This window comes from Panthera onca, chromosome A1 (assembly GCF_046562875.1).
Source record: "Panthera onca isolate mPanOnc1 chromosome A1, mPanOnc1 haplotype 2, whole genome shotgun sequence".
Classification (NCBI taxonomy): Eukaryota; Metazoa; Chordata; class Mammalia; order Carnivora; family Felidae; genus Panthera; species Panthera onca.
The window spans coordinates 39,940,514-40,084,692 of NC_138339.1; the positions used below are offsets into that span (position 1 = coordinate 39,940,514).

Genomic DNA, 144,179 nt, shown 5'->3' on the forward strand with positions numbered 1-144,179 from the left:
AGGTGCTACAGTGTTGAATCTCTTTCTTTTCCTTCTTTCCTTATATATTTTCTTTTAATTCGTCATAATGCGGAACCAAGTTATCCCCCATCTTCCTGTTAATCCTCTTCTTTTAATAATTGTTATGTTTCCAAGGGCTTAATGTTAAAAGCAGGAATCTTAAAAAAAAAATCTCTTTAAAAACAAAACCCCACAAACTAACCTTTTATTTTCAATAATTCAGTTAATCGTTTTTAAGGTCAGTAGCTTACAATACAAGGATGTTTCCAACACTTGTCTCAGAAGATAATTTTTGTTTTATATACATGAAGCATTAATAATATTCTTGGTGTGTACGTATTATGATCGCACAATCAGAATTTACTGGGAAGGCAGGGGATTTCAAATATTGTGTTCTATTAGTTTTTCATATGAACCTACACGTCAAAAAAATAATCCTTTTCCGGGCCATGTGTCCAAACTGGAAAATACGATCGTTACAACTAGACAACATCAAACTAAATACAGCCCTTTCCTGAGGGCTTGCATACTGAATCTGGCAACACTTTGGAAAAGTACTACTTTAGGTTCTCAAGAACCCAAAGAGCCCTCTGGCTCTTCCAGTGGGCTCAGCCCTAAATATGCTCAGCCCTTTGAAAAAATTATGAGTTGCAGGTGTTTAAAATTTCCATGTTTTTTGCGTTTCTGTGTGTGTATGTGTGTGTGGGGGGGGGGGGGGGGGGAGGGTTCTTTTCATTGAATAACCAGTAAACAACCAGTCCTAGCAACAAACAAGGATTACAATTTGTGGATGTAGTATTTACACAATGCACTGCTGCATTTTCTTCCATTCATTTTCCTTCTAATCTCTTTCAATCAAACCTATTACCTCTATTCTGAACTCCAGCATTTAACAAAACGCCAAACAAAAATGAAATTAACAAAAGCCCACTTCATTACGATGTAGCCACAGAAGCTTGAGAACGAAGGAAGTTTGTCCCTTCCGGTGATCCGTTCTGGCGTTTGCCTGCAGCAAGATGGCGGCGGTCTCAATGTCAGTGGCGCTGAGGCAAATGTTGTGGGGGAAAAGGGCAGTGGCTGTAGCGGCCATTTCCGCTTCCAGGGTTCCTACCAGGTAACAGGATTGTCAGGCTTCTTCTTCAAGCTTCTGGGGTCTCTCCACTTTTGGGGAGGTCTCTGCTGGCTGGGTTCCGGAGAAGGCCTCTGGGAAAGCGTTCTCTGCTGACCCTTTCCTCCGGAGAGGGCGGTTGGATTTGGGACTAGCTGCTTTTCAGGGGCACTGGCCAGGCGAGTGGGGGTGTGAATGCGGGGATGAGGGGAGGAGGACCTCTGGTTTCTTGGAAACTTTGGGACTGTTGCTGTGAGAGAGGGTCTGTGGGGTGGGGTTGTCTCCAGGGCTGCGAGCCGAGCCCTAGCCCCCAGAGAAGGGGAGGAGTCTCACTGGTTTTTCTCCCCACTTTACGCACCCCCTCCGTTTTTCACCTGTTTGTCCATCACTCCAGGCCTTGTTGGGGTTAAATCCTTCTTTCCCTTACATGGCTTTAAGTGGTATTAGTGGGTTTCTGAACAGAAAGATTGTTTAATTCATCAGCCTGCTTGGTTGGAATTCAATGTTAGTGAACATACCATTGCTAGTAATATTGGAAGGTAATTTTTAAAAGGCTGGTGGTAATGCCGGGAGGTTTCCTATCAAGAATTTTATTAAAGCTTCACAATAATTCAGAGATTGTTGCTGTTGTTTTGCTTTGAGCGTTTTTGTGATGGTGCTTTTTCTCCTGACTGCATTAATCCTCGATTTCCCTCTTTTTTTTTTTTTTTCAACGTTTTTTTATTTATTTTTGGGACAGAGAGAGACAGAGCATGAACGGGGGAGGGGCAGAGAGAGAGGGAGACACAGAATCGGAAACAGGCTCCAGGCTCCGAGCCGTCAGCCCAGAGCCTGATGCGGGGCTCGAACTCACGGACCGCGAGATCGTGACCTGGCTGAAGTCGGACGCTTAACCGACTGCGCCACCCAGGCGCCCCTCGATTTCCCTCTTAACGCGAATTTTCCTGACTGTGGTACTAACACAATAGCATGTAAACACGGTAGTGTGTTTATCTGCAAAGCATTATGTTTTATCGCTATTTCGCTACCTAGTATAAATCAGGGCATGTATTGAATGCCTTTTGCATGCTCTGGAGACTACACTGAGTGTTTAGAATAACACGGGAAGACTGCAGGGACAGATGGGGGTGGTTAAAAATTGAGGGTCTGGTCAAATACTAATTAATTTAGTGTTAAATATAAAGGGAATCCCGGGCGTTAGAACTAGAGTTAATTAGAAAGGATTTGTGAGGTAAATTTTATTAAGGTTTTAGTGTGTTGGGGGGGGGGGGGGGGGGCGGAGAAGAATGTCCTGAATAGGGTCAGTGGCTTATGAAAAGCTTTGAAGGCAATAGTGGATACATACATAATATAGAATTGTTGAAAAATAACGATGCTAAGATTGGGGAAAGGTAAAAAAAAAAAAAAAAAATTGTAGTGAAGTATTGTACATATGACGACTTGAAGAATGGGAAGTGTTTCTCTAAATAAAATACCCGACTGGTTGACTTAGGGCTGTAAGAGAGGTGATCCAAGTTAGTTTTTGTTCTCCTAGACATTATGGAGAATAATTTTGCATTCCCAAGTAATAATGTATTCACAGTAGCCCTAGAACTCAAAACAGAGTTGAAGGGGCCACTGGTGCATGGCTAATTAAGACATGACTGTGTATCTAACTAAATTCTATATCTAAGTCAGCCATTTTGTCAGCAGTTATTGTAGTTGAAGTTAAGATACTGGATTTTAGAAACTGATGATACCTAGTACTACTTACGCAAATTTGAAGAGTTTCTGTTTGCAAATGTGTTAGAGATTTGAAAATAAAATATTAAATTATGTAAAGTGATCTTTGTTTCACACTTTAAAAAACGTAAGAGACCAAGAAAACAAATTTTAACCACAAGTCAAATGACACATTTATTTGCCTTTTAAAAATTTTATTTTTTAAGTAATCTCTACACCCAGTGTGGGGCTGGAACTCACAATCCTGAGACCAGGAGTCACATGCTCTGCTGACTGAGCTAGCCAGGTGCCCCCATTTATTTGCTTTCTGTAACACATTTTTTTGTCCAGAGAACTAGTGATGTTCATCTCCCCTTGAGGGAAATTTATGGCCCTTCTCTCTTACCTATTATTGGCTTTTCATCCTTAAGCATTGTCTTTCCATTATGTTTTGAAGGTAATGAGGATCTGAAAAGGTTGTGTGTGGAAAGAGTACCAATTAATAGGATAATCTAAATCGATAATTCATTTTATTGTAATGCTTAGAAAACATTTGCAAATAATGTAACCTATCAGATCACTTGAATAAAATGAAGGGTAGAATCAGTAAGGCAGTTGGTAAGGAGGGAGTAGTGAACAAATACTGAAGAAAGTGTGAGTAGAAGGAAAGAAGCTGTTACATTAACTTGTATGAAATTACAGTGTATTAGTACAAAACCAGAGTAAACCAAAAAAACCCAACAACATACACACAAGGAGAAAAATTGTTTAAACAGTGTAGATGATTCCGTTGATCCAGTTACAGAGCTCGTGTTCCAGAGTGAGTCTCAGTTTCCATGTGCTTCTCATTTCTCTGGACTGAATGAAAAGGGGGAAAAACCGGATAAATGGCCCACATTTATTCTTACTTTCCCTGACTTTCTGACAGAATTGTCCACGGTGAGTTTAACTATTTAGGATTTTAATCTAAAAGCTAGATAAAATGGTGCTCTTTCAAAATAGCAATACTTCGGACTCCATGTTTGATACAGTGTTTTTTGTTCTGTTTTGTTTTTTTAACCTATTTGTGTATTGCCTAGCCCTGTTTCATCACTTTTCAATTTGAACTGAATCTTGTGTTTACCTCGAACACAGTTTCTTAGGGTCTGCATAGGGTGTTAATTAATGACTGTGGTGAGGACTAAGTGTATAGACTTTTTTTTTTTTAAGTTTATTTATTTATTTTGAGAGTGAGAGCACGAGCTGGGGAGGGGCAGAGAGAGAGAGAACGAGAGAGAAAATCCTAAGCAGGCTCCACACTGTCAGCACAGAGCCCATCGCAGGGCTCAAACTCATGAACCATTAGATCATGCCCTGAGCCTGAGCCAAAATCAAGAGTCGGATGCTTAACCACCTGAGACACCCACCCAGGTGCCCCGTGTCTGGATCTTTTTTGTGAGCCTTATTTTGTGTTTCAATCTCTGGCTCTATTGTGTCACACTATTTCCTTTTTCAGCATTAGATAAGCCAGGAACCTTCAGTGAGTAAGATGTGCTAAAGTTGACAGTCCTAAGGTTGACAAGGGTTCTGTGTATATTACACCTTACTGGGAAACTGAGCCCAAATTTGAGAAACATTTAGGACATTTAAAGCCAGTTACTGGCTTCTACTTCAGATAAGATGGATAAATTCCTCTCTGAAAAGCAGCTACTTTTGCTGTCTTTGAAATATATCAAAGCCAAGTTTAGTGAGCTTGAAATATTTCTAAAATACCCTTTAATAGGTTTAATTCTTTTGCTTATTTTTCTCATTAAGAAATACCCATAATGGTTCATGAGGTTTCAGCAGTAGTAGAGATCTTTGTTGAGTTCTTAGGAGAATTAAATATTTTAATACTAATGAATATTAGAATTGTGTCTGGCACATAGTAAACTTTACCTAAATAAACACTACTTTATTATTGGTTTGAATAGCCTGAGTATTTTTCTTTTCATTAATCTTGGTGATAGATATTGTGGTAGATGGTAGTATTGTTGAAAATATTTGCTTCCATTTTCTGTGACAAGATTATACATTGCTGCTCCATTAGTCAAGTGATTTGTTTTGGCCAATGAAACGTTACTGGCAACAATATGCCATGTCAGGCAGAAGCTTTAAGAGCTGTCCCATGTTTTGCCATGTCCCTTTTCCCTTCGCCTATAGGATAGACATTTTAGGTGGGATTTTTTTCTTTTAGTCTAGATCCTGGAATGAAGATCACATGGAGCAAAGCTAGAAGCTGATTCTTACAGGTTATATAAAATATAAAGTGACTAAGAAATAAATCTTTGGGATGCCTGGGTGGCTCAGTCGGTTAAGCATCCAACTTCAGCTCAGGTCATGATCTCACAGTTCATGGGTTCAAGCCCTGCGTTGGGCTCTGTGCTGACAGCTCAGAGCCTGGAGGCTGCTTCCGATTCTGTGTCTCCCTCTCTCTCTGTCCCTCCCCCACTCATGCTCGCTCTCTCTCTCTCTCTCTCTCTCTCTCTGTGTCAATCTCTCTCTCTCTCTCTGTCAAAAATAAATAAATGTTAAAAAAATAAAAAGAAATCTTTGTTGTGAGTTACAAAAATGTTTGAATTTTTGGTTGCCTCAACATAACCTATATTGACCTTTTTTACACACACACGCATGCATGCAAATGAGCAGGTTTTAGCACATGGACTAATGTATCAGTGAGGTCACAGGCTTTTGGAGGGCTGGAAAAAATTTTTATTTATTTTTGTATACTTGATGGCACCTAGTGTAATGGTTCACAAATAATAGTAAATGTTGATCACGTACGTGAGTAAATACGTATTTAGAGATGTGTGATTGTGAGGAAAAACAGGAAGCCATAGGTGGTAATTCTGTTAATAGGCTCATCAGTGAAAGCCAAATACTAACCTACATAAGCGTGAATATAAAATATCTACTACATATATTCTTTTCTAATTACTTGCAGTGGTCTGAGATTAAAATATTGACCTGAAACTCTATTAACATCTGGATTGAAGTTGACTTATGAATAGATTTTTTTTGTACTCAGAAATTTCTTTGACAAGTGTCCTGACTCTTTTGTATTCAAATTTTATAAAGAGGTAGAAATGAATTTATTTGGGAAAGGGTGTTCATGGAACATGATAACTTTCTTGGCATAATAGTAACTAAATGTGATTATCAGACTTGCCTTCTGGAAGTTATTTTACAGGAAGTTTTTAAAAATTAATGATACATTGAGCTTAATGGAGAAAGAAGATGCAACTTGGTTCCTTTGTTAGACATGTTTGAAGAAGTTTCTGGGCATGGGTGAATATAGAACAAGACTATTTCACATGGAAAAGCTTCTAAAATATATCCCTTGGTTGTCTAAAGTTGAGAATCATTTTTATAGTATTTGTTCTGAGCACAAATTAATAATAGGTGACCTTTATTTCTCATTGTGTATTAGCCACTGTGTATTAGCCAGTGACTTTACCTGCATTATCTTACATATTTCTCACAGTGATCCTATGAGCTTAGGTGTTATTTTTCTCATTTTTCAGATGAGGAAACATTTTAAAATTTACATTGCTAGGAAATAGTCTGGTTTAGCAGCCAAGGAACATGTTGACTTTAGTAATGAGAAGTATATGTCTGCTAAGAGTAAAACCTCAGTGTCTTCTCTGTTTTTCTTTTAGCAGGATGTCTTTATTTGAGAAACTATCTGATGCTCTTTACTTTCACTGTTCCTTTTTGTACAGTGACAGTCTCCAAATGAGGAATTTGTTTTCTTTTTTTTGTAATAAGGATTTTTCCCCCTAAGTTTGGTAATTATTTTTGCTGAGAAACTTTGTATATGTGACTTGATTATGATACTTTCTTACCCCCTTAAACAAAATGCAATAAATACATGTTTTAAACAAGGTAAATGGAATATATTTTTCTTTTTTTCTTACTCCAGTGATCATTAGGAAAAAGTTATTGTATTCTGATGCCTTTAAAAACTATCAAGTGTCTGCTATACTTTCTGAGTTCTTTGTCTGCTTTTTAATAGTGTTTTTGTGTCCTTCCTTGACTGGTCTGCCTCTCTTTAGCAGTTTCACTACCCTTTTTCATTTATCATGAGTTTGAATACCAACCAAGTAAACCTGTTAGGATTTGAGTAAAATAAAGTAGGCTTAATGAAGCTCTGATGATGGCTGAAATTTACTTTGTTGCGATTAAAACCTTAAGCTTTTTTAAGGTTAATAGATAATTACATATAATACATGAGCTCCTATTATAACTTTTCTTTTTTAGTTTGCAGTGTCCAAAGACCCTGATGGAACTTTATTGTACCTGAATTTTGGAGTGGCCAGATTCTTGACAGTGACTTTCATCTAAATATTTTTATATTTTAGCAAACTATTCTAATTCTTTTGCCTTTTATGTAGTGGCATGAGAGCAGTTCAGAATTCCTGTTTCAAATTTTCTTTCTTTTGTCTTATTTTGATAGGTGAATACAACCTTAGGTTCTTTAGAACTAGTTAGTTGCTCAAATGTGACCTTTTTGCATTGACTTAATTTTTTTCCTTTATGGGATCATGCTCCAGTTTAGTGGTTTTTTAAACCCTTGCTGTACATCAGAATCACCTGTTGTGTGCATAAAAAATTCAGATGCCTTGGCCCCAATATGTATTAGTTCAGTAAGTTTAACTTGAGGCTTAACTCTGGTGATTCTGATGGGAAGCTAGGTCTGAAAATTACCGTTTGTGTGTTTTAAAATACTTTCCATGCTATATCATGAAAGATTTCAAAATGCATTTTTCCTTGGGGGTCGGGTGGAGATTTCCAGAAACAAACAAAAATTCTTCCATCTTTGCACATTTCCCTAATCTAAATTAAGCTTTATGCTTTTCACCCATGCACTGGATGGAAGCTTTTTCTTGGAGAAATTTTCCTTTGAGGGAGAGCAGGCATTTTGGTAATTTTGGAGAAAGCAGGCCATGTTACTCGCTCTCTAGAGACTCTTGTTCTTCCTTTTGGAAGAGCTCAGGTTTAATATAGCGCAGCTGTTGAACTCTGCCCTTCAAAGTTTTAAGAAGAAAGTGTTTTATCCTTTAAAATGGAAATGCCTTTTTTAGGGAGGTGGTCTTTGGCTGGATATAGTTCTCTAAGAAAGTTGCATGCTTTTCTAGAGTTCTTTTGTTTCAGTGATTTCTTAGAATTGTTTCAGATGTTGAGGGCACAGTCTCAGAGTAAAAATCTGGCTGCTTTGTAATATGTTTTGCTGTATCCTTAACAAAGCTAGATGAAGAGTTTATTTCTTTGTGTTTTCTAGGACTCGAAAATATGTTCTTTCCTTTATTCAGCCACTCTATACATAAGTAAATGGTCCTTGAATAGGGTTTACTAGACAAAAGATCCTGTTCTAGATGACTGTTCAGCAAGCCATATGCTTCTCCTAAAAATGTCAGTCTGTCTTGATGAGCTTTAAAGTGAATACAGATGTTTTGGCTCTTTTGAGGACTACCACTTTTTGTGTGGAAAGAGCACTTCTTTTTCAGGAGATTTCTTCAATATACTTACAGAAATTTGCATGAAATTTATATTTATAACTTTTGTCTTTTAAGTCTAATGAAATTAGATTTAATTAGACATTAATAATTTGAGTTTAATTTTAATATCCTTAGTATAAATGAGATTTGGGAAAATAAAATAGATCTCAATATGGCTTTTGTTAAGATTTTGTATTTATTTAGTCTTTTTAAAAATTTGGAACTCAAATTTTTACCTTGTAATATTTACCTTTATGCAATGAAAGGTGATATTTTGGCAGGAAGGGTTACCTTTTTAGATGTTCAATACCTTTTACTTTGCTAGGTTAAGGCTAGAAGTAATAGTCATTAGATTCATACAGTGTTTGAGTTGGGAGAAAACTCTAGGATCTTCCTGCCTGACCTTTTGTGTATGCAGGAATCTCTAGAATTTCCTGTTTCTTGATTATCTAACACTTGAGGAATAAATGGTAAATTTCTGGTAACCCTAGAAAACATTCTACTTTTAGATTCGTTGGTAAGTGATATTCCCTTTAATATTGTGTAGAAAAATTCTAACCCCCATGCACATGTCAGCCTTTCAGATAATTTAAGATATTTGTCATTACTCATTGTCCCCTTTAAGTGTATGCTCTAGACTTAGCATATATTGTGTGTTGTTTTGTTTTTTTACCCTTTATTAATTTATTACCAGATTTCTTAATGATTTACTACCTCTTGGTACTCCTTAGGATATATTCCATTTTGCCAATATCTTTCTTTGAGCTGTATACTGTTAACTAAATGAAATTACCAGAGGTGATAACTTAGTGAGTTGAAATTGAATTAAAGAGAAAAGTTGACTTTAAGTCGGAATTTAAAAATTTTTGTTTTTAAAATTATAAAGAAAAATTCACTTTTTCCTTTTGGTGAACAGTTTTTAGAATTTAATACATGTATAGATTTGTGTAATCACCACAGTAGTCAGGGTACAGAATATTGAAAGAATTCATCACCCTGAAAGACTCCATCACCCTGAAAGACTCCCTCATGTTATCCCTCCTGACTCTAGACCCTGGCAGTAAGTTATCTTTTCTTCATCTCCATAGTTTTGTAGTTTTGAGAGTATAATATAAGTGGAACCAGGCAGTATACAATTTTGTGAAGATTGGTGTCTTTCACTCAACATAATGCCTTTGAGATTACCTAAGTTGTTGTGTATATCTATAGTTTATTCTTTTTTATGGCTAAGTAGTAAATATTTTGTGGATGTACCACACAATTTATCCATTCACCCCTTGAACCAAATGGTTTTTTGGTTTTTGGTTTTTGGTTTTTAATACTTATAAGTAGAGCCACTATAGTAAATACTTGTGTACAGGAGTTGTATGAACGTGATTTCATTTTTCTAGAGTAGCTACCCGGGAGGGAGATTCCTGGGTCATTGGTAGTATTTGTTTAATTTTATAAGATACTAATAAACCATTTTCCACAGTGGTTGTATCATTTTCCTTTTTCACTAGCAATGTACGAAAGTTTTGTCACTCTGTGTCTCATTAACAGTGATATTGTCAGTATTTTTTAATTTAGCCATTTTAATAGATGTATAATGATATTTTATTGTGGCTCTTTTTTTTTTTTATGTTTATTTTTGAGAAAGAAAGTGAGCAGGGGAGGGGCAGAGAGAGGGGGTGACAGAGGATCCTAAGCAGGCTCTGTGCTGTCTGCTCTGGAGCTTGAACTCACGAACTGTGAGATCATGACCTGAGCTGAAGTTGGACACTTAACCAACTAAGCTACCCAAGTTTGTGGTTTTTTAAATAACAGTTTCATTGAGATATAATTTATATTCCATAAAATTCACTCACATAAAGTAAAATTTGATGGTTGTTAGTATATTCACAGTGTTGTACAACCATTCATAGCCAATTGTAGAACATTTTTATGACCCCCAAAAGAAACTCTGTGCCCACTAGATTTTACTTCTGTTTCTCCCTTTCCCCCAGTCTTAGGCAACCAAGAATCTACTTTCTGTGTCTGTAGATTTGCCAGCTCTGGACATTTCATACAAATGGAATCACATATGATCTTTTGTGACTAGCTTCTTTTACTTAGCATAATGTTTTCAAGGTTTATCCAAGTTGTGGCATCTATCAATACTTTATTCCTGTTTATTGATAAATAATATTCCATTGTATGGACATACCACATTTTATTTATCCATTAGTTGATGGGCATTGGGGTGGTTTCCACTTTTGATTATTAATGAGTAATGACCTATGAAACATTTGTGTATAAGTTTTTGTTATACATATATTTTTATTCTTTTGGGGATATACAGAAGAGTTGAATTGCTGGATAATGTTGTAACTCTCTGTTTAGTCTTTTGATTAACTGCCAGACTGTTTTTCCAAAGTGGCTGCACCATTTTACATTCCCATCAAGAGTAAAGGAGGGTTCAGTGTCTTCACAACCTTGCTGACACTTGTAATTGTCTTCTTTATTATAACCATCCTAGTGAGTGTGAAGTGGTATCCGGTGGTTTTTATTTGTATTTCCATGATGGCTAACTCATTGTGGTTTATATCTGTTTCCCTAATGGCTAATGATGTTGAACTTTGGGGAAGTGTTTGTTTATATATTTTGCCTATTTTTTAATTGGGCTGTTTGTTTTTTTATTGTTGAGCTCTGAGAGTTCTTAAACTATTCTGGATATAAGTCTTTTGTCATATATGTGGTTTGTAAATATTTTCTCCCAATCTGTAGCTTTTCTTCTTTTAACTGTATCTTTTACAGAGTAAAAGTTTTAATTTATTTGAAGTCCAACTTACCAGTCTTTTTTTTTAATGGATAGTACTTTTGTTGTCCAAAGAACTCTGCTGAACCCTGTCAGCGAGCCCTCTTGCTCAACTATAGACCCCAACAGTTACTTATGGTACTTTCTTGAGGCCTTGACAAAGAATTTTGCAATGACCTAAACATTCCAACCACCAGACCAGAAGAGCCCAGATAGTGGTGGAATGCCTAGAAGACCACACCTCACCCATCCCCTTCTAGCCCATGATCATAGGCTAAACACATACTGACCCCTACTCATAGTCACACACTCTTTGCCTCTCTTGAACTTACTCCTCTGAACTCTCTCTTCAAAACTCTAGGTGTCCATCTTGCTGGTAGAGGTAGATTGTTAAGGCTCAAGCCTGCCATCTCCCATGGCTGCTGAAATAAATGTTTCCCTTTCTCTTTTCCAAACCCTTGTCTGTAGAGTTATTGGCTTCTCTTGTCGAGTTTATCCCAATTTGTTTGCCAATAGTGTCAACATAACCAATTAGCAATACCTCTGATTTGTCCAGGCCCCTCAGGATTCCCTGGAAGGAACAGAAGGCTGTTGAAGCTCCAGGGCTTACCCGTTTCCTGAGTTTCCTGAGTTTGCAGCTGTATGTTTGGGAGCAACCGCAGGTTGAAGATTTTTTTGTATTCTCAAAGTTTTGAAGTTTAATATTTTACATTCAGATCTATGATCCATTTTGAGTGAATTTTGTATGAAGTGTGAGATTAAATTTGAGGTTAATTTTTTTTGCATGTGAGTATACACTTGTTCAACACCATTTTGTGTTTACTGTGAAGACTATCTTTTTGTTTCTGTTTTTTTAAGGCGTTATTTTTAAGTAATCTCTACAACTGATGAATTTACAACCCCAAGATGAAGAGTTGTGTGCTCTACCGATTGAGTGAGCCAGGCGCCCCTAAAGACCATTTGTTTTCAGGAGTGCCTGGGTGGCTCAGTTGAGCATCCGACTCTGGCTCAGATCATGATCTCACAGTTTGTGGCTTTGAGCCCCATGTCGGGCTCTGTGCTGACAGCTCAGAGTCTGGATCCTGCTTCGGATTCTGTGTCTCCCTGCCCCTTCCCTGCTCGTGCTCTGTCTCTCTCAAAAATAAATAAACATTAAAAAAAAAAAAAGACCATTCTTTTTCCATTGAATTGATTTTGTACCTTTGTCAGCAGTCATTTGGTTATATCTGTCTGGGTCTGTTTTTGTATTCTTTATTGTGTTGCATTGATCTAAATCCCTTTGCCACTACCACACAGCTTTGATTACTATAGCTTCAGAGTAAATGTGTATTAAAATTGAGTGATTGTGATTCTTCAGTTTCATTCTTTTTTTTCAAAAAATTTTTAACTATTCTAGTTTCTTTGCCTTTTCATCTAGATTTTATTTTTTATTTTTATTAAAAAAATATTTTAATGTTTATTTTTGAGAGAGAGAGCACGTGAGCAGAGAAGGGGCAGAGAGAGATGGAGACCGAATCTGAAGCAGGCTCTAGGCTCTGAGTTGTCAGCACAGAGCCTGATGCAGGGCTCGAACCCACGAACTGTGAGATCATGACCTGAGCCAAAATCAAGAGTCAGATGCTCAACCTACTGAGTCACCCAGGCACGCCTAAAATTTTCAGTTTCTAATTGTATATAGAAATAGGATTGATTTGGGGGCTCCTGGCTGGCTCAGTGGGTGGAACCTGTGACTCTTGCCCTTGAGGTCTTGAGTTCAAGCCCCATGTTGAACGTAGAGCTTACTTTAAAAAAAAAAAAAAAGATCGATTTTGTGTTACGACTTTTTATCCTATAACCTTGCTAAATTTAAATTTACTTGTCCTATATGTATTTTGTAAATTCTTTGGGATTTTTAAAAGTAGATGATCATGCAGTCTGTGACTAGCGTCGGTTTATTTCTTGTTTCAGTCTCTGTGCCTTTTGTGTCTTTTCATTTTCCCAAAGGATGTTAAAAAAGAATGGTGACATTAGACATTCTTCCCATTTACCAGGCTTTGAAGCATTTAGGTTTTCACCATTAAGTAGAGTGTTAGCTAAGGTTGAGGAAGTTTCCTTCTACTACTAGTTGGCTAAAGTTTTTATCATGAGTGGATGTTCAACGAGACTTCCTCTCATTGAGAGAGAGACAGAGCATGAGCAGGGGAGCAGCAGAGAGAGAGGGGAGACACAGAATCTGAAGCAGGTTTCAGGCTCTGAGCTGTCAGCAGAGAGCCTGATGCGGGGCTTGAACCCATGAACCGCGAGATCATGACTCGAGCCGAAGTCAGAGGCTTAACTGACTGAGCCACCCAGCTGTCCCCCCCTTTTTAATGTTTATTTAGAGAGAGAGCTGGGGAGGGACAGAGAGAGACAGGGAGTGAGAATCCCAAGCAGGCTTCACGCTCTCAGCACAGAGCCCAACATAGGGCTCCATCTCACCAACTGTGAGATCATGACCAGAGCTGAAATCAAGAGTCAGATGCCGAATTTAATGAGCCACCCAGGTGTCCCGAGACTTCGTCTTTGATGCATAAATTATTTAGAGGAGTTTTGTTTAATTTCCAAGTATTTGGAGATTTTCCTCTCATTTTCCTATTAACTAATTTTGAGTTTAATTGCATTATGTTCTGAAAATCCAGTTCCCTGGGTTTCCCTTTTCAGTTTCCATCCAGAAATTTGTGACTCTTCTTACCCTACTCTGTAGTCAGGGGCTAAGAGATGGAGAGATGGAGAAACTAGAAAAAAACAAAAACTGCAATAGGTGTTGGTCCTGTTTTTTGTTTTGATTTGTTTTGTTTTTGTTTTTTAGAATCACAGCTTTAGTAACTGAAGTGATGGCTCTTTCAGGTTTCCATGTGACCACGGGATTGCCTATAGCTTGTGCATGGTGCATGGGAGAACAGAAACGGGGAAAAACATGGGTAGTTTCCATACTTACACATTTCTGTTAGTTCCCTTTGTAGATCTTTGGGCCAGAGTGATTGTTCTGGAGGAATGCTCACTCCTAGGTTTCTGGCTACATGAAATTCAGGCAGGGGATACTGGAGAAAAAAAAAATAAATTCACTTCTGGTTGAGTGGTATTTCACTTCCTTGATCTGCCTGCTGTTTGCTTTTTAGCAAAAAGCTGTTCTGTGTATCCTGTCCTGAGTTTATGGTTACATTTAGTGAAGAGACAGGGTGGAGTGTGCTTACTACATCTTACCAGGACCAACCGTCTTAGGATGAATTATTTTTTAAAGTCAATTGTAGTATTTCTTGCATTTTAGCATATCTGAATAGATTTAAAAGATGTAAAAATGACTCCAAAAAGTTCTTCATACAGATTGTAAACCATTGATTCTCAGCTGTTGGAGGGGGAAGGGAGGAATTAACAACATATCAGAATCTTAGAAGTAGAGAGAGGATTTCTTTTTTTTTTTTTTTTTTTTTTTTTAATTTTATTTTTGGGACAGAGAGAGACAGAGCATGAACGGGGGAGGGGCAGAGAGAGAGGGAGACACAGAATTGGAAACAGGCTCCAGGCTCCGAGCCATCAGCCCAGAGCCTGATGCGGGTCTCGAACTCACGGACCGCGAGATCGTGACCTGGCTGAAGTCGGACGCTTAACCGACTGCGCCACCCAGGCGCCCCAGAGGATTTCAAAATATATGTGCCTGTGGTTGAAAATCATGGCATTTAATAAAAGGTGGACGTTTGTTGCTCATATAAATGGTCAGAAATATACATTAAGTTACTGGCTTAGACCATCAACTAATAAATCTAAACTTTAGAGGATATGGTAGTCAGAGATTTATTCTGACGGAAATTTTAGTATCTTCTCTCTAGAATATGTACTCTTATATACAAAATCAGAGTTTTATTTTTAGGGGATTCATGGATCTCATACTTTCTAGCCCTTCCATAGAGAGTATTAGATCTTATACTATGTTTATACTAGCTCTTGTGTTAGACCTTTCTCAGTTACCAGTGACAGAAACCTAGAAACTCAAATGACTTGGCTTAGTCAAGAAGAGGGAATTGGTTTATATTATCAAGCAAAGGAAAAGGTAAGGATACAGCTAAATGGTCCCAGGGACCAGAGCTAGACAGGGACCAGGCTCTCTTTCTAATTTGTCTCTGTCATTCTCTGAGTGACAGCTACTACTTGAGATTGTTTTTTCCTATGTGGCAGATACAGCTAATGAAAGTTTTTTTTAGACTTATATCCCATATCTTTATCACCAGGGAGGGACTGAAAATCCTTTTCTTTGGTACCAGGTTTTATTTATTTATTTATTTATTTATTTATTTATTTATTTATTTATATTTCTTATTTTTTAAAGTAATTTTTATTTATTTATTTATTTATTTATTTATTTATTTATTTATTTTAACATTTATTCATTTTCAAGAGAGAGAAAGCCTGAGCAGGGGAGGGGCAGAGAGAGAGAAACACAGAATCTGAAGCAGGCTCCAGGCTCTGAGCTGTCAGCATAGTGCCCGATGTGGGGCTTGAACCCATGAACCGTGAGATCATGACCTGAGCTAAAGTCAGACGCTAAACTGACTGAGCCACCCAGGCGTCCCTGGTACCAGGTTTTAAAAATCTTAGGGAAATAATCAGTGAGTCATTAGACTAAGGGTTTACTATAATATGTAGTCATTGTATAGTCATAGTAATTCTGCTTATATTGCTGTGTCATATGCATACATGGGAACTCTGGAAGTCAGGTGTAATGAAAGGTAGGCCTTCTCAAACAAAAATTAAGAATAGTATTTTATATCAAGATCTCTTTAGGGATTTTTAAGGAACAAATAATGTTTGTGTATACTGTGTAGGCTGACTTATCTTTTTTCTTAATGAACTCTGGGATTTTGCTTGCTAAAGTTTATTCACTCATTCAGCAAATATTTGCATTTTTTTCTACTTTCAAAAGGCTGCATTTCTACAGGCTTTACTAGAAACATCTGTCTTGGTGTTCCTTGGAACATCTGCTTTAAGGATGAATGTGTAGGATAGAAATATTCAAGCAAAGGCTAGATGATCATCTTTTGGGTCTTGTGATTGGGCTTTATCTTAGATTGGCATTTCTTAAAGTAGAGTGTAGATGATTTATTTGAGTTGACCCAGGAACTAGAAATGAGGAATTTCTAGACAAGGAAGGAAAAAGTATGATGCTGAGATTGCTGCTGTAAGCACTAGAAACTCAGTTCCACTGGAACCTCCTAAGAAATATACAGAATGCCTCTCAGTATTGTCCATTTGAAAGATGGAAGGTTTGAACATTTATCCACTATTTTTCATTCTCCTGTGGTTGAAAGTATAGACTTTTCTGTTCTTTGAGCTATACCTGTGCTCCTGAAGACCTGAGGCATACATAATGGGCTGGTTCACTTGAGATGGAATGTTGGTGCATAACCTGAGTCTGAAGGTCTGTAATGGTGGCAAATGACAAATTGGCCAGAGGGGTGACATGAGCACCAAAGGTGTTGGTTACAGGCTTCATTATAACTCAAGGGTCTCTATAACTGATTTTTTTGGAGAGGGTGCTAATAATTCTATTAGCTATTATGTACTGAGCACTTAGGCACTGAGGTAATTGCTTTCTGTATGTTATTTCATCTCATGACAATGATCTCATTTTCTTTTTTTTTCTTTTTAAATTTTTATTTTTGAGAGAGAGCACGAGGCAGGAGGGGCAGAGTGGGGGAGAGGCAGAGAAAGAGGGGGAGAGAGGGTCCAAAGTGGGCTCTGCGCTGACAGCAGAGAGCCTGATGTGGGGCTGGAACTCACGAATTGCGAGATTGTGACCTGAGCTGGAGTTGGACGGACGCTTAACTGGATTAAGCCACCCAAGCACCCCTGAATGATTTCATCTTAGATGGTCTATTGACAATTATAGTTTAATCTATTGCTAGGGTTGTAAATAACTCACATTTATTGGAATTTGCTTTATTCACCAGTACTCTGAAGGACATGACAAAGGATTGGGAAACTGAGGTCTTAAAACTCACTTAACTAAATAGTAATAGAAGTCTCTAGGAAAGGGATGGTTTCTTCTGTAAAATTTCATGTTTAAAGAATTCATGATGGTGGTGCCTGGGTGGCTCAGTGGGTTGAGCGACTGACTCTTGATTTTGGTTCAGGTCGTGATCTCATGGTTCATGGGATTGAGCCCCACATTGGGCTCTGTGCTGACAGCACGGAGCCTGCTTAGGATTCTCTCTCTTCTCTCTCTCTGTCCTTTCCTTCTCCCCAACTTGTACATGTTCTCTCACTCAAAATAAATAAATAAACTTTACAAAATAAATAATTCATAATGGCAGAATACTTCCGTACTATGTACCAGGTAGTTGACCAGAGATTGTGTATAATACCCCAGTAAACAAAGGTCAATTTACAGATTTTTCTTTGAATTTGAGAATGTTAACAGATAAGTTTAGTGGCTGGTAACCTTCCTAATCTCATTCTCTGGATTATTTTCTCTTCACTGATACTGCTGAATAATTCTAAGATAGTTAAATTATTTTTTCTACAGCTGCATTTTAGGCTCTTGCTCCTGTCCCACTGTCATCTTTGACTGTTAATATGGTGGTAGCCTGGTCTTCCATCTTCTTCTTATTTTTTAAGATTTTATTTTTGGGTGCCTGGGTGGCTCAGTCAGTTAAGCATCTGACTGGCTCAGGTCATGATCTCACAGTCTGTGAGTTTGAGCCCCATGTCAGGATCTGTGCTGACAGCTCAGAGCCTGGAGCCTGCTGCAGCTCCTCCCCTGCTCATGCTCTGTCTCTCTCTGTCTCTCAAAAATAAATAAATGTTAAAAATAAATTAAAAAAAAAAGATTTTATTTGTAAGTATTCTCTATATTGAGCTTGAACCTGCAATCCCGAGATCGAGTCGCACGCTCCGCTGACTGAACTAGCTAGGCGCTCCTTGTCTTCCATTTTATTAATGTGGTTCGGCATACCACTTTAGTGCATAGCTGGTACTGGAATGGATACAACATGCATTTGAGGTCATTTTAGAAATTTCAGTTTCTTCTTCCCTTGAGACTTAAAACATGGTTGTTCTGTTGCTGATGAGTTCATGGTTTAAGTATATCTTAGTTAATGCTGATAAGTGATCCCTTATTAGGGCTCAGATTTTTATTTTGGTCTCAAATTTAAACTTACAACTTCAAGTTCAAACTGTTAATTTGGCCAGTCCCCTTAACAATGTCTTAATAGTGTCCTTGACCCAAGCTTCAGGAAAAACTGCTTTCCAGAGATAGACATATTAACTCCTGATATTAACCATGCTGTCAGGCTGTATTCTTAGCTTCATACTTGAACTACTTTACTTCATGTATCAGTCCAGTCTACCATCTCTGTCCAACAGCAGTTAGGAGCACACATTTTGGTCAGATCCACCTATATTTGAGTCCTACCTGTGTCACTTCCTAGCTCTGTGCCTTCTTTGTGCCTGTTTTCTGTTTCGTAAAGTGGATATCATAATCTCTCTTTTCAAGTTACATATATATGTATTTATATATAAATATAAATATATATATATATATATATATATATATATATATATATATATATATATATATATATAAAATCCCAAGCAGGCTCTGCACTGTCAGCACAGAGCCCCAGGGTGGTGCTCAAACTCAGGAACCATGAGATCATGACCTGAGCCAAAAACAAGAGTTGGACCCCTAACCGACTGAGCCATCCAGGTGCCCTATTCTTTCTTTTGTGGCTTCTTTCTTTTCCTTTTTGTTCTTTCCTTTCTCACCTTTGTTTTTTTCCTTTCATAAATCTTACCTAGATTCTAGTTCTTCTTCCTGGATTATGAGAACAACTTGGATTTTGTTTGTTTATTTACAGTATTTTATTCATGTGTATATGAAAGAATTATCTGCACCTGGCTTTTTCCAGATTGTGACCTCCCATGCACTCCTCAGCTCAATGCAATCTATTTTTGGCATCCACCATTCCACTGAAATAGCTTTCATCAAGGTCGACAGTGACCCTGTTGCTAAATTAATAAACTCTTCTCAATCCTTATCTTATGTGACCTTTGCAGTCCCAAAAGATGACTTTCTTGTAATTGAAAGATTGTTCCTTTGACTTATACTTTGGCTTTTCTCCTTCTCAGTTCCCTTTGAGTGCCCCATCATCTTTTGCCCATTCCTTGAGCTGTCAATATTTCTCATTTGATTTAATAGCTCTTTATTCTTTTAAAAATGTTTTACATTATATAATATTTTGTATACACTTGAATATATGTAACATACATATTTTAGGAAGCATACTGACAAAGTGAATTCATGTGGACCCACCATCCAGTATAAGAACTAGAGAATTACCAATACTGTTATTTGCATTCTCTCTGTGGTAGGCTGAATAGTTGTCTCCTTCTTCCCAAATATATCCAATGTTCTAATCCTCAGAGCCTGTGAATGTTACCTTAGGTGGCAAAAGGGACTCTGCAGATAGGATTAAGTTGAGGATATTGAGATGGGAGGTAATCCTGGCAGGCCCGATGTAATCACAGTGGTCTTATTAGGAAGGATGTATTATGAGTCAGAGGAAAAGCAAATGTCACCATGGAAGCAGAGACTGGAGCGATGTGACCGTATGCTAAGGAATGCCACCAGCCTCTAAAAGTTAAAAAAGATTAGGAACAGATTCTCTCTTGGAGCTTCCAGAAGGAACCAGTCTTGCTTGACACATTATTAGACTGTGAGACTCATTTTGGACTTCTGACCTCTAGAACTGTAAGAAAATAAATTTATGTTGTTTTAATCCACTAAGTTTGTGGTAATTTGTTACAGCGGCAGTAGAAAACTAATAAGCTTTCCTTGTATCTTATCTACCATGACTTCAGTTACCATCTATTTGTACTCAAGCCTAAATGTATATGGTTCATTTGCTATAATATATACTTTTCACTCAAGCCAGTCAGCACACAACTTAAAAAGGGTAAAAGATGTTTAAAAACATTTAAAAATTCAACTGAATTCTCTTATTATTCTACTTAGTTATTATTTAGTACTCAACCAAGAAACAGCAGTTGTTCCGGTGCGAGATGACTGGCTTATTAAGAGATGGTATGGGGCACCAGGATGGCTCAGTCAGTTAAGCAAGCAGCCGACTTCAGCTCAGGTCATGATCTAGCAGTTTGTGGGTTTGAGCCCCACATCGGGCTCTGTGCTGACAGCTCAGAGCCTGGAGCCTGCTTTAGATTCTGTGTCTCTTTCACTCTCTGCCCCTCCCCTGCTTGCTCTCTGTCTCTCTCAGTCTCTCAAAAAGTGAATAAAAATGTTTAAAAAAAAAAAAAAAACAAAAAAAAAGAGATGGTATATCTTTACTGGTAAGGGGCTTCCTAAAGGATTTCCAAAGATAATTTTCATTCTTCGTAGTTTTTGCCTAACACACTGACTTTTGGACCTGCTTTCCTTTGAGATGTAACTCTGCATCCTTTTCTTGAATTCTGGACTTCTAGACCCTTAGATCTCTACTTGGATGTCTCCACTTGGATTTTTTATAGGCCTCTCAATCACAGTATATCTGAAACAATTTGATTATGATCATATCCTCTACGACTCCATTCTTTTTCTCCCTTAGTTCCTGTTACCAGTAACTTGCCAGTTACCTAGCTAGAAACCCATGTATTGTTGTCTCCTCCCTCTCCCTCTGGCCTTCCCACACTTGTTCGTTCTCTCTCTCTCTCAAAATAAATAAATAAACCTAAAAAAAAGAAAAAAGAAAAAACTCAAAACGTTGCCTGTACTGTCCAGATACTTTTGTTTTCACCAAGCATTCAATGCTGCAGGATTGAAAAGGGAATTAAAAAATGTTTAGCATATTACTTTGATTCATTCCCATTAAGTGCCTATTATGTGTGGTACAATCTTGGCAAACATGCTCATAATTTATTTTAAAATTATATATAGTACCACAAAACAGTTCAAATTTTAGTTGAAAAATCATGAATTCTTTCCCCCCAAATATTTATTTTTCCACCATTGCTTCATATTTTGCCTTCTCCCAACTCCCTCCCAGTAAATTAAATAAAATTCAACAATACCTACAATATTCCAAAATGCCTTAAACCCTAATAGATTCCATTTTTTAATTGATTTTATTTCTAAAACAAATAGAACTGAACAAATTTAAGTAAAATTATGTGGTTTGTTTAATGTGGGCTGTAACAGCAGAATGTGTAATTCTCATTCTTAAAAGTCAGGGTGTATTCTGCATTTTGAGCATTTTGAGCATTCAGCAATTCCAAAATCTATAGTATAATAGCTGTGTAGCTATTTATTACAGAAAAAAAATACTTTTGGCAGTATTTATATGTGCAATATATGTTCATCTTTTCTAGCTTTGATGAAAAATTTTGGAGTCCTAGTGAAAACTCAAGTTGCAATGAAAGCTGTCTTTCTGACAAAATTCTCCTTACACATTTTAGTAAACGTTGCCATAAGATAAAGTCTGCGATACTATTATTCGAGAAATGGAAGAGGAGGATGTGTCATTAACCTGTAAGTCATCACTTTTCAGTAATCTGTGATGTCACTGACCATGATGGCTACATTTAAAACTCTAGAGAGTTGGTTCATGAGGAAAACAAAAATCTGAAATGCTATCCTGCTTAAGGAAATGGCTGCTATGCAATATTTTTAAATGTTTATACTATTCCATAATCAAATGAGCCCATAGGTATTTACTGAGTATCTTTTCTTTGCTGAAGATTGTGTAATGCTGTGAAACACAAAAGTGAAGAAGAAACAGTTCCTGCTCTCAAAGAACTGACGTCTAGTGGGAGGCAGAGACAAGGAAATAAGCAATCACAATGAAGCATAACAAGCACTAGAAAAAGTAAAAGTTAAAAACAGAGTACTCTAAAACCACATAAAATTAGTATTATAGTCTAAGCTTGTAAATTCAAAAGATGCTCCATAGAGAAAGTGATGGTTAAACTTTTTTTTTGAATTTATTGATTTTGAGGTAGAGAGCAAGCTGGAGAGGGGCAGAGAGAGAGGGAGAGAGAATTCCAAGCAGGCTCTACACTGTCAGTGCAGAGCCCAATGTGGGGTGTGAACCCATGAACCATGAGATCATGAGCTGAGCCAAAGTTGATGCTTAACCAACTGAGCCACCCAGGCGCCCTGTGGCAACATTGTTAAGGAAGTTTTACTTGATAGTCCTGCCATCTGCCACAGTACTTCCCAGTGCCCAATACAGTTGTTCTTCCATAAATGGAAAAGCACCTAATATGTACCATTATCATAGAAATTACTACTAGCATTCAGAGCAGTGACATTGATATTATTGTTTATATGTCTGCCTTTATCCAATAAAAATTTTAAAGCTAGCTACGGAGTCTAGCACTGTGCATAAGACATAGATGCTTGTTTCTTTTTCTCTTTCCCTTTCTTCCCTTCCTGTCTGTCTGTGTCTCTCTCTTTCAAGATTTTATTTTTTCTGTGCCCAATGTGGAGCTCAAACTCGTAACCTCAAGATCAGGAGTTGCATGCTCTACTAACTGAGCCAGGCAGGTGCCCCAACATAGATGTTTTAATTAATCATCATCATTTTTGATTAATTGAGAATAAGAATTAGAATTTTGGCTTTCTTTCTTTCTTTTTCTCTTTCTTTCTTTCAAGATTTTATTTTTAAGTAATCTCTACACCTAATGTGGGGCTTGAACTCAAAACCCTGAGATCAAGAGTTGCACACTCTACCAACTAAGCCAGCCAGGCATCCCTACATTCTTAAATATATGGTCAGCAGAGTTCATCTGGGCTTTTTGAACATAGATATACTACTTTGTAATTGAAGTATTAGCTCTTGCCAGATCATTAGATTTTTCTTCAAAGAATATTTTATTGCCTGGATATTCGTCAAGAAAATGTAAAGTCAAAGCATCTTTTTAAGGTATAGCATAGTGACTATAGCATATTTGAAAGTTGCTAAAAGAGTAGGTCTTGAAAGTTCTCATCACAAAAACATTTGTAACTGTGTGTGGTGATGGATGTTAACTAGACTCACTGTGATTATCATTTCATAATATATACAAATAGTGAATCATTATGTTGTATACCTGAAACTAATATGCTATTTATGTCAATTATATTTCAAAACAAAATCTTCTTTAGGTGAATATTTTTAAAAGATGGAATGTAATTATGAAAGGTCAAAGGAAAAAGTACTGGTTTCATGTCTCGTTTTCTTATTGATTATATTAGTTTTGTGATTGAAATCAAATTGTATATACATCTGACAATAGACTTAGGTGTTTAGCTAAGTAATTTTCTGAAGTCAGTGCAACTTTTAATTACTTTGTTCAGGATTATCAGTCTGCAGTTTTACTGACTGGATTTGGATACATTTTACAGTGATTGTTGTTTTTTTTTTAATGGTATCAGTGCCTATAAAACTATTAGTTGAATAATAACAGCCTATTTTCTTTATTAAGCTAACCACTATGAAGTTTTCTCTGTGGGTGTGTGCCTTTGTTTTTATGTAGCTTTTTGTGCTCTTGTGCATATATATTGTGTTATGTTTATGAAGTGGTAAGTCTAGATTGTATTTTACACTTTTGGTTTTTTTAGATTCTATTTGAATTTGTTTAAACAAATTAACTTTACAGACATACATTATTTTAAAAATAATACTGTATTTCAAAGTGGCACTGCTTTGCTAAACTAGTACAGAATATTTTCAGTTTTTCTTTTATTAACTCATCTTTAGACATAGTAATTTATTACTAAATCTTTCCTTTTTTTAACGTTTATTTTGAGAAAGCATGAGGTGGGGAGAGGCAGGGAGAGAGGAAGAGAGAATCCCAAGCAGGCTCCCCAGTGTCAGCACAGAGCCTGATGTGGGGCTCGAACTCCAACTGTGAGATCCTAAGCTGAACGGAAGTCAAGAGTTGGCCGCTTAACCAACTGAGCCACTCAGGCACCCCACTAAATCTTTCTTTGATTTGTTCCTGATGTCAAAAAATGCTCTAAAACAGGTCACAGGTAGCAAACATCTACTATAGCTATTTTGCGAAATTAGTTGTTGTTTAGTTATTTTTAAAGCTTTTTTAAAAAAATGTTTATTTTTGAGGTGGGGGGAGGGGCAAGGAGAAAGGGGGACAGAGTATCCCAAATGGGCTCTGTGCTGACAGCAGAGAGCCCGGTGTGTGGTTCACATTCACAAACTGTGGGATCATGACCTGAGCTGAAGTCAGACACTTAATTGACTGAGCCACCCAGGTGCCCCCAATTGTTTTTAATCTGAAATTTTTTTGTTTTTAATGTGAAATTTTTTTTGTAGTTGAATCCATGTCTTAGAATTGGTATGAATTCTAGGGTTAATCTAATAAAAACTTAAAACTTCTAAATGGAATTGTTGATTTAACAACTTTAGTTTCTCAAAGTAATGATGATTGCTGGTAATTTTACTTGGAATAGATTAAAAACTGTGTTAAGTGCTTATTATCATTTATACCTCATTTAATCTTCTTATTAGCTCTATGAGGTGATGCCTTGGTTCACTAAAGGTAGATGGTACCGACTTCTGATGATAGGAATTGTTAACAAAAATTCAACCAAGTAAATTTTAAAGATCTAATTGGGTTTATTCATGGATTGGTCAGCATGCTGTCTAGAAAGGTGCTCCAGAGAGTACAGAAAGGCAAAGGTTTTTAAAAGCACGACAAGGAAGTTACAAACAGAAGAAAGGATGGGGTGCCTGGGTGGCTCAGTTGGTTGAGCATGCGACTTTGGCTCAGGTCATGATCTCGCAGTTCGTGGGTTCGAGCCCCGTGTCGGGCTCTGTGCTGACAGCTCAGAGCCTGGAGCCTGGTTCAGATTCTGTGTCTCTTTCTTTCTCTGCCCCTCCCCTGCTCATACTCTGTCTCTCTTGCAAAAGTAAATAAGCATTAAAAAATTAAAAAAAAAATAAACAGAAGAAAGGATTTTTTGGGGTAAGGTCACCTACCTTGGAGTGGGGAGAGGGTCTTATTAGGTTGATTATCTCATCTTCCTTTGGGGAATGGAGACAGGCCCATATTACCTCATTGGTGCTGACCAGTAAATTCCCGACTGTTTAAAACCACATTTCTGGGGGAGGCTGAAACTGCAATTAGTTGGATATTAAGCCCCAGTTTGGTGACTTGGCCCCAGCATAAATGACTCCATTTTGGGCCTGTGGTGTGGGTGACAGAATGGTGTGCTGTCAAGTCAGATAGCAGGGTCCTCCATGAAGACTCTGTGATGAGAGACTTGGTTCACTGAAAGATAAACAGTAGCAGTAGTCTGATAGCAAGAGTGGTCATGTTAGACAACAGTGGCTTCTTTGAAGTGGGAGATCCTGGGCCCAAATGGTACTGAGTGTTGTTCGAAAAGTCTAGGCTGCTGAGCTTGCTAAATTGTTAAACTTTCTTAGTGGTGCCCACGTGGTTTTCCTAGCAGTCATATATTTCAAATTCCAGTCATTTCATCAAGGAAAAATAATTTCAGTCTTGCCTTTGACCAATCAAAAAAATCCTTCGATATAAATGTTGATAGTGGTGATTTGGAATTCATGTTCATAAGTAGTCATTTCTGGAGAGCACAACTAACCATCTGAGGGTGTAGATTAAAATTAACTGGTACATATTAGATGGTACTATTAATACTGAAGATTTAATTTTTTTTTCAACAGCTGGACTAGCTAACATTTACTGAGCCTTGACCAAGTGCCAAGCACTTACTAAAGCTTTATATACATTGTCTCACTTAATCCTCACAGTATGCAGTGTGTAAAACTATGGTCAACATTACTTTTCAGTGTAATATTTTAAAGAGATAATGCAGTCATAGAATTCTGTGTATGTAAATTGTATGAGTCTTTCTCATCTCTGTTTCCTGTTTGCTCATTTCCCACTGCTTTCCCCACCCACCAAGAAATCACTGTTAATAATTTCCTATGCTTGGAGTTTGTGCATATTCAAGTAAATACATTTTTACTCTTTCCATTTTTCCATAAATAAAGCATACTAATAATATTTTTCATTTTGCTTTTTCAACTTTTTATAAGGTTTATTTTTTTAAGTAATCTTTACCCACAGCATGGGGTTTGAACCTACAACCCTGAGATCAAGAGTTGCATGCTCCACTGACTGAGCCAGCCAGGCACCCCTCAGGTTTTCAAGTTTTTATTAAAATCTTATACTAAAAAGTTAGACTACAATGAATCCATAAACCCACCACTTAGGTTTATCATTGTTAATATTTTGCTGTTTTTTGCTCATTTTGCATTTATGTATTATATGTATAAAATTTACATATATGACTATATATGCATATGTATGTATATGAGCAAAATGGACATACACGTATATTCTTTTTTTACCTAAGCTATTTGAAAGTAAATTATATATATCACAGTACTCCATCCATATTGTAAGATAAATTACCACCAGCCAATGAAGGATTTTAAGTAGTGGAGTGGAATGATTGGTTGTAATTACTTGGTGATGTGGAAGATGCCTTTAAAGATGATAAGACTAGAATCAGGGTCACCAATTAAGTGATTGTTTTATTGGTCAAGGTGGGAGGGAATAAGGACAGGAGTGGATTTGGTAGTACTTTATAGTGAATTGGACAGAAAAAGGAAAGTTAGCTGTTTACATTCTTTAGAGAAAATCTGGAAAAGATGTGTTTGTCAATCTTTTATAGGGTTCCCTTTTCTCTCCTGCCCCTAAATGAGCTGATAATGTTGTTAATGGGGGGAAGAAGTGAACATTTCTGTACACCCCACACTCCATGCCTGTTACTTAACAGGCTATGTAATTCTGCCACTCATTCTGTGAGTTATTATTATCCTTATTTTTGCAGATGAGGAAATTGAAATGCAGAATTGTGAAGTAATTTGTTCAAGATCATATTGCTCTTAAGTGGCAGATCTGAAGTTTTAACATGGGTCTGACTGATTTACTGAGTTACTACATGGCTGTTTTCCCAATTGTGTCATGAAGTTAAAAAAAAAAAAATTGTGATTTTTTTCTTCTAAATGTATTTGTAATTACTCTCAATCATGTAATCATTGACTTTAAGAAATTGCGTGCCCAAGAGTGCTAGGTTTGCTAAAGGACGGATACTTTATGAATTGAAGAATAAGCAGCACCTACCAACTAGCTTTCTCTTTGATGGTTATTGCTAGATGATGAGTGCTAGTCTGTTCAGTTTTCATGTCTTATAATTTCAGCACATTTTCTGTGATGGAATTTCATTTTAAAATATATTTATGATTCAAACATAATCCCAATGGTTTTATGGCAGTTAGAAGTTTTAAACCAAAAGATTCCTAAACTGGAGCAAATAAGCGACAAGTTGGAATACTTCAAAGTGAAGATAAATGAGGATAAAATACATTGCTTTTTTTTTTTCTTTTAAATTAGATAAGCTGTCCAAGATGAAACAGTAGCATTAAAGCTGGTGTGAAGCAAATTGTCTCTTGGCTTTTTGATCCGTTTTTTTTCTTTGAAGCTATAAGAAAATAAATCACGTGGCCCTTAAAGACCAAAAATGTGCTTTTTAAAAGGGACATCTTGATTCACTTGAAAATAGTAAACTCTCAATGTGTAATACTTCCAATCTCAAACAGTCAGAGTGAAACAGGCATTATACAACTTAAGTTCTCATATGGCATTCCCTAGAGAAGTACTTGAAAAGAGAATTGCTTATCAAGCTATATCAGTTAAGATACCAAACCCCACAATATCTGTGGCTAAAACTAACAGATTTATTTATTGTTCATGTTTCATATCCCTAGTGGGACAGCCAGAAGCTCTACTTCTCCACTGTTTGTCCTCACTGACCACTGTTGTTTTCTCTGACAGAGGAAAAAAGGCAATTGGTTTCTCTGACAGGGGAAAAGAGATAGGCAATTATGCACTGACTTTTAAAGCTACTAAATAGTGCCACTTCCTTTTCTTTCATTGGCTGAAATAAGTCACATGCCCACACCTAACTTTAGAGATGGTGGTGAAGTGTAATCTTGCCATATGCATGGAATGAGAACTAGAATACTGGGCACAACTGTAATGGTTCACACATAAGCCTTGTGAGGAACATAGAGAATTTTGTGTGGTTGATTAGTAGAATCTTTTTTTGTTTTGTTTGTTTGTTAAAGATAGTACCTCTGAAGTAAGAACTACTGTGATGAATTAAGGCTCTTGATGCTAAAAGGTAAATGAGGTAGGTAACCTCATTGAAAATGTCCAATAGTTACTTGACTAGAGTAGTCAGTTTGTTCATCCTGGGCTTGCTTTTCCTTGTGTTTTGTTCTTTATAATCATTGATATATTAAAGAAAATTTGCTCTATTGATAACATGAAAAGTATCAATTATTATTATGAAAAACATGTGTTGAATAATGGTGCCAAAGCAATGGTCTGAAAAATCACTAGGGTGGTAATTGGTATTAGTATGTTAATAAAGTATCACTTATTTCGTGTTACATAGACGTGCACTTGACATGCATATTTTTTTTTGAAAAAATTTTTAATGTTTGTTATTGAGAGACAGAGCATGAGCAGGGGAGGGGCAGAGAGAGAGGAGGAGACACAGAACCTGAAGCAGGCTCCAGACTCCCAGCTGTCAGCACAGTGCCCAAGGTGGGACTTGAACTCACCGCGAGACCATGACCTGAGCTGAAGTTGAACGCTTAACCAACTGAGCCACCCAGGCACCTCCAGACATGCATATTTTTTTTGGAAAATATGCTACCTGAGGCAGTACAGATGAGTAATCATATTGAAGTTCAACATCTTCAATTTGATCTTCTAAAAATTTGTGAAGAGATTGGTGTGCCTGGGTGGCTCAGTCAGTTGAACATCCAGCTCTAGGTTTCGGCTCAGATCATGATCATAGTTCATGAGTTCGAGCCCTACGTCAGGCTCTGTGCTGGGGAGCCTGCTTGGAACTCTCTGCCTCTCCCTCTCTCTCTGTCCTTTCCCTCCTCTCTCTCTCTCTCTCTCTCTCTCTCTCTCTCTCTCAAAATAATAAATAAAAACTTAAATGAAAATGTGTGAAGACATTGATTATATATAGACCTACGTACATACGTGAAGAAGCTTTCTCTAGGCAAAGCTATAAATCGGTAGCTTTGACAAACTTGTATGGGTGTATTCCTCTTTGTTAGTGGTGTAAACAAGGTAAACCGTTTCTTTACAAGGTGTATATTTTTAAAAATTGTAAAATTTACATAATACAAAGTTTACCATTTTAACCATTTTTAAGTGTAGTTCAGTGACCTAGGTACATTCATATTGTTGTGCAACCATCACTACTGTCACCTCCAGAACCTTTTTTCAACTTCTAAAACTAAAACTCTATACCCATTAAACAATTACTATCAATTCTCCTCTCCTCCCAGTCCCTGGCAACCACCATTCTACTTTTTGTTTTTATGAATATCACTACTCTACGTACTTCATATTGAGTGGAATCATACACTGTCCTTTTGTGACTGGCTTATATCACCTAGCATGTGATATAACCCTTTCTTTAGGGTTCCTCGGTGTTGTAGCATGTGTCAGAATATCCTTTCTTTTTAAGGGTATTTTGTTGTATGTATGTACTAAATTATTTTTTTAATATTTACTTTATGAGAGTGAGAGTGAGCATGTGCACAGGGGAAGGGCAGAGAAAGAGGGAGAGAATCCCAAGCAGGCTCTGTCCTGTCAGCACAGAGCCCAGTGGGGGGCTAACCATGAGATCATGACCTGAGCTGAAATCAAGAGTTGGACACTTAAGGGGTGCCTGGGCAGCTCAGTTGGTTAAACGTCTGACTTTGGCTCAGATCATGATCTCAACGGTTTGTGGGTTTGAGCCCCATGTCAGGCTCTGTGCTGACAGCTCAGAGCCTGGAGCCTATTTCACATTCTGTGTCTTCCTTTCTCTTCGCCCCTCCCCTGCTCATTCTCTCTCTCAGTGTGTCTCTCTCTCTCTCTCTCTCTCTCAAAAATAAACATTTAAAAAAGAAAAGAGTTGGACACTTAACCAACTAAGCCACCTAGGCACCCCTACACTAAATTATTTTTAATCCATTCATCCCATCTGTGGGTTTCTTCTGCCTTTTGGCTAATGTGAATAATGCTGCTCTAAACATTGGTGAACAAATATCTAGTCAGATCCTGCTTTCAGTTCTTCTAAATATATATCCAGAAGTAGAATTGCTAGATCATTTGGTAATTGTATTTCTAATTTTTTTTTTTTTTGTTTATGAATTGTCACACAGTTTTCCATAGCATCTACACTATTGTACATTCCCACCAGTGGTTCCATTTTCTCCACATCCTTGCTAGCACTTGCTCCTTCCTCCCTCCCTCCCTTCCCTCCCTTCCCTCCCTTCCCTCCCTTCCCTCCCTCCCTCCCTCCCTTCCTTCCTTCCTTCCTTCCTTCCTTCCTTCCTTCCCCTTTCTAATGAGTATGATGTATCTTTTGGTTTTGACTTGCATTTCCCTGATAATTAGTGGTGTGTTGAACAGTGGTTCATATGTTTATTGGCCTTTTGTGTATCTCCCTTTGAGAAATCTCTGTTAAGTCATTTTCTCATTTAAAAAAATATTTTAAATGTTTATTTTTGAGAGAGAGAGGCAGAGAGAGACAGAGGAGCTGAAACAGGCTCTGTGCTTAAACCCACGAACTTTGAGATCACGACCTGAGCCAAAGTTGATCGCTTAACCGACTAAGCCACCCAGGTGCCCCTATATTCTGGATATCCCTTGTCAGATATGTAATTTGCAAATACTTTCTCCAGCGAATTTCTTTTTCTCACTGAATTCTATTCCATTGTATGGCTCCACCACAGTTTACCAGTTGACCTATAGAAGGACATCTTGGTTACTTTCAGTTTTTGGCAATAATGAATAAAGCTGTGATAAATAATCCTTGTGCAGATTTTTGTGTAGACATATGCTTTCATTTCAATTGGGTAAATAACTCATAGCACAGTTGCTGGATTGTATGTTAAGTTTTGTAAGAAACTGCCAAACTGTGCTATAAAGTGGCTGTGCCGTTTGCATTCCCACTAGCATGAATGAGACTTCTTGTTGCTCCACATGCTTGTCAGTATTTGGGTGTTGTCAGTTTTTTGGATTTTAGCCATTCTAATAGGTGCATAGTGGCATCTCATTGTTTGAATTCAATTCCCTAATGAAATATGTTGAACAACTTTTCATATGATTATTTGCCATCTATATATCTTCTTTGGTGAGGTATCTATTCAGATCTTTTGCATACTTTAAAACTGGACCATTTTTTTTGTTGAATTTGGAGAGTTCTTTGTATGTTTAATGTTTATTTTTGACAGAGACAGAGCATGAGTGGGGGAGGGGCTGAGAGAGAGGGAGACACAGAATCTGAAGCAGGCTCCAGGGTTTATGCTGTCAGCACAAAGCCTGATGCGGGGCTCAAACCCACAAACTGTGAGATAATGACCTGAGCCAAAGTTGGATGCTCAATCCAATGGAGCCACCCAGGCACCCCTTTGTATGTTTTAGATTCAAATTCTTCATCAGATATGTGTTTTACAAATACTTTCTTCCAGTCTGTGCTTGTCTTTTTATTGTCTTAAAGCATCTTTTGCAGAGCAGAAGCTGTTAATTTTTAAAAAGTCCAACTCATCTATTTTTTCTTTCATGGATTTTGCTTTTAGTGCTGTATCTAAAAACTCAAAAGCAAACCAAGGTGCCTAGAGTTCTATGTTACCTTCTAGAAGCTTGATAGTTTTGCTTCTTCCATTTAGGTCTATGATCCAGTTTCAGTTAATTTTTGTGAACAGTGTAAGGTTAGTGGGTGGATAACTTTTTCTGTATGTGGATGTGTTGCAGTTCCACTTAATAGAAAGATTACCTTTTTTCCATTGGATTGTCTTTGCTCCTATCTCAAAGATTGGTTGATTATATTAGAGTAGTCTATTTCTGGGCTACTTATTGGTATGTTCTATTGATCTATTTGCTTATTCTTCTGCCAGTGCCATGCTATCTTGATTAGTGATGTGTGTAATGAATCTGAAATCAGTGTTTAGTCCTCTTACTTTGTTATTCTTTTTCAGTATTATGTGGACTATTTGGGGTCTTTTGTCTTTCTTTTTAAAAAAGGATTTTTTAAAAATGTTTATTTTTGAGAGAGAGCGTGTTTGTGCAGGTGAGCACGAGTGGGGGAGGGCAGAGAGAAAGAGAGGGATACATAGAATCCAAAGCAGGCTTCAGGCTCAGAGCTGTCAGCACAGAGCCTGACATGGGCTCGAACCCACAAGTCATGAGATCATGACCTGAGCCGAAGTCAGATGCTTAACCGACTAAGTCATCCAGGTGTCCTGTGTCTTTTGTCTTGCTTTCCACATGAATTTAGAATTCACTTGCCAATATCCATGAAATAACTTGATGGAATTTTGATTTGTTGTGTTGGATGTGTACATCAAGTTGGGGAGAATTGATGCCTTAACAGTATTGAGTCTTTCTATCCATGAACATGGAATGTACCTTCATTTATTTAGATATGTTGTGATCTTTCATCAGTTTTCTGGTTTTATTCATATAGATCTCATATGTATTTTGTTAGATTTACCCCTAAATATTTATTTTTTGATGCTAATGCAAATGTATTGCATTTTAAATATCAAATTCCAGTTATTCATTGCTAGTTGTATAAGAAGGCAGTTGGTTTTATGTATTAACATATCCCACAAATTGCTATTTAATTACTTTTTAGCTCTAGGTTGTTTTTTGATAATTCTTTGGGATTTTTCTTTACAGACAACGTTGTCCTCTATAAACTAGGACAGTGTTATATTTTGTATCCCAATATGTATACTTACTATTTCATTTTATTGTCTTATTGCCATTAGCTAAGACTTCCAATCCAGTGTTAAATAGGAGTAGCGAGAGGGGATATCCTGCCTTTTTCCCAGTCTTGGGAATAGTTACCTTTAAGTATGTTAGTTGTAGATTTCATGTATGTGTTCTTTATGAGTTTTGGAAGTTCCCCTCTGTTCCTAGTTTGATGAGAGTTTGTAGTATGCATGGGTGTTGGATTTGGTCAGATTTTTTTTATGTGACAGTATGATCACATGATTTTTCTTTTTTAGCATGTTGATGTACTGGATTACATCAGTTGATTTTCAAATACTGATCCAGTCTTGCATACCTGGAATAAATCCCATTTGGTCATGATATATAAATCTTTTTATACATTGTTGGATTCAGTGTGTGAATATTTTGTTGAGGATTTTTGCATGTGTTCATAAGAGATCATGGTCTATAGTTTTCCTTTTTTTAATGTGTGTGTGTGTGTGTGTCTTTCCCCCTTTGTGTTGGTATTAAGATAATGGTGATCTCATAGAATAAGTTAAAACATGTTCCCTTGCTTTTGTTTTCTGGAAAAGGTTGTAGAGAATAGCACTGTCTAGGCCTGGTGTTTGCTTTTTTTTTTTTTTTGGAATGTCATTAATTACTGATTCAATTTCTTTAACAGCTATAGGCCTAGTCAGGTTATGTCTCCTTGTGTGAGTTTTAGTAGTTTGTGTTTTTCAAATAATTAGTTTATTTCATCTAAGTTATTACATTTTTGGGCACAGAGGTATTTATAATATTTTTTATTATCCCTTTATTTTTAATTTTTTAATGTTTATTTTTTAAATTTTTTATTTTTTTAATTTTTTTTTTTTAACGTTTATTTATTTTTGAAACAGAGACAGAGCATGAATGGGGGAGGGGCAGAGAGAGAGGGAGACACAGAATCTGAAACAGGCTCCAGGCTCTGAGCCATCAGCACAGAGCCTGACTTGGGGCTTGAACTCACGAACCGCGAGATCCTGGCCTGAGCCGAAGTCAGACACTTAACCGACTGAGCCACCCAGGCGCCCCTAATGTTTATTTTTGAGACAGAGAGAGAGAGAGAGACAGACAGACAGACACACGGAGCATGAGTGGAGGAGGGGCAGAGAGAGAGGGAGACACAGAATCAGAAGCAGGCCCTAGGCTCTGAGCTATCAGCACAGAGCCTGACATGGGGCTCAACCCATGAACTGTGAGATCATGACCTGAGCCGAAGTTGGACACTTAACCAACTGAGCCATCCAGGCGCCCCAGCTGAGCCACCCAGGCGCCCCTATTTTTTATGGTCTCTTTAATATCTGTGGTGTCAATAGTGATGACACCTCTTTTGTTTTTGATACTGGTAACTTTTGTCTTCTCTCTTTTTTCTTGGTTAGCCTGGCCAGAGACTTATCAGTTCCTCTGATCTTTTTAAAGAACAGGTTTTGGTTTTGTTGATTTTTTTTTTTAACCAACTTCCTGTTTATAATTTCATTGATTTCTGCTGTAATTTTTATTATTTTTTTTTCTGTTTGCCTTAGTTTTATATTGCACTTTTCTAGTTCTTTTTCTTAAAAACTTGGATTATGGAATTTTGACTTTCTTTGTAATGTATGGGTTCAATGTTGTAAGTTTCTAAACACCCTATTTGCTGCATCCCACAGATTTTGAAAAGCTGTATTTTCATTTTCATTTAGTTCAAAATATTTTAAAATTTCTCTGAGACTTCTTTGACCCATAATTTATTTAGAGGTGTATTACTTAATCTCCAAATAATGAGGATTTTCCAGTTTTCTGTTATTGGTTTCTAGTTTAACTCCTTTTTTGACTACTGGCATACATTGTGTGATTTCTCTTTTAAATTTGTTAAGGTGTGTTTTATGGCTCAGAATGTGGCCTATCTTGGTGAATGTTCCATGTGAGCTTAGAAGGATGTGTATGCTGCTGTTGTTGGATGAAGTATTCTGTAAATGTCAATTAAATCCATTTGATTGATGGTGCTCTTCAGTTCAACTGTATCCTTACTGATATTCTGCTGGCTGGCTCTGTCAGTTACTGTTAGAAGAGTGTTGAAGTTTCCAACTACAATAAGGAATTTGTCTGTTTCTCCTTGTAGCTCTTTGGATTTTTGCAGCATATGTTTTGATATGCTCTTAGGCATATATACTTTAAGGAATGTTAATGTCGTCTTAGAAAATTGACTCTTTCTTATGATATAATACCCCTTATTAATTCCTGATAATTTTTTTAAAGTAATCTCTACACTCCATGTGAGGCTCAACTCATGACCCTGAGATCAAGAGTCTTTACCAATTAAGTCAGCCACATGCCCCTGTTCCTGATAATTTTCCTTGTTCTGAAGTCTAGTTTGTCTGAGATTAATATTGCTATTGCAGTAAGATTTGATTACTGTTAGCATGGTATGTCTTTCTCCATGTCTTCAACTTAAGAAATATATTTATTTATTTTGAGACAGCAGGGGAGGGGCAGAAGGTGGGAGGGGGGAGAGAGAGAATCCCAAGAAGACTCCGTCCTGTCAGCACAGAGCCTGACTCAGGGCTTGATCCCATGAACCCTTAGATCATGACCTGAGCCAAAATCAAGAGTTGGATGCTTATCCGATTGAGCCACCCAGGTGCCCTATCCATCTCTTTACTTTTAATCTGTCTGTGTTTCTGTATTTAAAATGGGTTTCCCTTAGGCAACATATAGTTGGTTCTTGGTTTTTTTAATCCACTCTGTCACATTTCCTCTTTCAGTTGGTATATTTATACCATTCCTAAAGTGATTATTGATATAGTTAGTGTTAATATCTACCATGTATATTTTTTCTGCTTTCTTTTTTTTTGAGGGGTGGTTTTTGCCTTGTTTTCTAAGAGTCCTTTATATATTCTAGATATTAGTGTTTTATCTGCTTTGTATGTTGTATTTATTATTTCTGATATTTCCTTTATTTTAGTTCATAGTACCTTCTGTTGTTCTGAAGTTATTTTTCTTTTCATGGTTTGTAGGTACTGTGCCATGTGTATTAGTTAAGAAAACTTTTCCATCCAATATATTTGATTTCAGTAATTTATATCCAAAACTGTGTGTGTGTGTGTGTGTGTGTGTGTGTGTGTGTGTGTGTGAGAGAGAGAGAGAGAGAGAGAGAGAGAGAGAGGGAGGGAGGGAGGGAGGGACACGGAGGCAGAATCCATTTGGAATTCTTTGGTAGATGATTTAACTATACAGGATTCAAACATTTTTCTTCCGTGAAAGGCTAGCCAGTTGTTTCAGTAATATTTATTAAATAGTCCATCCTTTAACCACTAATATGAAATTGCACTTTAATTGTATAATAGATTTACAAATCTATATTATCTGTTTTTGTACTCTGATCTGTACTGTTTATATGATACATGTCTGTGCCTGTGCTACTACCATATTTTAATTACTGTAGCATATTAGTTGGCAAGGCATATCCTACCTTCTAGTTGTTTTTCAAAACATTCTTAGTTATTTTTGTGAATTGTTTCTTCCCAATGAGAATCATCCAATAACATAAAAATTCGGTTAGAATTATTATATTTAACTTGTAGATTAATAATTGACATCTTTATGGTGAATTTGCTTCCAATTATTTACAAGACATTCTAAAGTACAGCAACTAAATTTCTTCCTTTAATGCATTTTAAACCAGTAGAATTACTCTTTATTGGCCAGTATAGCTCAAGGATTTGACCTTCTTAAATGTGAACTTTTCATATATTAATTGTGTTTTGTAATATAATTACTTTTATCACTATGACATCTATGTTTCTTATTCTCTTTATTTTCACCTCATTTATATTTATTTTGATAACCTGTTGTTATAAACTTGGGTATATTTATTTCTTTTTACATTTTCTATCATGCCCTCCAGTTTCTTCATTATCATCCTCCAAAACCTTGCCCACATTCTCCTTTTACTCCTCAGTTTCATTCCAAAGTCTGTTTATGTAAGCATAATTACCCTTATCCTTCTTGCACAAATCTTTCCTTCATCTGTTAGATGACTCTCAAAGGATTAGTTTGAGTTTTTGGCTTGAGTTGTGTCCAGAGGCACAACTGCTATTAGTCTGTGCTCCAAGTTCCACCTGACTTAGAAGAATGGGAAAAAAGATAACTGTAAGCAGGAGAAGGAGATTATTAATTTTTGCTCACCTGACCAGTGGAACACTTTAAGATAATATTAAGTCCTGTAGGTAAAGATTGGAAATTTTGTGATAAATCTGAATTAGAATCGAGGAACTTATTTATGAGTAGATTATAAACTATTTTCACTGTTACTTCCACTGAACTTAACCAGAGCATTTGTAGTATCCTTGATTTTCCTTTCACTCCACATGTTTTCCGAGAATATTAAAATGGTCGCTTGACCCTTCATCTTTATTTTTTCCATTAACAGTTAGTTCTTGCTTGCTTCTGTCTAGTGAGTACAATATGATGACAGTTTAAGTTTTCGCTATTGATTCAAGACCTTGAAAGGCTTCAAGATCATTAACTTGAAGGTGATTGACCCAAATGCCAACATATTTGAAATCTGAGATAATTATTGTGACATAGAAAATGTGTACACATTTTTATTTTAATGTTTCAGTTAGAATTCTTAGTAACATTTTCTTACGATTTAATACTTCTTTATGGAACTAAACACTTTCTGATTTAATGTGAATTTGGATTAATTCAATTTCCAGTAAATTGACAATTAAAAATTGGTTTATTCAGAAGGTTAAGGATTTGATTCCTTAATAATTTCTATAAGATTAAGAATTTAACTTTGTCTAGAAGTTGAACAGATCATTTCTGATCTTTTGAAGTTACTGGTTCAATTTTAATGTTTATAACATCATCTTCAATTATTTGTAGGGATGTTTTCATTCTCTATAGTTGGACACAAACTATCCCAATACTCAGTTGCTTAAAACAAAAACAGTCATTTGTTTTGCTCACAAATCTGCATTTTAGGCAGGGTTTGGCAGGCATGTTTGTCTGTGTTCCATGTGGTGTCTGCTAGGATTCTCAAATTGGGCTAGAGGATCATTCACATAGCTGGCAAAGTGACATTGATTATTGATTTTTCCTGACGTGGATCTCTCTGTGGGCACCTTGGACTTCCTTACAACATGGTGGGTGGGTTCCAAGAGTGAATATCCCAAGAAGCCATGTTCTAAGAGACAGGAAATGAAAACTACTAGTTTTTTAAGGCCTGGGTCTAGAAACACACATATTTTCACTTCTGTATTATATTGATCAAGCAGTCATAGGGTTCAGATTCTAGGAATAGGGAACCTGCAGCTCTTGGTGGGAGGGAGGAGAGTCAAAGAAATTTGGAGTCGTGTTGTCTTTCTTTCGTTCGTTCATTCGTTCGTTCATTTATTTATTTTGAGAGAGAGCTTGTATGTGCACACACGAGCTGGGAAGAGACAGAGGGGGAGAGAGAGAAAACCCCAGGGAGGCTCTGTGCTAACCAACTGGGGCTCTATCCCAAGAGCCATGAGAGCATGACTTTAGCCAAAATCAAGTGTCTGATGCTTAACCCACTGAGCCACTCAGGCACCTCATGGTGCCATGTTTTCAAAGTGCTACAAGGGTTATGGGAATTTTACTATTCTTAGTTGATAAAGTTAATTTGTTTCAAAGGGAGAATAGTGTTAGTACTTTGAATCAGTAATGTTTATTCTTATTTAGATATTTTCCAATGCAACTGGTTTCTTTTTATCTTTTCACCATTAAGGCTTTTTGAAGAGTATATTTTAAAGTAATAAAAACAATATTTGCAAGATCTATGTGAGGAAAATTACAAAACTCCAACCAAAGAAATCAAAGATCCTAGTAAATATATATGGACAGGAAGACTCAATAATGTTAAGATGCCAGTTCTTCCCAACTTAATTGGTGGATTCAGCACAATCCCAGTCAAAACCTCAGCAAGCTATATTGTGAATATCAAGAAACTGATTCTAAGCTTATATAGAAAGACAAAAGACCTCAAATATTCAGTGTAATAGTGAAGAAGAATAACAAAGTTATAGGTCTGATCCTGACTTTAGTGATCAAGACAGTGTGGAACTGGTGAAGAATAGACCAATAGATCAATGGATAGAATTGGTAATACAAATTTCAACATTTCAACACAAATAGATTACTGATCTTTGAGATAGGAGCAAAGACAATCCAAAGGAAAAAATAATCTTTTTATTAAGTGGAACTGCAACATGTCCACATAATCTACCCACTGACCTTACACCATTCACAAAAATTAACTCAAATGGATCATAGACCTACATGGAAGAAGCATAACTATCAAGCTTCTAGAAGATAACATAAAACTCTATGTACCTTGGTTTGCTTTTGAGTTTTTAAATACAGCACTAAAAGCAAAATCCATTAAAGAAAAAATAGATGAGCTGGACTTTATTAAAATTAATGATCATGACTTGAGCTGAAATCAAGGAGTTGGATGCTTAACTGACTGAGCCACCTGGGTGCCCTTAATTTTTTTCTTACAATATATAGATTTAGTTAAAAGGATTCAGAATGTTTTTATTGTCATGTTATTCTCTTAACGATTTACAGAGTAAATAGATTTTTTTTTTTTTCCGAGAGAGAGAGAGAGAGAGAGAGAGAGAGAGAGAGTTGCATACAGGGGAGGGGCAGATAGAGAGGGAAAGAGAGAATCCCAGTCAGGCTCCACACCCAACGGGGCTAGATCTTATGACCATGAGATCATGACCTGAGCTGAAATCCAGTCCTAGCTGTTCCCCCTGCCCCCAGAGTAAATAGATTTTTGAAAGTGCTAATTATACTACTTTAATTTAACAACCAGAACATATATTTTAACTATTTGTATAAAAATATAAAATAATTTCCATTTAGACGTATTTCGTGAATATGTATTTCTGAGCAGGGTATTTAAAGTAATAGCTAATTATTAATTTTGGGAAATAACTGACATTTAAAAATATATGTTCATAAAGCAAAAAAATCTCTATTATCAGTTAATAATCATGCTATTAGTAGGTGGATTTTCTATAAAGCTGTGTATACCATAGCTGTTGAAAGTTGAACATGAAGTTTTGCATCAGGAATTAGTATTTATGTTGTGTCAGAATTATGGTGATTATACTTTATTTGAAAAAGAAAGAACTCAATACTGTATATTCTATTGGTTTTGAAGTTTGAGTCACAATTGTAGGTGCTAACTTTCGAAAAAGAAATCTACATTGGATGGCTTAATATTTTGGAAAAATCTCAAATGTTAACTTGTCACAATCCGTGACAGCTCTGACATTCATTAGTATAAACTACAGTGTGTACATGAAATTAAAAAAACCTGTTTTAGGTAATTTCTTTCAGGTGAGGTTGGGATGATGCTAATATAAAGGAATTAGATTTGGTGCCCATTATATTTCTGAGTTAATATTTCTATTTTAACTATTTAGAATTTCTTCAGTTCTGTGAATGGGATATGGGACTAGACTAATAACTAGTTAACTAATAAACCAAACTGTTAGTTAACATGATCATACCAATCATTTCTATTTAAATTACTTTTGTTTTTAAATTAAAATGAAGAAACTTTTTGTTAACATGATATAATTTTACGGTTACTTTAGGCCATTAAGAATATGATTGAGATTTTTCTTTTTCTTTCTGATGCCATCATTTAAGAATCAGTATTCCAGAAGAGTTGATACAGCTTTGCATTTTTCTTCCTGGTAGTGACAAACCAGCTACTATAGACTCACAGTGTTCAGTACTTGTCATTGACAGCCTTTCTGTGACAGAGAGTCTATAGACTGACATAAAGTGCAGCCTGTTGTGAACTCCTAAGTGAGTCTGCCAGAAACTCAGCAGATAGAACTAATTGGGGAGGAAAGGATTTTTGTGCCTTCTCTTTCTTTCTGTTCTTTTTGTTTTGTAAGATAGATATTGTTAGTAGCTTGTTTATGTAAGATTTTTCTGCCTCTCTTTTCTCATTGCACGGATCATTTTTTAACTTAAAGTCTTGCACTGCAGGTCATTAAGCACTTCCACATGGAGGCTGGCACAGGACCCAGCTCGAGACGCACAGCTCATAACAGTTGATGAAAAATTGGTAAGAATTTTCTACTGTACACGGCTGTGATTCTGCCTTCAGGGTTATTTTTGTATAACAGCTTTTCAGTATCGTGTTCTGGGTTCTTCTAGGAAAATGATTTGAATTTAAATTTCTAGATTGTGTGTAAATTTTAAGAAGAAATTTTCATCACAAAAAGATAAAGACAATTTGTGTTAAGTGTAATACACAAATATTAAGTCATATAAAGATATTAAGAGGTTAAAATGGCAAAAGGCTTCATTTTTGTGGTGTTTATAAGTAGCAATCAGAACATTTTAATTTAACAAATACAAATTGAGTATACATATGAATGAATATGTAATTTTTATTTTCTCAGCTACACTCCTGTTTAAATTGTAAGACACCAGGTGGTACCTAAAATTAAGTATATTGGGTTTTTATGGGACCAGTTATTGTATTGTTATTATATGTATATATGTACACACAAATTGCATTTCTACATTATGCATGAGAGGTTACAACTAGCAACAAATAATACTCTGTTAATCAGTAGCAGATAGAATTTGGTAACTGTCACTTGTAAAATTTTTCAATGTGTGCTGTTACTTTAGATACAACTTCTTGTTTATACCTATATTGTAAAATAGCATACATTTTGTAAAGTCTCTAATACTTATAAAAATGTGTAATAGTGTAAGCATACTTCTCATTTTTTATCTGGTTTACCATTATCAAATGTGTGGGTATCTTTCTTAACTACTTTTCCTCCAATTGTACATTCTTTTATCACTCAGTAAGCAAAATTTAATTTTTCATTTTTTTAAATGTTTATTTTGAGAGAGAGAGAGAGAGAGCATGCACCTGAGCAGAGTAAGGGCAGAGAGAGAGAGAGAGTCCCAGGCAGGTTCCATGATCAGTGCGGAGTCCATCTTAGGGCTTGATCTCATGATTGTGAGACCATGACCTGAGCTGCTTAACAGACTGAGCCACCCAGGCACCCCAGCATAATTTATTTTATTTTATTTTATTTTTTTTTTAAATTTTTTTAACGTTTATTTATTTTTGAGACATAGAGAGAGCATGAACGGGGGAGGGTCAGAGAGAGAGGGAGACACAGAATCTGAAACAGGCTCCAGGCTCTGAGCAGTCAGCACAGAGCCCGACGCGGGGCTCGAACTCAGGGACCGCGAGATCATGACCTGAGCCGAAGTCGGCCACCTAACCGACTGAGCCACCCAGGTGCCCCAGCATAATTTAAATAATAGGTCACACTTAAAAATGATCTAAACACCATTTATACCATTAGAGATATTAACAGATACATAAACAAATGAGTTAACAGACAAGGGACAGATAGTTTGGAAAACTCACATGTCAGGCTTAAGGCTGGTTGGTTTTATCTTTAAACTGTCTCTATCTGCTTGCTCACATTGCCTTCATCTTGGTCTAGGCTAGCATCATCTTTCACTTAGATTGCTACAGTAGTTTTTAAATTGATCTCTATAGATATTTCAATCTTCCTTTAATTCATTTTCCAAAGGATAATCAGAACAGACTTTTTTAACTGCTGTTTTTGTCACTTCTTGTGTGTAAAATCCATTGGTTTTCTTACTGACCTAGAAGTTAACATTAAAATCCTTACATGGTTCTTGAGGTCTTGCATGATTTAAGACCTGCCTTCCTCTCGAGGTTTATCTTGTAACACTGTCTTTTATACTCTGTGCTCTAGCCACACCAAGCCTGGAACTTGTTTTCCTGTTTTGGGGCATTCACATTCCAGTTCATTCTGCCTAGAGGCTTTTCACCAATCCCTTAGTTCTTCAACCAGGGGCCATCTACTTATTCTTCAAATAGTAGTCGAACACCACTTGCTTAGTCAAGTATAAAAGAAGTGAGAGAGGTATGTGTGAGAGGAGGATGAATTACCCATGTCATGGGTTCATTAATTAACGACAGTACTGCTTGAATTTTTCCAATGACTATCTTCTAAGCACCAAGAGACTGGCTTCTTGTTCTAATATTATGGGGTTTACTCTCTATAATAAATTTTCAAATTTTATAGAGTTTATTAGTAATGCTTCTGAGTTCTCTTCTTTCTGGTTGGAAGAATGAGTGAGGTAGCAATCTGTTGTTCTAAACAAGATGCTATGAATCCTACCAGAGAGGTTTACAGACCGCTTTGAGTTTTGCATTTTTTATCTCATATCAGTTGCATACTTTCAATGAATCTTCTTACCCTGTGTAGATTTTTCTCAGCTTTGTTATGTCTTGAAGTGCATTAGTGAAAATGTCAGTATGGTATTCCAGCTGAAATCAATTCAAGTCTTACACATAAATTATTCATAGCTATTGAAGTAATATTTGAACAGATAATTCAAACCTATAGGTAATTTTCAAACCTGAGGTTTAGCCATTGATTTCGGTTTAAATTAAAATGCTGTATTAAATACTCAAATAGGTAACATAACGCTGATAGGGGTTTCAGTCTTCTTGTTCCTACACATTACTAGATGTTTCAGTTGATAGAGTAATGACATGACCACTGACTGAAGGGTACTTCCAGAAATATTGAGCAATTGGACTTGATTATATATGCATTTTGAATAAGAATGATTCATTCCAAGACCCACAGTACATGCCTGAAACTATGGATAATACCATATATGCTGTATATGCTATGTTTTTCCTATACATACATACCTATGATAAAGTTTAACTTAGAAATTAGGCACAGTAAGAAATTAACAACAACAATAATAAAATAGAACAATTGTAACAATATACTAATAAAAGTTATGTGAATGTGGTCTCTCTCTCTTGTGATGATGTGAGATGACAAGATGCTTACGTGGTGAGATGAAGTCAGGTGAATGATACAGGCTTTGTGATGTAGCATTTGGCTAACATTGACCTTTAGATATGTTAGAAGGACAATCACTAGCTTTCTTCTTCTTCTTTCTTCTTCTTTTATGTTAGTACAAGCAGGGGAGGGGCAGAGAGAGGGGGAGAGAGAGAATCCCAAGCAGGATCCATGCTGTCAGCACAGGGTCGCATGCAGGTCTCAATCTCAGGAACTGTGAATCATGACCTCAGCCGAAACCGAGTCAGATGCTTAACTCACTGAGCCACCCAGGTGCCCTGAGAATCACTAGCTTTCGGACTGTGGTTGACTGTAGGTAACTGAAACTGCAGAAAGCAAAACTGTAGATAGGGTGGTGTGGGGGTGGGGTATCTTCTGTATATTAACATTAATGATAAGAATATTTCAAAAATGTTAAGTAAATATAAGTATTTTAGAAGGAGATGTGGAAGCAGCATTTTAACATGATATGTAATGTAAACCAATTTATTAGCTAAGTATACCATCTTCATTAACTGCTCAACACAAGATTACTGTTATATTTGTACCCGAAATTGGATGAAAGCTAAAATCTTAATGTAAGGTAAGCTAATTGGCCATTATCATGATTTCTATTGGATATTCTTATATAATGTATTAAAATTAATACAGGTGATAACCTATTATAGCCGAGGGCTTTAGCATATGGACTAAGCTTAGTTGAGGATAAATTTTTGTGGTTATTGTAAAATGGATCCTAGGAATTTAAAACCAGAGGATAACTTTATTTTTTTTTTTTAATTTTTTTTTAACGTGTATTGATTTTTGAGACAGAGAGAGACAGAGCATGAATGGGGGAGGGTCAGAGAGAGGGAGACACAGAATCCGAAACAGGCTCCAGGCTCCGAGCTGTCAGCACAGAGCCGGACGTGGGACTCAAACTCATAGACCGCAAGATCATGACCTGAGCCGAAGTCAGCCGCTTAACCGACTGAGCCACCCAGGCGCCCCAAACCAGAGGATAACTTTAAATGTTACCTAGTTTTATTCCTGAATCCAATTATTTCTCGTTTGAAAGATTGTTCAACCTTTTATTCAAGATAAATTGTATGGGGAAATCCAGTAAGTAATTAACTAGATAAAAGCTGAACTGTTGGAGGGTAAGGGTTGGGAACATGAAGGAAGACTTGTAAACTTTCCCCAAGACTGCCTTCTTGGGTAACTTCATAGAGTGAGATTTGGAAAGATAATTTAATCTTCTGTCCTTTTTATTAGACCAAACAACTTGTTCTCAAACTTCTGTTTTAAAAATTTCCAGTTAACTGGTTCTCATTTCTTTTGAGGTTACTCTTTATATTACTCATCAGCCATAATTATTAGAAAGCGATTTATTACTGAGAAAAAATAGTCTTTACAACAAATGAAGATGGAACAATTGTATACCCAAATGCAAAACAAAACAAAAACCTTCATCTATACTGTGTACCATATGCAAAAAGTAACTCAGACTTCTGAATGTAAACTCATAGTTCTAAATGTAAAACTAGAAATTTTAAAACTTCTAGAAAACAATGTAGGAGAAGCTCTCTATAACTTTGTGTTACGCGTATATTTTATAGATACAAACTAAATCCATTTTTTAAAAAATTATGAAGTTGTGTTTCCTTACAATTAGAAATTTCTGCTCTTTGAAAGACATTGTTAAGAGACAGAAAAGACAAGGCACAGACTAGGAGAAAATATTTACAAAACATACCTGATAGAGGAGTTGTATCCAGACACTAAACAACACTTACAACTACAGGATCTCATGGTTGGTGAGTTTGAGCCCTGTGTCAGGCTCCGTGCTGAACGAGCAGAGCCTGCTTGGGATTCTCTGTCTCCCTTTCTCTCTGCTTCTGTCTCTCTCTCTCTAAGATAAATAAATAAACAAAACATTAAAAAAAAAAAAACCTACAGTGAGATACCACTATACCGTGATATACACCATACAGTATACATTGAATGGCTTAAAAAAATTGCCATACCAAGTGCTAGCAAGGATGCAGAGCTACTGGAACTCGCATGCAGTGCTGGTGGGAATGCAAAATGGTACAGCCGTTTTGGAAAACAGTGTGGTAGTTTCTTACAAAGTTAAATATATACTTATCATATAACCCAGCAGTCCCACTTCTCAGTGTTTACTCAAGTGAAATGAAATCTTACGTTCATATAAAATCCTTCATGCAAATGTTTTTAATAGCTTTATTTATAATTCCAACAACTAGAAACACCCCAACTATACTTCAGTATACCTATACAATAGACTTTTCCTCACCAGTTAGTAGCAAATGTGGGTGAATCTCTAGTGCATTATGTTAAGTAAAAGGAGCCAGACTCACAGGCTGCCTACTGTGTGATTCCATTTATTTGACATGCTAGAACAGGCAAAACTCTAGGGACAAAAAATTGATCATTGGTTGTCAAGGTTGGGTGTTGGAGGAGGAATACACTAAAAAGGGCATTAGGAAATTTGAATGGGGTGATGGAACTATTCTATATGTTGATTATGGTGTTCTTTTTAAAAAATCCTTATTTATATTGATTTGTTTAAAAAAACCCATGTAACCGAACACTTTAAAGGATTAATTTTATTGTTTATAAATTGTATCTTAGTTTTTAAAACAAATATTTATTTTTGAGTAGAGAGAGAGAGAGCACACTTGTGCTCACAAGCGGGGGAGGGGCAGAGAGAGGGGGAAACACAGAAACTGAAGCAGGCTCCAGGCTCTGAGCTGGCAGCACAGAGCCTGACGTGGGGCTCAGACTCATGAACTGTGAGATGGTGACCTGAGCCGAAGTTGGACGTTTAACCGACTGAGCCACCCAGGTGCCCCATCTCAGTTTTTTAAAACGGAGAAAGAGTGTTTCTTGATTTGGTGCTAATATACTTCTTTCTAACTAATATCCATTGGTTCAAGGTCTGCCCTATTATATAGGACATGCCATTTTTTTTACATGACAGCCTTCTGTATACATGAAAACAGCTCTGGCCATCCTAAATCTGTGGTTCTGAAAGAGTGGTCTGGGCAAGGTGGGGATGGGGAGTAGCCCAAGACCCTTAAGAGTCCACAAATCAAACTATTTTTGTAACTATACAAAGATTATATTTTCCCTTTTCACTGTGTTGACACTGACACTTAAGATACAGAAGTAGTTGTGTTACATCTGTGGTACTAGTCATTTTATTCACTTTCTTGCATTCGAGATTAAAAAAAAAACAACTAGTTTGACTTAATGTCCTTGATTAATCAGCAAAAATTTTTAATTAAAAAATTTCAATGCTGCAAATGCAGCTTTTTTTTCTTTTACATACACATCTTTTTATGTTCCATGTAACAAAACAAGTCGTACGCATAAAACACTTCTGCTGTATACCTAAGTTGTCTCGAGGCAAAGCACCTGTATGGTTGAGTTGCTTTTGCAAACTGAATCTAGCCACTTTTTTCATGGAACACCTTTTAAGTAAAAAAACAGCAACAGATGACAGATGAACTATGGTTTTTTAGTCTTCCGTACATGGCAGACATTTTCTCAAAAGCTAACTTCAACAAAGTGTTGCCCATGATAAACTTCAAGCTTTCAAATGAAAATTAGAATTTTTGTAGAACTTGATTCTGCCACTGATCTGATTGAGCTTGACATCTTTCCATTACTTAAAGAGTGTTCTAATAGGATTGGTGGTAGTGTTAATGAATGTGATTTTTAAAATATTGTGTAATGAAATATGCTAACATTTGGAAGATCTGCATACTTCTATGAAATAGTATTTTCCATATGGCCAGTGTATGATTTTATAAAATCATGCGTGGGTAAAAGTTTCATGTAAAGTGCAGGAAAGAATAATGAATTTAATGTAACTAAGTGAAAAAATATTAAAGCTATTAAAATATTGCTCGTTTTTCTAATTACATATTTGAGGATAAATTTTCTTCATTTATTGAAACCAAGACAACTTAGCATAACTGTTTGAATTAGGAGCAGATGTTAGAATTTAGCTGTCTTTTATTAAGCTGGATATTAGATATTTTAAAAAATGCAAATCATTGCAACTCTTAGTTTTTGAAAAGGTAGTTATTTTTCATTGTAATTATAATGTTATTTATGTAAGTATGTATTCAGTTTATTTTATTTATTTATTAAAAAAAAATTTTTTTTAAACGTTTATTTATTTTTGAGACAGAGAGAGACACAGCATGAACGGGGGAGGGTCAGAGAGAGAGGGAGACACAGAATCTGAAACAGGCTTCAGGCTCTGAGCAGTCAGCACAGAGCCCGACGTGGGGCTTGAACTCACGGACCGCGAGATCATGACCTGAGCCGAAGTCAGACGCATAACCGACTGAGCCACCCAGGCGCCCCTGTATTCAGTTTATTTTAAATTAAGTATATATTTTTCTCCATTTTATTTATTTATTTTTTTAATGTTTTATTTATTTTTGAGACAGGGAGAGACAGAGCATGAACAGGGGAGGGTCAGAGAGAGGGAGACACAGAATCTGAAACAGGCTCCAGGCTCTGAGCTGTCAGCACAGAGCCCGACACGGGGCTCGAACTCACGGACCGCGAGATCATGACCCGAGCCAAAGTTGGCCGCTTAACCGACTGAGCCACCCAGGCGCCCCTATTTTTCTCCATTTTAATTAAAAAACATTTTTTTTTAATGTTTATTCATTTTTGAGAGAGACAACACAGAGCATGAGCAGAGGAGGGTCAGAGAGAGAGGGACACACAGAATCTGAAGCAGGCACTAGGCTTCGAGCTGTCAGCCCAGAGCCCATTGCTGGGCTCGAACTCACAAACAGAGAGATCAGACGTGAGCCAACTGAGCCGACCTCCGATGCCCAACCGACTGAGCCACCCAGGCGCCCCTCCATTTTAATTTTTTTTTATGGTGAATATCTAGATACATTTCACATAAGTGAGACCTTGTTGGGGTCTCAGTAATTTTAAATATATAAAGGAGTCCTGAGACCGAAATAATCATATCCTAAGTCTTTTCTGGGTTAAACATCCTGAGGGCTTTGATTCCTTTCACATGAGTTCCAGTTAATTCATCATCTTGATTACTTTCCAGTTTGACCGAATCCCTTTTAAATGTTGCTGCCAAGATTTCTTATGATACTCCAGATGTATGGTGCAAGGTATGGCAGGGATTATCCCTATTCCTTTTAGTCTTAGCAGTTCTAGTAAGGAAACTCAAAATTTAGGTTCTCATACTTCTTCCTTAATGTGGATTTCATGGAGAACTAAAACTCAGATCCTTTTTTATTTGTACTGTTATCAAGTCATATTTCTTTCATCTTAAATATATGCTGTTTTTATTTTCAACTAATATTCTTAGATGAGCTCAAACAGCATGTTCCCAAGTGAAGCTTAATTTTTTTCTTTCTTCTTTTTTTTGCTATCACATCTGCCAGGCAGAATTTAATAAAGTGTTTTATTATGGGCATCAATTGTATATTGATAACATGTTTCCTATTTTTTTTTAAGACATAGAAAGTAGAGGGGAAAGTGGCATTTTCTAATGTAAAGAATGTATTCAGTAATTTTACAACTACACAGTGTTGCCATCGTTAGAGACAAATCTTCAGAGGATGAAGTTGTAATTCCTGGATTACCGTTAATAATAAATTTTATACCAGGGCACATGGTAAGTTTCTAATTGGTCAATCTTAAGAATGTCTTTCTTGTTCGTTGTGTATAAACTGTTATCTTTTTCATTTACTAATAAATGAATTAGTAAAAATTTAAATATAAGAAGAGTAGATGACAGCATTTAAAAATAATCTTGTCAATTTATGTAGAAGCACACTGTTAAAAAAAAAAAAAGCCTCTTTCTGGGTTGCAACATTATTATTTCCAAATATGAGATACTTCCTACAAATAATAAGGAAAGCTTGCACATGGTTGTTTGACCCTTCGTTTTTGTTGCAGGAGTTGCTGTGCCATGGAGGTTGGGGGAGAATGTCTTTGCCTTTGTGCTTTATTAAGAGAGTGACTTTTTGTGTTTTATGCCACCTCACCTCCCATCTCCTTTCAGTACATTTGATGAAAACCCAAGTCCCATCAACGTGCTGTCTTTCTGTATTTACTTGGAGTATAAAAAAGAAGTTAAATTTTCAGTACTCTTTAAAGATTTTGAGGAGGTGCTCCCTCACAAAATAACCAAAGCATACATTAAGCCTTCATAGGTGTATTTTTTATTTATTATTTTTATTACTTTTCTTACCTCTTTTAATTTTTTCCCCAGATAATTCTGATTTTTTTATTTTTTTTTAATTTACATCCAAGTTACTTAGCATATAGTGCAACAGTGGTTTCAAGGGTAGATACCTTAATGCTCCTTACCCATTTATAGCCCATCCCCCCTTCCACCACCCCTCCAGCAGCCCTCTGTTTGTTCTCCATATTTAAGAGTCTCTTATGTTTTGTCCCCGTCCCTGTTTTTATATTATTTTTGCTTCCCTTCCCTTGTGTTCATCTGTTCTGTGTCTTAAAGTCCTCATATGAGTGAAGTCATATGATATTTGTTTTTCTCTGACTAATTTCACTTAACATAATATACCCTCTAGTTCCATCCACGTAGTTGCAAATGGCAAGATTTCATTCTTTTTGATTGCCGAGTATTACCTCTTTTAAATACTAATTCCTGGTTGTCAGAATTGTATTAACTACCTACTTCTATAGCTAAAATTATAATACAGAAAGAAAATACTTTCATAATATGTAAGAATTATTTCAATTTATTAATAGAAGTGAAATGAGCTTTAATAGCTTGTACATCAGTATATTCTGTAAAATTATGTTGGCTTCCATCTTTCCTTCAGTTTTCATTTCTTTATTCAATAAATACTTATTGGGCACTTAGTGTGCCAGGCACATGTATAAATTTGAGTGGCTTGTTTTCTTTTAGATGCTTATTTTGGTTAAAACCTATTAAGCACCACCTTTTTAAATCTTACAAAGGTATTATGGTTAGTTATACATGCATCCTCAACACAAATGCATATGAAAAAGGAAACTTTATTTAGCAGTCTATAATACAGCCTCAAATCGGTGGGGTGAGGAGGATGGCTGTCATTTCTAAGCTTTTACTTGAGAAATTATAATACACACTATTAATGTAAAATCCTAATGTTTTAGAAATTTTAAGTAGTCTGTATTTATATCTTTAAAAATAACACGTGCATGTAAAGTAGAGTCACTGTTTGAATGTTACCAGTTTGTTGTTTTACTACTTGACGGTTTCTTCCAAAGAGCAATAACACAGCAGTTAAAGCTTTGTTACTTGCTGATATTTGCAATATGTAATTGCTATTTGATTAAGCACGTGGTATTAGCAGCACACTCAATCAACTGCATGATAATATTGCGGTTTTAGAATGTCTGCAAGCAGCAACAAGCTATTTAGTAGAATTTTTTGTCACTTTAATAGGTTTGAAATTTTTTCGTTGCTTGAACTCGCTCTAAGAAATTTGTAAAAATGAGTGATTTTTCAAGGCTTCAGAAATAAAACAATTATGTTTGCTACACAAGTATTTGTTTTATGTTGTTTTCACCTCCTGATGTACTAACAGTTTATAGATGAAAACTTCTTATAAGTCTGCAAACTTGAAATAAAAATGAGTCATTAAGAGGTGACCTGCACAAAAAGATAAACCTAAGTTAAAGGCTTACATTTGCTTTGACTGCTTGCTTTTTTCATAGGGGTGGGGGAGGTCAGTTTTCTTTTGGTGAGATTACTTCTGGTGCATGGCAGCGCTATCTCTGCTAGATTATTGGAAGGACTAGTGTCTGCAATTGGGGTTATACAGCCTTCTAGCATCTCAAGTGTCTGTTTTGTCTGGACTTTCCTCACGCAGCATTCTTGTGCAAAAATTTCAAGGCTTTAGTCTGAAGCACTGGGTCAAAGGATATGTCTCTTTGAAGGGTAGACAGGAGTTTTTTATGTTTTATTCACTAAGTAGTATTTCATTTTACATCAAAGAATAGCAGCCTTTGAGACCCTTCCATGGTGGCAGTTTAGCATGTGAGGTTTTTTTTCTTTAAGACTTTCACTAAATATGGAGTAATGTTTCTTCATGTTTTTTAGTCTACAGATGCTTATTTATGTTTTTGTATTTAGATGAGACTATTAAAATAAAAAGAGAAAAGCACTGACTAAATATATATGTTAGTTTGCAATATAGTTTCATGTTTTAAAAACAACTATAGTGTTTGTTTTTTTTTACAATGTACTTCTCTCTGTGGTTTCACACTATCCATGAGCTACTGAAAAAGATTGGTGAATAGCCTTTAAAATTGTAGCAATATTATTGCTTAGAATTCTAAAGAAGTAATGACTAATGATTTTGGAAGTGTAAATTTTATAATGAAATAGCCATTCTTTAGTTTGCCTTTTTTCAAATACTCTGTGTGTGTGTGTGTGTGTGTGTGTGTGTGTGTGTGTGTGTCAGTGTGTCAGAGAGAGAGAGAGAGAGAGAGAAGAAAGGGAGGGGAAAAGATACTAATTTTGAAAAATATGAAAAACTCAAGTAATGAAAAATGTTAAGATTTGGTATGGCTTAGAAGTAAATGTTGTTCCTACATTTTTGGGATAGGTTAATCAGTGAATGCACTTTGTACCAAGAATATTAATCACGTAAATGATTGCTTAAATGTTTAGAAGGCTATTAAACCGCATTTAGTGTTCTTATTGCATGACATATATACCTTAGTATGTGGACTAATATTAAAATGGCTTAGTTTTATGTTGACAGATAAAACATGCTCTTAAATTACTGGAAATTTAAATAGAATACATTGATCATTTAAAATAAAAATATTTCTACTCATTAATAATATCATTAATTTTAAAACAACTTCAGTTAACTCTTACATTTAATATTGAATATTGATTAAAACAAGTCAGATCATTTATATGGTTATTTTAATAAAATTGTATTAAGTACAGAACTTTGTTGTCTAAAATATACTGCCAATTAAAATAAGTTACTTTCAGATATTATATTATCAAGCTATATGAAACTTGTACTTATTAAGTACTTACAGAGGAAATGGATGTTAATAGTAGTTTTTATATGCAGACAGGAACCATTTAAATTTAAAATAGAGAATGATCTTTCTATATTAAAATTGTTTAAGGAACAAAAGATCTTTCCTCTACAGTATTCAGCCATCTCTATTATCTGTGATTCTTCAGCAATTAAAGCTGATTTATTTTCCTCTTTGTTCCTACTTGGAATACTTGAACAATGCTGGAGAATTGAAATGACTGGAATGTTTTATCTTTCAAAAGCTTTAAAGTTCTATGTACCAATTAGCAAAATACAGTAAAGGTTTAAACTGTTAATAGCCACAACATCTTTAATGCATAGATCTGTAGTATGCTAGCGCTGTATAACAGTTCTCCATTGTATGTCTCTTTTAAGGAGAGTAACTGTGTCAGTTCTTTTCTTGCTTTACTACCTGCTGTGTATGGAAATTTTGTGTGGTACTTGACACTTGCTTTCACGAATTTAAAATTCTTGCATGTTATTATGTAGGAGCTCTGGCTCTCAATAAAGTAGAATTGATAATATTTTATTTGTTTGGATTTTAATTAAGATTTTTGGGGTCATATTTTAGAGATTATATAATTTATATGTGAAAATTACCTATTTTTCTTTAATGAATTAAAGGTGCATAAGCTGTATGTTATCTCCTTGGAAATTGCTTGTCTAATTTTATTCCTTTGAATATAATTGAAAAGAATCATCAGTGTTTATATCAGAATATGTAGATATATGATGTTTTATATCCTGTGTTTGAATATAGGCGGGTTGCTTGGTGGTTGTTTCTTTGGTAGTAGAAAGAGTATTTTGTTTTTTAGTTACTGTTTTTTTAATTGGCCTACCTACCAGATAATTTCAAAACTTAAGAATTCATCCAGATATCTGCTTTAAACTTGTTAAAGCCTCATGTTCATCATCTTACAGTAAGTTCTTAAAGAAGGCAGGGGTGAGAGGAAGTGAAAAAAATAGGAGTAATATCTTTTGGTGACACTTTTTTTTTTTCCTCTTTAAATCATGTATTTCGAGAAACAGAATTAGAGCAAAGGGAAGTTCGAGAATGCAGACCTCAGAATTTGAGACTAGCAAACTTTGATTCTGTTTCTGTGTTCAGGCTTTCTAATTTTATATGACTTAGTCTGTACTAATTCTAACTCTTCAAAATACCACTTGCAAGCTTGCAAATATCATTCATGTTTTATGAGATGAGGACATTTAAAAAAGGGTAGTGATATGGAACCCTTAACTGTATGTAGTGTACTGTTTTCACAAAACTCTGCTTCATAAGGCACACTTTTCAAGAATATATGAATAAGCTTTTTGTTCCATTCCTGTTTCATGTTTAATACTTCTTTCAGTGTAGAGTATATCACATATTAATAATTGAGTGTTTTTTTTAATTTTAATGCTTCCACTAGAATAGGTATAAGAAATGATCTTGGCTTTCTCTAAACAACATATACGACATATGTTGGGCCGAGAACACTAATGTAATTTTAAGAACTGAGGATCTGATTAGTGTACAGATTTGTATCTATTACAATGACTACTAAGCATATATTATTATAGTTAAAGTCTGTCAATTAAAAAGATTTTTAAGGGGTGCCTGGGTGGCTCAGTCAGTTAAGCATCCGACTTCAGTTCAAGTCACTATCTCACAGCTCATGAGTTTGAGCCCCGTGTTGGGCTCTGTGCTGATAGCTCAGAGCCTGGAGCCTGCTTCGGATTCTGTGACTCCCTCTCTGTCTGCACCTCCGCTGCTCATCCTCTGTCTCTCTCTGTTCTCAAAAATAAATAAACATTAAAAAAAATAAAAGATTTTTAAGCCTAATTGAGTAGTTTGAAATTTGACATCCGAGAAATTAAAATGAGTTCCTAGTTTAGTAAGCATTATGATGTATTAAACATTCAAATATGGCTGACATGGCCTATGCCTAGAGTGTTTAGAGATTAAAACTATTCTAGGGCTACGAGTTTTCAACTATGACAATCTGTAGTTATTTGTGAAGATTCTGCAAGGGATGTATTTTTACTTGTCTCTTATTTATAATACAAAATCTTACTGTACTTTTTTATTTGTTTAATCCATTTTTTAAGTGTATATAGATGCATATATATATATAGCACCACTGTTGAGCACCTATGTAGTTTGAGCATTTAGCCATAAATATGGAACAACATTGTTGCCCTTAGAGCTTATATTCTTATGTATAAGCATATGCCAGCTTTCTAAATAATTAAGGTACTTTCATAGATTAATGAATGTTACAGAAAAAAATGAGAGGTGATGGGATAGAGAGTAACTGGGGAGTGGATGGGCAAAAAAGGGGTTATTTGTAGGGCAATCAAAGCAAGCCACTTTGAGAAGGTATGATATATGAACTAAAATCTGAATGATGAAAAGGAGCCAGGTATGTGAGAATCCAAGAACCTACCAGGTAGAGGAAGAAGCTAATGTCCTGAAGTGTAAACCAGCTGGTAGTAGTCAAGAGAAGGAACGCTGTGACATAATGAAAAGGGGGCGAATTAAACTCAACGAGGTAAAAGAGGTAGGCAGGGACGGCATCAGGTACAATTTTTATGTTCATGGTAAGAAGTTTGAATTTTATTTTTATCTTAATTATAATGGGAAGTCATTATAGGGTTTTAAGTAGGAAAGTGATTTTATCTGATTTACTGATCAAAAAAGCTTGGGAATTACTTGGCTTTTATGGTTAAAGGTCACTTGAAAGAAGCTCAAAGGAAGTGGTTAGTTTGTTGCCTTTTTTATTCACTCCTAAGTGAATAAAACTTTCCTAAAGTTTTCTACAAGTGATTAGATTTTGAACAGCCATTTAAAAAAAGATCCTGATTGGGGTGCCTGGGTAGCTCAGTCAGTTGGGCATCCGATGCTTGATCTTGGCTCAGGTCATGATCTCTTGGGTCCATGGGGTCAAGCCTCGGTACACTGACAGCATGAAGCCTGCTTGGGATTCTCTTTCTCCCTCTCTGTCTCTGCCCCCCCCCCCCCATCTCTCTCTCTCTCTCTCATTAGATAGATAAACATTTAAAAAACAAAAGATCCTGGTTTTTGTCTTTACATTTTAGATTTTACATATGGTATAACAATTCAGTGATGCTTGATTCTTGTATTCTTTATCTTCTGAATTTGAGAGCTTTTTGTTAAAGATCATATTGGGACCTGAAATAATAAATTCATCTCATTCCTCTAATTCACCACTCTCCCTGGTCTTCCCACACTCGCCCCACTCCACCCCCAAAAGGGAAGGGTAAAGTGGAGAACCGTCATCACTGTGAAGGAAAATAAATGAACTGAGCTGCTGTCCACCAAGTAGGTGCTGACAAAGCCCCAAAAACATTTAAGTTTCTGTTCCTTGCTTCAGCTGGTGGCATGGGCAGGTGGAGATGGTTGTCTGTCTTCATTTTAATTTTGACTTCTTTCTGCCATTCCTTTCTCCCTCTTTCTGTCTGCTTTTTTGAGATTTGTCTCTCTCTCTCTCCAGTGTTTGTATAACTATTTCCCTCTGTCTTTGTAACTCTGTGTTCATCTTTTGCTGACTATGAAGCTGACAGTCATCTTTTTCTGGCTGCTTGGTTTCCCCTTCACCCCTGTCAGTTTCCCCTTTCAGCAGCCTTTATAAAACTATAAAGGACTTCATCAATTCCTTTCCTTTTCCTACCCCTTTGTCTCTTTTACTCTTGTTCTTCCTCCCTTTCTCTTCATTTTTCCACATTTCTGTTACTTTTGTCCTTTTTATTCTTTCTTTATTTCTTCTCCCTTCTCTCAAAATCCTGGGAAAGCCATGTCAGACCTAGAGAGGAGAGACAGAGATGGCCCCTACCCTCTAATAGCTTTTCTTCCCTCAATGCCTTATTTCCCCCCTTGAGAATATATAGGACTTTTGAAGACATTTACTAATTGGAAAAAGAAACGCCATGATTTGTACATTATATTACTTGAAATTTTCACCCTAGTGAGAGACTTTGGGATACTAGAAAGAGTATGGACTGATTTTATAGCTACAACATTAGGTTTTTTAAATCCCTTCTTTAAGCTGTAAGACTTTGAGCAAGTTATTTAACTTCCTTGTCCTTATAAAATGGAAATGACTTTTCAGATTTGTTTTGCAAGTTAGTTTGAGAATACATTAAATAAGAGGAGATATAATATTTTACTTACTTCATCATTCAATAAAAGCTCTTTCCCCCCCCCCCCCTTTTTTTTCCTATGTGGAGTTGTCTGAAGAGAGAAGCAAACTGGAATGATGTTTGTTATCCTTAACTGAATCTGAAGTAATTGAGAAAACTACTATTATGAGTCACATTTCTATTCAGACACTGAGTGCTAGGGGATTTTGGAGCAAAATATTGACCTCAGTTACAATGGTCTTATGTTAATATATTAGAGGTGTTCGTTTGTGTATGTATGTGTGTGTGTAGTTAATGATTTTTGTTATGTAACTTATCTATTTCTAACAGCCTTTTGCATTTTACTAAATCACCTTTGATATTACTATCTCGTTAGTTTCTGACAATCGTTTGACAGTCTATACAATTATCGTTTCAGTGAGAAATTTCTTTAGTCACTTATAACCTATTTTTTTTTAAGTTTATTTATTTTGAGAGAGAGAGAGTGCATACAGGAGGGGCAGAGAGAGAGGATGAGAGAGAGAGAATCCCAAGCAGGCTTCGCAAGGTTAGCACCAGCAAGGAGCCTGATGTGGGCCTCCTTGTGGATCTTGAACTCACAAACTGGGAGATCATAACCTGAGCGAAATGGGCTTGATCACGTGATGCTAAGATCATGACCTGAGCTGAAATCAAGAATCTGATGCGCAACTGTGGAGCCACCCAGGCATCCCTATAACCAGTTTTTAATGGGAACTTTAAACTGTATTACTCCAAATAAGTTTCTGAAGGCCTTAATTCATTATACGTTCTATTCAGTTATTAAACTATATGTAATTTTAAAACTTTACTGATTTTAACTGTAAAATATGCACATTATAGAAACATTAACTTGGAAGTATAAAAGTACAAAGAAAATTAAAATCATCTTTAATTTGAGTCTTGGTGATATTACTTCATTTTTCTATGAATATTTAAACAAACCAACCATATTTATATAGAACACATCATGCTTCATAATTTGATGTACTATTTTTTTTCATTAATGCATACTGTATTTGCATTATATTTTGAATATCTTTAAAAGTATTCAAAAGCACTACGGTGCCTGGGTGGCTCAGTCACTTGAGTATCCAACACTTGATTTCAACTCAAGTCATGATCCCGGTATCATGGGATCAAGCCCCCCATTGGATTCTGCACTTAGCGTAGAGCCTGCTTAAGATTCATTCTCCCTCTCCCTCTCCCTCTCCCTCTCCCTCTCCCTCTCCCTCTCCCTCTCCCTCTCCCTCTCCCTCTCCCTCTCCCTCTCCTAGTGCCCCTCTTCCCTACTTATGCTCCTTCTGTCTCTGTCAATCAATATTATTCAAAAGCATAATTGTAAATGGATGTATAGTCTCCCATTGTATGGCTATACCATAATCATACCTATTGTTATACTTTGCATTATTTAAAATTTTTCACAATTACATGCAATGCTAGAATGAACAACTTTATACCTAAGTCTAATCTTTGATAGCATCTTTATTTTAGGATTGATTCTATGAGTTGAATTACTAGATCAAAGGGGTTAATATTAATATTTCAAATATTTTTTGATACCTAAAGATAATACAGGATACTTCTAGAGGTTACTAATTAACTCTATATAATTTTAGAGGTGTGGCTCTTCATAGCCTTTTTTTTTTTTTAGCATACATGGTCCAGTTCTGTGGATGCCTTTCAGAGTCTGACACGTGGGTATAACAAATTCTAAGAAGTGGAATACATACAAGAAGTAGAAAACAGTAAAAACACCTTTAATATTTTAATGTATTTAAAATATTTAAATGCATTGAAAGTACTTCAAAGCTTAGTACATCCTGAGGGTCAACATTATGAAGTTAGCTATCATTGTACTATCAATTCATGATATTCAGGTTGATGAGACTTCTATCATAAATATATGTAAAATGCATAGCAATTAGTACTATTACTACTGTTATTTTATAATGCATTATAACAGTTTGTTATATAAAGACTGTATCTGAGGAAGTTATGAAGCATTCTCCGTATCTTACATGTCAGTCTGTATTCTTTCTTATTCTTGTTATAATGCCTTTCCAGAACAATGTAAGCTAATCCTTTAAAAAATGTCTACAGTACTTACTTTGTCATTTATTTGGTGAACTATGTTAATATTGATTTTTTATTTAATTTATTGTAGTCAGAAACACACTCTGAATTCGGTTTTGAAATTTCTTAAGACTTTTTTTTTTTTTTTAATAGCTCAGAATGTCATCTGTCTTAATGTTCCCATGTATACTTGGAAAGAATGTGTATTTTCTAGTTTCGGGGTTTGGTGTTCCATAAATTTCAATTAAGTTTTATGTTGGTATATAGAGTTCAGATTTTCTTCATCCTGCCTAATAATTTTGTTTACATCTTTTGTCCATTACTGAGAGTAGTGTTAACATCTCAAACTTTAATTTGTCTGTTTCTTATGTTAGTAGTTCACTTTTTTGCTTCACTTATTTTGAAGCTCTACTGTTAGATGCATAAACGTTGAATGTATAAACACTGAAGAGTGTTATGTGTGCTTAACAAATTGATGTTTTTATCGGTATGTAAGGTCCCCCTTTTCCTGGTGCTAATCCTTATTCTGAAGTCTATGTGGGTGACATTAAACAGCTGCTCCTTTCTTCTTAGTTTTGCATGGTGCATCATGTTTCACTCTTTTACTTTTAACCTGTTTGTGAGCTCATGTTTTAAGTTTGTCCCTTGCACATACATATATTTGGCTCTTGCTTTTATTTTACCTAGTTTAACAGTCTCTGCCTTTTAATTCCCATTTGACTTTTTTCCCCTTCCTTCTTTCCTCCCTCCCTCTTTCTTTATTTCCTTTCTTTCTTTCTTTCAACTTCACCCATTTCTTTCACTCTAGCCCCCCATCTCCGACAGTCACCAATCTGTTCTCTGTATCTATGGGCTTGGTGTTTTCTGTTTTTTGTTTTTTGTGTGTGTGTTTTGCCTTTTTTTTTTTTTTTTTTTTTTTTTTTTTTTTTTTTTTAGATTCCACACATAAGAGAGATCATGCAGTATTTGTCTTTCTCTGACTTATTTCACTTAGCACAATTCATGTGAGGTCCATCCATTTTGTTGTTAATGGAAAGATCTCATTCTTTGAATAATATTCCATTAAATATATATACATGTTAATATATATATATGCACACACACCTATATGTGTATATACAAACCATACATACATACCACAAATTCTTTACTCATTCATCCATTGGTGGACACTTAGGGTGTTTTTATATCTTGGCTATTATAAATAATGGCTACAATGAACATGGGGGTGCATATATCTTTTCAAATTAGTGTTTTTGTTTTCTTCAGATACATACCCAGAAGTAGAATTGCCGATAGTTTTATTTTTAAATAAATAGTAGTTTTATTTTTAACTTTTTGAGGACCTTCCATGCTGTTTTCTACAGTGACTGCACTGTAGTTTACATTTCCACGAACAGTAACACAGGTGTTCCCTTTTCTCCACACCCCTACCACACTTGTTATTTCTGGTCTTTTTGATAGTAGCCATTTTAACAGGTGTGAGGTGATAGATCATTGTCATTTGATTTGCATTTAAAATCCCTGATCACTGATGATGTTGAACATCTTTTCATGTACCTTTTGGTCATCTGTATGTCTTCTTTGGAAAAATGTCTATTCAGTTCTTCTGCCAATTTTTTAGCCAGATTTCTGTTTGTTTTTTTGTTTTTGCTATTGAGTTGTATACATTCTTTAAATTTTTTGGATATTAGCCTCTTATCAGATATATGATTTCCAAATGTATTCTCTCATTCAGTAGGTTGCCTTTTTCATTTTGTTGATGGTTTTCTTTGCTGTGTAGAAAGTTTATAATTTGATATAGTCCTGTTATTTACTTTTACTTTTAAATCTGAAGAGTCATTGCCAAGACTGATATCAGGGAGCTTACTGTCTGTATTTTCTTCTAGAAGTTTTATGGTCTCAGGTCTTATGTTCATATCTTTAATCCATTTTGAGATAATTTTGTGTATGGCATAAGATCATAGTCAGTTTCATTCTTTTTCATGCGGTTGTCTAGTTTTCCCAACACCTTTTATTCAAGAAATTGTCCTTTCTCCATTGTGTATTTTTGACTCTGTTGAAAATTAATTGACCATGTATGCTTGGGTTTATTTCTGGACTCTATTCTGTGACATTGGTCTATATGTGAATTTTTATGCCAGTGCTGTTGCTGTTTTGATTACTGTAGCTTTGTAATATAGTTTAAAGTCAGAGTGCATGATTCCTTTAACTTTGTTCTTTTTCAAGAATGGTTGGCTATTTGGAGTCTTTTTTAGGACTGTTTGTTCTATTTGAGAAAACTGCCATTGGAATGTTGATAGGAATTGCATTGAATCCATAAATTACTTTGAATGGTGTAGACATTTTAACAATATTCTTCCAGTCCATGAGCATGGAATGTCTTTCCATTTATTTCTGTCTTCATTTTCTTTTATCAATGTCCCATAGTTTTCATTATACACGTTTACATCCTTGGTTAAATATATTCCTAGATAATTTTCTTTTTAATGCTATTTTAAATGAGATTGTATTCTTAATTTCTCTTTCTGATAGTTTATTTTTAGTGTGTAGAAATGCAGCAGGTTTGGGGTGCCTGGTCGCTCAATCAGTTAAATGTCTGACTTCAGCTCAGGTCAGGGTCTCATGGGTTGTGGGTTCGAGCCCCTAATTGAACTCTGTGCTGACAGCTTGGAGCCTGAAGCCTACTTTGGATTCTGTGTCTCCGTTTCTTTCTCTGACCTTCCCCTGCTTGTGCTCTGTCTCTCAAAAAAAAAAAAAAAAAAAAAAAGTAAAAACATTTTTTTAATTTATAAAAAAAGAAAAGAACTGCAGCAGGTTTTTGTGTGTTGGTTTGGTATCCTGCACCTTTGTTAAATTCATTTTTAGTTCTAATATATATTGTTTTAAACATTTATTTTTGAGAGAGAGAGAGATCACGAATGGGGGAGGGGCAGAGAGAGAGAGAGAGAGAGAGAGAGAGAGATCGTGAGTGGGGGAGGTGCAGAGAGAGAAGGAGACACAGAATCTGAAGCAGTCTCCAGGCTCTGAGCAAGCTGTCAGCACAGAGCCCCATGTGGGGTTCGAATTCACAAAGCATAAGATCATGGCTTGAGCCGAAGTCCGACACTAAACCAACTGAGCCACCCAGACACCCCTAGTTCTAATATTTTTTGATGGGATCTTTTGGGTTTTCTGTACATATAATACCACATCATCTAAAGAGTGACCATGTTATTTCTTCCTTTTCAATTTGGATGCCTTTTATAGCTTTTTCTTGCCTAATTGCTCTGGCTAGGACTTCCCATATTAATGTTAAACAGAAGTGGCAAGAGTGGGCATCTTTGTCTTGTGTCTGATCTTAAAGGAAAAGCTTTCAGCTTTCCACCATTGAGTATGTTGACTGTGGGCTTGTCACATGCTTTTATTATGTTGAGGCACATTCCCTCTAAACCCACTTTGTTGAGTTTTTATCATAAATAGATGTTAAATTTTGTCAGATGCTTTTTTTGCATGTATTGAGTTGATCTTATAATTTTTATCTTAAATTTTGTTAATTTAATATATCTCTGTTAATGTGTAATTTCTACCTTTTAATTCCCATTTGATTTCCCTCCCTTCCTTTTGCCTTCTCCTTTCTCTTCCTTTTTTCTTCTCCTCTCCTTTACTACCTTTGTCATCATGATTTTAGACTGAATACATTTTTAGAAACCCATTTTATCTCTCCTATTGATGTTTTATCTCTACCTCTTTTTTTAGTGAGTCTTTTAGGGATTATAGTATGCATTCTTAAGTTTTTATATTCTGCTATGAACTAGTAATATATCACTTTATATATAACCTTGAAACAGTGCTTCCATCTGTTACACTAGTCCTTTGTGTTAATGTTGACATACATTTTACTTGCCAATATAAGCCTCATAGTAAATTATTAATATTGCTTTAAACAATCAGTCATCTTTAAAGAAATTAAGAAACAAGGAGAAAAATCTTTTATATTTACCCACTGATTTACCATTTTTGGTGTTCTTCATTCCTCCATATAGATAACAGATTTCCATCTGGTATCTCTTTCATCCTGAAGAACTTCATTTTAACATATCTTATAGTGCACATCTATTGGGACAAAATGTCTTAGTGTTTGTGTATATGGAAATGCCTTCATTTTGCCTCTGCTTTTGAAAGACTTTGCTTTAGCTCAGGCTGCCGTAACACCATAGACTGAGTGGTGTCTATAACAAATTTATTTTCTCATAGTTTGCGAGGCTAGAAATATAAGATTCAAATGCCAGCATGTTGGTTTCCTGTTAGGATGATCTCCCAGGCTTGTAGATGGCTGCCTTCTCACCTTGTCTTCACATGGCGAACAGAGAGAACGAGAGCAAATGTGAGTGTGCAGGCAGGCATGAGTAAACAAGTGCTCAGGTGTCTCTTCTTATATAGGCACTAATCCCTTTATAAGAACCCCACATCTTGATTCATCTAACTCTAATTACTTCTCAAAGGCCCATCATGTTTCCAAATGCCATCCTATTTGGGGTTAAGCCTTCGATACACGGGTTTGTGGGGCAGAGGGACACTGAATGTTACAGACATTCTGCTCATAACAACCTTTTCACTGGTTATAGAATTCTAGGTTGAAGGTTTTTAACACTTTAAAGATGTCATTCCATTTTTTAAAAAATTGTGGTAAATACACATAACACAAAATTCACCAACTTAGCCATTTTTAAGTGTACACTTCAGTGGCCTTAAGCTTATTTACAATGTTGTGCAGCCATCACTAGTGTCCATTTCTAGAACTTTTTCATGGTCTCAAACAGAAACTCTGAATCCATTAAACATTAACTCCCCATTACCCACTTCCCCAAATATCTGGTAACCTTTATTAGGCCTTCTGTTTCTATGAATTTGCCTATTATTCGTTCTTCTTATGAGTAGATTCATGCAATATTTGTCCCTTTGTTACTGGCTTAATTTTTACATAATTCTTATAATGTGTCAGGATTTTACTTCTTTTTAAGATTATCTAAGTTGCATTGTGTATATATATGCTACATTTTGTTTATTCATTCATCTCTTGGTGGACAATTTGGGTTCTTTCTACCTTTTGGCTGTTGTGAATAATGCTGCTGTGAACATGGATGCACAAATATTTGTTCCAGTCCCTGCTTTCAATTGTTTTGGGTATATGCCTGGAAGTGGGATGGTTGGATTATATGATAATTCTATGTTTAACTTTTGAAGAACTGCCATACTGTTTTCCACAGTGCCTGTACCATTTTCACATTCCCACCAGCAGTGCATAAGTGTTTCAATTTCTTCACATCCTCATCAACACTTACTTTCTGTGTTTTATATAATAGCCATCCTGATGGGTGTGAAGTGGTCTCTCATTGAGGGTGTCATTTGCATTTTCTTAATGACTAGCGATACGGAGCATCTTTTCATGTGCTCGTTGTCCATTTGAATATCTTGAATATTCAAGTATTGTTCACATTTTTTATTTGGATTGTTTTTTGTTTTTTTTTTAATAAATATATTCTGAATATTAATCCTTTATCAGATATATGTCCTGTGCACAAATGTTTTTATTTTGATGAAATCCAGTTTATTTTGCTTTTGTTGCACATGCTTTCATTGTCATATCCAGGAAGTTCTCCTTAAATTCAGTGTCATGGAATTTCCCCCCAGTGTTGTGTTTTCTTTCTTTCTTTTTGTTTTTTAAATTTTTTTAACGTTTGTTTATTTTTGAGAGTTCGCTTGCAGTGGAGGGAGAGGAGGGGGAGACAGAGAGAGGGAGTCACAAAATCCGAAGCAGGCTCCAGCTCTGATGTGTCAGCACAGAGCCCGGCGCGGGTCTCTTAACTCACAAACCTGAGCCCAAGTCAGTTGCTCAACGGACTGTATCACCCAGGTGCCCCAACCCCCCTCCCCACTCCCCAGTGTTTTCTTAGGAGTATTATAGTTTTAGCTCTTACATTTAGGTCTTTGGTCCATTTTGAGTTAACTTTTGTATTTGCTATAAGGTAAGATTCCAATTTCATTCATAGGCATTTGGATATGCAGTTTCCTTGGCTTTGGATATGCTTTCTTCATTGAATGGTTTTGGTACTTTTATTTTCCCCCCATCTAACCTTCCCAACAATTGTGTTGTAAATGCCTTTCTCATGTTTCCTATAGAGGTGTTGCCAGCCAAGATAAGGGAGAATTAAGGGTTGCACATACAGACAAGAAGTAAGTTTGAGACATTTAATATTAGTCTCAATAAAGAAAGAAGGATTACTCTGCCACAGAGAGGTTCCAGTTCCAAGAATTTTGACCTGATGGAGTAATGTAGGTGGTGTATATATAAAGTGGACAGGGCCCAGGGAATGGATGGAGACAATTATGACAGAAGTGACTGGTCAGAAAACAGGTGTTTTCACATTTTGTTAGCTACAGTATAGACCCTAGAGCTGCCTCATTTCCTCTCCTTCCCTGCTCCCCACACCTGGTTAGTCCTTCCTAGAAGCCCTTGCCTTGGCCACTTGGGCCCACTACAACTCCTGCTGCACCTGAGCCAGGGTCTTCCTCTGTAGCGCGGTCTGCTGTTCAGGATCCCAGAGCTGGGATTTGTATTGCTTAATTTCAGCTCTGATATAGTCCAGCCTCTTTCCCACTGTGTGGCCCAAGCTTCTCCCATCTCCTTTTGACCAGCACAGGACCCAGAAATTTAAAGACCATGTTGGACTGAACCAGCAGAGCCAATTCCTCCTTAATGATAATATTTTTATTAGTTGCACCTCAGGCTTCTGCTGCCCAGACATGGATTTAACTCAGGTCCTTCTGTAGCTGCTGCTATCTCCACTTCTCCCTGTAGCTTCTTCTGGATTAGTTTAGCCATGGCAGGGATGAAGGTCTGCATGGAGTTGGAGAGGGGCTCTGGGTCTCATACTCTGGAAGGTACCTGAACTCGCCTTTCTGCCTGACATTCTCCCTTCACTATTAATTGAAGTATACCAGTCTTGGCCTCTTGTTGAAAATCAGTTGACTATATATGCAAGAGTTTATTTTGGGGCTGTCTGTTCTATTTCATTGGCCTGTATCTGTCCTTATACCAGTACCACACTATTTGAAATGCTACAGCTTTACATAAGTTTTGAAATCAAGATATTTGAGTCCTCTTTGTTCTTCTTTTTCAAGATTTGTTTTGAGGCCAAAATTCCATATGAATTTTGTGATGAATTTTTGTTTCTGCAGAAAACATAACTGAGATTTTGATAGAGTTTGCATTAAATCTGTAGGTTGATTGGGTAATGTTGACATCTGAACAATATTAAGACATGCCAGTCCATGAACACGAAATGTCTTTCCATTTATTTTTGTGTTCTCTAATTTCTTTAAACAGTGTTTTGTAGTTTTCAGTGTACATGTCTTTCACCTTCTTGGTTAAGTTTATTCCCAGGTATTTTATTCTTTTTAATACTACTGTAATTGGAATTGTTTTCTTAATTTTCTTTTCATATTCTTTATTGCTAGCATTGAGAAACAAAACTGGGGAGCACATGGGTGTGTCAGTTGGTTAAACATCCGACTTCTGTTCAAGTCTTGATCTTGTGGTTAGTGAGTTTTGAGTCCCACATTGGCCTCTCTGCTGTAGCACAGAGCCTGCTTCAGATCCTCTGACCACCCCCCCCACCACCTCCCCTTCCTTGCTTGTGCTTTCTCTTAAAAATAACTAAACATTAAAAAAAAAAAAAAAAAAGTTAAAAAAAACACACAACTGGGTTTCTGTGTGTGTGTGTGTGTGTGTGTGTTTATCTTGGTACTTTGCTGAACTTGTTCATTAGCTCTAACAGGTTTTGTGAGTGTGTATGGAGTGCTATATATCTATGAACAGAGATAATTTTACTTTATTTAGAATTTGGATGCCTTTTATTTATCTTGGGTAATTGCTCCTTTTCAGAACTCTGCCTCAAAAAGGTTTGTTACCTCAGCAACCCTAAGCTCCTAAATCCTACTTTCTCTGCTCTGATACTAACTACTGTGTTGTGCTTAGGCTTCACCATGGTCTGCAGTGTGCTTCCAGGCATAAAGCTGAGATAGTTAAGGACTACATCATGAATTCTCCTTCCAGGGATTACACTGTGATTCTGCCTACCATCCAGTTGTCCAGTATCTGAAAATAGTGCTTAAAGTAACTTTCCCAGTTTTATATGTCAAGGGCAGTAGTCTGGTAACACTTAATTCCATCATGGATGGCAGTGAAAGTCTATTTACATACTACATTGTGATGATTCTTTTACAATAATGGCTTTGTTAATGAATCTGTACTTTTTTTTAAACTACCTTTAACAGTTTGTTCAGGTACTGATTCTCTCAATTCTTTCTGTAGAACATAGAACATGTTTAATGACACCCCAACACACTACATACTATGGCTGAATTTAGGTTTCATTTTAGTATACAGCCAGACTTCAGCTCACAGTAATTGAGTCATGCTTACCAAGACCCAGTTGTGTTTGTTTCCATAAGTTTCTATGCTAGTTTTCCTTGAAATTGTGATTATATAATTTAATTGAATACTATGATCTGATTGCTATATAGGGGACAAGGAGTTCTTTCTGTGACAGTTCTGTTGAATACTTTGAAAAGGCAATATAATGGAGGGGCACCTGTGTGGCTGGCTCAGTTGGTTAAACATCTGGCTCTTGATTTCTTGATTTTGGCTCAGGTCATGATTTCACGGTTCATGAGTTTGAGCCGTACATCGGGCTCTGTGCTGAATGCACGGAGTCTGCTTGGGATTCTCTATCTCCCTCTCTGTCTGCCCCTGCCCACTTGTTCACACACTCTCTCTCTCTCAAAAAATAAATAAACATTTAAAAAAAAGAAAAGACGATAATGGTGAATTTCTTTTAAAAAAAGTTTTTTTTAAACGTTTATTCATTTTTGGGAGACAGAGACACGGTGTAAGCAGGGGTGGGGCAGAGAGAGAGGGAGACACAGAATCTGAAGCAGGCTCCAGACTCTGAGCTGTCAGCACAGAGCCTGATGTGGGGCTCAAACTCATGAACTGTGAGATCATGACCTGAGCAGAAGTCCGATGCTTAACGACTGAGCCACCCAGGCACCCTGATGATGGTGAATTTTTAATGAATTCTGTCAAATTAGGTGGAGGTGAAACAATTACAAAAGATTATAATGTAAAAAGGAAATCATAAAATTCTAGACAGATTTTGGACTCTGATTGTTTCACAAATGTCTTTGCATTCTAACTTCACAAAAAAAAACCCCAAACTAATAAATTAACTTATTTTCCTGGTAACTTGTCAAAGAAACGACACTTAGAATTCTAATCATTGGACCCATACTCGAAGAAAAAATACTGGCCCTATTATCAGATTATTAGAAGAGTGTACATGTATGCTTTTTAAGTTAAAATACAGTGTATAAGGTGTGAATGTATATGTGTGCACATGCATGCACATCTGTGTGTATATTTACTTACTTAGGTGGTCCCCTGTCATCACTAGAACTTTCAGCTAACTGACTGTCAATTCCTGAGTCAGAAAGGAGACTTCTGTTGGGTAATTTCACTTTTATTCTAAATTAACAAGGAATTGTCTTACACATCTTAATGTGCCTCCTCACAGTCTGGTTTGATCTTCACATCTTTGCCTCTTGAATATTGCTTTGTTAAACAGAAGCATTTAGGGGCTCCTGGGTGGCTCAGTTGGTTAAGTGTCCGACTGCAGCTCAGGTGGTGATCTCATGGCTAGTGAGTTGGAGTCCCTCATCGAGCTTGCCACTGCTGTCAACGCAGAGCCTGCTTCAGATCTTCTGTCACTCGCCCCAACCCTGCCCCTTCTCCTTCTCCGTTTGCATTCTCTCTCTCAAAAATAAATAAATCTTTAAAAAATCTTAAAAAAAAAAACGATTTACCTTTGGATCTGTTATTTTTTATTACTTCCAGCCTCCTTTGCAGATTTAATTAATTTCATTTCTTGCTTAAACTATTTCTTGATTTTAAGAAGTTAATTTACCTTCTGTTCCTTTGCTTTGATATTTTTTCAACAATTATTTGATATTTGGTTCTTTGCTGCTATGGCTTTTGTTTTCATAGTTCTTAACGTATGTTGTGTGTATGTCAGCCTTTTAATTTATTACCAGGGTATGAGGAGGACTGTTTGATTAAAAAATTGGATCTTTTCAGACTATTCCAAGTGCTCTGTGGCCACACTTTTTTGTCCTTTTATTTCGCCTTCTGAAAAAGCTCCTACATGCCTGATAACTACATGACTTAGTGATTTAAAAATCCCAAAACTTCTGGAGCATTGGATTAAAAAGAAAAAAAAAAGTCGCCTTAACTGTTACAAAGTTGATCATTATTATTATAGCTTTCTTCTTAAAATTATTAGCTTAGTAACTTTCAAAATGACTCAGAGAAGCATGTTGGTTTTCACTGACACAATATTGATCATTTAATTTGTGAGGCATGTTTTTTTTTGTTTTTTTTTAGTAACTTTCAGTTGTTTCAAAATTAATAGAAACCAAAGATTGTTTTGTGTGTTTCCTTGTATAAAAATGAAGTCTCCCAATGAATTTTCCTGATTTGAGGGGGGGAAAGTTTTAGCATTTTTTAAAAATTGTACTATTCTCTCATAAAATAGCTGATTAGTAGACTTGATTTGGCTATGCCATATGTTAAATCGTGTACTACAAAATTAACTATATACAGTACAAATCTGAAAATATTTGCTATCTGCACACCGTTGTGTTGAGAAGGAACAATTTATTTTGCCCTTCAAGGTCGCTCTGGATGGACCAAGAACCAAGTTGACATGAGACAGATTAACAGGAGACAATAACATTTCATGGTGTACATTTGGCAGTTCACATAGCCATGGAGTTCCAAAGACAGTTGAGCAACATGATGCCTCTTTGAGCTAAGGAGAGGGTGGGAATCTGAGGATACAAAGGGGAGAAAGACTGTTAGCAGGAAGGTAAGAAGAGATGTTTAAAAAAACAAGAGTTGCCTTATTATATAGATAAATTTCTTAGGTAAAGAGGAATCTATGTTAGTAGCTCTCTTTCTAGTACAAATAGGCAGTTGAGGGAGAGGTAAAGAGCTTTTCCTGAATATGCTGGGTTTTGATTGCTTTTAGTTCAAAATGATGTCCATGCCAAATTGACCCATATTGGTGTGGCCCACCCTGGGCCCCTACAATTACAAAGAGATTGTGTGATGTTTCAGAGTTATATTTTGGGCAGTTAATTAGATTTTAGATGAGTGTTAACCTTTTCATGGCGGTTTCTTTTGGTAGCTGCTCTTATAAAGTAATATAACATCATTTAGGTCATTTTTGAGGAAAATTTGTTAAATTTTTGGTATGTTTTTACAAGTCAAAAACCAAACTCATCTTCTGTAGTTTTGCATGGAAGAACGCACACTAAATAAATCCAAGCCAATTAATATATACCTGTGCCTTGAGAGGATAAATGGAAGTTGGCTTCCCTTTTGGTGGCAATACAAAATTTGACCACAGTTTTGGAAAGCAATTTGATGACATATTACAGACCATGAACATTCTTATAACCTTTGACTTTATCAGTTCTACCCTCAGTTGTGGTTAAAGGAATTAAGTTACAGGGATTTTCATTGCAGTATACTGGAAAAGCAATAATAACAAGACAGTGTGATTTTTCAATAATGAAAGATTGCTGATCGATCTATCATGGCCACTAGCTCAGGAAATGAATGGGTGAGTCCTGGTGCACTGCCTCAGCCAACTGCTCCATCCCAGGAGATTCCTGAGGGGGCTGGACAAATTGGAACCATAGCTCCTGGCTGCATTTGCCAACACTGTTGCTGAACAAACTTGTTGCAAGAGAAGCCAATAACTCAAGAGATAAGGGTTTGGAAAAAAGAAAGGGAGAAATTTCAGGGGCCAGCAGCCATTGGAGGTGGCAGGTTCAAGCCTTAACAACCTACCTCTCTGCTGGCAAGATGGATACCTGGAGTTTCATAGGGAAAGTTTGTGGTGGGGGGTGGTCCATGAAAGAAAGCAAGCAGAGAGCTCATGATCACAGGTGGAATTCAGTATGTGTTTAGCCCATGATCATGGTCTGAGAAGGGGATGTGTAGGGTATGGTCTTCTAGACACTCATTTACTATTCGAGCCTTTCTGGTCTGGCAGTTGGAATGTTCAGTCATTGCAAAATGTCTTCGTCAATGCCTCAAGAAAGTGCAGTAAGAAATAAGCACAATACGTTTTAGTTAGAGTGTGAGTTAAGCAGTCTTGTCTATTTCTGGTTTTAACCATTGGCGTCTGTAGTTTAGTAAGAGGGCTCATTGACAGAATTGGCTAAGACATTGTGACATATTAACTTAATAGACTATTAATGAGGATTATGGGGCACCTGGGTGGCTCAGTTGGTTGGGCGTCTGACTTCGGCTCAGGTCATGATCTCACAGCTTTTGAGTTCGAGCTCTGCATTGAGCTCTGTGCTGACAGCTCAGAGCCTGAAGCCTGCTTTGGATTCTGTCTCCGTCTCGCTCTGTCCCTCCCCCGCTTACACTCTGCCTGTCTCTCAAAAATAAATAAGCATTAATTTTTTTTAAATAGACTACTAATAAGGATTAAAACAAATATGAAAACTAGGTCAAAAGAATCAATGCAAAATAACTGTATTATTATAACTATGTAAAGTGGAATTGTATATGGATATTTATTGGTAGGTAAAACAGTTAAGAAAACGGTTGCTAGGGTGTTAAGCATATGGATATATTTTTATAAATTTCTCTTTAATATTATTAAGTGTTTACCAGTATCGTTAAAATCTTAAGTATCCTGAAGGAATCATCTTCTCTGTCCCTCTTTGGTCAGATATTTTCTGATACTCTTTCACCTTTAAAATTTGATTAAATTTTTTTTATTTAATCCTTCCAAACAGTGCTATTACATAGCTTCTGTGATACAGTTTTTAAAGGAGGAAATGAACATAGAGTTTAAGCAACTCGTCAGTACTGCATAGGTAGCAAATGGTGGTCCTTGGGTTCCTCCAGATTTATCTGAATCCTACTTGCTTTGTCTTAACCAATATTGTATTTTCCATTGTGATTATTTAGTTATTTCTGCCACGCATCACCCCTACCATGGGTGCACAAATTGTAAACTTATTTAGGAATAAAATTTTGTCTTTATATCCCCTGCAGCCTCTGGCATGGATAACTTGCCATAATAGGATCTTTCAGTTTGAGTTGAAATAAAGTAAATTATATCTTATTCTTTCAGTTTCATAAATGTCGTAGGCTTACCAGTATGTGTTTTCATACTTAACACAACCCATTTAACATATTTTACTCAGTGTTTTTGATGTGTACAACAAATGGGACATTCAGCCCTTGTTTTTAAAAAGCTACATTTTTCTCTCCTCCAAACTTGAAGCAGCTTATGGACTCTAATTACAAAACCCTTTGTTGTATTTTGATTACTAACTCGTTTTTCAAGGAAGATGGGAGATTTTCTGTATCTTAACACCAGCTTCCCATTACTTATTCACTCCGTTCTTTTTAAAAAGTTCAATATTACATTTTATGAGAATAGAGATGATGTCTGTACTGTTTTGAGCATTATGTCTAGTAACTAATACATAGTAGGTGCCAAAAAATACGTTGAGTAAATGAGATATATTCTTTTTATTGTCTAAGGTAAGCACTTTATATTTAGTCCTCATTTTACTTCATTTAGTTAATTTTATAGATGGTGAATGAAAAGAAGTTTATTTGCCCAAAGTTGTGATTTGGTATTCTTCTAACCCAGTTTGACTCAGCCCTTTGCTTTTAACCATTGCTCCTGTTCACAAAGAGCTAGGAGTAATGAAAATAGTTAGGGATTGATACTCATGTGTAATTCTTAGTTTGATTACGTGCTACATGATTTTCAGAGTCATTTGCATGTCACTGTTTCTATCTTAGCATTTTATTTAAAACTGAACTTTTGGTTCCGTGATAGCCTTGCCCAGTATACAGAATGTAATGTTGCATTCCAATACTTGTTTCATTACCTGGTTGGATTCCCACATCAATGTGTTGCTTTAACAGACAAACAAAAGTCAATTCTACTAGCACACCTCTAATGTATTTTTACAGTTTTTATTTGTATCTGAATTTTGATGACCACTGACTTTTTAGAAGTGCTTAAAGTTCTTCCATGATAAGTAAATACCTATAGTTATGCTGTCAACTCTTTATATTGTTCAAACTATAAAATTTATTTTGTAAACTATCCTTCATTATTTATGAGACCACTTAGTGAGTTTCTTGTGCAAAGTATCTGTAGGGTACTTGAAAGGAAGTTTTTATTACAGATTTTTTTTTAACATCTTTCATGGTAGAAGTAGAATATAAATGCAGTCTTCAAATTTAGATCAGTTTTAGCCCTAGAATAAATTTAAATACATAATTGGTAACTAAAAGCTTGCACTAGAACAAGTTTCTATAAGCAGTATTTGTACTTAATGTTCCAGCATGTGCTCTATTAAAACTTTTCAACATTGATCCATACATGCAATTTATTGACCTTATTACCCAGAAACCTGGTTAAAATTTTGGCTCTTCTGGATGTGCTGGGAGATCTGTCAAAAATTCACCAAAGTGGTGAAAACCTTTTTCATTTATTTCTCTTTATGACAAGTGTAAACTATTAAGGTTAAGTGGGTGGGGCAACTGGAAGTAATTACTAAGGCCAGTGGCATTTTTGTGGTTTAATAAAGGCAGAAGCTAATTATTCAGTTTTTATTTAAGTGAAATGGTGCCAGAAAGGAGGTTCCTGCAGAGCAGCTGCACTCCTTCAGTGTTACCCTAATTTACCAAAGACACAACTGTCACAAACAAAACTTTTAAACTTGATATATAACCACAAAAGTAAGGAGGCTTTTGTTTGGAGTGCATGCAGAAGAACTCCTTTATACAAATCAACCGGCAGATGACGGACAATGATGAAAATTTGATTCTTTGAAGTCATAATAGTCATTGAAATGTGTGAAATTCTGGTATTGAAAAGAGAGCGACCAGCAAGACTCTAAATCCTGGGTGGTTGCAAGAAGCTTGCTGGGAGGTTTTTCTGCATTTTGACACCAACTTCCCATTGCTTGTTCCCTGCTTCCTTTGTTAAAAAAAAAAAAAAAAAAAAAAAGTTGAATTCACACAACATAAATGGGGACAGTTGATAACCGAATCATACAGTTTTTATATGGAAAACAAATATTTTATAATGGAAATTGGTATTTGAAAGAATAAAGTTCATTTACATCTACTGGCATATACTTCCTTAATGATTTTTTAAATTCCTCTTCCGTTTAAGTAGACTTGTGAGATAGAAGGTCAGCTGTAAGCTCTTCCAGAATTTAAGACTGTGGAGGAGATGGTGCTGAAAGAGAGGAACTTTGGAATTGTGAGGTGCATCTTTTCAGGAGCAAATATTTATCTGAATGCCCTTCGGTCTATGAATCATTAGTCACGTTTCTTAAGATCGCATTATGGTACATATGATGGGTGTTTGTGAAATTTTATTAAGATAGTAACATTATTTAATAATTGGAATACAGGTTTTATGCTTGACTCAACTGTTTAAAAATTAAAAGTTTTAAAACTCAGAAAATTAGTGTATATTATCTAAAGGATAACTTGAGTTATGAGAATGTATACATAATTATTAGCTAGTGAGTGTTGAGTTTCTTTAGGTAAAAACTTGAAGGCTTCTCATCCAATGTGATGTAGCTTTTTTGTAGTCATAGAAAATTATGAATTGTTATTTATAAATACGTATTTTGCCAATAAAATGAGAAATCTATTAAAGGCAATATTGACATCAGCAAAGTGTTTGGATAAGTAGGGTTTTCTTTTTAGAAAACCACCGGTGATCCAATATTGCAATACAGAAATAGAAATCTAGACATAATGTCTTTAGTTCAATGTAGTTTAGTTTGCAGATGTTTTATTTATTTATTTTGAGGGAGAGCAAAGAATTCAAGACACAAGTAAAGATTTCAACATAGTGCTTCATAGTTCTTTTCAAGTATTACATTGTTTTAATGGAATCTTGGAGTGGGAGCTTTTAGCCCATTGAAATGTGGCTTAAAGGACAGGTTCTTCTGTCACTAGCTGAAGCCGTGTGGATGAAATGATAACAATAGTGTCGTAATGCATTTTAAAAGTGTGAGAAATCAGTTTGTCTAGACTGAGAGTGTGCCTACAGGGACTAGGAATTTTAGAGCTTCTGTGCCCTTTAGGTGTCAAGTATGTGAGAGATGCCAAGCCTTTTCATTCTCGGTCTTTGGCAGCAGCTCAACTCTGCTGCGGCACCTTACATGTCTTCTGCAGGCAAGAGCAGGGACTTTGTCAGAACAACTTGGGCTTCAAAATTCAGAAACTTTTTTGTGCCAATGCCAACTTTAAATTGGGGGATGAGATCAATTAAAAAAATGTCATACTTGGAGAAGCTATGGAAGCACTGGTAGTTGTTCAAAATAGAAAGAGCTCCGTAACATTTTAGCCACTTAAAGAGATTTTCCATCCTAAAAAATCATTCTGTCCCCTTCTATTTTAATAGTACAAATCAAGAAATGCTGTTTCTTTTTTTAAAAAGTTTTATTTTCTATTACTTTGTCATATATATACATCACAATGTAGAAGGTAAAGAAAAAGTAAATCTGTTCCCTATAATCTCATCTTCCTGAGCTAAATGGTATTATAAGTGTTTAATGTCTCCTTTCCTGTAAGTCGCAAAGAGTAGCTAACTTATAGTTCTATTTTTTATGAACTTTTATGGAGGGTTTGCTGTGGAATTTGGAAATGGTGCCTCGCCCTGTAATTTTGTAACACACTTATATTGTTTATTTATATACCACTTAAGCTCTAGCTGAGGAAATAGGACTTTAATATAAAGATATGTAATATTAAATAATAATATGACAGATTACAAGTGTTATAGTGAATTCAAAAGAAATAAGCATTGAGGACTTCCCAGGAGTCTCTTTTAAGCTCTTGAGTAGAGAAATATGCTTCAGAAAGTGAACAAATGTCATAAAACATGAAATTTCTTTGAAATTGAACTTGACGATTAAAAATTACCAATTAAAACTTACATTCATACATTTAGAAATTATGAACCAATTGCATTTATTTTATTTAAGAAACTTTTTTTTTTTTTTTTAAATTTTTTTTTTTTTCAACATTTTTTATTTATTTTTGGGACAGAGAGAGACAGAGCATGAACGGGGGAGGGGCAGAGAGAGAGGGAGACACAGAATCAGAAACAGGCTCCAGGCTCCGAGCCATCAGCCCAGAGCCTGACGCGGGGCTCGAACTCACGGACCGCGAGATCGTGACCAGGCTGAAGTCGGACGCTTAACCGACTGCGCCACCCAGGCGCCCCAAGAAACTTTTTAAATGTAGGCACATACTAGAAGTGTGTATTTGTGTAAATATTTATATGGATTATTTTGATAGTTTCTCCAAACAGACAAGCTGTGACAAAGTAACCACACCTACTTATTGGTGCAGGTGGAAAGGTATTGTGTTAAGCAGAAGATTGGTTGCCAGCTAAAATAACTTTAAACAGTGTTTTCTTAATCTGTGAGTAGGAAGACTAGTGAAGTCAGAAATGCGCTTAGTATTTTCCCAGTATATGTTGCCGCACTAAGTGTTGACAGTAATTATTTGGTCCATAGCATTGTTTAGAGTGGAACTATAAATTAACATTAGTCTTCTTTAGGGGATATGTTACAATGAAATAGAAATTCACAAAATTTTCTAGTTTTCACAAGTTTGGTGATTTTTTTAATGTTAACTCTGTTGTTTTTAACCAGTTTTTAAAAATTTAGTAAGTGAACCATGGTTTTAAAATGCTTCATTTTTAAGAATATGATTAACCCTGATATAATCTTACTTTGATCAAATATTCTACCATTACTGAAAGGAGACTTAAACTCTGAATTACTTTATTATTTTGTGTCCAGACTGCTACTATGTTTGATAAATATGTCTAATCTGGGGCATCAAAATTACAGACATTTATCACTTTGAGCATTTGTTAAAATTATTAAAAAAAAAAAAGAGAATCAAGAAAGTTACCATTGTTTTCATATCACATTTCTGCAAAAACTGTGTAACTTTTATGGCTTACCTTTGCAGAATAAATTTGGTGTGGGTTCTTTTCAGTAGATTTCACTAAAAGGAGATAAATCAAAATGCTAATTAAAGTTTATAATTGATTTTATTTAACAAAAGGTTTAGGCCTTCCCCTGAAGGAAATGACTTCTTGTAAGCAGTTTGACACAGAAACCACTGATAATAGATTTTTTTCCTATTTAAAAGTAACTTTTTATATGCCCTTACTTTTTAAAAAATATATATATTTTGAGAGAGAGCACACGTGTGTGGGAGGCACAGAGAGAGAAGAGGACAGAGGATCTGAAGCGGTTTCTGTGCTGACAGCAGCAAGCCAAATGCAGGGCTTGAACTCACAAACCAAACTGAGATCTTGACTTGAGCTGAGGTCTGAGGTCGGATGCCTAACTAATTGAGCCACTGAAATGCCCCTCCCCCTAATTTTAATATCCATTCACATTCTTTCTCTGCTTACTAGTTACACCTGCTCATGAAATAAGAGTCTATAGGCTCTTCTACCAGCAAACTCTTCAGAAATTATCAATGCTTTATTGGACAAAAGGGACCTAATTTTTTTTTTTCATGAACCCTTTCCCACTGTACCTTAACACTCCTCCCAGTATACCTTTTCCAGATATCAAAATAGCAGTTTATATGGTAAAAGCAGAGTAGTGAAGTCAGAAAGCTAAAAACCCCAGTTTATAAGTCTGAATAGAATTGCATGAACATAAAAAGCAGCAAAAGTACATCAGAGTATATGTGAGCTGTTAGAAATGTGTTTGCTTCTTTTTCTGTAGGATATCACTACTTTAACTGGCGTTCCAGTAGAGCATATCAAAACTAGAAAAGTCAGGATCTTTGTTCCTGCTCGCAATAACATGCAGTCTGGAGTAAACAACACAAAGAAATGGAAGATGGAGTTTGATACCAGGGAGCGATGGGAAAATCCTTTGATGGGTTGGGCATCAACGTGAGTACTTTGGTTTAATTTGAATATTGTTTCTGCTTTTTCTGTGTGGGTTTTCCTTGTAAATGTGTTAAATTGTAAATCCAATATGTTGACAATACTTTTTGAGACCATTTGTGTAGGTATAATGTTAAGTGATAGACCTATATATTGTATTTACATGAATATGTATTTAATGGTCATGTAAGGGTGGCCCAGCACTAAAATCATAGAAACAGTCTTTTCAGAGAACTATTTACTGGATAAAAATGGCTGACGCTAAGCATTGTTAGCATGGCCCCAAGCTGTTTAAGACACACTGTGTGAATAGTGTTAATAATTTAGTGACACTTTTGTTTACGTATAAATTATTTTTTGTTGTTGTTTGTAAGGAGAAGAGTGAGTTTAGAAATTAGATATTATAGGGTGCTTGGGTGGCTCAGTCGGTTAAGCGTCTGACTCCTGGTTTCAGCTCAGTTCATGATTTCATGGTTAGTGAGCTTAGACCCCTAGTCAGGTTCTGTGCTAACAGTGCAGAGCCTGCTTGGGATTCTGTTTCATTCCCTCCACCACTTGCACATGCTCTCTCTCAAAATAAATAAATAGATTTTTTTTTTAAAAAAAGAAAGAAATTAGGGGCGCCTGGGTGGCTCAGTCGGTTAAGAGTGTAATTTTGGCTCAGGTCATGATTTCACAGTTCATGAGTTGGAGCCCATGTCGGGCTCTGTGCTGACAGTTCAGAGCCTGGAGCCTGCTTAAGATTCTGTGTCTCCCTCTGTCTCTGCCCCTTCCCTGCTCATGCTCTGTCTCTCTCTCAAAAATAAGCATTAATGAAAAAAAAAGAAATTAGCTATTTTGAGGGAAACTTGCAGGTTCCTGAGATTTTGTGATTAACAAATTTATAGTGCATTGGAATAAAGTGGTTGTAAATTCAGTGGCACCAATGAAGTCAGTAACCTAAATCTCTGTGGTGGAATAAAACTCAAATGTTAAATGGCAGGACTGCCTCTAATTGAATAAAAGCTGCTGTTTGTTGCTGCTACTAGAGAAAACAGCCAGATAAGCTAGAAAATTGTCAATCTTATTGAGACTCCTAGAGCATTTTATGTGTCCAGTCTTTAGTTGAAGGTGGTTATCAGTTTAAATTATGTCTAACTGTAAAAAAGTCTGATATTTAACATCTTTTCTTACAATGTACCTGGGGGAGTTTTTGTTAAAAATGTCTGCCATGTGCAGTTTAAATACAATTATATTTTATTTGACATGATGATATATAGGTAGTTTTTTAGGTGTCTGTACTCAGTGTTTTAAATGCTGTGATTACTCTTTAAGTCACATGAGATTTTAATGTTTTCCTCTATTTGCAAGATTCATCCATTGCACTATTTATTAATGGTATTTGTGTAGTTTTATTAATAAATTTAAAGATCAAATAGGCTTTATTCAGTGATATATGAATCAGGTAGCATCCCATCTAGCTAATAGAAAGGAACTCTAAAGAACTATACAAAATGGAAGACTTTTTTTTTTTTTTCTTAAGATTTTATTTTTAAGTAATCTCGCTGCATCCAGCGTGGGACTTGAACTCAAAACCCTGAGATCAGGAGTCACATAGTCTACCAACTGAGCCATCCAGGCACCCCCAAAATGGGAGGCTTTAATTGGCAGAATGGTCAGAGATAGGGAAAGTATGGATTACCTCTTCTCTGCGGACAGAAGGGGGTCTGGTCTATTGGGTGGATTACCTCACTATTGCTGATGGGGAAATTCTAGAATTGACTAGTTTAAGGTTACATTTCTGGGAGAGGTTGAAATTACAGTTAGGTATGCAGTCTTGCTTTGTTGATGTGAGGCTTAGTGCAAATGACTCCATTTTGAGCCTATTTTGATTTTTTAAAAAATTAAATCAGACTCTCAGCATAACTGAGAGATAACATCAAAATTAAAGGCATTAGCATCGCTCCCAGCTACCACTTTGAAGTTCTCCCAGCTTTTTCTTTTTTTAAATGTTTATTTATTTTGAGAGAAAGAGAGAGCAGGAGCCAGGGAGGGGCATAGAGGCAGAGAGAGAATCCCAAGCAGGCTCCACACTGTTAGTTCAGAGTCTGACTTGGGGCTCGATCTCACCAAGAGATCATCACCTGAGCTGAAATCAAGAGTCTGCTTAACTGACTGAAACACCCAGGTGCCCCTCTCACAGCTTTTGTTAATCCTTTGGGTGGTATTCACAGGTCTTAGTGTCTGTGACAGACCACAGCTTCAGGTTCTTAATTTTTTTTTTTTAATTTTTTTAAGTTGATTTATTTTGAGAGAGAGAGAGAGCAAGCGGGGTAGGGGGAGAAAGAGAGACAGAGAGAGAATCCCAAGCAGGCTCTGCACTGTCAACGCAGAGCCCAATGCGGGGCTTGAACTCATGAACCATGAGGTCTTGACCTGAGCTGAAGTCGGATGCTCAACCAGCTGAGCCACCCAGGTGCCCCCGGTTCTTAATTTTTTTTAAGTTGGTTATTCTTTTTGTTTTTTTGGTTTTTGTTTTTAATTTATTTTATGTTTATTTATTTTTAAGAGTAAGAACATGAGCCGGGGATGGGCAGAGAGAGAGGGAGACACAGAATCTGAAGCAGGCTTTAGGCTCTGAGCTGTCAGCACAGAGCTCGATGTGGGGCTCAAACTCATGGAACATGAGATCATGACCTGAGCCGAAGTTGGACACTTAACTGACTGAGCCACCCAGGTGCCCCCTTTTGGTTCCTTTCAGTCTTAGGAAGATCATTTGCTTGTTGGGTAGAGGATAGGAACATGCATTTAAAGTCTTTGAGAGAATACATCATGCCAGGAAAGATTAGTATGATTATAATAAACAAGACAATTCCCAGTGTTTGGATGGGACTTTAGAACCATGGTCTCCAAGATGCAAACCAATCAAAATCAATTCAGTCAAAGACTCCATGGAAAGAGTCAACCGTTTTATGCCAAGTGGCTTTCTAGGTGATCTTATGTAACTAGTTTCAGCTTCCCCAGAAGTAATCCACAGCAGGTGGTATTGACCAGGGAATTAGAGCCCTGCCTGCCAAAGGAAGTGAATCCTGAATGCCTCCCAGTAATTCTCATTTTAATCTGTGGCTCCAGACTGGAAAGTGACAGCCATGGAAGCCAGTTATATTTTAATGGCCTGTAGACTACACAGGCAGTTTTATTCTGGTTACCCTTTCCTTGTATTCCTTTCTTTTTCTTTTTCTTTTATTTTTTTAACATTTATTTTTGACAAAGAGACAGAGCATGAGTGGGGGAGGGGCAGAGAGAGAGAGAGAGAGACAGACAGACAGACAGAATCTGAAGCAGGCTCCAGGCTCTGAGCTGTCAGCACAGAGCCCGATGCGGGACTCGAACTCACAGACCGCAAGATCATGACCTGAGCCAAAGTTGGATGCTCAAACGACTGAGCCACCCAGGCACCCCGGTATTCCTTTCTTTATAGAGAACCTAGATGCAAAGTTCCCCAAGTTTTGAGGTTATTAACTAAAGACAGGGAAATGGACCAAGGGCTCTCTAATATATAGACCAGAGTTTTTGTGACAAGAAGAGAGGATTTTAGCTAACGTATGAAGTATTGATCTGGGATCTTGGGAGGAAGTAATCTACATCATTGTCACCTACTTCTCTTCTTCAATCTGATTTGAAGGTTTCCAGCTTTTGCACATTATTAGATATTAGGCAAAGCCTTTTTCAGCTGTGAAATATGTGCCTGAGATTCTAGTCCTTGAAGTTCGGCTCCATCTAGGTGGTGAGGAGGAACGAGTAGAGCCCTTTCTGAGGAGATTCAAAGGCAGTCGTTGTTCTCAGTGATTCCAAGTGTGAGGGAAAATGGAAAATATTAATTTGGAGAGTTGTAGTCAGATAATTGATGAAACTAGAAAAATTTAGGATCCAGTCTAGTTTATAGGAATACAACAAAACCTCAAAAATAGTTCATAGGGCTAGGATCCAGCATTTAAAAAGGTACAAACATTATCTTATGCTCTACAATTAACTCCATTTTTTTAAAAACCAAAGATAAACACAGTAAAACTAATCGGCAGTAAACTTGGCCTGATTGTTTACATAAGTGCAGTGAGAATAGTGACTTACCATATGAGCTTTTTTTGAACACTGCTTTGCTGAAACTTTTCATAAGGAATCTCGAACTGTGAAAAGCTTCCAAGGGACTGGCCATCAGATTTTACCTGCAAAATCATTCCTATCAAAGCCTTGGTAGGGGAGCCTGGGTGGCTCAGTCAGTTAAGCATCCGACCGGCTCAGGTCATGATCTTGCAGTTTGTGAGTTCAAGTCCTGTGTCGGGCTCTGAGCTGAAAGCTCAGAGTCTGGAGCCTGCTTTGGATTCTGTGTCTCCCTCTCTCTCTCTTCCCTCCCCCGCTCATATCTGTCTCTCTTTCAAAATCATAAATACACATTAAAATTTTAAAAAAGGCCTTGGTGATATAGCCAGTGTTTCCAATTGTGTCTTGTTATAAGGAGAACAGATTTTTAAAAATTTTTTATAGTGTTTATTTTTGAGAGAAAGCCAGGGAGGGACAGAGAGGTGGGGAGACAGAGTATCCAAAGCAGGCTCCATGCTGACAGCACAGAGCCCAGTGTGGGGCTCATACTCACAAACTGTGAGATCATGACCTGAGCCAAAATCTGACGTTTAACATATTGAACCACCTAGGTGCCCCAAGGACTTTTATTGAAGTTGTGTAAATAACTAGCTATATTGCTATGAAAAGAATACTTCAGAGTTTCATCTTTGTTTACAAAGGTATACTTAACCAAATTGTTGTAAATCATTAATAGCTTAAGAGAAAAAGTTTGCAAAGTCTGGAAAAACAAAACATTAAAGAACCAGCAGTATTTCAGATAAGAAGTTCTATAAATTATAATTTTTATCAGTCCACTCAGTGCCATGTTACTAATCCTTTATTTTTTTTTAAGTAGGCTCTACACCCAATGTGGAGCTCAAATTCACAACCCCAAGATCAAGGGGTTGCATGCTCTGACTGAGCCAGCCAGCACCCACCATGTTATTAATTCTTGAATCCATTTTTTTCTAATAGTTCTGGAAATTCCTACCCAGTTTAGTTTTATGATCTTAGTTATGAGAAACCTGTACTTGTCAGGGCGCCTGGCTGGCTCAGTTGGTACAGCATACGATTCTGGATCCCAGGGTTGTAAGTTTGAGCCCCACATTGGGTATAGAAATTACTTAAAAAGATAAAAATCTTTAAAAAAAGAAACCCGTACTTGTCAAAATCCTTTCCATGAATCTCCTTGAAAATGGTAGCACTTTCTTAGGAACACTGAAGCATCAGAGTAAAACAACGTATCTCTGTAAATGGAATTGACAAGGAAATTTGGTTATTGTGTTACACAACATTTTAAGAGAAGTAGAATTATGAATGATAACATTACACCAGGACATCAGATTTCTAGAAATTTTAGAAAACTTATAGTACATACCTATATAAATTACATAAAGAAGGCTTAATATTATTTTATCTGACATGGCTTCTCCTGTCACTTAACATATCAAATAAGCCTAACTAGTTTAACATCTCCCTTTTTATAAGAAGAGAATACAAATCTTTTGCAATTTTTTGGGACCCTCTAGAAAAATCCTAAAGTTAGTTCAAGGTCAAAAATACTTCATTTGGAGTTTGAATTTTGGAAAGTTGATAAAAAATATCAAAGGTTAAAAAACACTTGGTCAAGTTGGATCGTAGGTTAGTGTGAAATAATACTTAGTTATCCAGTTAACCATAGGGACAATTAAAGACTCTGAGAGCAAATACAAAACGTTAAATTAGGGGGCACCTGACTGGCTCAGTTGGTAGAACGTGACTCTTGATCTCAGGGTTCATGCCCCATGTTGCGGCATGGAGCCTACTTTAAAAAAAAGTTAAATTATTGTAAAACAATAAGCTTAACTTTTTAAATAGGGAAGTAATTAAATTTAAGTAACTAAAGGTGTGATAAACAAAAACAACATGAAACACAGGAAATTATTTTGACAAGACAAAATCTTTGATTTCTAGGCAGATTAGTCAAAACGGTAAAGGAATAATAATTTTTTTTACTATCTCTTATCAAAAGCAGACCAACAGTCCAAGAAAATTTTGTCCTTTTAACAGAGAGAAAAACCACATTCTAATTTCTTACTAGCTTACTTGTTCACTTAAATTTATTCTAATCTTAGCCAGTCTTGACCATGCCTAATACTCGTGTCCAAAGATTCTTTTTCTTCCACAAACCTTAGTGGCTTTAATTACATATGTTAGAATTTTTAACCCTAAAAACCTTTAAAAAAATTATGTAGGCTCCATGTCCAATGTGGGACTTGAACTCATGACTCTGAGATCAAGAGTTGAATTCTCTACTGACTGAGCCAGCCAGGTACCCCTAAAACTCTTAATTTTTAATGAAAATAAGGAAGTAAACAAATGGTTATGAACTGTCTCTTACACTAGCATTCTGTAGATTGGCAGACATAATTTTGTTATATCTGGGAACACATGTTTTCTCATAGTAAATTTCTCAGGCACAAAACATGTTTACTAATACATCCAAATACCTTGAGTTCCTCTATAAAAGGAAGGTAAAGTAGATAAACCTATATTCAGTAATTAAATGTTTCAGTATTTTATCTTATTTGCAAATGATCTAGATATGTAATGATTCTCCATCATTTAACTTAGCAAAACTTTAAGGTTTCGGGTTACCAAAAAGATTTGGGAAACTTAAAAAATCTCATCTAAAAATCTTTATCCTGCTTACATCTCTGTAATTCACTCGTTCTTAAAAATTTTGTTTAGATCACTTCTGAAATTTCATCATCCCAAGTTATTTTTCTTGCTGATAAGTTTTGTAACAGATAATGTGAATGTGGACTAGTAAACCCAAGTTAATAAAAGTTGTATGTCTGCATTGTATTCACTATTGATAATTCTAAAGACATGCCTATTTTAATTAAGCCAACAAACTTAAATTGGCTTTGATACTGAATATTTTCACAGATCACATGAGTCTGAAAAGCATTTGAGTTTCTATTGTATAGCTGAGAATTTTAGGAATGCCTTAATTTATAGAGGTGCTTAATTTTCTTCAAGCCAATTAAATGCAACTCTTTTACAAATTAATTTTACCAATACCATTAAGAGATTTAAAAAAACCCACCTATCTGTAACACATATATTTTGACACATAGACATACAGACAGATGTAAATGTAGAACTTCTAACTTCTATTTTAAAATTACTTGCACGGGGGTACCTGGGTGGCTCAGTCAGTCAAGCATCCGACTCTTGATTTCATCTCAGCTCATGATCTTACAGTTCCTGAGATTTAGCTCTGTGTCTGTCTCTGCACTGAGCATGGCACCTGCTTGGGATTCTCTGTTTACCTCTCTCTCTCAAATAAATAAACTTCGAAGAAAAATAAATTACGGCCATCAATCAGGTACAGTAATACACAACTCATTAGTTATAAAAGAAGTTGGATCTAAGTTGTTTTTCTGGTAGATGGTATAGGTTAAGGTTACTTGTTCAGATGGCTAAAGCTTCTTACTTTTCTGGAGGAGACATCTACTTCACTGAGTTGATGTTCACAGATTTACATAGGACCTTTGAAGACACATTTTTTCCATTGTCCTGTTTGATTACAAATGAAACATCAACACTTGGGCCATGGTTTGATTGTGGACCCCTAGTGGGGGGGGGTGTGATGTGGGGGACCCAGGTGTTATTTTAGGTGCCTGGCCTTGGAGTTATTATATCTCTATGGCCAGTATCTTGGCAGACTTTTGTTTGTGGTCTTGTTTCAAAGTTCCTTCAAAGTGCTCAGCTATGGTCACAGGTTCAGTCAGTCAATTGTCTCCATCCTGTTTTGTGCTTATCAATTCACTAATCTCAGGAGATACTCCACTGACAAATAGAGCAGCTAGAGCAAGTTGGGTGACCTTATTCTTATTCTGGAGCCCCAGAATGCTGTAGGAAGAAAGCTTCCAAGTGGACTTAAAGTCTGCAACAGATTCGTCTTTGTTTTGTTTGCATGTTTGAATAATATACAAATAATAAATAAATATACATGTTTGAAGGAGGGGGACACTAGGAATGGCTTTTAAAGATTGGTTGCTGTTCTGTGAACCTTTTCTAGTCCAGGAGGGGACCAGATTGAAGGTTAAGGATCTTGGATATCATCCTTGGGGTTATACCATCTTGCTTCCTGCATCCATTTTTGGGCTTTACCAGGTCCCACCAACATGTGCACAAGAGGACAAGATCTGGCAACCTGGCTCTAATAACTTCTTCAGAAAACTTTTGGGGATCATCCTTGGGTTTAGGAAATTCTTTTAACTATGGTTTTAATTTAGTCTTTGACCAAGGAGTGAAAGAGAGTCACCCCACAACTTCAGGTGTTTTTATTGTAAAAGATAACCTTTTAATAGTCTCTTCAGAGTGGAAAGGCAGTTCAGATACAGGATTTAGTAGAGTGTTGAGTACTCAGGGAAAGGAAGATTTGAGGCGAGCAGTAGGAGTTTTATTGTCTTTTTTTTTTTTTTTTTAAGTACCTCTTGTGTCTTTAATTTTTCATTAGTCTTTTGCTTCATTTTTTTAATGAAGCATTTTTGGAATCTTGATGCGTTTTGGAAGCTTCTGAATACCAATTAAAATAGATATCTCATTCTGTTTGTTCAGTTTAGGAACCCTTGTTTTCAAGTACATTTCTTAAATGAATGATCTCATCTAATTGGAACGTTCCCCATAATGGCCATTGTAATTAATTCTAGGTTGTCTCTAATAACATTTTGACAATCTTGTAGATATTTATAGCTTCTGAGACAAAATATGCAGGTGTGTCAGAAGGTGGCATGCTTAACTTTTTAGAATTTAAGGATCCCTTCCCTTTTGTTGTTATTCTAGCTAAGCCTTTGGGTCTCTCAGAACCAAACTGAAAGGGATACTTATACTTGTAAGGGATGTGCTGCTGCATTGGGGGTTTTATGGTGTTTTGCAGTATACCTCATTGCACAGAAATGTTCTTGAGGTTGACAGTGACTTAGTGTCAATCTAATCCATTCTGTAGCCGACTTATACTAACATGGGGATCTCTGAGTTAGGTGGTGATTGCTCTAACAGCTTTTAAGTGCCTAACATGTTCCCACCAATTTTTGCAGCTTTTTGGCTTCCATCATCCCTATTAACATTAACCTTTACACAAAACAAGACAATCAAACATGTATACCTTACTATATTGGCAATAACCAAGAGATAGTACTGTGCTCTGGCCATGAGATAGTCCTGTGTGCACCGCCAGTAATTTCTATCATGAAACCTTGGACTGGGGAAAGGATTGAACTAGCAGACACCAACAAATGGGGACTGGAGGCTCCACATCAGTGGGAAACTGCAACTGCCATTAACAGTTCCCCCATAGGTCTTGGGACAGAATTAAGGACCCTGGGGTTTCAGACAGTTAAACCAGAATTGTGGCCTGAACTACCAGCAGCTCCCATGGAACTTACTGGTAAGCCAATTAGATTTGGAGCTTGACGCAAAGAGAGCAGAGATCAGAATCAGGAACTTACCTATGACTCTTAGAAATGGTGGAAAAAAGGGTGCCTGAGTGGCTCAGTCATTAAGCATCTGATTTGGGCTCAGGTCATGATCTCACAGTTCATGAGTTCAAGTCCCACATTGGGTGAGCTTGAGCCCCACTTGGGGTGAGCTGTGCTTCTCTCTCTCTGCCCCTTACTCACTTCCACCCTCTATCTCAAAAAAAAAAAAAAAAAAAAAAAGTGAAAAAGACCAAGAATTCAAAAGGATTCGTGGGTACCGCCCCTGTTTCTCATTGTCCCTAAATGCCATCAGAAGTTTGCTTCATATCCCATAGCTGCCACCAAATCTGTTAAAAACAAAATTCAACTGAGTAAATTTAAAGATCAAATTGGCTTTTATTCAGTTATTCATGAATCCAGCAGCATTCCATCTAGCAAATACAAAGAAGCTTCAAAATGCTGTGCAAAATATAGGAGGCAAGGATAAGGAAACAGCAGATTTCCTCATCTCTCTGATTGTTATTCCAGATTGACTATTTTAAGATTACATTCTTGAGAGAGACTGAAATTGCAATTAGGTATGAAGTTTTGATTTGCTAAACACAAATGACTCCATTTTGGGCCTGCTATCTTTTATAACAGTTTTCAATTGGGGGTTATTATAATACTTAAAATGAAGATTCTTATACATATCTCTTGGTGAACCTTTGACTTCATATTAATATGCTGATTGACCCCTGATAAATGAATTTCTATTCAGTATCATTCTTTAATTCTCTATCCTTATGCCTATTCAGTTAATGACACTGGTTATGAGATAAGTTTTGTTTTAGCAGACAGTGCAGTGACTGATAGATTACCTTGAATTTATGGAGGATATATGTTTTGCTTTGTTAGGGTGGGTATGTTTCAATTTTACTCTGGTCTTAGCCCTAGAACACAGTGTTAGAAAATAAAAAGGCATGGCTCTTTTGAGGTTTTGTTGGAAAGTACGAAGTACTTACCAAGTCCTTCTAAGTCTGTGGGACTCCAGACTTAGTCTTCCCTGTAGCAAGTAAACAGCAGTTGAAACCTCTGCTTAGTTGTTTCAGCCTTCTCAGTTGTTGAGAGTCTTGCCCATTTGTGTGCAGTTCAGAATTTCCCTCCTCTTCAGATTCCTCCTTTTTACTGTTTCTTCCCCTAACTTGCCAGCAGCTCTGGCAATCCTAAACACTCTCTCCAGATTCCTTGTGCTAATAAGACTGTGGCTTTCTGCTTGACTTCTTGATGGTCCTAGCTATCTAGACCAGAGAGTACCTTTAAGGAAAAAACAGTATCAACTTATCTAAACCATTGTGTTTCCCTTCTTTCCAAGGTTCAATTCTTCATTTTCTTTCCTGCTTTTGGTCACTCTGTTCCCTTCAAACAGTTGGTTTTTCATTTTGTTTTGTCCATAGTTTATAATTATGTAATTGTTAGGCAGGTAAGTCTGATTTTAATGACAGGTAAATCTGCCATTATCCAAATTGGAACCTCAGTAATTGGGAATTGAGCAAATAAAGTTTAAAAATAGAAGTACAGGGGCGCCTGAGTGGCTCAGTCAGTTAAGCATCCGAATTCAGCTCAGGTCATGCTCTCACAATTTGTGGGTTCAAGCCCGCATTCAAGCCTGCTTGGGATTCTCTTTCCCTCTTTCTGTCTCAAAAAATAAAATAAATATAGAAGTACAGATTATATTTGGTAAAGATTAAAAAGATTATTTATAGATGGAGGAGGGTAAACTGTAAAAGACTTCATGTAAAAGATTGGTATTCATTGAAGACCGTGAGAGATGGTTGGGGTGGACTTTGATATGCTGATGTGTTCTGGTCTCCCTCTGTATTTCTAGTGGAAGGAACAGATTCAGCTGGTGGGAACGTATAGGTTGCCTTCAGAGGAACACTTAGCAATCTGTTTGAACAGTTTGTTACTTTCAAGGGAAATAATTAAAAAGAAGACTGGAAAGTGTGGGTTTTGATCATATTGTAGAAGGGCTTGAATGCCAAAGTGTAGGAGATTTTGAAATTAATTTGGTAGACAGTGGGAACTATTTTAAGTTTTAAAGTTGGACGATGAGTTTGAGAGTTGAACTTTAGGCAAATTTGGCAACAAGATGAAGGGTAGATTGGAGTCAGGAAAGGAGGCAGAAAAATTAGTTAGGAAAGAATAGGAAGTTTGAGGAAGGAGAAAGGGTGACTGGTGGTGTGACTGGTGGTGGCAACATACTTAGAGAAGAATTGCGCAACATAGGAGACAGAGACGGAAAAGGATGGAAACTGATACAAGTTGTTTCTGTTAACCTATGTGTGTAATTCTTCATAAATAAAGTGAGCAGAAGAATAAAAGCTGTACCACCTTTGCAGAAAGGAGAGCTCCTGGCTCCTGAGTTTTTCCTACAGTTTTTTTTGTTTCCTGTTCTCAGCTAAGCTGACATGAATGACAACACTCACCAAATTACTGGATCATATTTATGTTGACCATTTATTTTTAATAGAGGATTTTTTTTTTTTTAATGTTTATTTGAGAGAGAGAGAGAGAGGCAGAGAGAAGGAGACAAGAGAATCTGAAGCAGGCTCTAGGCTCTGAGTTGTCAGCACAGAGCCCAATGTGGGGGGCTCAAACCCCCCAGCAGTGAGATCATGACTTAAGCCAAAGTCAGGTGCTCAACTGACTGAGCCACCCACACACCCCAGGACAATTCTATTTTTTAAAAGTTTATCTTGTGAGAGAGTGAGCGGGGAAGAATCTCAAGCAGGCTCTGCACTGTCAGTGTAGAGCCTGTCATGGGGCTCAAACTCACAAACCATGAGATCATGACCTGAGCTGAAATTAGAGTCAGACGCTTAACTGACTAAGCTACCCAGGCACCCTTTGTTGACCCTTTTGTTCTCAGTATAGTTTCTCTAAACTATCAACTGAGAAATCATATGTGCTTTGAAGAGGAGGGATCGATATAATATTATTATTCATTATTGATGCTAATACAGCTCACTAACATGAAGTTCTTTTGCTTACAAGGTGGGGGAAGTGGTATGGTAAGAATACATATCATAGGATCTCATAAGGAGCCCCAGAACAGTAACCATAGTGGATGACTGCAACTTCAGCAGCAATTTGTGAATCTTCATTTCATTGAGGGCTGCTTCCCATATATTCTCTTCAGTGTATATCTCATACCTTCCCACTATCCATATTACTTCCTAAATCTTATTTTTTACTTCCATATTTTTAAAGTATATTTATTTATTTTTAGAGAGAGAGACATTGGGCATGCACATAAGAGGGGAAGAGGGAGGGAGGGAGAAAGAGAGAATCCCAAGCAGGCTCTATGCTTCCAGAGCACAATGTGAGTCTCGATCCCACGAACCAAGAAACCATGATCTGAGCCAAGATCAAGAGTCAGATGCTCAAACGGCTGAGCTACCCAGGTGCCCGTTCCACATTTCTACACGATGTTTCACGGAATGCTATATTCACCATTGAGAGATTCATAATAAACATTTGTAGCAAACAGTGTTCTGCCTTTTTATAAATGTACTAATAAAACTGATATTTCTGAAGTTATATGTATGGCAGCTTGTGAAGAGTCTGTGTAGATTTGTAAATATTACCCTTTCTTAGATTGAGGAACTCAATTAGATGTCAATTCTTGGAGCTTTATTTTGTCATGTGGCCATATGCTTATTGCCCATAATGATAGAAGGTTCATTAGAAGAGTGGGTGTTGTTGCCATCTATTGGGGGGGGGGGGGGAGTAATGATAGTAGTACTTACAGTTGCACTCACCAGTAATTTTCTTGGTAATAAATTTATAAGGTCAGTTTGAGTTTGAGAATTCTCTTGTTGTTTTTTTTAATTCATTTCTACTCTTTTTTGAAGAGTTGAATAAATGATTTTATTAAGGAGTAAAAAAATTGCTGAATGTCTTTGCAGTTACTAATTTTTTTTAATGTTTTATTTATATTTGAGAGAGAGAGAGAGAGTGCAAGTGGGGAAGGACAGAGAGAGAAGGAGGCATAAAATATGATGCAGACTCCAGGCTCTGAGCTGTCAGCACAATGCCCAAGAGGGGCCTCAAACCCATGAAGCATGAGATCATGACCTGAGCCAAAGTCAAACGCTTAACCGACTGAGCCACCCAGGCACCCCTGCAGTTACAAATTTTTTAATTTGACAATACATGTTAGAAAATCTCAGTTTAACACAGGAAAAGATGACATTCAAAGAGTTAAGTTTTAAAGAGACTGTTTGAAACAAGGTATTTATACTTATCTCATACAGCAGCTGTTTATTTTCTAAATGTTTTAGTTGATTTTACATATATATTTTAAAATATATATTTAATGTTAAATCCTGGAAAAAAATGGTCTCTTACAGGGCTGATCCCTTGTCCAACATGGTTCTGACCTTCAGTACTAAAGAAGATGCAGCTGCCTTTGCAGAAAAAAATGGTATGTTTAGGTTATATTTGTTTTGCTTTGACAAATAAAATGAAAGTAAGATTTTATGTTCTTGACCTTAATCAAAATCAGTCACGAATACAGAATTTGAGTTGAAAGAAATCTTGTAGTAGGTCTGTCTAATCCCGTGGTTTTTAGATTTTTTACACCGTCAAAACACCTCCCCCATGTAAAAAAATCTAAAATAGAATGCCCACATAACACATAAAAGCCAAACTTCCCCTAATTTGAAATAGAAGCAGGGAGAAAAACTATTTCTCCTACTCCTACCTTGTTTATGGCTCCCTCTGCAGAATTACTAACATTTGGTTTTTGAACTCATTGAACATCTCATAAGATAGCCTGTTCCAGTCGATACCTCTGTTTATTATTTTCTTTATTACTTTGAGCCAAAATCTCAAATCTGTAATTCTGCCTAATAGCTCTTCCCTTATTTGAAAAATAGTTATCATTACCTTATTCTCTATAAAATTTCATGTAAGCCTAAATGTTTGCCACTTTTCTAGATATGGTGGGGATAGTACCAAGCATAATCTGAACTCTAATATTAGATTAATGCAGCCTAAGACCGTATTAGTTTTTGAGGTAGCCACCTAAAATTTCTTTATGTTGATATTGCTATCAATGAAAATGCCAATTCTTTTCTCCTCATTTTCTATTAAGCCATGCAACATGGTGGTCAGTCATGGGAGTCAGTCCAGTCTGAATTCTGATCCTTGTTATGCTACTCTGAAGCTATATGATTTTGGATTAATTTCATAATGGACTTAACGTTTTCTCATGGTTGAAGTCATGGTACTTAAGTCATAGTGTACCTAGTCCAGTACCTTTTACCTAATAGTTACTTTGAATCTATTAGTTCTCACCCTTACCTCTCTCCATCTGATATTTCTGTTTGTCTCCTTTGGATTTAAAAGCACTACTATATATTTGTACCTAATGCATTCTTTTGTTCCAGTTGGTCAAACTCAGTTGGTCAAACTGAATTTGAATCTAAACTATCTATTTGAATGAGATCGTGTCTATTTAAGTATATTGTTACTATAACACAGTAGATCAATGTAAAAGATTATTAGTGTTCTGTAACATATTTGACATATATTATTACCTAAAATATTCACTTTACCCTTAGTATTATGTAGCTTATGAGTAAGAGTGTGAAGCCAAACTGCCTGGCCTTTGGATCCATGTTGGTCTCCTATTATTTGTATGTCTTGTGCTTCCATTTTCTCCTATGTACAGTGGGAATTGAGGATTGCCTTCATTAATAGAAGTGCTTAGAACATAGTTAAGTTATAATTGTACATAAGTTTATCTTAGACTTTGTAGTAGGCTTTTTAAAACTTAAAAAAAAAAAAATTTGTAAATGAAGCTCCTTATTAACATGTTCTTGGCAATTTCCAAATTTCTTAATTACATAATTATTCTCATGGTGGTCATAGTCTTTAAGATATTATTTTGATTTAAATTAAATTGCTTTTTAATTAAACTGTAATATAGCTTATCAAAAGCAGTTCTATTAATGTTTTCCATCTTTGCAGCCTACCATATTTCATGTCTGACACCTTGAAAATTATTCATCTGAGGTCTGTAATGTGAGTTTAATAACAGGAAATCTAATTAAATTGTTAAATCTCTGGTTAATGTCTAAGTGGTCACCAGGACTGCATGACTACAGTTGTCATGTGAATTGCAGGTGTGAACTAGCTGCTGCTGTTGAAATCAGGTGCTTTCCCACTTTGATTTCTACCTCCCTGGGAAAGAAAACTGAGGAACATTATCAAAGTCAGTAAACAGTGTTAACTTGAAAAAGTTTAATGGAGAGTATCTTATAATACTGTAGACTAATAGTGGGTCAGGAATTTTAACCTACAAGGTAGTAGGAATTCTATCTGTCTTAGTCACTGCTTTGTCCTCAGCACCTAGCACAAAACCTATATAATGGACATGTGATATGTGGTAAAATTAATTGACTTTCTAAAATACATCTTTCTACTCATCTGAGAGAGTTCTCACTGATTATTACACCCTTGAATTCACTGTAGTACTTGTGATCTGTCTCATTTATTGAACATTCAGCATTATATATCATGTAAAGAGATTTTATGTATATAAAGTCCTGTTTCTCTAGGTATTGAGGCAACAAATCATTGAAACGGTACAGAATCCCAAATTACCCACATCTTACCCATTCTGATTTGCCTCTCCTGGGTGGGTGGATAATGGTGGAGACATACAAATGGATCCCCTCTCCCCCCACACCTAACATCATTCCATTGTGAACTAATGCTGGTGAAGGTTGGGTGAACCAATGTTCTGGTTAGTAACAACATTAAGAAGAAATGGTTTAGAAGCACTAATATGTAAAGACTATTGGATTAAGAGGCTGGTAATTAGGATTCTCATTCCATAACTGTCAGCTTCACAGGAGATCTTGAGCAAGTTATGTTTCACTATACTTTTGATAAACATGTATCTTCATCTTTGAAATGAGAAGTTGGATGGGTAATGCACAAAGACTATAGACATAAGGTTATGTGTCTTTACTTTTTAGCCCAGTACCTTATTCATTATATGCTCTAGGGGGAAAATGTGTTTTTGTTGATACAAATAAACAAAAAAAAACCTGGCAAAGTGTATCCTATTAAATGTTTGCCTTTTGGGCGTATCTAGAAATAGGAGGTTAGTTTATATACTCAGGGACTATTCCAAAAATGAACAACCTATACCCTTCATCCCATTCTTAGTTTTGTTTCCCTTACTTTTAAATGGTTCTAAGAAAAGTCATGACCATCAATGTCTTTGACGTAAAGGATTGTATTGTAGAGAATGAGTACAGTGAGGAACAAGATTTCCAGATTCATTTGCTTCCTAGAAACCATTTTTAATGCCTTCTAATTATATTTCAGACTCAGGTAATGAGTATCATCATCACAAAAGCTAATAAGGCATGCGTTTGTCACTATGTTTAGTGCTTTTCATCCTTCTCATTTAATCCTCACGCAACTCTATGAAGCATGAACAGTTATTATCCCCATTTTGTAGATCAAGGAAACTGAGGTTTTAGAGACATTAAGTAACGTTAGCTAACAAGGTCATAATACCTATAAGTGAATGAGCAAGTTTTATTTGAACACAGTCGTAGTCATTCATTTATGTATTGTCTTTAACTGCTCTTCAGCTGCAATAGTAAAGTTAAAATAGTTGTAATAGAGACCATATGGCCCCCAAAGTCTAGAAATATTTTGTTTCTGGCCATTTGCAGAAAATAGTTATTGACCCATGGTCCAAACCATTACACACACACACTGTCTGAATACCAGCACCCTTTCCTCTGTGACTTTTTCTAAATCCAAAATATTCTTTATTCAAACATCGTGTAGGGCCTGTGCTTAAGAAATATGCTTCTCAACTGATAATTTAAAGTTCACAATGTAAGCACTAACATCGCTGGAGCACTGACCTAGCTTTCTTTTACTGTGTCCCAATTCTTCTTTCTGCCCTTATCGCCAGGCTTGCTAGATCCTTTCTCTCATCTATAACCTGACTCAGGCTGTTCCCTTTCTCATACTTATTGCTGTCAAGAACTAGGATCTAGCCTTCAAAATATAGTTTAAACATTAACTCTTTCTCGGTCCCTTTTCTTATTTTCCTTTCCCACCTCCATCTCCCACCCCCTACTGGATACACTTTCTCTCTTCCTTTTAACTCCCACAATGATTTATTCCTTTCTTACAGCTTTTATAGTACTGTTTTGTATTTTTTGTGTTGCATTCCATCACATACTATTGTTGCTGGCACTGGTGGCTGGTCTGGGGATCAGTAGTTAAATAAGGCCTGCCCTTGTACTCAGACTGTTAATATTTTATCAAACTTAATATTTTATCCTGGATTATAAGCACCTACATGGGAAAAAACATCCAGTTCCACTCATCTTTTAATGTGCTTAATAAATATTGGTGAGTTTGAACTATACATTTGGATGTCTTATAAATTGTTCTCCAAATCATGTTTTAACTTTTCTGTAAATCACTTTTATTTGGCTACTTGTTATGCCTTTTATTATAATTAATTCCCTGTAACTAGAAATCTGAAGAAAGGAAATTGTAGTAGAATGATTAACAATCTCTTATATTCTGATGTGTTGGTAAAATACAACCAATGTTTTTCTAATTTGGAGCTTATCCTGAGTTTATTAATGGATAAACTTAAGTATATCCCAGTGTACTTAAGATGATGATTTCATAATGTTAGAGCTGTTTTCCAAGGTGTATGTTATTTGTCCTAAACTCTTTTTTAAGGATATAGAGGCCTAGAAGTTAATAAAACAAGACCAAGATCAATCACATAGCTCTTAACTGATAGAGCCCGAGTTCCTACATTTCAAGTGCAGTATTTTTTATGCTATGCTGCTAGTAGATCTTAATCATTAGGTCAGCACTGTCCAATATGGTAGCCACATGTGTCTGTATAGCACTTGAAATGTGTCTTGTGCAAATTAAAATGTGCTGTAAGTGTAAAATATTCCCTGTATTTCAAAGACTTGGTGTTAATATCTAAGTTTTTATATTGATTATGTATTGGGGTAGGAAAAGAGGATTAAAATAAATTCTACCTCTTTTTTTTTTTTTTTTTTCCTACTATTTCTTTAGTCATTTATTAAAGTGGCTACTAGAAAGCTTAAAGTTATACTGGGGCACCTGGCTGGCTCAGTCAGAAGAACATGCAGCTGTTGATCTCAGGCTCATGAGTTCAAGCCCTGCATTGGGTGTAAAGATTACTTAAATAAACAAACTGAAAATTTTAGAATATATGTGATTCAACCAGATAACCTGTTTATATGCTTGCATCCCTATCCTATTGGAGTGATTATAAACATGAGCTAGTAAAAAAGGAAGAATAATCCAAAACTCACATCAGCTCCAATGTTTTGTCAATGTTGGCTTCTTAAAGGAGTGTGAATATTGCTTAGGTGATTAGATTCAGGAAAATCTGGAATGATAAAATAGTGTTCATTAGCTACTACAGAAAATCCATGTTTAGTCCCCAGAAAATATAGAACTTCATTCATATGCTCAGAAGTTTTTGTTTCATAGCCAGATTCAGAAGGTGCTTTCAATGAGAAAATTCATCTGTGGAAAATAAAAAGAGGATGATACAGGAAGTGATATACCAACCATATGCATCCATTTACATTTCTGCCATATGGACTGGGCTTGAGCCCTCTTGGTTAAGGGTCAAAAGTTATTAGAACTACTGAAGTTCTGTCTTTCAGATCAGAGGCACAATATACCTACCAGGATTCAAAGTGTGACAGACTTGTTGAACGGGTACTTTTCTCTCTCTCTCCATGGAACCCAGTTTAGGCACCAAGAAGGAAGGAAGCTCTGAAAACATGGACAGCAAAAATCAATGATGATTTAAAGAAAAAGAAAAAGAATGATGAGACTTCCCTGAATGGCCTTTCAGGCGTAAGATTTGGAAAAGTAGGATCTAGAGCAGGAGAGAAATAATCTGTTCTGAGGTAGAAAAGAGTGCATCAAGGAACTAGAAGAATCAGCTAGGGCAGAGTGAGGACATGAATTCCAGGAAATGAGACGTAGGGGGTAGACAAGAGTCATTATGCAGAGCCTTGTAGCTTGAGGTAAGCATGGGTGTAGTGGACAATCAGGCAGGATTATTTACAGAAGTCTTATATGGGAGGCTTATAGATAGATACACGCAGGAAATGTATATTATTTTCTTTTGTATCTCTTATATATAAATACAAAAAGGAAATGTTCATTCAACTTGGTCAATTACATACTTTGCTATTCTGAAAGCTATCATAATAGTTGAGAACTTGTTAATTAAACTCCATTATATTTGCCTTATTTTAGATACTTCCTAATGTACCTATAGGACATTCAGAATTATTAATGTAGGTATAATTTCACTAACCTTGAAAAATCAAATATAATGTCATTATAACCTGTATCAAATTTTATCACTCCTTACAATCATTAAAGTTCTGGTGTTCAAAAAAAATTATATGTGATTTACATTGTTTCTATTGGACAGCACTAATCTATAGTATTTAGCAGTATACAGAATATACATTGTTATATGATGTGAAAATATTGGGGTTCAGGAACGAATAATCAAAGATTCTTGATGTCTTTGGTGCAAAAAGGTGGTTTTATTAAAGCAGGGAAATAGGACCCATGGGCAGAAATAGCTGCACTTTCAAGTTGGGAGGGGGCTCAGGATAGCATAAGCCTCTGAGGAATTTGGAAACAAGATTTCTAAGACCTTGAGGGGCTGCTGTTAGGAAAAGGTCATTTACTATTGTCTAGTAAAAACTTAAGCCTTGAGACCCTTCAGATGTGTATCAGTAGGCCTTATGCTTGGAGGATGATTGCTAACATATATCTTGGGGTTATAGAGATAAAGGAAGTTTCCAAAGAGATTTTTACAGTATCCTGGAGGTCGGGGTAATGTCAAGCTAAGGTTGCCTTTTGTTTCTAGCAAAGTATTAACATTAAGGCAGTTGAGTTCCTGGAGGAAGGTCACCCTGCCTGTCCCAAGTACGTGTCAGTGGGTTGTAAGTTTTAAGGAATTTTAATTTTTTTTTCTTTTGCCTTGTTCTCCACATCAGTATACAGATTCTAAATATTTTACTTATATTCTATAGTTAATATAAGAAATAAGAAAACCTTATCCAACTTTGAGGATTTCACATTTTATATTGAAGAAATATAGTTCTATTCTTTACTCTTACCCAGTATGAAGGATAAGTGGAAATCTTATGTTACACATAATATAATGATGAAATAAAGTAGCTAAAAGAGACCAAGAGTATACCACAAAATCCCATTAATCGCCTATTTTCAGTTTCTTAACCAAATAAGGTATTGTGCAGGTTCATCTTTTTATCTAAGAATATATTTCTGAGACTAAAAGAAGCTCTCTTCTTCCTGCTTTTAATAACTCCTATAACTACCACCCCCCCCCCACCCCCGCTTCTGTTTTGCTTAGGTCTCTCTTCTTACCATACCTCACTTCTTCAAAGTTCTGTGGAATTAGGGAGTGGGAAAGGAGAAGAGACCGAATACTATTCTCCCTGTGGCTTCCCCTCTTCTCCTTACCTTCCCCTTTGCCAAATCTTACTTCTCAACCTCCCCCAACATACACACTAAGTAAAGGAAATATAAATACCCTGGGTGTCTTGGGTTTAACCCCAGAGCCTCATCCTGAAGGTCTCCTCTTTGAGCTCAGCAAATACTCCAGAGGAACTCTTCAAAGATAACCTTTCTTTGTAAAAAGAGAAAAGAGTATCTGGGGTTTCCTCTGAAATGTAGATGAACCTTACTTTAGTTCTTTGTGTACTGAAAAGACCCACCTTTCTCACCCATTGTGGCTTTTGTCTTTTCCTGGTGTTTCCTGAGATGGTTGAAGGCGGGGAGGAGAAGGAAGCTGCATCACAGAGAGAGGAGGAGTAAGATAGTTGTGGAAAAGTGGTCGAAGACTAGGATCTACTACCATTTACATGCTAATGAAAACCAGAAATGGCCTTTTCCCTGTTTGATCTGATTTGAAACTTTGTGACTTTCCTCTGGTAGGTCATTTTACCCCCTGTGTTTTTCTCATTGTTGTTAGCTATAAAAACTCTTTGAAATTCTCAAAATAGTGGAGGGTTTCTTTCAGGAGCAGGAGGATAGAGGATAAACTGTGAAACTGCATTCTGTCCACAGTGGGTCTGTTGGAGAGGAAAAGCTGCCTCCAAAGTAATAGAAGGTAGAACAGGGGAGGAAGTAGACAGGTCGAGCCCTTGATTCAGGAAAATAAGGAGGTAGGATTTAGAATTATCCCAGAAGTAGACCCCATCAGCAAAGTCTGGACTTCCACCTAACTTAAACCTTCGAATGAGGGTCTCAACCTCACATCCACACACCTGTTAAAAGATGCCTTTGTTTTGAAAGCTAGGAATCATGACTCCTACAGATACAAAAGTTCTTGTTAAAGGATTCATTTTATCATGTGATATAAAGGAAGTAGGTAGACGTTATAACCAGTTCAAAAAGTCAAAACAGCACAAAGTATGTAGAAAAAAGGAATGCAAATAGAGACAGATGGAGGTTTTGTGGGGGAGGGGAGTTAATTAAATCACCACCAGTAGGACACAGGACATAATTTGCATATCTATCATACAATTTAAAAAGAAATAAAATAGCCGAAAGACAAGGAATTAAGCTGGAATCTGTTAACCTGGAAGGGGTAGGGAGGGCATGCTATAGATAACGCCATTTTCTACTGAAACAGAATTTGTTTCCACTCTTCCCCTTTTACGATTAAAAAAAGTATAAAGAAAGATTATGATCACAAAATGTTGGGCTAATAAATGACCTGATTATTTATTTATGTGTAGCAAGAATGCCTAATTTGCCACAGTAGGAGAGGAAAAATAATTTTCCCTCTAACTTTCTAGGTTCTTGGTTGAGACTCCGCCCCCCCCCCCCCATAATGAAAAGATTAACAAACAAGTTTAATAACATTTATACCTCCTATATACCCAGGAACACTGAGTAATTCCAAAATGGCCATTGCCACCACCTTAAGTATTATCTCCAGCTAAAGACAAAAGATTTGGGGTGGGGGCGGTGCTAGGGAGAGTGAGTTTGGAGGTTATCAGGCAAAGCACCATAAACAAGGGTTTAATTGTTATGCAGATTTAATTTCAAGACTTCTCCATTGGTGAGTTTCCCAAGTTTTAGTCCTCCTCCTCTTCCTAGTACTGAGAGGGAGGCACCTTTACAAATGGAGATTTCCCTTATAAATGTAAATGTCCCTCACAAAAGGCCAATTTCTTCATTTTCAGAGATTTTACTGCTTCTGAAAAATAACAAGCTCAAAATAATCCTTATGCCAAAAAGGCATTTTTGGGGGCAGCAGTTCTGCTCTTTACCATGTAAGCTTTTGTAAGTTTGCTTTGCTGTGAAATTTTTCATAAGGAGTCTCGGATTAGACTTTTCACAGCCAATAACTACCAACCAGATTTCTTCTGTGTGATGCCTATTAATTTAGGCAAATTCTTTCTCCCTTCTCAAGGACCCCAAAATATCCTAGGGTCCTCAGAATAAGGTTCTTTACTACCTTGGGGAACTTTGTAAGCCTGGTGCCAGGCCACTTTTCCTGGAAGGAGTTTGTAAGCATTGGCCTCATAAAGTCAACTTTAGTTCTTTTAAAGTGTCTGGTCATATCTGATTAAATGAGCATCATTGTCAAATATGTCGATCGAGGTAAGAACTTCATTGCATAACCATTGTTTACACTAATGTTCTAATAAAAAGGACATATTGAACATGTACAAATAACGGTATTACCATGAATATAAGAATATTCAATAAGAGTTCCCAAATTCTGTAGGGGTCATTCAGGGAGACTCCTGTCATTTAAGAATGATGTAAATTTTAGTTTACAAAACAGAGTCTACTAAATTGTAGATACCTCAGAAGAAAGGGAAAGGACTTCCTTAAATGTCCAGAAAATAGAACATTTTAGGCCCTATCAGTGCATTCAGTCCTATATAGTTAATTCTTGTTTCACTGGATCCTTAATTTATCTGGTGCTCAACTAGAGTTCTGGAAATGTTGACTTAGTCCACTGGTCTGGTCTTACAATTATTTATGCCATCAGAAGCCTAAAGCCAGGAATAACAGTCCTTCACAGAGCTCTGAGGCAGTCTCTCTTTGTTGAAGACAAAGCACTCAGGCCTGTAACTGATTTCAGGAGCTTTCAGGTAAGCATCAGAGTAAAACAAAACAATCTATCCATAAATGATAAAAGACTTAAGATGGCCATAGTTAACATTACTGGTAAATTTCAGAAGTGAAATATTTGTAACAAGGATAATGCAACTTAAAGTCACACCAAAAATGTTATAGACAAAATATCTGTAAACAATATTAAAGACTCTTTTCAAAGAAGACAGTGAATGTGCATCTAATTTATAAAAATGGATGAACATAATACTTCCAGAGAAATATAATAATCCTGAGATATATTTCCTGAATGCACCAAACATTATAGTAAGAATATACCAAAAGTATATCAAGAAAATCAAGTAAAGAGATTCAGTAAGTCTGGGGTAGGTCCTAAGCATTTGTGTATTAATAAAACACCAGTGATAAGTGATAGGATTCCTGATTTACATATACTAACCTTAGGAGATAGGATTTCCAAACTAAGGAAGATGAAACAAAGTTGTTATTATTATTTCTTTAATGTTTATTTTTAAGAGACAGAGTGTCAGTGGGGCAGGGGCATAGAGGGAGACACAGAATAGGAAGCAGGCTCCAGGCTCTGAGCTGTCAGCACCAGACCCTGATGTGGGTCTCGAACTCATGAACTGCAAGGTCAAGACCTGGGCCTAAGTGGGATGCTTAGCCGACTAAGCCACCATGTGCCCCCCGCCCCCACAAGTTGCTATTTTTAAAGAAAACTGAAATTGTGTCTGATAAGTAACACAGCATGGACAGTGAGGGCACTGAGAACCTATACTTAGCATATAGCATAAATTTGTGAAATATTTATATTAATAATATTTTACCCATACACATTTAACCTCAGGAGGGTTAAGCATCTCTTCTGACTTGATAATTCTTGTAATGCTACTCATCAATAATAACGTGTCAAATAAACCTAGTTATTTCCTCTCTTTTCACAAGGTTGAAAGAATACATCTTTGTGATCTTCCAGAGGCCCTCTGGGGAATCTCAAAGATAGTTTTAGGTACAAAGATAATCTGAATGTTTTAGTTTACATTTAGGCTTTTTTATTTTGAGGAGGCAAAAAACAAAATGTCTGTAGATATGCACACTTAGGATAGGAATAGGATCATGGGTGCCAGACAAACAGTACTTGGCTGGTCACTTCATAGTAAGGATAAAACTTACAAATATAAGCGCGCCTGGGTGGCTCAGTCGGTTAGGCATCTGACTTCAGCTCAGGTCACCATCTCCTGGTTGGTGGGCTCGAGCCCCAGGTTGGGCTCTGTGCCAACAACTCAGAGCCTGGAGCCTGCTTCAGATTCTGTGTTTCCCTCTCTTTCGCTGCTCCTCCCCACTCATGCGCGCCCTCGCTCTCTCTCTCTCTCTCTCTCTCTCTCAAAAATAAACATTAAAAAAAAAAAACTTACAAACATAAAAGGTAACGTAACTGTAAAAAACCTGAGCTCTCACAGAAGTCATCAAGGACGTAAAGCATATAGGGTTCATATGTGTAAAACATCTAAGGTTATTGTGGTAAACCACAGAACCTTTGAAATCTAGGCAGATGAGACAAAAAGAATTAACCCTTCATGTTGAGGCAGGGAACAGTGAACTAATGAAATAAGCCTACCAAAACTTAGCAAACTTTGTGAAGATTGTAAACGTTTCATAGCTTTTCAGACTTATTTTTTAGACATGTAAGGCAAATAAAAGTGGGGGTTTTTTTTTGTTTTTTTTACAAATCTTATATAACTTTCTGTATTCATTCAGGTTATGTCCTTCACCATTTTCTTTCTCATTCTGGAACAGTTATTTACTTTAGGACCTAACTGTGAGGGGACCGGATCAGATGGGGAGGTCATCAAATGTGGGGCAACCCAATCAGGCAGAGGCCAGTGGTGCAAGCAGTGTAAGAATTCACCCAAGGCAGAACAGAAGTTTATTGAATACACTTCAAGGGAGCAGCAGGCAGGACAGCGAAGGAGAGACTGTCTCCTACGCGGTGGTGGTGAGGGGCCACAGTTAAAGGACAGAGTGAGGGAATATAGAATTTTCCCTTTTTTGGTAATCTTCAGAACTGTGCCTGGTTGTAATTGGTCAGTTAGGGCCTGTGGCTATTTAGACGTGGATCACTCAGGGAGCCTGTTTGCATTCAGCCCTGTGGTAGCTGTGGGCCGTTTTGCCTTGATCAGGTTTCCAGTGTTCAAGTTGGTTGCCTAAAAGCAGCCTCTATACTCACTGTTCTCTTTTTCCATTGGTAAATAGAAACACATCTCATTACCTTGCATACCAAGTTGCAACTCTGCCACTACCGCTCCTAGTAGAATTTGATTCATGTATATTAATTGTATCTTTTAATGAAAGTTACTTGGATTTCATAGAGAAAACAGAGATCATTGAAAACTGTTACACACCAATATTTTTGTAAACTAGCCAAACGTAGAAATTCACATAACAACGAGCCACCTAGGTGCCCCTGGAAGTTAAGTTTCAATGTGACATACTACAAAACTATTACTGTTAAAATTACCAGAATAATGAATCATTTTGGATAAACACAGATTTATATGTTTTAGGATTATAAACATTAAGCAGAAGTAATACTAGCTCATTCGATCAGTAAATTTATATAAGCTCACAAAGAATATATCGAGGTAGAATAAAGATCTATGTGTTATATTTAACACTATTAAAGAAAACATAGCTTCTTTTATTAAATCAAAATTATTAAATTTGTCTTGTTTGCCAAAGATTCATCAATATATTTTTTTTTTAATTTTTTTTTATTCTCTACACCCAACATGGGGCTGAAACTCACAACCCAGAGATCGAGGCTGGCACGCTCTTCCGACCAAGCCAGCCAGGCACCCCAGATTCACCTATGTTAATCTAAACTTGAATTCTTAAACAAACGTTCCTTAGGTCTTCAGGGGCACCTGGGTGGCCCAGTCAGTTAAGCACCCAACTCTTGATTTCAGCTCAAGTCACAGTCTCACAGCTCAGGAGTTTGGTTGGGCTCTGTGCTGATGTTGTGGATGGAGCCTGCTTGGGATTCTTTTTCTCCCTCTCTCTGTGCTGCATGTGGTCTCTCTCTTTCACATAAATTGGGGGGGGGGGGGGAGAAAACTTTTTAAAATCTAGCACATTAAGACTATTTAGAAGTTGAATTTCCTTGTTTTCTAAGAATTTTAAGAATTCTTTTATTTTTGTTCTTGAGAGAGAGAGAGAGAGAGAGAGAGAGAGCAAGCAGGGGAAGGGCAGAGGGGTGGGGACAGGTAGAGGATCCAGAAGTGAACTCTGCACTGACAGCAGAGAGCCTGATGCTGGGCTCGAAGTCAGGAACTACTCAGGAACCATGAGGTCATGACCTGAGCCAAAGTCGGAAGCTTAACTGACTGAGCCACCCAGGTGCCCCAAGATTTTTAGGAATACTTACACAAGCACTTATTTTTCTTTATAAGCCAATCAGAACAGAGCCTCTAAAAGAGATTTTTGTAATCTAATTCATTAATGTGATGTAGAGGTAGAAAAACATTACCCACACATATGAGAGGTAAAGGCCCTTCTGAATTAATAGACATGTAGACAGACTAATAGTCACAGAGAGCTTACAACTTCAGTTCTAAAATTTCAGTCGTGGTTTAACAGTTAACAGAATTATGAAATTGACTAGTCCATACTAAAGAGCTGTTCTAAGTGAGTATAAATTCTTCATTTGTTTGAGTCAAATAAACCTCAAAGACCAACAAACCAGATTTTCTGTCTTTTCTCCCGCTATTTAAAATGAGAATAGAGGAGCACCTAGGTGGCTCACTCAAACTTTCTACTCTTGATTTTGGCTCAGGTCAGGATCTCCTGGTTCTTCAATTCTTGCCTGACATGGGTCTCTGTGCTGACAGAGAGGAGGGAGCCTGCTTGGGATTCTCTATCTCCTCTGTCTCTGCCCCTCCCACTCATGCTTGCAAGCTCATAAACAAACAAATAAAATGAGAATAGATCTCTAAAGCCATTAATTCACTTAAGGGAATCATCAAATAATTAGACCATAAAACCAATTTCCAGACATAGTAGAGAGCAAAGTTAAAATTAGAAAAATGGAGAGTCAGCAAAGTTCTCTTGTATTTACCAAGAAAAGACATACCTGCGCTTAAAATAAGGCACGCAACTTCTGGTGTTTTGGTTGGTGGATCTATTATTAGGTGTCTCAATGGGACCTCCAAAATTGTTAAAAGAATTTCCTGAAAAAGATAAAATCATGACTCTAATATAGATATAAATGAACGTTTTTAAAATTTATTTAAATTTATTTTAGTCATGAAATAAGGGAGCCAGACAGATATTGTAACCAATTCAAAGGAAAAATCAATATGGCACAAATTTATATAAAGGAAATTTGAGATGAATTACAAATGGAAACAGACTTTTTTTTTTTTTCAGAGGGGGTAGGGTGGAGTCACCAGACAGAATTTATGTATCTATTACAGTTGGTTCTCATTATTCATGATAGTTATGATCTATAAAGTCCCAACAAACACTAAATTAGCAAATACGGAAATACTGCTCCTAGGAAAATACAAAATTAAATTCCTGCAAGCCCCTGATCGCACTACTTTGTTAGCCAAGCAATACGTAACCTTTTTAAAATGTGATTCCATTCACATGTTTAAAAACACCTAATTTAATGTATATCGTTGATTCATGAACATTGAACTCATAGCCAACAGCACTTGTAACTTATGCCTGAGTGAAGCTTACCTGATACACATACTGGCATATCAGAACCTTTTTGTGCTTAGGAACACTAGAAAGCACTGAAGCACTATACTTGTGGGGCCATTTTAAACAGCAAAATCTTCAAGGAAAAAAATACAAACAATGTGGCTGTAAATAGAACACGAAAAGGACACTTGTTTACAATATGAGGTTGGAAACAAGAAGGCACAGAACATTACCTTACTTGACCTCAGCTGGAAACATGTATGTTGGGTAAATCTAATTTTAAAGGTCTGTGCGTGTCACTAATGACCATGAAAGCATCATGAACATTGATTTGGGGGTTACAAGTAAATTTTAGTGAGTAGGCAAATTCACAAATACAGAATCCACAAATTATGAGGACTGTTTGTACCTACATTTTACAGGGTTTCAGAATAACTCAAAGACCATGATCAGGGCTGAGATCTGGTATACTATAGATACTACATTATTTTCTGGTGAAGCCCCAGTTTTTTTCTATATAACTTTTTGTTCTCAGTCCCCAGTTGTAGGTACTGGCTGTCTTGTAGCCTGGGAAGTATTCAGCTTGACTCCTGACCTGTTGAGGCACCTGAGAGACAAAGATAGACGTGTTGGAGGGGGTGGAGGAGAGATAGATTTCCTGTTGGAGGTCTGAAATAATTTTTCTCTTGGCGATCGTGTTATATGTACATGGTGGCTTAGTGAGGTGCCTAGTGTAATATGGGATTTGGAAATTCCTATGCACAGACATCTCATTGATTTTTGGACATTTACCACTGTTATATAGTTTCTTTTTCTAGAAAAAATGTGTTCTCAATTTCTAATGACTGATTTTCATATGTACTTTTGGAACACAAACCAGTTTGTTTTGTGGCAAATTCTGAATAATGTGGTTCCAATTACTGCTTTGGAAATAAAAATAATACTGTAGAGCAACTGTATTATTTGAAAAGATAAAATTTAAGGGGGTCATTGACTATCACATCAAAGGTGGGATTTTATTTTGAGGTGTTGCAGCTGTGGCAGGTGTAGGGTGTTACTAATCTAATAAATATTTCAGGTGCCTCACATTTTTACCTTATTTGCTTGTTTAAATAAGTTCATATAATTTTTGTGGACAGAATTGCTTTGCTAGTGTATCCCAACGTTATTTCTCCTCCATGATATTTTCTAAAAGAAGATCTAAGATACTTTCAAATTAATCTGAACTCCCCCACCCCCCAAATATTTATTAGGTACTAGGGAATTTCAAAATAGAGGGACTTTTAAAGTGAAATTCCTCAAAGGCTACCAGCCCCCTCCTCTTTTAAATTATATTTGAAAAGTTTATGCTTTGCTTTTACTCAGGCATAATATGGGTACATAGCCTGGTGAGGAACTTTGAAACCTTCCAAGTATCAACATACCTTCTTTGGCTTCCCAAAGCCTTTGCTATTCTCATCCCATGCCTCTGTTAGCAATGACCGCCAGTTATGTCAGTTTGTGCCAAATTATGTTGTGCTTCTTGCTTTGCACACAAATGGACAGTAGGAAAAATCATTAAACTGTTCACTTCCGAACTAATGTCAGGGTTTGAGATTAGATTGTTACAGGTGAAAGACATTTTATAGGGCTTGAACCAAATTTATTAGAGGTAACATATTTCACAAGCAATAAAAGCACCGATGAATAGTTTGCATTACTGGACCATAAATAAAATGGTTCTGTAAATAAAACTGAATGGAATTTTTATGTCTCATACATAGAATTCACAAGTTAATTGTTGTGGTCTGGTTTTGTTCAGAGGCCTTATGTGGTTGGTTTTTGAGTTTGGGGCCTTGGGCTTTTTTAGGTACATTTGAAAGATTACCCCAAACATTCATATCATAGGAAGTAGAGTATCCCAACCACTGCCTGGAGATCAACAAAATAAGTGGGCATATTTCCAAAAAAGAAATTAAGCATGAGATATTACAGGTCACATTTTATGTTTACTAGAGTATTTGCCAGAGGTACTTCTCTGATACTAGGGCTTAAAGATGAAAATATCTTTGTGAAAGCATTCCAGTGTGTGAAACAGCAAAGGGAGTCAGCTTCTCATCATTTAGGTGCTGGTGGTTGGATTTGTGGTTAATCCGTGCCATATGGCTGCTCTCCTCAGTGGGAAGTGACGGCAGCCCTAGGAGCTTACCCCATCCCTGGGGCAGCTGCTTTGGACTCAGTTGCTTTGATCATCTTCTGTTGCACAGCTGGGAAGAGTAAGGAGTGGTTTTCAGTGTCCTAATGGAACAACATATTGGGACCACTGTCATAGATAGACTACATCTTCATTTTGAATAAGCATTCTTCAGATAGTGCAGGTGTTTTCACTTCCATGATCTCATTCAGAAACTCAAGTTTGAGTTCTTTAAAAAAAAAAAAAACTAAGTGTTGAAAAGCAAATTCCTACAGAAATTTAAACATTTCACAAATAAAATTCCATTCTTAAATTTTTACGTCCTATTTCTTGCAAGTTATATTATGTTCTTTTTGTTGTTCTTTCTTTTCAAGAACTGTCAAAAAGGAGGTAGAAAAGGAGCATAATTCATGTACCTTACCCATTAAGTACAAATGTTTAATGCCCTTTCAAGTGTGGTGTTATTCTTATGGTTATCTTTTAAGCTAAGGCTTACTGCTTGCTCCAGTAGCCTTCATATTATCACAATATTATAATAAATAACTTGGGAAAGATTCTCATATGAAGTATAGTGGAACCAGTAAATTTGTTGATCCAGGCATTATAAGGTAAACACTTGGGAGAAGGATGCTTGGAAATGTGGTCAGACTCTTGATAGAGTTCTCCAAAAAAGAGCAAATTTTCATCACAGCATCAGATCTATATCTTCTCCATGATGGATAGAAAATCCAAAAGATTTATGTAGACTCTTACTTGAGTTTCAGTCTCTTGTGAGTTATCATTAGATTTCCTCCAACCCTTTCCTTTTACTTAATCAGAGAAGCTTAAGTTGCTTGTGCATCTTTGAGAACAAAATTACTTCCCCAGAAAAATGTGAGAACAGACTTTTTCCTCTATATATCCTAACATCACAGGTGGCTGTGGTAGAGTAATAACATAGAGATGGACGCTGTTAGCAAATGCTGGTTTCTTCCATGTGTGTTTTTGTTTGTTTTCCCAGGGTGTTTTGCCCATCCACATTCCAATCCCTATAATGATACTTCTATTTATTGTTGTTATCACCATCAACAGCAACTATAATCTGGCTCACAGTTTCTAAGAGCCAGGTCACTCCTTAGTTACCAGGAGAAAACCCAAACCAGTTGTTCTTTCATGTGTACAAAATCCCAGTCTTCTCACATTGCAGTGACCCTAACAGCATGTTGAGACTCCATGAACGAAACAGATAATAGAGCTATGTCTGCATTCTGATGCAGTAAAAATTTTTTTTTTCTCCCTGATGGTTGAAAGATTAACCATGTAAATGAGAGAGTAATTATCAGGTATCTGTCCGTGTATAATAATGTCTTTATTGGACTGGAGAGTGTGTTGGGAAGAGGCGGTGGGGAGGGGGACAGAGTAGGGAGCATAGGGACTCTCACCCATCACTTGGCAAGAAGAGATCATGGAGGCCTTGGGTAGGTGACTTACCAACAGTCCATATAATCAGACAATTCTCTAGAAACCTTTTCCTTTCTCCACAACTTGGGTGGGTATGGAGGGACATGTATGAGGGACATAGACTTTCCAGGCATTCTTGAAACAGTCTTTTCAACACATTTCTAAAAATCAAGGGGGAAAAATATCACAAAATCACAAAGATTGAAAGGAAATGGGTGTGAAATAGATAAAAATTGCAATTATAAGATGCTTCTAAAGAAAAGGTTTTGTTTATGAGGTGGTTGGGTGCATAGTTTTAAAGTCAACCTCAGTGAAAACTCTGGCTTTGCCACTTAGCCATGTGGCTTTATGCTGCTTATTTGTCTTCCCTGTGTTTTATTTTTCCTCATGATTAAATACAAAATCAGGGTGTATATATAATGCCTAATCCATAAGCCAAGCAACCTATGATCTCAGTTTTAAAACTCTATAAAAATACATTGAAAGCACTTAGCACAGGATTTTGAATACCAGGGACACTCACCACTCCTGCCTCCAGGCCTTTGTACTTGTTCTTTTTGCCTGCAAGCTCTTTCCCAGACCTCCACCTGTCTTACTCTCCGACCTCCCTCAGGTCTTCAAGTCACATGTGACCTTCTCAAGGAGGGAGGTCTTCCCTGTCCACCCTCTCTAAAGTGTTTTCTCTTTAGTGCTTGTTAGCATATATGTATTTTTTAATCTTAGTTATTACTGTATTAGCACCTAATATACTGTGCATTTATTAATTTCTCTTCTACTAACTTAAGGAAGTTTGGGAGTTTATTCACTGCTTTACCTTTGGTGTCTAAACAGTCCCTGACACAGAGTATGCAATCATTAAATGAATAGCAAATGCTGAGTAAATATCATTATACCTGCTTTATTGAATTGAGTATTTTTTATAGTTAACAGCATCATTTGCTAGCTAATGTAGGAGGTGCTTGAGAAGTTTATAATGTTAAAGTTATGCTCAGTTTACAGTATTAATTTGCTTACAAAATTCCTTTCTATAGTTAATTCAAAATTATTAGGTTCCAGTGTGATGAAAGTTTTATTTACATTAATACTTCATGTAGAAAATGTGTAGCTACAAACTGGCAGGTAAATCTGAGAGAGAAAGAATAGCTGAACATTTATCATGTGCTTGCTGTAAACACAAGAGACACAGTATTAGTTAAGGCACAGGCTCCAGAATCAGGTTGTCTTTGTTCAAATCTTCATTCTGTCCCTTCCTGAGTGAGCTTGTGCTGGTTACCTAACCACTCTGTGCCTCAGTTTCCTCAGTTATATAAAGGACATAATATTAATTCATATAAAAGTTTTAGAAAAGTACCTTTTTCATAGAATCAGTAAATGATTAAGTGCCAGGCGTTTTCTGAGCACTTCACGTAAGTTTGTTTAAATCTCATGACAACGTATGAGGTAGGTACTATTCTTAGGCCCCTTAGTACATTTTTTGAAATGCAAATAGCTACTTGTTAATGTTCAGATCCTCTTAAAGTAAGACCTAGCTTTGATTTTTTTTTCCTGTTTTAGTACATTAAAAAGTACTCAAAACTTTCCCCTATGAAAGTAAGGTTATGTTTAAGCAAGCGAATCAGTATTTTGTGTCCTGGATTTTGAGGTTTCATTTGTATTTGTATTTTTAAAGAGAGAGCAAAAGCAGGGAATGGGGCAAGAGGGGGGTGGGAGATAGAGGGAGGGAGAGAGGGAAATCTTAAGCAGGCTCCATGCTCAGCGCACATCACAACAACCAGCCCCTACGACCCTGGGATCATGATGTGAGCTGAAATCGAGTCAGATAGATGCTCAACTGACTGAGCCACCCAGGTGCTCCTCATTTATATTTTTAAACCATTTGTTACATTTGCTTTCCTGCTTCTTAGTTTCCTTATATAGCACGTGGACTTTCATGGAAGATGGAGTTCTAGCAGTGGAATTATTAATTATTTCCTCTTTTTGGACACTGAAATAGGCAATAGTAGTAATATACTTTGATGACTTGATTTTCATAGGCTTCACTTTGGTGGCAAAATTGCATTCTAAGGGGCTATTGAATGAAAGCTTTGTGGCAGCAAATTCTATACTCACCAAGAGGCACTAGAACTCATGACTCACAAGATCAAGAAGTTTACTTAATTATACCTGTATTATTCAGTTTGGGCATTTTATACATGGCTACATGATTCAGCCATGGATCACATGTTTCAAGAGGAGTTATTTGAAAAAAGCCCTCAGATAGAATAAATTACAGGTATGGAAAATGAATCTTACGAAGTAAAAGTTAGAGGTTTCTTAGACTAGGGAATAGAAAGATGACTTAATTACATCTTCAAGAAGGAGCATGTTGAATAGTTGTTCTCCATACCTTAGAAGAACTGAAGAATTGGACTTACAGCAGAAAACATGGAAGTAAACAGTCCCAGCCCCCTACCAGAGATTCTGATCCAATGGGCCTTTGGTGAGGGCAGAAATTGTGCATTGTTATCAAGTATGTCCCTGGGATTCTAAATAGATAGCACTTGAAGCAAATGCTGAAATTTTTTTTGTACTTAATCAGTAGCCTGTCAAAATCCAGAGAGCTGAACCAAGTAATCTTTTATGGTCTGCTGCAACTATGTCATTTGTATAAATAACTAAGTATATAACTATGTTTCCTGTATTGCTTCCAGTGAGATCCAAACTGTTGTAAAGGCACTAGTTTTTAGAAAACAGTGAAACAGGTTATATTGCTTAATGCTCCCTACTGCAGTTATTAAAGAAGTCACATGTTAAATGACTTAAATGTTGGAGAAATGGAAAATTTTATGCGAATATGTAACCATTGATAATTGAATTAGGAATATTGAGCAAGGAGAAGTCAAATCATGGGTCACACTTTTGAGATATGGTAAATCATCTTCAGACAATATATTGGACCCTCTTATCACACAGGATTATAAGGGAACACATTACTAAGTTTATTTCAGGTTGCTGAACTGCACTCCTGATAAGTAAACATTAAATTTATGAAAGTTAGCTTCTGCTTGCTGTGCTCTTGAGGTATCCTCTTTAATTGTTTCTGTGGGTTTGTTTTTGTTTTCTAGGGTGGAGCTATGACATTGAAGAGAAGAAGGTTCCAAAACCCAAGTCCAAGTCTTATGGTGCAAATTTTTCTTGGAACAAAAGAACAAGAGTATCCACAAAATAGGTTGGCACTGACTATATTTCTGTGCTTGACTGTGAATAAAGTCAGCTGTGCAGTATTTATAGTCCATGTATAATACATTTCTTAATCTCCTAATAAATTCGACCTTTAATCACAGATACATTTTGTGGTGTCTATTTTAAATGTTTAAGTCTCAAAGTGAATAAATATATTTCCTATATATAGTGGAGATTTGAGGTGATCATACTTCTAGGTAATTTCAGTATTTAACATCTATTAAAAAGAATGCTTGAAATCAACAGCAACATTTGAGTTTTACACTTGGTTCTTTATAGCCATTCTCAAGTTAATAGCGCTTATAATGGTCTCCTGGGTGGCTCAGTTGGTTAATCATCCGACTTCAGCTCAGGTCATGATCTCACAGTTTGTGAGTTCAAGCCCTGCTCCAGGCTCACTCTCTGCCTCTTGCTCACTCACACTCTGTCAAAAATAAATAAAATTTTATAAAATAGAATTAAATAGTTAAAAATTATTTTAATGTTTATTTTTGAGAGACAGCAAACAGGAAGGGGCAGAGAGAGACACAGAATCAGAAGCAGGCTCCAGGCTCTGAGCTATCAGCACAGAGTCCAATGTAGGTCTCGAACCCGTGAACCTGAGGTCATGACCTGAGCTCAAGTCGGACACTCAACTGAGCCACCCAGGCTCCCCTGAAAAATTGTTTATAAATTACCAGCCATCATCGTTATAATGCTGTCTTAGAAATTCCCTGGTTTTATCTTAGGTTAGAGAAATTCAAGATTACATTGCAGTTGATAAATCTCATTACTGAAGTTCTTCTTTAATTAGAATTTTTTATCTCGAAGTTTGAATCCAGATGAATTGTGTTACATACTAAACTCTGCCCAGGATTTCACGTTCATGACTGTGAGGGGTTCAGATGAAGATTTTATATTCTTATGAATTCAAAGACTGCAAGAAAATAATCAGTTCATTGATGGAGATCTTTTTGTATTCGCTATTGGTTTTATAAAATAGAAGTAAATAGATGCTCTTGCTATGTGCTAAATCATTTAGGTCATCCATTGTGAGTTATCAAGCACATACTCCCGTCAGTCTCTTCATTAAACAGTTTTGTACACTAATCTTTATCATAACTCTGTTAGGCACTATTATTTCCCCCATTTTGCAAAGACCTAAATCAAGGCTTAAAGGACTAAATAACCTACTGAAAATTACACAGGTCCTAAATGCCAAAGCTGGGACTTGAACCCATATCTGTCTTCACATTCCATACTTTTAATTACTTTAGTTATAAAGAAATATGATCAGTGGCAGATGATTTTTTTTGGTTGCTAATAAATTCTTTGATTTTTTTTTTTAATTTTTTTTAATGTTTATTTATTTTTGAGACAGAGATATAGCATGAACGGGGGAGGGCCAGAGAGAGGGAGACACAGAATCTGAAGCAGGCTACAGGCTCCGAGCTGTCAGCACAGAGCCCAACGCGGGGCTTGAACTCACGGACTGTGAGATCATGACCTGAGCCGAAGTGGGCCGCTCAACCGACTGAGCCACCCAGGCGCCCCAAATTCTTTTGATGTTTTGAAAGTTATATACTAATTATGTACTTTCTCATGATTATATTTCTTAAAAACACTAATACCACATTGACCTAGCCCAGCAAAGAAGACACATCAAAGTATAAATTTGTACAATCTTCTTTTGAAGAGCCATAATGGCAATCTCTTTCCAAAATGTTAACTGTATATTCTATTTTTATTTATTTTGAGAGAGTGCATGTGCACATGTAGGGGAAAAGCAGGGAGAGAGAGGGAGGGAGGGAGGGAGGGAGGGAGGGAGAGGGAGAGGGAGAGGGAGAGAGAGAGAGAGAGAGAGAGAGAGAATGAATCCCAAGCAGGCTCCACATGGTCAGTGTGGCACTCAAACTCACAAACCAGGAGATCATAACTTGAGCCAATATTAAGAGCTGGATGCTTAACTAGCTGAGCCACCCAGGCGCCCCCTGTATATTCCATTTAATTCTAAAAATCCTCATCTAGACAAATAGCCCATGGATATACACAGAAGTGACTGTACAAATATACTACAGAATGGTTTCTAATAACCAATAAGCTGGAACAATCTAAATGTTTATTAAAAGAGGAATTGAGATAGGTGGGATATTATGCAGCTATTAGAAACAAGATGGGCGCCTGGGTGGCTCAGTCAAGTATCCCACTGGATGTCAGCTCAGGTTGTGATCTTGTGGTCATAAGATCCCATGATGGTCTCTGACAGTGCAAAGCCTGCTTGGGATTCTTTCCCTCCCCTCTCCACCCGTCCCCGGCTCATGCACACTTTCTCTCTCAAAATAAATACTAAAAAAAAAAAAAAAAAAAAATCTATGTGTTTGGAATGTTGTTAAAGATATATTGCTAAGTAGAAAAAAATAGCAATAGTAGATAACATCAGGGGGCGTGCAGCAGCAGGTACTTATTACATCTGTGTACCTAGAATGTTTTGGGAAAAACACGTAAGAAAGCAGTAATGTGATTTTACCACTGATTGTGGGAGAGTTGAGTCTTGGGTCTTTCAACTTTGAAATGTATTACCATAAGGTTGTATTATTTGTATAATCAAATAGACATAAATATACACTACAATTCAGATCTTGTAATTTTAAGCTTGAAATATATTTTAATGTGATTTTAATTAGAATTTTATTTCAAGGGAGCTATAAACTCTGCAAAATGTTACAGTATGGCTGTGAAGAAATTCCACAGAGGGCACCTGGGTGGCTCAGTTGGTTGAGTGTCCAGCTTTTATTTTCGGCTCAGGTCATGATCCCCAGCGTCATGGGATTGAGCCCTGCACTGGGCTCTGTGCTGAGTGTGGAGCCTGCTTGAGACACTGTTTCTCCCCTAGCCCCTCTCCCTCTCTCACTCTCTCTCTCTCTCTCTCTCTCTCTCACTCTCTCAAAAAACAAAAAAAACCCACATATACTTCAATGAATATAAGTTTAAATTTCAGTAAAATAAACCTACTTTGATCCCATACAATAAGGCAATACAGGCAAATTTTCCTCAAAAAAAGATACAGCATTCCACCTTAACTTTGGCTTTTAACAAATACAGCACTCTATTTCTGTTAACTCTAGTAGAACTAACTTCCTAGGCAACCTCATGAATTGGCTAAAAAAATTCAGTATTCTTTTCTCTTGCAATATCTCGTCCCTTTTACATAATAAATCAGTGAGCCTCTGCTTCTAGGTTGTTTCCATCTTTCTCATTACCCTATATAGGTGCTGCCCATGCAGTGACTTTTATAATCATATTTAGTATAATTTATAATTTATTTCTGTAAGACTAGCATCAAGGGGCCCCATTTGTTGTTTTTTAATAGATTTTTTTTCCTTTGGCGTATGACAGATCTGAAAAGAAAGAATAATCCAGACAGCCCTCGTTTTTATAGTATATGTTTTATGTTAAGTAAACCTGTATGTAAAAGAAAATTTATAAAAATCACTCTACCAATAATAGTCCTACTAAAGTATACTATTGCCGCAAATTTGTCTTACTTTTTTCACACTATTTTAATGTAAAAATTTTGGCGTTATCATTTCAATTGTAGATACCAAGCTATTGCCTTTATTGACTGAATTTGAAAGGCAGTTTATCTAGTTTTTAGTTGTAAACTGTAGTGACAAAGAAGTGACCTATTCATTAACATAAGTTTTTATTTAAAAAAAAAAAAAAAAGAGGTTAGAGTGGGAGAGAGCCAAAGCATAAGAGACTGTTAAAAACTGAGAACAAACTGAGGGTTGATGGGGGGTGGGAGGGAGGGCAGGGTGGGTGATGGGTATTGAGGAGGGCACCTTTTGGGATGAGCACTGGGTGTTGTATGGATACCAATTTCACAGTAAATTTCATATATTAAAAAATTAAAAAAAATAAAAAAAATAAAAACATAAGTTTTTATTTGATGACTACTATGTGCTATGTACTACATTATATACTATGTTGCACCCTGGGGTCACAGTGGAACAAGTCTGACAAGGTCCCTGCTCTCCTATTACTTGTGGACCTAATGTGGGAGCTTCTATTCTGCCAGCAACACTAGTCATTTTGAATGAGTAAAGATTGAATTATGGTTCAACCACTCACTCAGTGATCCCTATAAAGTTAATTAAGTATCTCTAAATCTCCTGTTTCCTCATCTCCAAAATGGAGGAATTTATCTAATGGGATAGGTGAACATCAAATGATATATTCACAATGGCCAAAGAGCACTTACTGTGTCATATACAGGAAACTACAACATTGTGTGGGAGTTCTGTATCTTGAAGGAAGAGGTCTTTGAGTGCTCCAGCCCTATGACGTTCTGGCAGAACTGACAGGACAGTTTGGTGCTTAGCATACATTGCTGTGTACTTTAATTTTTTTTTTTTTCAACGTTTTTTATTTTTTATTTTTGGGACAGAGAGAGACAGAGCATGAACGGGGGAGGGTCAGAGAGAGAGGGAGACACAGAATCGGAAACAGGCTCCAGGCTCCAAGCCATCAGCCCAGAGCCTGACGCGGGGCTCGAACTCACAGACCGCGAGATCGTGACCTGGCTGAAGTCGGACGCTTAACCGACTGCGCCACCCAGGCGCCCCATTGCTGTGTACTTTAAACTGTGTTTTAGAATTCTTTTTTTTTTTTTTTTTTTTAATGTTTTATTTATTTTTGAGACAAAGCCAGAGCCAGAGCATGAGCAGGGAGGGGCAGAGAGAGAGGAAGACACAGAATCGGAAGCTGGCTCCAGGCTCTGTGCTGACTGCTCGGAGCCTGGAGTCTGCTTTGGATTCTGTGTCTCCCTCTCTCTGCCCCTTCTCTGCTCATGCTCTCTCAAAGATCAATAAACGTTAAAAAAAAAATTTTTTTTTAATAAAAAATAAAATATTTGTACTCTGATTATAAAAGTGTTGCAAAAATACTTGATCTAGGGGCACCTGGGTGGCTCAGTCAGGTAAACGTCTGACTTTGGCTCAGGTCATGATTTCCCAGTTCGTGAGTTCAAGCCCTGCATTGGGCTCTGTGCTGACAGATCAGAGCCTGGACCCTGCTTCAGATTCTGTGTCTCCCTCAGTCTCTCTGCCCCTCCCCATCTTGTTCTCTGTCTCTCAATAAGTAAACATTAAAAAAATTTAAAAAATACTTGATCTATATAGAATTCAAAGATGAGTATAATCACAAATTCCTCCCATTCCAAGATGGCCATTGTAATACAATTGGTGTGCATGTATTTTTTCTATTCCCTACATACACATATTCTTTTTAGAAAACAAATTACAATAACAATGTACACATATTTTTTAAATAAAATATTTGAAAGAGAGCATGCATGTGAGCAGGAGAGGAGCAGAAAGTGAGGGAGACAGAGAACCCCAAGCAGGCTCCATACTGTCAGCACAGAGTCCCATGCAGGGTTCAATCTCACTAACCATGAGATCATGACCTGAGCCAAATCAACAGTTGGACGCTTAACTGACTGAGCCACTCAGGCGCCCCTGTACGTATATTTTCTAAAACAAAATTTAGTATCGAACACTTTTTAATTGAGTGTATGTTTTCCCATGACATTTTTCTATAACATGATACCTAATGGACAATTTAACTTTGTTTTTTAACGTTCAGATTTTTCTAATATTTATCTTTTGTATTTTTATAAATCTAACTTCTCTCTCCAGTCATACTGTAAATGTCTAGAAGAGTAAGAATTATAGTTTCTGTCTTCCACAAAGTCTCACTTATTCCTGGGAAAACTGAATAAACAACGGTCAGTTTGATTATTTAGAGGATTCTGAATACAAACCATACATACATCTACTCTCTCCTGGTTTTCACTTGATACATCTTTGAAATTGTTAGTGGATATTTACTGGGATTCTAGTCAATAGCTGCTTGTATCAATGCTGTTTACACCCATCTAAAAATTGCACCAGGCACTAATGAGTTATTATTTTTAAAGATTTTATTTTTCAGTAATCTCTGTACCCAATGTGGGGTTCAAACCAACAACCCCAAGATCAAGAGTCACATGCTCCACTGACTAAGGCCAGCCAGGTGCCCCAAAGAGTTATTTTTAAATGCTTTTTTTTTTTTAAGTTTAAGACTCTAATATTTTTTAAACCGTTTTGTCACATGTATTTACCTTCCCTTCCACCACATAAGTTTCATTTAAAACTAAGATGCATACATCATGATGTCACCTCTAAATACTTCAGGATGTGTCTCTCCTGAAAAAAGACATCATTCTTCTGTATAACATAATAGCATTATCACAATAAAAAAAATTTAACCACTGATACAATGGAACAATATTCTTTCTGATCTAGCAAGGTTGCTCCAATATTTTTTTGCACTAATTTTCTTAAAATCTGGATCCAATCAATAATCTTGCATTGAATTTACTTTTTTCTTTTTTTAATTTTTTTAACGTTTTATTGAGAGAGAGAGCATGAGCAGGGGAGGGGCAGAGAGAGGGAGAGACACAGAATCTGAAGCAGGCTCCAGGCTCTGAGCTGTCAGCACAGAGCCTGATGCAGGGCTCGAACTCACAAATCGTGAGATCACGACCTGAGCTGAAGTAGGTCACTCAACCAGCTGAGCCACCCAGGAGCCCCAAATTTACTCTCCTTTAATCATGAACAGTTCACCTGCTGAATTGTGTCTTTCATGACACTGGGCAATTTTAAAGATTTCAGGCTAGTCATTTCATACAATGTTTCACAATTTGGCTTTCTCTCATTGTTTCCTCATGAAAGGTTCAAGTTAAACATTTTGGTAACAATCCAAAGAATGCCAAAACAATCTGGTGAAACTTTGTTGGAAAACAGAATTTATGCAGTCTCAAAAATCAATCCATAAATGACTTACTAGCCAAAAGAGATAAAAGTACTTTTATGGGGGTGCCTGTATAGCTCAAGTCAGTTAAGTGACTCTTGATTTCAGCTCAGGTCTTGATATCAGGGTCATGAGTTCAAGCCCCATGTTGGGCTTTGCTCTGGGCATGAAGCCTACAAAAAACAATTATGATGAAGAAGTCTGGTATGTACCACTTTAACCAAGTGATCATACTTAACATCATCAGTAATGATTTTATACTCTCAAAGAATCACTTTTGGTGGCACATAAGATCACTGTCCAACCACCCCCCCCCACACACACACACAAATAATCTCCAATTTCATTCTAGTTGCTCAGAGTTGCTCTTCTGCACCCCATACCCCATTTCATGTTTTATCACCCTTCTCTCACAACGAGAATCCTGCTACCTAACATCAATGCATTATTCATTTATTCTACAATACACACAAAACTGTATTAATTACTGTAGTGATTTTAGTATTAAAATCACTAATACCACCAGTAACAAGCTACCAGTTAAAGTTCAAGATCTCTTCACAATTCTTGTCTTCAGATAAAAACTCACACAGAGTCAGAGTACTGTGTCCCAAGTTACTTGAATTAAATGTTCACATTGTCAATTTTCATGTACAATTAGGTTCATTTGTTCCTTTGCATTCATCTGTGTGTTTTTTCTTGGTGATTTTTAAAAAATGTGTAAAATTACGGGGCGCCTGAGTGACTGTCGGTTAAGCATCAGACTCCAGCTCAGGTCATGATCTTGCAGTTTGTGGGCTCCAGCCTCACTTCGGACTCTGTGCTGACAGCTCAGAGCCCAGAGCCTGCTTCAGATTCTGTGTCTCCCTCTCTCTGCCCTTCCCCCACTCATGCTCTGTCTCTCTTAAAAATGAATAAACATTAAAAAAAATTTTTTTTAATATTTAAAAGTATAACTTGTTCAAAAATCAAAATTGTATTAAAAAGTTGTACTCTGGGGCCATGCGTGGCTCAGTCAGTTAAGCATCTGACTTCAGCTTAGGTCATGAACTCACGGTTCATGGGTTTTGAGCCCGACTCGTGTTCTAACAGCTCAGAGCCTGGAGCCTGCTTCGAATTCTTTATCTCCCTCTCTCTCTGCCCCTCCCCATTCACATTCTGTCTTTCTCTCAGCAATAAACATTAAATAAAAAAAAAAAAGTTGTACTCCAAGGAGTCCCATTCTCACCTACTCTATGCAGTTTAACCAATTTTATTTTCTGATTTATCCTTTCTATGTTTCATTTTGCAAAAGCAAATATATATACATATTTATATTTTTCCTTTCTTACACAAAAGGGAGCATATGTACTCTTTTTTGTTTTGATTTTTCCTTACTATACCTTAGAAAGTGCTCCGTTAGTTCTATACTTAAAATAAGTACATCATAGTGTATGTAAATTATACCTCAATAAAGTTGATTTAGACATGAAAACAAACCTCAGTATGATGTCAAAGCATCACTGGGTGAAGTTCATGATCTATGAGCATTTGATAATAGAAAAGCAAGCATATACAAAGTTTTTGAAACTTGAGAAAACTGTACTGTTACAATTTAAATACAGTATAGTCTAAAACTCAGATTTTCCATTCCCGCAGTCATTTGCACCATAACGAGGTTGGAACAAAGCAAAGTGAAGAAATGCTGAAAAATATTACTCAAAATTGACATCTGCAAAACCCCCCAAATCAGATACTTCTCTAGTTTTCCATTATTGTGTAAAACAAAACAAAACAAAATTCTTAACATGCCTTATTTGATGAAACATTCATTTCCTGGTGTGATTTGGTTTTCTGTTTATAAATCTATCACGGGATGATGAATTCATTTCTAGTTATGTTGAATGCTGGATGCCAATGAGCTACCCCGCTGAAGATTTACAGCAGACCATTAGAAATGTAGGTCTGGAGATCAACAGATGGGCCTAGAGAATTTGCTGTACGTAATCAAGCTATGGCAGTGAATAGAATGACAAGTACAGGATTATGAGGAAGAGTGAGAAGTCAAGGACAATCCCTTGGGAAAAATATTTTTGGTAAGCAAAAAGGAAGATGTGGCAAACAAGGAATAGAGGAGGCCAATGTAGGATTTTGTTTTGTTTTATAATGAAAAGGGATGTCTAATAAAGCTAACAGGCTGCATACTTCTTTGTAGGTTGCTAGGTGCTTAGGAGCAAGATTACTAGAATATCAGAAAAGGAAATTGAATAAAATTAGATGCAATTTCATAAGGATAATGTGGTTCTGCAAATCAGTAGAAGGCTATTTAGTTTTGTATTAGTTTCTTATGGTTACTATATCAAATTGCCACAAACATGGTGGCTGAAAATAACACACAGTTATTCTGTAGTTTTAGAGATCAGAACTCCAAAATCAGTTTTGCTGGGCCAAAAATAGGGTGCTGGCAGGACACTCTACACAAGATCTAGAGGAGAATCCATTTCCTAGCCTTTTCCAGTTCTAGAGATCCCTTTCTTGACTTGTAGCCCCTTCCTCCATTTTCGAAGCCAAGGATATTTTGCTTTTGTTGCCCTATTACCTTCTTACCCTTAGGTCAAATTTCCTTCTGCCTCTCTTTTGTAAGGACATTATGATTACATTTAGACCCCACTCAGATAATCCAAAACATGGGAAAAGCCATGAAAAGTGTCCTAGAACTACCTCACTCCTTAAACGGTCAATCTCTCTGACCGGTTTGTTTGGCACTATGTAGTTATCAGTATGTACATGAATGATTACATTTTAGAAGGACCTTCAAAGATAATAGATCTAATTGAAACTTGCAGGATAGGGAGTATCTTATACAAGTTTATAAAACCAATTTTATCATACGGCCTCTCCTTTTGAACAGTTCCCTAGAATGGTCACATGCCCATTTTTATCAGACTGTGATAAAGTTTGGCCTGCTTAAGCCAAGAAAAGGCATCCAAATGGTAAGCGGAAGCAGTAAAAATGTCACTATACATTTACAGATGACATGATACTATGTATAGAAAATCCTAAAGACTCCACCAAAATATATAGATTAAAACTTATAAATGAATACAAAAAAATAATATACAGAAATCCATTGCATTTTTAAGATTTTTTAAGTAAAGTCTATGCCCATCATGGGGCTCAAACTTACAACCTTGAGATCAAGAGTTACATGTCTACCAAATGGGCCAGCCAGGCGCTCCTATTGTGTTCCTATATACTAATAATGAAATAAAAAGAGAAATTGAGAAAACAATCCCATTTACAATTTCATTGAAAAGGAATAAAATACCTAGGAATATTTTTAACCAAGGAGGTGAAACACATTGATGAAAGAAATTGAAGATGACACAAACAAATGGAAAGATATATCATGCTCAAGTTTTGGAAGAATATTGTTAAAATGCTCATACTACCCTAAGCAATAACAAATTCAATGAAATCTCTATCAAAATGCCAACAGCGTTTTTCACAGGACCAGAACAAATAATCCTAAAATTCGTATAGAATCACAAAAGAGCTCAAAAAGCCAAAGCAATCTTGAGAAAGAAGAACAAGTCTGGAGGTGTCACAATTTCAGAGTTCAAACTAGTCTACAAAAGTATAATAATCAAAACAGTATGGTATTGGTACAAAAATAGACATAAAGATCAATAGAACAGAATAGGGAGCCCAGAAATAAACCCATGCTTATGTGGCCAATTAATCTGTAACAAAGGAGGCAGGAATATAAAATGGGGAAAAGACCGTCTCTTCAATAAATGGTGTTGGGAAAACTGAACAGCCACATGTAAACTGGATTGCTTTCTTACTGCCACCAGACACAAAAATAAACTCTAAATGAATTGAGGACGTAAATGTGAGATCTGAAACCATAAAGCCTAGAAGAAAACACAGGACAGTAACCTCCTTGACATCAGTCTTGGCAGTGACTTTCCACATCTGACAACAAAAGCAAAGACAAGAAAAGCAAACATAAATAACGACTATACCAAATTATAGAGCCTCTACACAGCAAAGGAAAGGATCAACAAAACAAAAAAGGCAAAATACTTCGATAAGGGAAAATATTTGCAAATGATATATGCAGTAAGGGGTTAATATCCAAAGCATATAAAGAACTAATACAACTCAATGCCAAAAAAAACCAAAACAACCTGATACAATTGGGCAGAGGACCTAAGTAGACATTTTTCCAAGGAAGACATACAGATAGCCAACAGACACATGAAAAACATGCTCAACATCAGGAATCCTCATGGAAATGCAAATCAAAACCACAATGACACATCACCTCACACCTGCCAGAATGGCTGGTATCAAAAAAACAAGAGATAACAAGTGTTAGCAAGGTTGTGGAGAAAAGGGAACTACACTGTTGGTGAGACTGTAAATTGGTACAGTCACTATAAAAACGGTATGGAGATTCCTCAAAAACGTAAAATTAGAAATACCACTCAATCTAGTCATTTCACTTCCGGGTATTTACCCAAAGAAAGCAAAAACAATAATTCAAAAATACATATGCACCTCTATGTTTATTGCAGCATTCTTTACAATAGCCAAGATAAGGAAGCAACCTAAGTGTCCACTGACGGATAATGAATGGATAAACAAGATGTGGTGTATATGTATGCAATGGAATATTAGCCATAAAAAAAAAATGAAATCTTGCCATTTGCAGCAACATGGATGAACCTAGAGGGTTCATTTCATTATGCTAAATGAAATAGGACAGAAAAGAAAATGCCATGTAATTTCACTAAATCTAAATCTAAAACAACAAATGAACAAAAGAAAACAGAAATAGACTCAAATACATAGAACAAACGGGTGGTTGTCACAGGAAAGGGAGGGAGGGAGGGAGGATGGGCAAAATAGTTGAAGAGGATTCAGAGGTACAAACATCCAGTTATAGAATGAATAGGTCATGGGGATATAAAGTGCAGTACAGGGAATATAGTCAATAATACTGTAATAACTTTGTATAACTACACATATCCTGATAAGCATTCCATAATGTATCAATGTCAAATCACTGGTATGCCTGAAAATAATATAAACTGTAAGTCAAGTATACTTCAATTAAAAATCAGTAAAAAATAAACAAGTAAATAAATAAATAAATTTATCAGTTTTTGTATCCCTTTGGAGGAAAACAAAAAGCACAGTATTCTTAAGACAATCTTTAGATCAAAAGTCAGATGTGACACTTATACTTGACCTCTACACTTTAGGTGTTATCAAATGAAATTGAATAAATAAGCACTCGTAGATACTTCATAAATGTTGGGCACTCTCCTTCATGAAAGTTCACATCACTCATTTGTGGCCAGGCATTAGGCTAAATTTATGTGTGCCTTCTAGAGTTTCTATTTAAGTAATTTTTTTTTAACCTTAATCATAATGGGAGAAAGATAAAGGAGGATCAGGATGCCTACAGGTAGGAGTAGGACTTAATAATATACAGTTTAACTTTTAAAATTGTGTTTATAATTAATAAACAGGACTTAGCTGACCTGTTATGGATACTTGAACATAGTCAGTAATACAGGGAATATAGTCAATAATATTGTAATAACTTTATATCATAACTACACATATCATGATAAGCATTCCATAATGTATAAATGTCAAATCACTAGTACACCTGAAAATAATATAAACTGTAAGTCAATTATACTTCAATTAAATGGTTTTATGGAAAATCAATGAAATAATGTATGGATATGGAATGATATGAGATAGTTAGATTTGTTAATATCTAACTCAAATTTACTCTTAACGTGAAATCCCTAGAGAAAACTGCCAATAGGTTACAATGTAATATCTGCTGACATTTTTCATTATCAATACATAATTATCAACTCCTAAAACTTCAAGAGCTTGAATATGGAGATTTTATAATCCTTATAATAATAAAGTATGTATACATGAAGGAAATTATATTCTGTCTAAAGGCAAAGAAGATAGTCACAAGGTGGAACTGAGTCTATCTTTATAGTTTTAAACCATCATGTCTTCAGTATGAGCATCATTTCTCTTTCTTTTTTTTAAATACAACTTATTGTCAAATTGGCTAACATACAGTGTGTAAAGTGTGCTCTTGGTTTTGAGGGTAAATTCCCGTGCTTCATCACTTACATACAACACCCAGTGCTCATCCCAACAAGTGCCCTCCTCAATGCCCATCACTCATTTTCCCCTCTCCCCCACCCCTGCCAATCAACCCTCAGCTTGTTCTCTGTATTTGAGAGTCTCTTATGGTTTGCCTCCCTCCCTCTCTGTAACTATTTTTTCCCCTTCCCTTTTTCCACTGTCTTCTGTTACATTTCTCAAGTTCCACATATGAGTGAAAACATATGATACCTGTTTTTCTCTGATTGAGTTATTTCACTTAACATAATACCTTCTAGTTCCATCCATGTTGCTGCAAATGGCATGATTTCATTCTTTCTCACTGCCAAGTAGCATTCCATTGTGTATGTATGTATATATATATATATATATACACACACACACACACACACACACACACACACACACACACATACACACACACCACGTCTTTATCCATTCATCAGTTGGTGGACATTTAGGCTCTTTCCACAATTTGGCTGATGTTGATAGCACTGCTATAAACATTGGGGTACATGTGCCCCTATGAATCAGCACTCCTGTATCCTTTGGATACATTCCTAGTTAGTGCTATTGCTGGGTCATAGGGTAGTTCTGTTTTTAATTTTTTGAGGAACCACCCCACTGTATGTCAGAGCAACTGCACCAGTTTGCATTCCCACCAACAGTGCAAGAGGGTTCCCCTTTCTCCACATCCTTTACAACATCTGTTGTTTCGGGAGTTGTTAATTTTAGCCACTCTGACTGTTGTGAGGTGGTATCTCAGTGTGGTTTTCATTTGTGTTTCCCTGATGATGAGTGACATTGAGCATCTTTTCAGAACATCATTTTTCTTTAACAGTGATAGATTCCATGAATGGCTGCATTGTAGTCTCTGATTAATTGATGTCAGGAGTTTATATACTATATTCCCATCTTTGTCAGTTCAGATGGGTATAGCAAACTACCACAGAATAAATGGCTTATAAACATATATTTCTTGTAGTTCTGGAGGCTGGAAGTCTGAGATCAAGGTGCCAGCGTGGTTGGGTTCTGGTGAGGGCCAGCCTACTTTAGAGTTCATAGACAGTTGTCTTTTTGCTATATCCTCATATGTCAGAAGGGATGAGACAGCTCTCCAGGCTCTTGTAAGTTTACAGATCCCATTCATGACAGCTCATGACCTAATTGCCTTCCAATGACCTCCTAATACCATCGTGTTGGGAGTTAGAATTTCAATATATAAATTTGGGTGGGGAGAACACAAACATTCACAAACACAAACATTCATTCCTTAACACTCCACCACCACACTTTTATGCCTTTCTTGTATGCAAAATACATTCATTCCGTCCCACAACCCTGAAGCCTTAAGATGTTTCCCCATCACCGTTAAAGTCTCATCTACATCTAAACCAAATAGGAGTGAGATTAAAGATATCATCATTCATCCTGAGGCAAATTTCCTTCTACCTGTAGACCTGTGAAACCAAACAAGTTCTATGTTTCCAAAATACAGGCACAGGCACAGGACAGACATTTTATTCCAAAAGAGAGAAATAGGAAAGATAAAAGAGCTTACCTGGGTCCCAAGTAAGTCCAAAACCTAACAAGGGAAATGTTAAACCTTAAGGCTTAAGAATAATTTACTTTGGCTTCATGTTTTACCCTCTAGACCCACTGGGGTGGAGGTCCTATATTCCAGATCTACTGATATGGCAACATTACCCCCACGGTTCAGAGATCATGCCCACCTGTTGCTCTTTGTAGTGGTTATGCCCATGCTATGTTTCTCCACAGTGTGGAGGTTATTCCCCACGACTCTGCCAGATGACTATTCCCATAGTTTCACTAGGCATTGGTACTGCCCTTTGAAATCAAGGTGGTGGCAGTCCTGCCTCCTGGGCTCCTGCACTCTGGGCCTGTGAGGAGGATGATGTCCTAAATAAATGATTTTCATGGAATTATGAGAATAATTGACAAAACATGAGCCAGCCAATCTGAAAGTGTTAATACGATTTCAAGTAAAGCCTACAAATGAAAACCAAACAAAATTGGTCTTGATACCAGTTTACAATCATTAAATGGGGGAAAACATCTTAGAGATGTAAAACAAATGAGTCTTAGGGATTTCCATGTGAATCTAAAGCAATATATGCCATAGTTAAAGGATGCTTTAGTCTTTCTTACAAATGACAATTCATCTAAGGACACACAATGCAGTACATTTGGGGATTATAAATTATACAAATGTAAGACAGGGAATGATTGAACATTACATAAGAAAGAAGAAAATTGTCAGTGGTAAGAAGGAGAAGGATCAGAGAGGACCATAGCTCAATACGAAATAAGTAAACACGTAACGATATGGAAGCACCTTGGGGAGTACATAATGCAATCTCATTGTGTATTAAACAAAGGATAAATTGAAGAATTGCTTCAGTTAAACTTCCAAAGAAGAACGTACACATTGCATTCTGCTTTAGATTATACCACTCAAAGAGGTATATGGAGAGAATTCTAAAGAAGAAAACAACAAAAGCCAAATGTCAAAATGTAGATCATACAAAAAAAAAAAAAAAAAAAAGTTCTGGAACAACCTTATCTATTTGGAGCCATTAAAAATAAAATAGTCTGGGGGTGCCTGGGTGGCTCAGTTGGTTAATCAGCTCAGGTCGTGATCTCACAGTTCCTGAGTTCAAGCCCCAGGCTGACAGCCGAGAGCCTGGAGCCTGCTTCAGATTCTGTGTCTCCCTCTCTCTCTGCCCCTCCCCCATTCTCTCTCTCTCTCTTTCTCTCAAAAATAAACAAACCTTAAAAAAATTTTTTTTAAATCAAGATGATGAAAATATAATGACTGAACTGAAAAATACACTAGAAAAAAAATACACTAGAGGTACTCAATGGCAGACTAGATAAAGCAGAAGAGAGAATCAATGACTTCGAAGACAAACAGTAGAATTTATCCAATCAGGGAAGGAAAAATACATTTTAAAAAATGAAGATAGCTTAACGTATTTATAGGATAACACCAAACAGACTAATATTCACAAAATAGGGCTCCCAAAAGAAGAAGAATAGAGAGAGAAAGGGGCAGAAAACTTATTTAAAGAAATAATTACTGAAAACTATCCTAATCTGAAGAAGGAAACAGACATTTAGATCCAGGAAGGCCAGAGAGTTACAAATAAGATGAACCCAGACACCCACACCAAGATACATTATAATTAGAATGTCAAAGACAAGGAAAGAATCTTCAAAGCCACAAGAGACAAGCAACTTGTTATGTACAAGGGAACCTCACAAGACAATCATATTTTTTTGGCAGAAACATAACAGAATAGTGTGCTATATTCATAGTGCTGAAAGAAAAATACTTTCAAACAAGAATACTCTAACTGGAAAAATTATCACTCACAATTGAAGAAGAGATAAAGAAATTTCCAAACGAGCAAAAGCTAAGCCTCACAAGAAATATTAAACGTAATTCTCTAAACCGAAATAAAAGGCACTAATTTATAACAGGAAAACATAAAAGTGTAATTTTTACTTGTAAAGGTAAATATATAGCAAAGATGGCAGCTTTAAAAAGCTTATAAAGCTAGTATTAAGGTTAAAAGACAAAAGTTGTAAACATAATTATAATATTAAGGGATACACAAGATAAAGAGATGTAAAATGTGACGGCAGAAAATAAAACATTGGTGGAGGGGGGGAGTAAAAATGTAGAACTTTAGAATTCATTCAAACTTAAGTTTTTATCAGATTAAAGTAAATTGTTATAAGTTGTTATATGTAAGCCTTACAGTAACCACAAACAAAAACCTATAGTAGATACACAAAACAGAGAGGACTCTAAGATACCACTGAAGAAAGTCATCCAACTATAAAGGCACAGAGCAAGAGAAAAAGGCACAGAGGAAGTATAAAACAGCTAGAAAACAACAAAACGTGAATAAGTACATATTTATCAATTATTACTTTAAATTTAAATGGACTAATTTCTCCAAACAAAAGACATACAGTGGCTGAAAGGATTAAAAAAAAAAAAAAAGACCCATTTATATGCTGCCTACAAAAGACTCATTTCAGATCTAAAGACATACAAAGTAAAAGGATAGAAAAAGATATTCCGTGCAAATGGAGATCAAAGAAAGTGGGGAAACGTAGACTTTTATCAGACTTTAAAACAAAGATCATAGTAAGAGACAAAGGGTACTACATAATGATAAAGGGATCAATCCAACAAGAGGATATAACATTTGTAATTATTCATGCACCCAACATAGAAGCATATGGATATATAAAGCAAATATTAACAGATGTAAAGGTAGAACTAGAAAGCAATACAATAATAGTAGTGAAATTTGATACCCCAGTGACATCAATAGATAGATCATCCAGACAAAATCACTAAGAAAACATTGGCCTTAAATGATCATTAGACCAGATGGATTTGAAAGAGATATACAAGGACTTTCCATCCAAAAGCAACAGAGTACAAATTCTTCTCAAGTGCACAATGAACATTCTTCTGGAGAAATCATATACTAGTCCACAAAAACAAGTCTTAATAAATTTAAGAAGACTGAAATCATATCAAGCACTTTTCTGACTCCTGTGTATGGAAATATAAATTAATTATAAGAAGAAAACTAGAAAATTTATAAAAATGTGGAGATTAAGCAATAAGCTACTGAATAATCAATGGGTCGAAGAAGAAATCAAAAGAGAAATAAAAAAATATCTAGACACAAAGGTAAATGGAAAGAATATACCAAAAGTTATGATATGCAGCAAAAGTAGTTCTAAGAAGGAAGTTTGTATCAATAAATGTCTACATCAGGAAACAAGAAAAATCTCCAAATAAACTTACCCCCTAACTTTATACCTTAAGGAACTAGAAAAAGAGCCAATTTAAAGTAGAATAAGAAGAAATAAAAAAGATCAAAATAAAAATGAATGAAATAGAGACTGAACCGACAATAGAAAAGATGAATGAATATTTGGATATTTGAAAACATTTGTATATTTGAAAAGATACAGAGAATTCACAAACTTTATCTACATTCACCAGGGGAAAAAAAGAGAAGGCATATAAATAAAATGAAAAATGAAAGAGACATTATAGCTGCTTCAGTAGAAATACAAAGGATCAGAAGAGACTACTACAAACTCTATATGCCAACAAATTTGACAACCTAGAAGAAATAGATTTTTAGAAACATACAACCTATCAAGAGTGAATCATAAAAAATAGAAAAACTGACTGGTTTGATTACTAGTAAGGAGATTGAATCAGGAATCAAAAACCTTCGAACAAATTAAAGTTCAGGATTAGATGGCTTTACTGGTGAAGTCTTCCAAAGATTCAAAAGAATTAAAACTAATCATTCTCAAGCTTTTCCAAAATATGGAAGAGGACAGAACACTTCCAAAGTCATTTTATAAGGCCATCATTACCCTGATTCCAAAACTAGACAAAACACCACAAGAAAAGAATATTATAGGCCAATACCTCTGATGAACATAGATACAAGATTTCTTAACAAAATCTTAGCAAACTGAATCCAACAATACATTAATAGGATCATACACCATTATCAAGTGGGATTTATTGCAAGGATGCACGGATGTTTCAACATCCCTAAATCAATGTGATAACCGTATAAACAAAATGAAGGTAAAATATATGCAATCATCTCAATAGAAGCAGGAAAAGCCTTTGACAAAATTCAACATCCATTTATGATAAAAACCCAAAGTACTCAATGGGTAAAGATGGAAAGCTTTTCCTCTAAGATCAGGAACAAGACAAAGATGCCCACTTTCACCACTTTTGATCAATATACTACTGGAAGTCCTAGCCACAGCAATAAAACAAGAAATAGAAACAAAAGGTATCCAAATTTGTAAGGAAAAAGTAAAACTGTCACTATTTGCAGATGCTAGAATACTATATAGAGAAAATCCTAGACTCCACCAAAAACTATTAGAATAAATGAATTAATTAAAGTTTCAGAATATAAAATTAATACGTGGAAACCTATTACATTTCTATACAATAAAATAGCAGAAAGAGAAATTAAGAAAATAATTCCTTTTACAGATGCACCAAAAAAGTACCTAGGAATAAACTTAACCAAGGAGGTGAAAGATCTGTATTCAAAAAACTATAAAACATTGATGAAAGAAATTGAAGATGACACAAACAAATGGAAAGATATATCATGCTCATTTTTGGAAGAATATTGTTAAAATATGAAAACTACCCTAAACAATCCCAAATTCAATGAAATCTCTATCAAAACATCAATAGCATTTTTCACAGAACTAGAACACATAATCTTAATATTTATATAGAACCACCAGAGAATCAAATAGCCAGAGCAATCTTGAGAAAGGAGCAAAGCTGGAGGTATCACCGTCCCTGATTTCAAGATGTACTACATAGCTATCATTGATGAAAACGGTATGGTACTGGCACAAAAAATAGACACACAAATCAATAGAAAAGAACAGGGAGCCCTGAAATAAACCCATGCTTATATGGTCAATTAATCTATGACAGAGGAGGCAAGGATATGCAATGGAGAAAAGACAATCTTTTCTCCCAATAGTGTTGGGAGGGGCACCTTGATGGCTCAGTCAGTTAAGCATCTGACTCTTGGTTTCTGCTCAGGTCATGATCTCTCAGTTTGTGAGTTTGAGCCCCATGTCAGGCCCCACACTGACAGTGCCGAGCCTGCTTGGGATTCTTTCTGCCCCCTCCCACTCATGCACATGCTCATGCTCTCTCTCAAAACAAATAAATAAACTTAAACAAAAAAGACAAAAGCAAGTGTTGGTGGAGATGTGAAGAAAAGGAGCCCTCATGTACTGGTAGTGGGAATGTGTTGGTGTAGCCATTATGAAAATAGTGTGGAGTACTTCAAAAAATTAAAAATAGAAATACCATGTGATTCAGTAATTCCACTATGTGGTACTTACCCAAAGAAAATGAAAGCAATAATTTGAAATGATATATGCACCCCATATTTATTGCAGTTTTATTTGCAATAGCCAAGATACAGAAGCAACCTATGTGTCCATTGATAGACGAATGGACAAAGGACATAAAGATGTGGTGTGTGTGTGTATGTATATATACACACATGTATATATGTACGTATGTACATATATGTATACATATATATGTACATATGTATGTGTGTGTGTATAACATATACACACACACACACAATGGAATACTGTTCAGCCATAAAAAAAGAATGAAATCTTAACCATTTGCAACAACATGGATGGACTAGAGGGTATTATGCTAAGTGAAATAAGTCATTTAGAGAAAGACAAATACCATATGGTTTCACTTATATGTGGAATCTGAAAACAACAAAAAAACAAAAACAAAAACAAAAAACCAAAATGAACAAAAAGCAGAAATAGATCCCAAATACAGAGAACTGGTGATTTTCAGAGGGGAGGGGGTGAGGAGATGGGCAAAATGGGTGAAGGGGAGCTAAAGGTACAGACTTCCAGTTATGAAATTAATAAATCATGGGAATGAAAGGGAATACAGTCAATTGTATTGTAATAATGTTGTATGCTGACAAATGGTAGCTACACTTGTGAGCATAGCATGATGGATAAAATTCTTGAATCGCTACGTTGTATACCTGAAACTAACGTGACATTGTGTATAAGCTATGATCCCCACCCCCCAACTATACTTTAATAAAGAGGAAAAGTGGGTATGGAGGAACTTATCTCAACATAGTTAGGCCCATATAAGACAAGCCCACACTAACATTATACTCAATGGCAAAAAGCTTAAAGTTTTTCCTGTAAGATTAAGACAAAGATGCCCATTCTCACCACTGTTACTAATATTGTTTTGGAAGTTCTAGTGTCACTATTTGCAGTTGATGTGATATTATATATAGAAAACCCTACATACTCCATGAAAAAAAGTGTTAGAACCAATAAATGAATTTGGTGAAGTTTCAGGATACAAAATCAATTTGCAAAACTTCATTGCATTTCTCTACACTAACAACCATCAGAAAGAGAAATTAAGATATTAATTTTACAATTATATCAGAAAGAATAAAATACCTAAAGGTAAATTAAACCAAGAAGGTGAAAGACTTATACACTGAAAACTAAGACACTGATGAAAGAAATTGAAGAAGGCAAAAATAAATGGAAAGATATTCCATGTTTCTGAACTGGAGGAATTAATATTATTAAAATGTCATCAATATGTAAAGCAATCTACAAATTCAATTCAATTCCTACCAACATTTCAAATGCAGCTTTCCCAAATAAAACAAAATAAAACAAAACAAATAAAACAAATTCCTAAAATTTATATGAAAAAACAAAAGACCCCACAGAGCCAACCATTCTTGAGAAAGAAAAACACACCTGGAGACATCATGCTCCCTGATTTCAAATTATATTTCAAGGCTATAGTAAGCAAAACAAATGGTATTGGTGTAAAAACAGACACATAGATCAATGGAACAAAATAGAGAGGCAAGAAATAAACCCATGTAAATATGGTTAATTTACAACAAAGCCAAGAACACACAATCGAAAAAGGATGGTCTCTTCAATTAATGGTGTTGCGAAAACAGGACAACCACATGCAAAAGAATAAACCTGGACCACCATCTTTTGGCACATAAAAAATTAACTCAAAGTGGATTAAAGACTTGAACACAACACCTGAAACCATAAAACTCCTAGATGAAAACATAGTAAGCTCCTTGACATCAGTCTTGGCAAAAGTCATTACTTTTTTTTTTTTTTTTTTTAATTTGAGAGAGCACGCATGAACAGGAGAGAAGCAGAGAAAGAGGGAGAGAGAGAATCCCAAGCAGGCTCTGTGCTGTCAGCATGGAGCTCAGTGAGGAGCTTGATCCCACAAAATGTGAGATCATGACCTGAGCAGAAATCAAGAGTTGGACAGTTAACCAATTGAGGCAACCAGGTGCCCCAAAAGGCATCACTTTTCAGTCTGACACCAAAAGCAAACGCAAGAAAAGCAAAAATAAATGATGTAACTACATCAAACTAAAAATGTTCCGTACAGTAAGGAAACTACCAACAAAATGAAAACGCAGTCTACTAACTGTGAGGAAATATTTCCAAATCATATGTCTGAAAAGGAGCTACTACTATCCAAAATATATAAAGAAGGCATACAACTCAGTACGGAAAAATTCCAATTAAAAAATGGACAGAGACCCCTTTTGTTTCACTGCATCCAAGAAAGCAAGATGGGTCACCAGCAGCTCTGCTGTAGCCATCCAAGGAAATTTGGCCAGGATTCTTCTTCTTGCCTTGTCTGCTCAAACCAGCATGGTTTGATCCAGAAATATGGCCTTAACATGTGCTGCCAGTGTTTCTGTCAATACATGAAGGCTATAGGCTTCATTAAGTTGGATTAAGTGAACTTTCTTGAATGGGTAATCCAAGATACCTACCTTAACTGCAGTTGGGATAAGTTACCTTAATCCCAACTCATTGTACATAAAATAAAAATACTTCAATTAAAAAAATGGGCAGAGAATCTGAGTTAGATATTTTTTCCAAAGATGCTATATTGATGGCTAACAGGTAGGTGAACAGATGCTCAACATCACTAATTACCAGGGGAATGAAAACCAAAACCACAAAGAGCTATCATCTCACACCTGTTAGAATGTCTACTATCAAAAAGACAAGAAATAACAAATGTTGGCGAAGATGTGGAGAAAAGGGAATCTTTGTGCACTGTTGGTAGGAATGTGTTTCAGTATAGCACTATGGAGAACAAGCATGGAAGTTCCTCAAAAAAATAAAAGTACTACTAACATATGATCTAGCAATTATACTTCTGGGTATTTATCCAATGAATAAAAAACAGTTGAAAAGATATATGTATCCCCATGTTCACTGCAGCATTATTTACAATAGCCAAGATACAAAAACAACCTAAGTGTCCATCAATGTATAATGGATAAGAAACTGTGTTATATGTACACAATGGATTATTATTCAGACATAAAAAATGACATCTTGCCATTTGCAACAATGTGGATAGACCTCAAGGCCATTACACTAAGTTAAAGAAGTCAAATACTGTACGATCTTACTTATAGGTGGTTTCTAACAAACAAACCAACAAACAAAAACAAGCTCATAGATACAGAAAACAAATTGGTTTCCAGTGGCAAGGGGTTAGAGGTGGGTGAAATGGGTGAATAGCTTCAAAAGTTACAAACTTCCAGTTATAAAATAAATAAGTCATAGGGATGTCATGTACATTATGGTGACTCTAGTTAATAAAACTGTATTACATGTTTGAAAGTTACTAAGAGTAGATCTTAAAAGTTCTCATCATGAGAAAAATATTGTAACTATGTATGGTAATGAAATTTAACTGGACTTATTGTGGTGACCATTTGGCATATATATAAATATCAGAGAAACATCAGAGAAGCAGAAAAGTATCATAGAAGGATTAAAGCAAAATAAAATTGGATATTTCTCTTTCTTTTTTTTAATATAATTTTTGTCAAGTTAGCTAACATACAGTGTATACAGTGTGCTCTTGGCTTTGGGAGTAGATTCCCATGATTCATTGCTTACATACAACATCCAGTGCTCATCCCAACAAGTGCTCTCCTCAATACCCATCACCCATTTCCCTCCCCTCACCCCCGCTCCCGCATCAACCCTCAGTTTATTCTCTGTATTTAAGAGTCTCTTATGGTTTGCCTCTCTTTCTTCTTGAAACTATTTTTTCCCTTCCCTTCCCCCATGGTCTTCTGTTAAATTTCTCAAATTCCACATATGAGTGAAAACATATGAGATCTGTCTTTCTCTGAGTTATTTCACTTTAGAATAATATCTTTCAGGCCTACCCACATCGTTGCAAATGGCAAGATTTCATTCTTCCTCATTGCCAAGTAGTATTACACTGTATATATATATACCACATCCTCTTTATCCATTCATCAGTTGATGGACATTGGGCTTTTTTCCATAATTAGGTTGCTGTTGAAAGCACTGCTATAAACATTGGGGTACATGTGCCCCTATGAATCAGCACTCCTATATCCTTTGGATAAGGTCCTAGTAGTGCTATTGCTGGGTCATAGGATATTTCTATTTTTAATTTTTGAGGAACCTCCACACTGTTTTCCAGAGTGGCTGCACCAGTTTGCATTCCCACCAATAGTGCAAGAGAGTACCCATTTCTCCACATCCTTGCCAATAGCTGTTGTTTCCTGAGTTGTTAATTTTAGCCACTCTGACTGGTATGAAGTGCTATCTCAATGTGGTTTTGATTTTCATTTCCTTGATGATCAGTGATGTTGAACATTTTTTCATGTGTTGGTTGGCCAGCCAGATATCTTCTTTGGAAAAGTGTCTATTCATGTCTTCTGCCCATTTCTTCATTGGATTATTTGTTTTTTTGGCTGTTGAGAGTTTGGTAAGTTCTTTATAGATTTTGGATACTAACCCTTTATCCAATATGTCACTTGCGAATGTTTTCACCCATTCTGTCAGTTGCTTTTAGTTTTGTTGATTATTTCTTTCACTGTGCAGAAGTTTTTTAATCTTGAAGAGGTCCCCAGTAGTTCATATTTACTTTTATTTCCCTTGCCTTCGGAGACATGTCAAGTAAGAAGTTGCTGTGGCTGAGGTCAAAGAGGTTGTTGTTGTTCCCTGTTTTCTCCTCTAGGGTTTTGATGATTTCCTGTCTCACATTTAGGTCTTTCATCCATTTTGAGTTTATTTTTGTGTATGGTGTAAGAAAGTGGTCCAGGTTCATTCTTCTGCATGTTGTTGTCCAGTTCTCCCAGCATCATTTGCTAAGAAGACTGCCTTTTTCCATTAGATACCCTTTCCTACTTTGTCAAAGATTAGTTGGCCACACAATTATTGTTCCAATTCTGGGTTTTCTACAGTACTCCATTGGTCTATGTGTCTGTTTTTGTGCCAATACCATACTGTTTTGATGATTGCAGCTTTGTAGTACAGGCTAAAGTCCAGGATTGTGATGCCTCCAGGAATATTTTTCTTATTTGATCTAAAAGATAACTGTTTAAAGCTATAATAAATAGTAACAATGCACTGGGAGATTATGACACATAGATGAATGAAATGAATGATGGCAACATTAATAAGACACAGGAGGGAGAAATTATGAATATTCTATTATAAACTATCTGCCCTGTATGTGAAACAGTACAATTTTAGTTGAAGGTAGACTTCAACTAGCAAAAGTGCACTGAAAGCTCTAGAGAAACAGGGGTGCCTGGGTGGCTCAGTTGAGCATCTGACTTCAGCTTAGGTCATGATCTCACTGTTGAGTTCAAGCCCCATATCAGGCTTGCTGCTGTCAGCACGGATCCTGCTTGGGTTCTCTCCCTCTCCCTCTTCCCCCCACTCACCCTCTCTCTTGCTCCCTCTCTCTCAAAAATAAACCTTTAAAAAAAACTTTAAAAACTCTAGGGAAACAACTAGAAAGATAAAAGAAAAGTGAACTCAGTGACACAAAATCAAATAACCTGATTAAAAATGAGCAAATGGCTTGAATAGACATTTATTCAAAGATGATATATAAAGTTCCAAGAAATGTATAAAAAATGCTCAATATCACTAATCAAAAATGCAAAATCTAAACCACAGTGAAATATCACCTTAAACCCATTATGATACCAGATGGTTAAAAACAAAACAAAAACCACAGACAATACCAAGTGTTGGTTGGGATATGGAGAAAATGCATTTGCATTGCTGGTGGGAATGTAAAATTTTCCTCGAAAATTAAAAATAGAGCTATCATATCATTCAGCAATCTCACTTCTAGGTATCCATCCAGAAGAACTAAAAGAAGGGTCCCAAAGAGATGTTTGTACATCCATGTTTATAGCCACACTATTCCATGAGGTGGAGGAAACCCAAATATACATCCACATATGAATTCATAAATCATGGTGTATACCTTCAATGGACTGTTATTCACCTTTCAAAAGGAAAGAAAGTCTTCCACATGCCACAGCATAGATGAACCTTGCAGACATTATGCTAAGTGAAATAAGTTTGCCATAAAAGGGCAAATACTACATGATTGTACTTCCATAAAGTATCCAGAGTAGGCTAATCCATAGAGACAAATTATAGTAGCAGTCACCACAGGGTGGGGAATTATTATTTAATGAGCATAGAGTTTTAATTCTGCAAGATGAAAAGTTCTGGAGATTTGTTTCACAACAAAGTGAATATAATTTAACACTACCAAGCTGGACACATAAAAATGGTTACGATGGGAAATTTTATGTTATTTGTTTTTTACCACAATAAAAAAATCAATAGAATTTAGATACACAAATAATAACCAGCTATAAGTTATAATAGATAACCCTATTTATAATAGCAATAAAGAAGATAAAAGATAAAGTACTTAGGGATACATTTAATAAGAATTATCCAAGGGGCACCTGGGTGGCTCAGTCGGTTAAGAATCCTGATTTCAGCTGAGGTCCTGATGTCATAGTTTGTGGGGTTGAGGCCCACATTGGGCTCTGTGCTGTCAGCTTGGGATTATTTCTTTCCCTCTCTGTGTGCTCTTCCCCTGCTCATACTCTCTCTCTCTCAAAATAAATTAAAAAGAATTGTCCAAGATTTCCATGAAGAAAATTATAAAATATTCATGAAAGACAAAAATAGAATCGAACAAATGAGAATATACCCTTTGTTCTTTGACAGGACATCTCACAATCATGAAGAGGTCAGTTTTCCTCAAGTTAACTTATACATTTAATGTCTTCCCAGTTAAAATTCAGTAAGTTTGTGTATGGATCTAGGTAATTTCACAAAGCTCATATGAAAAAATAAATAAATAAAAAATAGTAGCTAGGCAAACACTGAAAAGAAAAGCAAAACAAAACTCTGAATGAAGTCTACCCCTTTTAGATATTCAAACATAGTACAATGTCTATAATTAAAGCAATTTGGTACTCAGCATGAATGGACAAGCCAATGGGATAGAAAATACAGACATAGACCAACTACATATAGAAATTTGGTGTAGGATAAAGGTGATATCTCACATCATTTGGGGCAAAGATGATCTTCTTAGTAAATGCTATCAGGACAACTGGAGATGATGAAATTCCTCATTCCTCATACCATATACAAGAATAAACTTTAGATGGATCAGAGTTTTAATGGAAGGAAGGGAGACAGGGAAGGGGAAGGAAATATGTATATTCTAAAAGAAAACATGGGTGAATTTGTCTATAGATTTAGTAGAGAAAGAATTTTTGGCTATGATTCAAGGCTTTTTAACTAGAACTCAAAACCCAGAAGCAACACAAAAAATTATTGATAAATTTGACTATAAAAAATAGAAATCTCTTATAAGCCATAAGCAAAGTTGAAAGGCAAATAAATTGGGCGTTATTCTCTACATCACCTCCATCTCAGCACATTCCATCTCATCCCCTCCCGGCTGCTCTGTCAGGACCTATCAGCCTTACCAATAGACCAGCATCCTGGGATACTTCACTAATAACTTCTCAGTGGACCCTGGGAAAACCAGGGGACCAGGGAGCAGCAAACTCAAGTTTGCCAGAAGCAACTATGATAAAATGCTTATGTGATGAGATGAAGTGAAGTGAATGATGTCAGCATTGTGACCTACACTAACCTTCAAACAATTTGTCCTATTTTTGGACTGTAGTTGACTTCAGGGCTAATACAATACAAGATGGCAGAGTAGTATGGAAGCTTTTTGCAACTCTTGTCCCTGAAATGAAGCAACATTAACACCAAACCATCTTGCACACCTAGAAAATTGATCTGAGAATTAACACAACAATCTGCATAACTTGAACTATAGAACTTGGCAAGTATATGGTGCAGAGAGAAGCCACAGAGGGTAGGGAGCTGCTTTTGCTTATGGTGAGAGGACAAAGTCAAGGGGGAGAGTACAGGAAAAGCACATCCCCTGCAAGCAGCTGGAGAGAAAGGGGGGGAAACACCATAAGAGACTGAACAAGAAAGGAGAAAGGAGAGGGTTTGTATACCATTAAGACTCTATGAACAGGGAATGGCTAACATTAACAACTCAGGCAACAACAGATGTTGGCGAGGATGCAGAGAAAGAGGATCTCTTTTGCATTGTTGGTGGGAATGCAAGCTGGTACAGCCACTCTGGAAAATAGTATGGAGGTTCCTCAAAAAACTAAAAATAGAACTACCCTATGACCCAGCACTGCTAGGCATTTATCCACGGGATACAGGTGTGTTGCTTCGAAGGGACACATGCACCCCATGTTTATAACAGCACTGTCAACAATAGCCAAAGTATGGAAAGGGCCCAAATGTCCATCGATGGATGAATGGATAAAGAAGATGTGGTATGTGTATATATATATATACACATACACACACACACACACACACACACAATGGAGTATTACTTGGCAATCAAAAATAACGAAATCTTGCCATTTGCAACTATGTGGATGGAACTGGAGGGTATTATGCTAAGTGAAATTAGTTAGAGAAAGACAAATAACATGACTTCATTCATATGAGGACTTTAAGAGACAAAACAGATGAACATAGGGAAGGGAAACAAAAATAATATAAAAACAGGGAGGTGGACAAAACAGAAGAAACTCTTAAAGATGGAGAACAAACAGAGGGTTACTGCAGGGGGTGTGGGAGGGGGGATGTGCTAAATGGGTAAGGGGCATTAAGGAATCTACTCCTGAAATCATTGTTGTACTATATGCTAACTAATTTGGATGTAAATTTAAAAAAAAATAAAATTAAAAAAATAAAAATAAATAAAAAACAAAGAAAAAGACTCTATGAATAGGGGAGTACAGAGTCTGAAACTCTGAAGCTGGATACCGAGTGGTGCTCTGGTGGGAAGGGCGAATCCCCAGGAACAGACAGCAAGGTCCAATGGGTCCTTGGGCAGAGGATAGGCAGCTCCCTTGCTGAGAGGGCATATGGTAGAGGCTGTGTGGCCTCCCCACAGGCAACGGTCCCAGCAGTCTCCAGAGAATAGCCATGTTTGCTGGTGTTGGAACAAAAACGTTAAAGGGCAGTGAAGTTTGGTGCTAGATGTGTGTTATGATTTACCATAATCCCTGAAATGCTGCTGCTACACAATCCTGCCAACTTTTTCAGGGGCTTCCTGGCACCAGCTGTAGTCTCTGGGCATCTGCAACAGCATGGTCATGCAAACATTCCTGGGGGTAGGCCGGCACTCAGCCATTGCTTGGTGAGGCCCTTCTCCAGGGGATCACAGTGGGTCAAAGTGCAGGTCCCTCAGAAGTGAGGGGTTTGCAAACACAGCCCCATCTGAGATAAAATTTGGGAGGGAGGTGCCACCTAGCAGGCTGATGGAATGGTCACAGACAGTGTGGAAGTGGGGAGTAGATGGACGCTGGAGACAAAGGAGGGATGCTTGATTGCAGCTGGGAGAGAGCACAGACTTCTGATACTAGAGACTGGGTAGCTGGGTGACACCATTTTCACCCCTCCTGCCCATGTGCATACACGTGTACACATGACACAATGATCCACTCCCGTAAGTTAATCGGCACCATCTAGTGCAAAATGGATCCATTACACCAAGCTTCATCCAAGTGTGCCAACCATGCTCTAGGGGGAACATGACATGTCTCTCTGCCTGCTCAGTTTACTGACTATAATGTGGTTCATAGTTTGATGTCTAGGGGAAACTGGAAGCAATTTCAGTTGTATCTCACTCTGTTCACTCGTCCATCGATTCAGTTTTGTTTTCTTATTCTTGAATATAGAAAAAATATTCATTTTTATTTTCCATTATTATAAAAAAGATTTTTCTTTAAGTTTTTCCTACTATATTTTTTCTATTTTTGGGTAAATTTTCTCATTCCACTTTACTTTCATCATTTCATTTTATTTTATTGTATTCATTTTTTAAATTTTCAAACGTTTTCCTTTTTATTTCCTTTTCTTTTCTTTTCATTCCCTTTTTTCCCCTCTATTCTATCAAGCTTTTTTCAACAACCAGAACAAAACACACCTAGGATCTAGCATCCTTTATTTGATTTTTTGTGTGTTTTCAATTTTTATTTATTTATTCTATTTTATTAATTCTTTTATTCCTCCAAAACAATGAAATGAAGGAATTCAACGGAAAAGAAACAACAGGAAGAAATGAAGCCAGGGTCTTAATCAAAACAGATACAATCAAGATATCTGGAACAGAATTTATAATCACAATAATAAAAATACTTGCTGGGGTTGAAAAAAGCATAGAGTCCCATTTTGCAGAGATAAAATAATTAAATCCAGTTAGGATGAAATTTAAAATGTTGTAACTACGATGCAATCTTGAATGATTCCCATGGCAGCAAGGATGGATGAAGCAGAGCAGCAAATCAGAGATATAGAGGACAAATTTATCAAGAATAATGAAGCAGAAAAAAAGAGGGAAAATAAAGCAAAAGAGCATGATATGAGAATTAGAGAACTCAGTGACTTA

At 36.4% G+C, this 144,179-nt stretch overlaps 1 protein-coding gene, 1 long non-coding RNA gene and 2 pseudogenes across 3 annotated transcripts; 2 read left to right on the plus strand and 2 right to left on the minus strand.

Annotated features, from left to right (window-relative positions):
- The first annotated feature begins 977 nt into the window (after window positions 1-977).
- On the plus strand, window positions 978-113,762 carry NDUFS4 (NADH:ubiquinone oxidoreductase subunit S4). Of its 2 annotated transcripts, none has more exons than XM_060634596.2 (5): window positions 978-1,114; window positions 40,994-41,072; window positions 78,144-78,316; window positions 92,277-92,350; window positions 113,545-113,762. In XM_060634596.2, exons 1-5 carry the CDS (start codon window positions 1,017-1,019, stop codon window positions 113,646-113,648), a joined length of 528 nt encoding a protein of 175 aa, XP_060490579.1. In that variant the 5' UTR covers window positions 978-1,016; the 3' UTR covers window positions 113,649-113,762. The 2 variants fall into 2 exon arrangements, with proteins under 2 accessions (XP_060490579.1, XP_060490580.1); XM_060634597.1 differs by lacking the exon at window positions 978-1,114 and adding an exon at window positions 11,729-11,763.
- LOC132682348 (prefoldin subunit 6 pseudogene) lies at window positions 65,687-66,075 on the minus strand (annotated as a pseudogene).
- Window positions 69,947-94,627, minus strand: LOC132680806 (uncharacterized). Its single transcript, XR_009610714.1, has 5 exons — window positions 94,548-94,627; window positions 83,574-83,658; window positions 82,421-82,515; window positions 77,363-77,406; window positions 69,947-70,139 (listed from the first exon to the last, which is right to left on the minus strand). It is a non-coding gene; the product is annotated as an uncharacterized LOC132680806 (long non-coding RNA).
- A 22,150-nt stretch (window positions 113,763-135,912) lies between the features above and the next one.
- On the plus strand, window positions 135,913-136,083 carry LOC132680121 (small ribosomal subunit protein uS14 pseudogene; annotated as a pseudogene).
- Window positions 136,084-144,179: the final 8,096 nt, after the last annotated feature.

Coding starts and splice junctions, on each gene's coding strand:
- NDUFS4 (XM_060634596.2), top strand. CDS start 1,017: ATGGCGGCGGTCTCAATGTCAGTGGCGCTGAGGCAAATGTTGTGGGGG. Junction 41,073..78,143: donor TAACAGTTGATGAAAAATTG/GTAAGAATTTTC, acceptor CTTTTTCTGTAG/GATATCACTACTTTAACTGG. Junction 92,351..113,544: donor TGCCTTTGCAGAAAAAAATG/GTATGTTTAGGT, acceptor TTTGTTTTCTAG/GGTGGAGCTATGACATTGAA.